Here is a 143,950-nt window from a genome sequence, read left to right as displayed (position 1 = left end):
CTGATCTCCTTCTATGACAGGGCAACCTGCTTATTGGATGAGGGAAAGGCTGTGGATGTAATTTACCTTGACTTTAGCAAGGCTTTTGACACCATTTCCCACAGCATTCTCCTGGCAAAAATGGCTGCTCGAGGTTTGGACAATCGCACACTTTGCTGGGTTAAAAACTGGCTGGACGACCAGGCCCAGAGAGTTGTGGTAAACGGAGTTAAATCCAGCTGGCAACCGGTCACGAGTGGTGTCCCCCAGGGCTCGGTTTTGGGGCCACTCCTGTTTAACATCTTCATTGATGATCTAGAGGAGGGGATCGAGTGCACCCTCAGTCAGTTTGCAGATGACACCAAGTTGGGTGGGAGTGTTGATCTGCTCGAGGGTAGGGAGGCTCTGCAGAGAGACCTGGACAGGCTGGAGCCATGGGCTGAGGCCAACTGGAGGAGTTTCAATAAGGCCAAATGCCGGGGGCTGCCCTTGGGCCACAACAACCCCCAGCAGCGCTACAGGCTTGGGGAGGAGTGGCTGGAGAGCTGCCAGTCAGAGAGGGACCTGGGGGGGTTGATTGACAGCCGTCTGAACAGGAGCCAGCAGTGTGCCCAGGTGGTCAAGAAGGCCAATGGCAACCTGGCTTGTGTCAGCAATAGCGTGGCCAGCAGGGACAGGGAAGGGATCTTACCCCTGTCCTCGGCACTGGTGAGGCGGCATCTCGATTCCTGTGTTCAGTTTTGGGCCCCTCACTACAAAAAGGACATTGAATGACTCGAGTGTGTCCAGAGAAGGGCAACGAAGCTGGTGCAGGGTCTGGAGCACATGTGCTGTGAAGAGCGGCTAAGGGAACTGGGATTATTTAGTCTGGAGAAGAGGAGGCTGAGGGGAGTCCCCATCGCCCTCTACAACTACCTGAAAGGAGGGTGCAGAGAGCTGGGGATGAGCCTTTTTAGCCTAGTAGAAAGCGACAAGACAAGAGGGAATGGCCTCAAGTTGTGCCAGGGAAAGTTCAGACTAGATATTAGGAAGCATTTCTTTACAGAATGGGTTGTTAGGCGTTGGAATGGGCTGCCCAGTGAGGTGGTGGAGTCCCCATCCCTGGAGGTGTTCAAGAGTAGGGTCACTTTAGAGCTTAAGTATATGCTGTAGGTGGGAACTGTGCTAGGAGAACGGTTGGACTAGATGATCTCCAGGGTCCCTTCCAACCTAGATGATTCTGTGATTCTGTGATATTTTCTGCCAGTATTATGAAGGAGTGTAAGGGACCTGTCTGAAAAAGGATAATGAAATGACCTTTCACTAGAGAGCTCCTACTAAGTGTGTGGAATAGCATGGGAAGAATCACAAATGTTTGCTTTTTTTTTTTTTTTTTAAAAAAAAAGTTAGTTTTAACAAATAGGTAATGTAGAGCCTGACCTGAGACAGGAACTGGCATCTTTCTTACTAACAAATGACTTAATCACTGCAAACTGAGTTCAGTTGGGAGAGGTAGGTGGAATGGCAGTCAGAGATGTGACAGCACTGCCCCCCCCCCCGAGCCAGCAGTCATGTCACCTGCTCTCTCCTGCATGAGTGCTCCCACTGAATCCCTGTTGACACAGAAGAAAGCAGACTGGAAGCAAATCAAACTCTTTGAAATGAAGCTGCTCTCTCATTCCCCGTTCCTTCCCCACCCCAAGGCACTCCTGACATTCTCAAAATTTTGTGTAAAGCTAATTTTCCATTATCTCCAGAGTCTCCATTAGACAATGCTGCTATTGTCTCAGCCTTCCAATGTCTGCCCCAGGACTTGGGCAAGGCAAGTGAAGAGCCTTTTTTCAATACACTTTGGGAAAAAAAAATCTATTATCCCTTTCCATTTTGTGTTAAATGAAGTTGGACACTCTTTCTACTGACTTTCACTGGTACTCACCAAATAATTCTGTTCTTCGAAAAAACACCAAGCCGTCATGCAAGTGATGTGCAGACTATGTAAAGGTTGCTAATCCCCTTTTGTCCAAAAACTCTACCTAACCAGGAGGGGTCTAGCAGCAGACCAACTCTCCTGTCCTCTTGGAACCTCAAACAAAACCACAACAGAGCATGAAACTTGAGACAACCGTTTGCTATGTGTATGAAAGACACCAAAGTAGTTAGCGGCAAACTTTCATGGAGTGAAGTACCATTGTTCTGCTGACTTCTGAACCCATTCATCTATCAAATGTGACCTACATTACAGATTATGTCCTAACCTTTGAAGTATCACCACGGCTGTGCTCCTCTTGGACAATTCAAAGCTCTGGTTGAAGTAAGGAAGGGCTGGAGACAAAACTTTCCCTGTCAAAGAGATAGAGAGATAGAGCAAACTTCCGGAGAAGAGGATGATCCAGAGTAGGAAATATTGCCAACCCTTCTCTTTTAAAGACATCTTTCCATCATTCGTTACACTAATCGATGCTAACATCAATTATTTTTGTCTTCAAAGGGAATGTTAAAGAATTTTTTGTTCTGCTGTTGCCTGATATCTGTTTCACCTATCAATAAAATACTACAGGAATTAGGTTTTCCAACTACCAAATTGTTAATTTCAACAGGAAAGGGATTGGTGGGCACTATGTTTCACAACTGTGAAACTGCTTTATTGCCTTTTCTGTAGTGTCAGATTTTTGCATACTCTTGAAGCTTGTCATCAACTCTCCTTCATAAAAAACAAACAGAAAACCCCTCCTCAAAATTTTTTTGAACTTACAAGAGGAGGTAGGAGGTCTGGTGAAACTTACTGCTAATTCTCCTTTTTTTTTTTTTTTTTTAAATTTTATGTGGAAAGTCACTTTCAAGTTCACATTAGCAAAACTCTTTAAGTTTCCTACTTACATCTTCTTTATTACACCAGTGTCTATGTTTGTCCAGCTACCCAGTGAAACTTTCATTAATGGACCTGGCTGAAAGGTAAACCTGTAAAGTCAGCTAGAAAAGCAAAAAATACTTTAACCTGTATTATGTTTGCATTTAAGCTTGTCAATTATCTGGACTTATGTGAGAAAGTGTTGAAAAACATATAACTTAAATACCAAGTATAGGATGAGTTTTCTTCCTCAGCTGAACTGTGTTTCATCTCAGTCCCCTTGACGAAACTCATATGTTTACAAGATGCCACCTGGAAGGCACTTTTGTCTTTGACGTACAAAAAGGATATGAAATATTATTCACATACAGCTCTTCCATGACTGCATGTTTGAGAAGGTTCAGTTGTGCTGTTGAGCTCACCACCTCCACCCGTACACACAAGCACTTACAGACGGCTGCTGATTTAAGCACCATGGGACTTGAAGGGAGGATAAAAGAGCATGTGCTCGAGGGACATGCAAGGCAGTTTAAGGCTTAATGCCTTTAGGATGTCAAGGCAATATGGTTGGAGGTCTACGTGTTTGCAAGACACAGCGCTTGTCTTGCTGCCCTCTTGTAACTCCATGCTAGTTGTCCTCTTGGGCAATTTTGCTAGTTCCACTGTTTCCCCCCAGTCTCTGAATCAGCCAGCATTTCCGCCTCACTGATGGTAAATTGCATTACCCTCAGTGCCTCCGGGCACATAATTTGACACATTCATATTTTTTGTAAAACGATTATTTAAGATACTAATATATAAGTGAGCTCAAGAATGGAATAAACTGCAGGATGCATTTCCAGCTTTTCTAGGGACTGTTTTAGTGCTGTATTTGGAAATCAAAATTTCATAGGACTACATTTAAAATGCTCTTTTTCCCTTTAACCAGGGGATTACTTTTTCCATCAAGGTGTCTTCCACTAATACACATTGTAACAACTCTATGCATACATCCCAGGCTATTCCATTGTGGGCTGAGGATTGCACAGGTTTGTTCAAAAGAAAGTTGAGGCAGTAAAGTCTAGCTGACTGAGAGCAGCTGTAGACCTTTAACTAAGTTTAAGGTTGTGCTGACAGCAATATTACTTTAAAAGTATATCCTACGAAGGGGAAAATACTTAAAAAGTACAGATTTGCACAAGCTCATTGGCCAAGTTTTCAGGTGGTTAAGGAGTAAAAAAATCTCCTAAGTTTTAGATAGTGTAGTTTTTCTTGTCAGATTCAGAAACATATATGCTCTGCCAGGGTTTGAAGGAAGGAAGGAAAAATATCTATTAAAAAAAGAAGTATGATGAACAGATGGAAAGAAATAGGGCAAACTTGTTCTCACTACTCAGCTTAAGGATCTATGAGGATATTAAATAAATAAACTTTGTGTGACTTTGTGTGCCCCGAACTTGCTACATTGATGCCCATTCTTCTGTAACTCACTTACTAAGCATCTAATCTAGCAGAAAAGAGGGTCCAGAGCTACTTTTTCAGTGTTGTTACTGAAGTGAATCATCAGCTTAGTTGTCCTGACTTCATTTATTCCTGAGATGTGTTTGCTAGTAGAGACTTCGTTAGAGTATCTTTTCTTCCTGTGAAACACTAATGTCCAAAGTCAAAATTCACCTTACACAGCTTCTGGAGCCATTTTTGTATATCCAAAATGAATCCAGCTCTGAGCTATTGTAATGATGATATATGCCTTTAGCAACAGGCATTGAATCTTTACTCTGTTCTTTTAAAATTGTCCCTAGCTCATATTCAGTTGCCCATCTTGGATATCTGTCAGGCCAGTATCTGATGAGGTGCTACCATTCTTCCTCAAAGTTATTTGCCTTTAAATAAGGCAAAGATCCAAACCAAAGATTTTTTTTGGATAAGGTCAACTTGAATTTTCATTACTGCTTAAACTCTAGTTAATGAAAATTAATTAACTAAGATGATTATACTATAGACTGGACACATACATTTTTGATTAATCATGTTTAAGGAGCAAAAGTTTGAGGCATGGGACAAATATGTAAATAAAGTTTGCAACATAATTCGTAATTGCACTAATTAACATTAAAACAGACTGACAGTTTATGAAACAGACAGTGGAAAGTCATTATAGAATGGACAGTGCAAATTATGGTCTGGCAGTAATTAAAAATTAACTCTGTAATTAAATAAGTAATTAACTCTGTTGGAGAACAGAAAATAAAAATTATTTTATTGATTTAAATGTAAAGCCAAATATCCTAATCTCAAGCAATGGTCAGCATGATTCACTCAAGCATGTAAAGCATAAAGTGATACTTAATATATACTCCTGGTCTCGTCCGCTGGCATTTTAGAGCCAGCAGTGTATCCAGGATTTTTTGTTTAACAACCTCTGATGAACGTTTTCTAGGAACTTCTCTAGATGCTTTTTGAACCCATCTATACCTTGGGCTACCACAATGTCCTGTGCTAATGAGTTGCAGTTTCCTATGTGCTGTCTGAAAAAATCCTTCCTTTTGTGTTCAGAATGCTGCATGGAAATTTCATTTGATGTTCCATAATCATTTAGTGTGCACCTTTTCTGTGCTATCTCTGAATTTACAGAGCTCTCTTATACCTTCCTCCTCTAGCTTTGAGTATTTAGAATCTCCTCAGGTGGGCACAGTTTCATAACTTTGACCATCCCTGACATCCTTTTATATTCTTTCTGAGCTGGGTAAGGGGGCAAGAACTGCCCACAGTATTCAGTGGTACAATAATATTTTCTATTTTTTCTTTCTTCTCTGTTGATCTACCCAGGAAAACGGGTGGTTCTCCCATGAAAATACTACGGGGCATCATTGCTGCCTGCCCTTGGAAGAGATGGTGTGTGGAGATCACCTTGTGGGAAGCTTGGGATTCCTTCTACCAGACTTAGCATGGGACTTTTGTCAGAAACCATTATCAGCTCTTAAAAATAAAATTAACTCCATTTCATCCATGAAGGAATGGGCTCTCTAGTCAATTAATCGACCAACTAGTAGTTCTCTGGGGCTAACAAAACATCTGGTGTTGGTCTGTGTTTCTAAATGAGGGTGGCCATATGCATGCCCTGTTGGTCCCTGTCCCTGGCCAGTTCCCGAGTTACAGCTGGGAATTGCTTGGGAGAGATGTGCCTGGGCAAAACTCTTCCAAGAACTCCTTCAGTGATTTAGCAATACAGACACGTCAGTTCCAGTGCCCAGCAACAGTCCTAGGCACTGGTTTACTTGTACAGAGAGCAGCTCAGGGGCAGGTAAGATTGGCACTGCAGTGTGCATGATGAGTGGGTGCCGGTCCTCTCAAATCTGTGACATTGCTTCCATGCGTATTTGCTCTGTATTTGGAGAAGGATAAAAATTTTCAGTAATTAGACGAGTCCAGCTGTTTTCTTCTACAGTATACTGAGAATAACTAGGAGACATAATGGAATAAGAGAGCAATGTTTAGGATTGAGAAAATGAAAGACAGGCTCTATTTCTGTAAAATATATATTTAAAGAAGGAGATGATTCATGTTAATAAGCAATTAAGTATTTATAAGGTAATCCAGGAATCAAGATCAGGTGATTGCAGAGGGGAGGGAAGGATTTTCTCTGATTTAAGATTAGGACTAATCCGGATTAGTATACAGACATTAAACCGTTGGAGCACACCAGTTCTGCAGAGAAAGCATATCCAGAAATCAGATTTTGCTGAACAACACATTAAAGAATTTTTAACATACATGCTCATATACAAATCTGGCCTTGCATGGGTATGGTTATTTTCTCAACCCTCTATTTAAATATTTACATAAGGGCATAATTTGTATGTAAATAGATATTAATTCCTTTACGGGTGGATTCTGATTCCGTTACTCAAGGAAAAATATTCTGCTCATTATCCAATGCCCTTTCTATAAATAGAAAGCTGACAAAAAATATTATTCAGCCTCTGTTCCAGTTTTATTGAGGAGATTTTTTTAAGGACAGAGACAACCCCCCCATATTTCTTTTGTATATATATGGCTGCATGTACCTTTGTAGATGAATATGTTTAGGTGATAATTTTTGTTTCTTGACTAATTATTTAGGTAAGGTACAAAACTCAAAGTTTCAGACTAAAATAGCTATTGTCTGCTTTTATGAACAGTCAGAAACTAGGTCATTGCAAGAACTGAAAACATCCCAGTGGTCTGTCATAGGTCTGTCATATTCTATATTTTTATGTGTAGGTAATACTGTATATTGTTAATGTGAGATCTGGCATGTCTTATTCTAGCATAGCCTAATTTAAGTTGTGTCAGCTGTGAAACTTGCCAAGAGAAGCAGAAGCCAAGCACAATCTGCGGGTGCTAGGCTGCCTTAGCAATTTTAATGTGACAGCTCAGAAGGCTCTTGACCTCATGCCCTAAACCTCCTTGCATATGCACATGAAAATTTCAAAACACAAAGTTTCTGCTCAATCCCTCTGGGCGAGCTCTGCAGAGCGTGGTCCTGGTGCCTCATGCAACCCTTCGATGTAGCCAGGACACATGGCCTGAGCACAGGGCTCTGCTGGTAGCGTTTTGTTCCTGAGAAACTCATTCCAGTCCCTGGAAGACAGTGGTAGGCAATAAATTAAGCTCCTCTGTAGTACTTGTCTCCCTGTAGGCTTCTGCTGCTGCTGTTTCCTGTGCATTCCTGTCTTCTTGTTCTACATGGCCTAATATCTTGGGTGTACGGTGCCCTTGCTCTTTGCTGTCAGGTGCCCTCTCTGGCATCCCACGCATATTACAGGCAGTAGCTTGCTGGACAGTGTCACTTTTCCTCGCTTCTGTAACTCAGGTTACAAATAACCAACATATGAAAAAACTTTGCCAAATGATCTGTGGCTGTGTGCCCGTTTTTGGCTATGACTACATCTTCCAGCACTTTACCATAGTTCCTTTTATCATAGCTTTATTTTCCTTGGGTTAATCTTTTTATACATACATTGTCGTCAGAAGAACTGACCTATAAATAGGGAGGGTTTTTCCAAAGTGTATGAAGTAGACCATTCATTTCACTGATTTCTCTTAGGTTGCCTCAAAGAGAGAAATCACTAACAGCATAAAATAATATCTTGGAGTGGTGTAAAACATTCTGCTTCTTGTCCTGCACACCCCTTCCTCTCTTCCTAGGATCCACACCCACTCCTTACTCTGACAAAGTTGCTGAGATGATGACATAAGTAAGGGTGACAAGACTGGGTATTGTATACAGTTACTTTTCCCAACTATATATACGTTTTAGATGATTAACGCTTAATTTACAAAGTTGCTTTCACTCTTAACGTTGAATTCTTTGGCAGCACACACAACCCAATAACAAATCTCTCTGAATAAAAGTAGATATTATAAGAAAGAAAAAATCCTATAATAAGAAAAAACAATAATGTTACCATTTATTATTATTATACTTGTGCTCTAGTGCTCAAGGTATGTCAGGTATTTAGAGAGTAACAGAGAAGGAATGACCTTTCCTCTCAAATCTACATATGTCAAATCATCCTTTAAAACTGACACTCACTCAACCTTCCCCTGTCCCATGTTTCCAAGCCATGGTACCAAACAATCATCTACCTCCAGGATGTATCCTCATGCTAACCTGCATCTGTTTCCTGGGTCCAGAATCCCATAGGCCATGTGCAGCTGAAGGCCCACCGAACAGCTGCATATGGCAAGGAGAACAAGGAAGAACACAAGGTTGAGGAGCAACCAGCAGTATGTGCTGGAAAACAGATTCACCAGCTACAGTTTTGCCCCTCAGCAGGTCCCTTGTTGCACAATCCAGTGCTTCAAGGAGGGAGTGAGCCACAAGAACCTTGCCATGTGTCCAAATTCAGGGATAAAAAAGTGGGTGACAAAGATGTTGAGAGGTCTGAAAATTTCAAATCCAAATATGGGTTTCATGCAGTACAGGAAAACACAAAAAAGAATTTAGGAAAAACAGCTTTTTATGTTGGTTTTTTTTTTTTTAAGCTGAAACCAGGACAATGCAAGAATCCTATCCTTCCCGGCCCTTGCTGTGAGCTATTAAAAAGAAACCTTACCTTGAAGTATACAACATCCCCATTTGCTGGTTAGCTCTTTAGACACACTACTAAGTAACATCCTGCCCTCTGGGAAGCACTCTAGTGGAAGGACGAAAATGAGACTGCAACAGAAGATTGGTAACCCTGCATTTCTCACTGGGCTTGGACTGGTTTGTTTTCTGCCCATAAGTGTGTGTTTTGAAGGCCCAATGTGATACTGGAAGCTTATGCAGAGAAGGATGAGGGTAGTGGTCATGGGTGGACAAGTTTTTAAAACCAAAATAAAGTGGCAGAATAGGAAGATAAGGAATGCAATGGGTAAGTTTAGGAATGCAGGGCAGGAAATGGATTGTGAATTAGCATCTTGCCATGGGGGGAAAGTATACATTATCTATCATCATCACTGTCAATGGTTAAAACTGACGTTGAAAGAAACATCGATCTATAACTTTGTCTTAAAATGTTAAAACTAGAAAACCACATACTGAGAACAAGTGAACAAGTGAATAACAATTAAGAAGCTGATTAAGCATCAGGCAAAGAAAGAAAACTCTTTTAATGGAGTACAGTAACTCTGTTAGCTGTCTTCAATGAAATTTGAGCTCAGGTTATACTGTCTAATGTAAAGTTACCCATGAAACCAAGTGTTCTAGGAGCTTCTGGTGTAAGAGCTGGGGAGCTACACTAATCAATTTTGCGACATGAATAAGCTGAATGGCAAATTCTAATAGACTGTGTTTAGAAATGTTGAAAAACATAAATACAATTAACTGACTGGTCTGAAAATTTGATTTTTGTATGATTGAACCACTGGACTTTCTGCAGAAAGTATCTGTGTCAGATATATTTTTAGATAAAATCTGGTATTTCATTGTCTTGCTGACATTTTGCATTTCTCCAGTGGTACTCATTACAAAATAATTGATGAGTACTAAATCAATGTATGTTAACTCCTGAGTCTATGATTCTATATCCCTTGTGATTGCACTAGTGGTCAATATGTCTAGTTGCTTTCCAGAGAAGAAAGTACACAGGAAGAAACTGATTTTATACCAAAATCCAGACTGATTCCAGACAATTACAAGATAAAAGTTGAAAGAAACAAGAAGAAACAGCTCTTCATCCTTTACCTTTTTACTTTTAATATTTGCAAAGGATTACTAGAAATAAAGGATACTGTTACAATAAGTGATGTATCTGTAAGAAGCTTTAACATCCCAAAACATTTTCCATCCTAAATTTTTAAACATCGTACCATAACACCTTCATTTTACAGAGCACAGAACAGATCTTAGCAGAATGTGAGTCATCTTTCAACCAAGCACACAAATCACCCAAGTTTGCAGATGTGCTTGTCCCAGATGGCAGGTGACTTGCAGCCATGGGATGCAGATTCAGACTTCTGGAGACTATAACCAGTGTGCATCTCCCTTCTTGCCTCGTATGAGTGCATTTTTGTTGTCCCTGCTTTGGGGGTGGTATTTAGGCAGTTTCAGGGTGGTGTCTCTGCTCTCTGTTGGCTTCTTACCCCTGGAAAGCCAAGAGTCAAGCCCCATGGCAGCATTAATCTGCATTTTAGGATGCCTGCTCTCTTCAGAAAGCAGAAGCAAATGCTCCAGGGGAGACTGGCAACCATCACACAGTGCATTATTAAACCTGGAGACACAGCAGGTGAATTAAATTTTAAGGCCAAAGTAACTTTATTAAAAGTGCTTTCACTTAATAGCTGAATGACAAGAGTCAGTCAGCTTCAGTTAGTTTGTAAGGCTGGAGGTGTGAGGTGCAGGACAGGTTGACAGCCTGTGTGAGAACCCTGTAAAATGGGAGCCTAGAGCCTGCCTGCCTGCTTGCAGCGAACTGAGAGCCAGTGAAGGAACTACAGGTTCAGGGTTTAATTTCCTGGTAAGTTTTGTGGTGCCTCAGGGTATTTCAGCTCCAAGTTGATGTGTAAGGGTTTTAATTGTGTTCTGGGCAACCCATCTGTGATTGTTAAGGGAGCAAATTCAGCTTATTATTGCATCTCACAATGAAGGAACAAAAAGCGTATCTGGGTCAAAGCATCATTTGGTGTTTTCTCTGTTTTTTTCAGAGCATACGTAAGATTCTGCTGGGAAATTTGCCTGTTGTGGAAAGGTTTCTGTGCAGATCTTGGGTATCACTTCAACTTTTTAAGCACAACTGAAAGACGGTATGGACTGCAGAAAGAAAGGGTTGAGCAGAGACACAGCAGCAGTCAGCAGTTTGCTGCAGAACAGAGCAGAGCAAAGCAGCACAGCTTGAACAACCAGCAAAAACAATAACAGGAGGTTGTGACTGATGGCAGTAGCTAATGGTAAACCTGGCTACTGTGAGCAACTGGTACCAAACACAAGAACATTGCTAGTGTGGGAAGCTAAAGGCAAATAGAGCATCCCTCAACCTGATTGAGAGCACAACTCCTTTGTCAGCTTTCAAACGGCAAACTATGGGGGAATAGATTGCAAAGCATTCCAGGAACAACGATCAATATCTGTCACTTGGATGTCTCCAAACCAGGACCAGAAATGGAAATTGGACTTTCTTATTATCTTACAAGCATTCAGAACTGTAGGATGAGAACATGGTCAAGAATATGAGGAAGATAAAAATAGCTTTGCAGAAAAAAAGACCAAAGTCCATCTAGTCTGATATCCCAGGTCTGACAGCAGATACTTAGAGAAAGAATGTAAAAAAAGGGGTTGTAGGGAGTGACAAATCCCTGCTATGTCCTTCCTGTGAGCCTCAAGCAGAAGGGTTAAATCTTCATATTTTTTTCTAGTAGATACAAATGTGCATGGAGACAATATATGGAGCTGATCATTCGTTTTTCTCAATATGTTTCTGACTAGGAATATTATTCTTAGATTACTTTCTCCGCAAAATTTTCAACATGATAAACAGTTCTTCCCTGTCTAGTTACTTATCAGGAAGGAGCCACTCAGAATAATGTACTGTAATTCATTAAGGCTGACATCTTGTGGTTGCTTTTTTGTATGCCGCCTTCTGCTCGAGTTTCTTAGAAAATAATGAATTTCTCCCTTGGCTTAAATAGCTATTGTACATCTTCTCTATGTCACGGATTGTGTATTAGCTACACGATTCTGAAAATTCTTCAGTAACCCCAACAGGGAGCTGAGAAAAGAAGCAATGCTGGTATCAAAATTTACTTTATTTTTTTTCAGAGCTTTATGGTTTTGTATTGCTAATGTACAAAAGCATTCTTACCACAATCACAGCCCTCTTTAACATGTCTCTGCTTACATGCTGATACTTATCAGCTTAAATATTTATTAAAATGTTAGCAATCCTACCCTAGAACAACTAAACAAATTTAAAGGCATTGGCTATAGTGACAGGAGAGTGTACTTTATTTTGAAAATTTCTCTAATGATGTTCTGTCTTTTGTGAGTTAAAAGCTACCAGTGTCCAGCAGAATGTGTGTAGCAAGGCCTGCCTTTTGCATATATTTAGTCAAGATAGTTACTGGGAGCACTGCAGTGCTCCCCAAGGTTTCATCATGTTCTTGTGGTGTAAGCGTAAAAGACACACCTCAAATGTCTGCAATACTATTATTGCCAGTCCAAATTGTATAGCAGTTGCTACATTATTTTTTTAATCTCAGGGATGGTGTTATAATATGAGGTTACATCTTCATATTCTTCTGAATTTAAAGGTAGAAGTTTCTTTCTTAGACAGCAGTTTGCAACTTACAATATGTTGATACAAAGCTGGAAAGTAATTTGGATGTTCATCTGAAACTTTCTGATCTTCTGTTGGTATTTTATTAGCTTGTTCACAGGCACGCACAACTTCTGTAGCAATATTCTACATGAGGTTTGGGATACCAAGAGGTGTCCACTTGTATGGCATCATCAGCAAGTAGCAGAGAAACAACAGATCAAATATCTCCAGTTATTACTGTGTTAAGTAAGGATAGATCAACCCAGTATTTTCTCACATGTATATAATTAATTCATTTATATATTTGTTTGAGAAAAGAAAGGAGATTGCCTTGCTTTGAACTTTTTTGAGTGACAGAATGCTCCCTTGTCTCCCAACAACTAAAACTAGCCCAGTTTTAATATAGATACTTCCAAGAAGGAAATTAGCTGATCCAGAACAAATTCATAGATTTTGCTTGTCCTTCAAAATAGAATCAGTTCTGGAATGACAGGAAATAGTGTCAGCCTGAATGCAGTTTTCACGGAATTAAAGAGAACCTGAAACAGGGATAGGTAATGAAAGTCTCAGTATATCATAGACTCTAAGTTAGTAGCAAATGCAACAAAATAATTAGTTCCACTCTTCATTTAATATGTTTATGTTGTTGTTCAGGATGTAATGTAGTAGTTCAGCATTGTTCACCTTGCAGGTTTCTTTATTGCGACCTCTGCTTGAGTATAGAGGTAATGAATTACAGGACCTTAAGTCATGATTACTGTTGCAGAATGGTAAATATGCATGTTCTAGAAACATGAGAGAATAGAAATAAATTGCCATTATTACCTGGAGGAATAAAGCCTTACATCTGTAGAGAGCTGCAGCTGCACAGAATAAAGTTATTATACAAACACAACTAACCAGAGAAGTGGTAGGAAAATATGACAGCCAGCAAGAATCTTACAAGAACGGCATCAGCAAGGTTAGACAGACGAGGACACATGATTATCGACTTCTTATTGCCCAAGCAGATGTTTAAGTAGTCTGCTCTTCACTGATTCCACCTAGGCTAATACCAAGAGGACCATAATGATTAGCAGAACAAAGGCTTGTGTCTATGCCTTACCCTTTGGTATTTTCTGCTCAAAAATGCTTTGTACAGAAGATGGGTTTTACTAAAAGAAGAGTGATGCTGTTTTTTTTAAATATGAGACATAGTTGTAAGCTTTTCAAACTTGAATAAAGATATTGCAAAGTTAAGGGCTATGGCATTATGAAAGTAGTTCTAAGTATCTTCAGTCTAATCCTTGAGCACTCTGGATTTGTTCTGAGGCACAGTAAAACTTCCTTTTGAACAACCAACGCAACAGAAATGTAGCAGAAATATAACAGAACCAATAGAGTTGCTTCAGACCAGGAGCATGGACATATTAGACAAAGAGAGAGTAAAAAATATACCTTCAAGCCTGAATGCTTTATTACTGAGAAATTTCAGCAACTCAGCCTTAAGGAAATGTAGGTAGGCGTCAAGTAGCACTAACTGCTCCACAGAGAATAGAAACTGATGCTTCCCAAACTGTAATTGATGGTCCTTTAGTTTAGAAATATTGTTGAGAGCCAGTGTAAATCATGTGGGTCATAAAAATAAGACAACAACATTTTTAGCCTTATGTTAGGTTTAATTAGAGTTAAATTTTAAAAAGAACTGTACCTCTTTTGCAGCACTGTAATAAGTCTCAGAAGGAGAAACCAGGATTTAGTACATATAACAAATCAGGAAAGAAACTGAAGGAAAGAATTCAATAGTTCAACAATGCACATAAAATAAAACCAGAAAAAGTGATGGGGAGTTTTTCTGATGTCCTGATCCACAGCTACTTACCTGTCAGTTGGCAGAATCAAAGCAACTGGCAGTGCTTTCAGAGCCTTCTCTGAGTGAATTTCCCCCCATGATGAAATCTCTTCATAGTAAAATGAAAAGAAACCCAGCCAAAGTATACACGATTTGAACTTTTCTAGAACATGGTTTTCAGCATTATTTAGGGGACTAAGTTTGTCAATTAAAAGAAGATATTACAATGTTTTTAAGAAATCCCATTAAACAATTATAAAAGCAGCATTTTTTCCATAAGATGATATTTCTCAAACAGAAGACAAGACATAGAAATAATAGACCTTATTTTATGAGATTATTCTTACTGTTATTCTTAAAGCTTCCTTTAGTATTGCTTTGCCACCTATAGCACAAATAACAAGGCTCAGAACTCAAATCTGAACACAGCCAAGTTCATATTTCATTTGGCAGTAGAAATAAATGTGGACATAATCCATATTATTATTATTGTCTTATAAATCCAATTGACAACAAAGTGAGGTTGCATTGATTGTTTTTAAGATGGATATGCAAATGAAACAATTGATTTCCAGTCCAGATGACAGATAAAAGTGAAAGAGCTTAATACTACATTTTCTTACCCTCAATACTATTGACAACAAGGCTAAAGATAGATTTTGGAAACTGAAAAACATCTGAAAGAACAAAGATTCATGTATATATGTATAAAGCCTATCTGTCCAGTGATGCACAGCTAACATATCCTGAAAAGGTTACTGTAAGTCTAACTGTGGTAGCATTTTACATGGTCAGATGTAGTAAAATACAGCTGTATGAATTAGCATATAGTGCAAACATGCAGCTGCATTAGCAGTGGAATTCACAGAAATAATGTATAAATCCCTCATCATTGTTTTCACCAGGATTATGCAAAGTTCTCTGGAGTGACTTGATCTAATTTCCTCAGTCCCTAAGAGCATCTATCCATCAATAAGAGCAGTCCTCTCAAGAGCAGAGGGAAAGCAGTATGGACTCTTCTGTGGATGCCTCATGTTCTCTGATGGTAACATAGGGCAGAGGAAGGTATCTGAAACAAGTCTCTGAGAATTAAATTCTGCAAAGGTCCTTTGTTGCACAGCCTCGTCTTCAGCACAGGCAAGCTTCTGCACAGGAGATGCAGGCAGTTTCCAACCTCAGTTTGCTGGCGTGTCCAGAAGAAGCTGTCTCAGCCCACAAGTAGCATGTGGCTGTTGGGAAACATGGCTCCAAGCCACACTCCTAAGATATGCTGACTCCTAACACTGCAATGCAGTGGAGAAGAAAATCTCTGCTGGCAGAGCAGCTTCCATTAAGGACTTGAGTTGCACTCGTGAGTCCACTGCTAGGGAAGGGCATCAAGGCTAATGGAATTGCAGGGGGAAGCACATTGGTTTATCCCTGCCCATCTGGAGTATACCATAAAAATATCACAGTCTGAGATGTTCAGTTCATTCCTTGATGAAACACGAGCTACCACGCTATCTGCTCCTTCAGTATGAGTGGCAGACAAAAAAAAAAAAACAAACCAAAACTCTTTTACCTATTTGTAAATAGGTAATGATATTTTTCCTTTCTGAAGAGATCTGATCTTTTTTTCAAGTAGTCATAGTTTGCCAGTAACTGAATAGAGACTGCTAAAGTGAATCTGAACTTTAGCAGAATCTCTTTTCTTGGTAAAAGGAGACAACATAATACAGCTGAAATGCACTTTCCCACATATTGAATTTGTTCCAGTATTTTGGCATCCAGTGATGCCCAAAAGGTCCAGTTTAGGATTGGATGCTTGGGCTCGGCACTGTCCAGACAAGACTGTTTGTGAAGACCTAGAAATCTAATGATAGACAAGATGCAACAAAGAAATGAGATCCAAAGTTCACTGAATTCTTTATGCCACAAATTTCTCTGGGGATTTAAAAACAGAAATAGCAATATAAATTTATCTCTTTCTTCTATGCTGTAGGCTAACTAGCTTAAAGTTCTTATAATTTTGTATGTCTGTGTGAGAAATGTACAGAGGAAAAACAGAGTGAAAGAGCTGAAGGTTTTTATTTTCACTTAGTACTGCATTCCCTTTCTGACAAGAATGTGCATTCTTCCAAATCCTGAAAACAAAATAATTTTTATCTCCGAAGAAGACTTCACTCATAGCAGACTAAATGCCGTGAGCTCCACAATTTTAATTGTTTTGATGGTATTTTAATTGTTTTGATGGCATTATCTTTTTGAAAAGAAACACAGTCTATCTCTTGTCTCTGCTGAGAATGCCCATGGCAATGAATTTCCTGTAAAATCCAGGGACAGTATTTCTCTTGCAGGACTGATAATTGATTTGATTTCATTCACTGTGAAAGACAGATTTGACCAACTGCTCTTAGGCAGTTGAACATGACATCTTTAGATATGCAAGTGCAGTAGATAGATATATATTATTGTCTACTTATCTCAGTATTGAAGAGAACTCAGCTGAATGCATTTGATGGGCAAATAACAACTTAAAAGCTGTAAGTGGCAAGTTGGGAATCTTAGTCTTTCCTTGGGATGACATTTTTTTCCTTGACACCAAGGAAGTTAACAAAATTTAGAAGTATTATTGATGATACCTGTCATGGTGTAACTAATATTAGCTAATTTTGCTACTTTCAGCTAATTTTAGTCACTTAAAAGTTTTCAGTTTGAGACCTAGTCTTGCTACAGGTGTTTTCCAGATATCTCAGAAGGTGTTTGCTTCCTGTGTAATACCGATTTCTAAACTAGATGGAATTAGTTCCTTTCCCTTCCCTTCCCTTCCCTTCCCTTCCCTTCCCTTCCCTTCCCTTCCCTTCCCTTCCCTTCCCTTCCCTTCCCTTCCCTTCCCTTCCCTTCCCTTCCCTTCCCTTCCCTTCCCTTCCCTTCCCTTCCCTTCCCTTCCCTTCCCTTCCCTTCCCTTCCCTCCTGAGCAGTTTGTGACAACATGGAAGGTAATAACCACTGATTTTATCTGTGTCCCAAGAAGAACTAAGAAAAATCTTAAAACCACAATAAACTCCAGCAACTCTGGCTGAAGTAAGAGCAAGAGCTTATGTTGTTATCTCTTCACTGTCTACCTGCTCTCTAGTAGCGCTTCTGTCATGCTGACTTCAGATCACAGTGCATGAAGTGTTTGACTGTAAACCATTCTTTGTTTAAAACAAAATTTACTAAAGATTTTATACCATTGTTGTAACAACCCTTTAACTTTTCAGCATGCATCCCTGAATATATTTGGCATTTAGCACTGAAATGGAAACTAAATACATAAGAACTTTTAACATTTTGCAATTGACTGCATGCCCGTAATGCTTTTGTTTTGTTTCAGGTCTTTATTTTGATGCTCTTAAAAGATGCCACTAAGCATGTCCTGTGGCAGTGGTATACCCTTGAAATATCATTGCACTCACAGAGTGCCTCAAAAAACATTAATTTAGAAAGGATATATATTCTCAAGTTTCCTTGCTTTTCTCCTTTTGACTGCTATGATGAGCAAAGGCAAATAATGTTCACGTGTTGTAGTTCTACTATTAGGTGTATCCAGAATCATACATGCACAAAAGTAAAGGCACCTCAAGGTAATTTAATTCATCAGATACACTAGTAAGGCCATTTAGAAATTGGAGTAAACTCTAATCTTAGTCCCTGAACAACCTTAGTTCATCTTGGAACTTGGAATAAAAGGAAAAAGCTCTGGATACACTCACAGATCATCACCGTTTAATAGCATGCTAATACTGTTTGTTTCTATTAGCAGCATCAGCAGCCTTTGGCAAAGCTGAATGTGGAGTGTTGCTGACTCGCCTACAGAGGAGGGGAGAATTGCATTATACTGTTTATTTTACTTAAATAGAACTCACATACTATATTTTCTAAGGAACACAAGTATGGAGACATTCTGTAGCTGGTCCTTTTTCTTTCTTAATACCAATGAAGTAAGAAAGAGAAAAAGGCAGCTATAGAATATTTTTGAATATGTTTTGAATATGTTGAGAGGTAGACTGTGTCACAGGATGGATTTCAAATCCATGAATAACATGATGACACCTCACTATTTTCCTATTCTATTATTTGCCAGAAGAAACACAGGATAAACTCAAGTTGGGCTAACATTCTTGTTGAAAGGGCTCCTGTTATGACCTGGACTGGGAGGTGTAAAGGTTTCATGATCCCCTTGGGTTAAATTAAAGAGAAATGACACTAAATGACCAGTTAAAATGTTTCACCTGTGGTAGAAATGACTTAAACTTAGAAAAGGATAATAAGTGATGAGGTCTCTTGTTGATAAATCTAAAAAAAAAAAAAAAAAGCAAAAGAAAAGTAAAAGTAAATCTAAAGAAGGGGAAAGGGGAAAGGGGAAAGGGGAAAGGGGAAAGGGAAGGCGAGTTAAATAATCCAGATCACCACCTCAGGTTCCAGTGTTGTCTCAGGTCTGGTAATCTTGGGTGGTGGGTGCACACCCAGCAAAGTTTTCTGCCACCCTTTTAAGTTCTTCGTACTGGCTGATTTGCATAGGAGACAAAGAGAGGCAGATATTTCATTAACTCATTTGTATGAGAGACAGGCAAAAGGTGGAGTATGGGTTCTGCGTATGCATTGAGGGGGAATGGGCTACATGAAGCCTTTGCCTAATTGAGTCAGTAGCGATGATCTCCTCCTACCACCTTTACCTTTTCCTGTTTTTTTTTTTTTCCTGGGCAATTATTCAGTCATTAGCTCCATCTGGTGTCAGGTGTTTTCTCTCTTATCAATCTTTTAGCTCTTCTTCAAGGCTCCAGTCATAAATTAAAGTGTAGGCATTAACCTGAACATATGGTTTTACTCAGTCTACGTCTCCCCACTTAGAGGCTTATCTAGGAAATTTGGCTGTACAACTGCAAGGGAGGGGAGCCATGCACCCTTCGATACACCCTGCCCTTCCCTAGGCGATAATCCATTCCTTAGACTAACCACAAAAGCCACAATTTGTCCTTGAGGCTTTCTGTGTCAATGAATGTTTGGGACATTAACTTCTTCAGTTCCTCACAGCTCCTCTACTCCATCAAGTATTTACAGCAAAATAAATAATATTTTTCACATATTTAAAAAAGTATTTAATTTTTGTGCTCTAAAAAGCATGCATAAGACCCATCTTTCATCTTACACCCAAGCCTCCACACTTAAGAGAAAGTGTTCTGTACAAGTGCTGCAGGTGACTATTGTCCTGGCAATAATACCATGCAGGTCTGGAAAGGAAGGAGGAAAGTGTGCAAGATCCAGGTAGCAGAACCCTGTGAACAAAGGAAGGAGAAAGCATTGGTTTGGCGACACAGCTAGAGACATGCGTGCACCTTTGTGTTCCTGTGGAGATTAGCAAAGCTATCCGCATGGATTTAAAAACGCCAGATCAGAACACATGCTGTTCCAGGTAAGAACTGCCATACCACTTAAGGCCAGTCTGCCATCTTGTGTCTGACCATGGCAGGTGATGAATACGTCCTCTTATATCTCTTGCATACTTAGAGAGTTTACAGAACAACGTGTGCACAGTGTGATTCTTTGCCTGGTTTCCACACCCGGTTGTGGAAGCCTGTAGTTCAGCAACTGAGTCAGATTGCACCTACACCCATCATGTGGTGATGACCCAGTAGTCTATGAACTTTTTTGTTGGAATACACTTTGCACCCTGGCTTCTGCAACATGTTTGTTTTAAGCTTGCTGCCTGTTAACTTCGTTTCCTGGTCACCTTCTCCACACTGATAAAATGTTGAGATTTTATAAATCTTTATTCTGTCCACTTGAATCCACCCTTTTCACATGCAAGAGTCCTTGTCTTGTTTGCTTTATTTCATAGACAAGCCATTCCACATCATGGACCACTCTTCTTGCTTCTCTCTGTAACTTTTCAGAGGTAATAAAACCTTTTTTCTGAGCCAGGTTGACCAGACATGTACCCATAATAATAAAAATACATCATTTTTCTCTGTTCTTAATTTCTTTTACATGTTACAGAGCTATAGAACCAACAGCTTTAAATACTGTCATTCATAATTAAAACTAAAAAATACTATTCAATCACCAATAAAACAAAGGCTTGAGAAAACAGATGGGCTTTGCAACATTCTTGAAAGGTGATATTCAGACTGTCAGATCAATGGAGACAATGAATTCCAGTTCTGAAGGTCTTTCACTGTGTATACCCTCTTAGCATTCTCCTGATATTTAATCAACTGACTTTTCCATGGAATACATCAACTGCTATCATCAACCAGGGGAGTTCAGGCTGTCATCTGGGTACATAGGAGCTTTTTGAAGATCAGGCACTGTTATTATATATTGGGGTTTTTTTCAAGATATGTAGGCATGTTAGAAACCTGTTTTCCTCCTCTGAACCTCCATTGATTTCTGTTCTTTTTATCCTCTTGTTAAAGGCTGTCTTAGAATTTAAACTACTCTGTTTTTATCCCCTATCTGTAAACTAAGTCTGATCCCTAGGAAGCACAAACTCCTTTCGTTCATCATCAGGGTGTGTCAAATTCACAAGTCTTGTCTGCATAATCAACATCTCAATTACCTTTTAAAAAACACTGTGAAAAATAAATACGAAAAAAGGACTGGAAGCCATCTGATAATTCCTTAGAGAAGACTGGAGTCTAGCCACCACACATCTAGTAGGTATCAGTTTGAGACAGGATCTTATTACAGAGGACACTAATCTTTCTTTTCCCTCTTTTTTGACAGATCAAAAACCTAAACCTTAAGGAGTTTTTAAATTTGTCACATGGAACTAGGTATTGGTACACCAGATCATTTCTAGTCTACTACAATATTCCATGAAATGCTAACCAGTAGAAACATACATCTAACAAACCAACAGTTATTAAAATTGCATTCAAATAATTCATTTCACTGAGAAAAGAAAGTTGTTAGCTGGTATCTCATGTATTAATGGTAAAGCTTCATTTGTTGTTAAACTTACTAGCATTTTCAAAATAGACAATTTGCACATTACAAATTAACTTATAGAGTTCTTTCTTACAATGCTGTATTTGGAACATTTATTTTTGAAAAATGGATATTTTTTTTTTACATATTCACAGCATTCCATCACTCTGCTACAACATTAAAACCCACTATATAATTTTATTCCTCCTCAACAATTATGTATTTTCACTTAAAATTATCCTCCTCGCATTTTGGATTTTTTATAGTATGTAAATTGCTTATTTTTATGATTGGGATTAAGGATTCTTGTTCAAAGAATGTTCAATGTTACTGTGATATAAATAATAAATATACGGTATTTTCCACAGAATTTTAGGAAGAGACTCCAAAGAGGTCATCCAGATAAATGGATCTACATCACTCCTCTCATATGCTCCTCTTGCAAATTATCTAATCATATGTCTCCTCAGACAACCTATTCTACTACCGCTATGACTATCAGGAAATATCTGTCCAGCATCAAAGCTAAATCTAAGCTCCAAACAATTTAAGGATATTTAGGGACATCCTGAGGCAGATATGACTTTTATGTATTTAGTTGTTGTATTGGGTTTGTGTGGGAAGGCTTTGGTAGCAGGGTGGGGGTGGGCTACAGGGGTGGCTTCTGTGAGAAGCTGCTGGAAGCTTCCCCCATGTCCAAAAGATCCAGTGCCAGCCAGGTCCAAGACTAACCCAGCACTGGACAAGGCCAAGCCCATCAGCGATGATGGTAGCGCCTCTGCAATAACATATTTAAGAAGGGGAAAAAAACCTTGAGGAACTTCAGGTGGACAGAGGAGTGAGAATATGTTAGGTTAATGGTGGAACAGCCTGTGGACGACCCTATGCTGGAGCAGGTGGATGCCCAAAGGAGGCTGTGACCCTGTGGGAAGGCTGCGCTGGAGCAGGTTCGCTGGCAAGACTTGTGACCCTGTGGGAGACCCAACCTAGAGCATTCTGTTCCCTGAAGGACTGCACCCCATGGAGCTGGAGCAGTTCATGAAGAGCTGCACCCTATGGGGAGGACTCATGTTGAAGAAGCTCGTGGAGGACTGTCTGCCATGGGAAGGACCACACACTGGAGCAGGGGAAGAGTGTGAGGAGTCCTTCCCCTGAGGAGGGAGGAGTGACAGAAACATGTGATGAACTGACTGCAACCCCCATTCCACACCCCCTTGTGCTGCTGTGGGGAATGAGGTAGAGAAATCAGGAGTGAAGTTAAGCCTGGGAAGAAGGGAGGGGTGCAGGGAAGATTTAGGTTTTATTTCTCATTATCCTACTATGATTTGATTGGCAATAAATTAATCTGTTTTGCCCACTATGGTAACTGCTGAGTGATCTCCCTGTCCTTGTCTTGACCCACAAGCCTTTCATTATATTTTTCTCCCTGTCTAGCTGAGGAGGGGGGTGATAGAGTGGCTTTGGTGGGCATTCAGCTAAGGTCAACCCACCACAGTTGCCTTCTGTGGATGCTCATTCCATGAACTTCTCCAGTGCTACTACATCAGTTTTCAGCAATCATCACATCATTTGGCAAGAACTGCAGTTGCATTGTTGCTTTTTGTTTGCTTCTGAAACTAATCATTACCAGCTTTGTTCAGTGTCCCCTTGCTTGACTGCAGAGAGTGAACAATAGATCCCCATGTCCTCTCTCCATGCTACTCATAATTTTTCCACTTCTATTATGTCCTCTCCAGTGTTCCTTTTCCAGACAGCAGAGTTCCAACTCAGTTCCCACTTAAATGGAAGGCAATACACATCTCTTGATTGTCCTTGTCCTTTCTGAACTTTTTCCAGTTCTTAGATCTCTTTTCTCCAATTTATCCTCTAGGTCAGAGTCACTCAAACATGTTATGGCATTATCGCATTGAAACATAGTACAAAATGAAAAAACAAAACCATTACACGGACTCAGATCACAACAGACCCCTGTGGGTTCCCACACACTTTCTTGCATTTGGAAGTAGATCATTAATAAAAACTTGTTGGAATATGATTATCCCACCATTTTTTACATTCTCACTTTCCAGCATTTTCATGTAACCCATACTTTCCTGCTTGCCAAGATTATATTAGCACCTGAAGCATCATTAAAGCCAAAATACCTGACACTGAATGCTTCTTCACACTTGGTAACATGTATTATCCTGCCAGAGGAAGAAATGCATTGACAGATTCATGCTGGCAGCTGCTTCTTTGCACAATTGTTAAGTGTCTACAGTTTTTGTTTTGGCACTTCTGCTGGAATTTAAGCTACATGGAGTTGCTGATAAACCCCAGGTTTTCCTCCCCCACACTGTCTCTTTTCAAACCCCACCAATCTTCCAGGAGTCCATTTCAGCTAGTCTTGACAAGTCTTAGGAGGGAGTTCACAAGGCACCGTTGACTTGAGACCATCTAACTGATCCTTCGTTAGTCTATTCTGAAAGTATAACATTTTCTCCTTGGATTCAAGTGCTTCATCTGCTTTGCTGTAGTTGGGAGTGACAACTAAAACACAAAAGACTTGACAAATAATTTATGAACACTTCTTCTTTGCTTCTCATGTTTTACTATGTATTACTGCTATTATGAAATGTGGCTTACTTATTTTTTTAGGTTACAGCTCCCAAATCTTCCTTTTCCCGGGTTTACTTTGGAAGTGCCACTAAGGCCAATCACACATTTTACCCGTGCTTCTTTCTTCACGTTCAGTAACCCCACAGATTTAAAGCTCCTGGAGTCTGACTGATGAAAACCCCTTCCTCTCTGGCCTGGGGCTTCTCTAAACATAGCTGCAGCCTGACTGCAACTTCAGGGCAGGGATGACAGCAGAGCTGCTCCATCCTGCTCAGCTGCATTTGCCAGGCGCCATTATGGCCCTTAGCTCTGGGGAAACCAAGGCCCCGAGGCAACACCGGCAGAGGTGATCTCAAAAGGCATTAATTTTTTTTTTTTAATCAGAAAATGTAACAAGCGGATGTTTAAATATCCGTATTGCACAGGTTTTGAAAATTCATCCCGCCCCGCCATCCCTTTTCTTTCAGCCCCTAGGAAAAAGGGGAAGCAAGCCCCGCCCCCTCGCCCCAGGCGCGACTCCCGGGCAGCGCGCAGCTCCGCCCGCCGCGCGGCTCCGCCCCCCGCGCATGCGCGCAGCCGCCCGCCCGCTGAGCATGTGCAGAGGGCCGGGGGCCGCGGCCGGCCTGGGCAGCCTCCGCGCCGCCACCGCCGCCATGGGCTGAGGGGAGAGGCGAGGCGGCGGCGGCGGTAGCAGCAGCAGCAGCAGCAGCACAGCAGCAGCAGCAGCAGCAGCAGCAGCAGCAGCAGCAGCAGCACAGCAGCAGCAGGGTGTGTGAGCGGCTCCAGGCTGGGCGCCCCGAGGATGGAGAGAGCCATGGAGCAGCTCAACCGGCTGACGAGGTCCCTGCGCCGCGCCCGCACCGTGGAGCTGCCGGACGGTAGGAGAGGGCCGGCGGGGCGGAGGCGCGGCGGCCTGAGGAGGAGGCGCGGCGGCCTGTCCCGGGGCCGCGGCCGCCTCCCCGGTGGGGGTGGGCTCGGCCGGGGATTATTGCGCGGTCCCGCCCGGCGTGGCGGCTGGGCAGAATGGAAACTGACTCCCTCTCTCCGCCTCCTGGGGGCTTTTTTATTTTTAATGGTGATGACGACAGTAGCAGCGACTTCCTCGTCGTCTTCGTTTCCCCGGTGTCTTTCCGTCGGGAGACGGCGGTGTCTGTCACAGGGCGCGGGGTGCTGCCGCCCCTGGGCCGGGGGTTGGGGACGCTGGGTACCCGGTTCTAAATCCTTCCTTAAGAGCTTCGTTGGTGACACACTAGTGATGACTTTTTTTTTTTAATAGTGCTGAATTTTATTTGAAAAGGTGTTGCAAGTCACCGTTACTGGTCACTGCCTAATTTTTTTGGCTCTAAAGTACTTTACTTGGGTGCTAGCCACCTGATAATCGCGATTTACAAATACACTTTAAGGCAGTTATGGCAAGTAGTTCAGTGTTCCAGCCAGGTCCAGTTTTTGGGAGGACTACCTCTGCAAAAGCTTTGGGATATGCAGAAGTTTTTGTTCTTGTGAGTCACGTGCTGTCACTGTACTTTCCTCAGGATTTATTTTTACGGACGAGTCTTTGGTTGTCTGGCTGCCAGCTTTCATCTCTGGTGGTGGAGGAAAGGGAGCAATGTTCTGTTTTGTCTATGTGTTTCCTGTTCGGTCGTCCTGGCTGCTGCGTCTGGACTTCCCCCTACGCTGAGCTGCTACACCCTTTCCTTACTGTCATCCGTCAACAGTTCCAGCGTCTGCCAGTGCAGTTGCTCATAAATTTCACAAAATTGACAGACAGGTTTCAGACAGATTTTGCTCCTTCTCGTAAGCCGTTGAATGGCAGCAGAGAAAGCTGATGTAATGCTGTTTAATGTAAGCTCAGACTTACAGAAATCACGTAGTAGCACCAGTTTAACTGTTTGATGATGGTAATATGAGTGACGCTTAGCACAGCCTATGCGAGTTGGAGCTGCTTTAAATTTACTTCAGTATTAATGCGGGAAAATTCTTTCTGAATTTGAGTTCATCTGTTTTCTTCCTATCTTGGGCATTATCTTACACTTAAAAGGTAATTATGCCCGTGGTGGTGCATGTGCAAGCCCACTGACCTCCAGAACAAGTACTTCTCTTGCCCTGTGGTGCAGAATGTCAATCCTATGTATTCTCTAAGAATTACATGAAACAAATCACAGCTGGACCGAAATAAGAAGATAAATGGACTTCAGGTACTGAAGTCTCAACCTCCATTCAATGACTATCTACCTTTAGGTACATCTTGGCTCATTACATGTCTTCTTTCTTGACCTTGGTGTTCCCTAGGTTCATGCAGGCCCGCCCAGACTCTTCTTGAGAAGCAGGTTTGGGTTGTAATGTGTTGCTCCAAACATGTACTGACAGGATCAGCTTAGAAAACACCACCACCAGTCTAGTATGGCATGTGGTTTGGTGGCTTCCTGTGTGCTGTGTCTGCCCTCTTGAATTACGTTTTTTTTCTTTCCCCCCACATACATTTGAATACCTTTAATTTGGAAGATACATAGTTCACCTCTCCATCCTTAAACAAAGAGTTGTAGTACTGTCTTAGGAAATTAAAAGGTATGTTTGAACTTCCTTATGCTGAAGAAGACACTAAATCCAGGTATTTAACTGCCTTTGCACATGCTGTAGCCATTAGGGTATTATGTGGATGGTGCTGACACTTCTTTAAGATTGGGATCTTTACTAAATACAAGCCAGTATCTTTTATGAAGTAAAAGAATAAGCGTATCTTGTCAGGGCATGATTCTAGATGATGAATTTTAAGTGATTTTTTTTTTTTTTTTTTTAAAGCAAGCATTAACACCCGAGTCCAGTGCTAGTGGATACCCTGAGTTGACCTTGCCAATAGGAAATAGTGTTGTTTTTTTCATTATTCTGAAGTGTCCTTCAGCAGGTGTTTTCCAGGCACTTGAGCTTGACATAAATTTCTGGATTCTATTGTTAAGGCTCAGTGCCTGAAAACTGGGTCCTCAGCCCAAAGCTGTAGGTTTTAGGCCCTTTATTGGCTCTGACTTTGCATTTTGGGTGGGTTATTTTTTTTAATTTTTAGATATTCATGACTTGAAATGCAAGCAAGTTGGATGGCAAATAAGTTCTCTAAGTGCATGAAGCATATAATGCTTTTTCTTTCTCTGGTTGTCATGTACTTTTAAGTCAATAGAAGTTTGTTTATGAATAGGGATAATGTTTATCAAAAATAGGCATAAAAGCTCCTTAGTCCCACACCTTTTTAATTATTTCCGTACAAAAAAACCTCTGGGAAAATCTTCATATGCTCCACAGTGTAGATACTGTTAATAGAATAGCAAATGGCTGTTTTGTAACTATACCATAAACACCTTTAATGGCCCAGCTACACTCATACTGTCTTTTTAAAGATAACTGTACTTGTGATATAGTTAATTATGATCAGTATTAAGAATTTCAGTTAAGTGTGCTGGTATATTTAAAGCTTTTTTTTTTTCCTCTTTAATAGGGCATGATATTGGAAATATGTAAGGATGTTGTCCTGATCTGATATTAGGGAGGGTTCTTAAACAATCCCAAGAGCGAGGTTAAGACACAAACAAGGTCAGATGCTGCATAACCTTATAAGCTCTATTTTCTGTAACAACTGCTAAGAGCGATAGGACAGAGAGAAAAAGAAAGGAAAAGGTTGGAATTCCTAAGCAAGAACATGGTATAGGCACAACTAATTACCACCACCACCGTGACCAGGGATCCGGCGATGTTCTGTCGGCCTGATGATGCTCCACGTTCCTGGCTCTGAGTTGATTCCCCCCTCCAAAGGAGTACGCAGTCTGTCCTTTTTATAGTCCCCGTCCCCACAGTTTGTCCGCCCATTTCCATGGGGCTTGTTGTTGTAGGTGCCACCCCGTGGTCCTCCGTGCGCGCATGCCCAGGTGTCCATGGTGGTCGTGCTGGCGAGGGGCCGATCTGTCTCGCTGTGGTTTCCCCTCCACCCGGCTCATGCGTAGGCGCAGCTCGGTGGGGGACTGCTGAGACTGCTGATGTTCTCGGGGGGATGTGGTTTTCGTCGGGGACTATGTGTCTCCTTCAAGATATACTCTTTCATGCTGAGTCAGGAAGTGGTCGTCGTGGAGACAGCGATGTTGAGACATACTAAAAGTCCAAAAAGTTCCTTACAGATGTCATGCTTAGGTTTAGTTGGTGCTCTTGAGTTCTGTTTTTTGTTTCAGTTAGAGAGCTTTATCTTCCTGCCAAGAGATCTGTGGAACAGAGCTCAAGCAAGTTTTTTTTCATTTGTATATTCTGGGAGCTAATCATGGATACATTTTTAAGAAGTGATCAAATCTCTTCCTCAACTGATATCTTTATTTAGCATCTATTTAATTATATTTCCACAACTCTTGCTCTGCATGTGTGTCTCCCCTCCCAGCCTGCCCCCTCCACCCCAGCAGTCAAATTCTAGTGGTGCATGTTTGGGGTGGAGTTACCTGACGCTCACAGAGCTCTGCCATAAGGAACAATCTATAGACAGTTCAAACTCTTGAACTTGATGATGGTTAGAATGACTCTCTGGAGCTTTGAAACATTATTTGATGTTTTGAGAGGCTTGTGTCTTTTTCACCATGTGTTCACTGTAAGCAGCATTGATTATTTTTTTTTTACTTTTTTAGAAATAACAGAATTAATGTGATTTGAATTTGAATATGACTTATCTCTTTTCAGTGTTCAAAAGTAATAATAGATTAGCATTGCTTCTTTCCTTTGTTAGTTACAGACAGACTGATTCAAATAGCAGTACTAAACTTGAAGCACTGTAGAGGAATAATAATGAACAACATAGCTGCAGCATGATAAGGGTTTCTCTGACCTCCATGTGATAACAGAAGAATTCCTTGTTTAATATTTGATAAATGTTGGCTCACCTCTTTAGTGGAAGTAGTGAATGTATAGAAGTGTGGTATGTAAAGCATACAAGAAGTGATACTTGGGTCTGTTTTAATTCTTCCTGTTGCGATTACTTTGTAACTTTGGTATTTAGATCTATTAAGGTGATGAGGAAAAAGTTCAGAATAAAAGCTTTACAAGAACAGTCCTATATTTCCATATCTTGGAAACGTATACCTGGGTTCTCAGAAAGTGTAGTCCCTCCTGTCATAAACTGGCATCTATGTGAGGAATCTGTGGAGATTGTACTCCCAACAATGTGTAGTTTGCTTCAGCCTAGAAAATACAGTAATTATACATCAATAATAATAATAATAATAGTACATTAAAGCCTTTTAAAGTTTTGTCAAATTCATCCTTTAAAAATAATATTTTGGCCCAGAAAGTCTATAAGTGACCAAACAGGGATGTCATACAGTGTGCTGGTATGTTCAGCAGTAGTACTGAATACAGCTGAATGTCAGTCTGTGCTCACCATTGACGTGGATCTTTGTGTTCTGGCCTTTCTTCATTGCCTTCAAAAGTGGAATATGAAACTGATTAGAAACTAAACCAAAATTTATTGCATTCGGGTGTTCTTGTTTAGAGACAAAAAATGAATGGTTATGGAGTCACTTAGTTTAAAGAAATCACTTTTGCAAACTCATAGGTATCAGAACTGTGGAAATCGCCTTAGAACACAGGTGATTTCATTCTTTTTAAAATAAGCTATTTACTTTTTTTTGTTAATGCACATTTCTTAAATACTCTGTCAGTTTAAAGAAGTTGATGTTCTGTTGAAAGTTCTGTAATTACTTTGTAAAAGAAAAAAGCCACACTGAAATTCCATGTAGTGGAATCCTGTTAATTACCTCTTCTATCTAGGTATGGTAGCTTTTATTTTGTAATAAAACTTCAGGTACATATAACCTGTGGTGGGGGAAAAAAAAAAATATCTATTGAATAATGGACACTTTAAAAGGTAAATAAGTGTTGCTAGATGAATTTATTTTACCTAAAAGATTTCTGTATGATAATGGAGTAATTTTAATTTCTTCGCAGATAACGAAACTGCTGTATATACACTAATGCCGATGGTTATGGCTGACCAACACAGGTGAGGGCTTCTTAAATTTCCTTTTTTTAAGGTCTGAAAACCCAGCATGTTTGCTAGAGTTGTAGCTGCTAAAGCACTCTTGGGAGTTCTGCTGCTGAATTGCTGAGATATCTTCTGTAGCTAAAGTTAGTCACTGACTGTGTGTATCCTACCATGTTCTTATCTGAGAAACCTGGTTTATTTTTTGCCATAGACAGGAGCTGGAATTTGTTCAGTTGATGCACATAGAGAAATTTGTCCTAGGACGAGAACAAAAGCATTGTTTTGTAACTGGGTTGTAGCTCTGTGTATTTATTGATGACATGGAAGCTCTTAGTCTCATTATGGGTATCAGAAAGACATGGAATAAGAGCTGGACAATGAGATTGATACTTCTGGGATTCCTCGGATGAACAGCTGTTTCTCTTACCCAGTTGTCCTCAGAGGGGTTGGGACCTGGGGTCTGTATAGTGCTCGCTAAGTGGTGCTACCTTCCAATGAGTTTTGTAGGCAAGCAGGTAGTAACTCTTCCTGAAACTCTAAACTCTTTATCTAATCAGGATAAACATTGGTTCTGCTACATAGTATCTTGAGATTTGTGTACAAGGGTTTTAAATTATGTCATCAGCTCATTAGTGGAGGTTGAAATCACCAGTTCACTTGCAGTTTCGCCTGTTTTGAAATATCTTAACCAATTTTATCTAATTACTATCTATTAACTAATTCATTAGAGCTTGAAGGGTCCTATGTAAATTTCTTACCCTATTGGCATGTCACGTGTCCTCCTACTTCATCATGATGATTTTGCATACTAGTTGTCCTTCTGAACTTTGCCTGTGTTTGGGAAAACTGCTGGATATCTGTAGGGTGTCTATGCTTGAGATAAGGAGGAAAATGAGAATTTATAGTTTTTCGAACCAAAGCTATTAATATGCTTGCTTTCCATATTTGTAAAGAAGTGATTTGGCCATCTGGTCTAATTCTTAATATTTTATATTTGAAACAGTTGCTCAATGTCACAGTTCATTTTTTACGTACAAGTAAGTAGTGAAAGTACTGTTAATATGCAACTACTTGAAGTTGTTGGAGTTCTTGTTCAGAAATTAGTTGGAGGGAAAAGAAATAGTGACCAAGTAAGAAATAAGAGTGTTTGTGTACAACTTACAGTATATACTTTGCTTGGATAATGTGAGCTGTTTTTAAATTAAAATTATATTTCTGTTTGAAGGTCTGTCTCAGAGCTGCTATCAAATTCAAAATTTGATGTGAATTATGCATTTGGACGTGTGAAGAGAAGTTTGCTTCATATTGCAGCAAAGTAAGACTTACTTGAGTCCAGTCCAGAAGTTAACAATGAAAGTATTACCACAAATCTAAGGCACCAATGTAAGCTGGAAAACTCTGTAGTATCAGTTAACACTTTGTTTTTACACTTCCTTTTTGTATTCTGTTTGTTGTTTTAGCAATGTGCCTGCCTCATTGAGAGCACAGGTTTTACACATGGTATCAATGGCTTTCCAAATTCTAGTGAAGGAAGGCTTGATGTATACTTTTTTTCCTTTCTGTGAAATCTCAGTCTCTGAAGAAATGTAGCCATTATGTGTATCCTCTATAGCTGGGTTACTCTTGCTTTTGTATATTTAAAGAAACCTTGTCTGCAGGTGCTGCTTGTTTAAGTGTTTCAAGTGGGAAGCACTTGGATGTTCATTGGGAAGCAGCTATTACAAAGTACTTCATGTGACCATAACTGAAAGGACTATGACTTGGTCACTAACTTCCAATTAATTTACGTATCCTGGATAAAGGACTGGAGTGCAGATTTAAAATTTGTGACCTATATTATTTATTATTTATATAGCTCTTTAATATGGGAAAATCTATATTGCCAAGAACCAGCCATAGAAATGAACCAGGTAGTTTTTGAAATGACCTTTCAGGAAACTAAACCTTAAACTAATGAATGAATGCTCTATATTTGGGTCCCATTTTAAATATTTTGAAAATTCTTACATATAAACTGTTAAAAAAAAATAAAATAGTGGAATTGCATATAAATAGAAGGTATTTGGTCACTATAAAGGTAGAATTTCCAGCTTTTTAATCAGACTGTTTTAGAAGAAACATTTTCCTAAACGTTCCATCTCAGACTTACATGCTGCTTGTGTAAAATCTACTTAAGTACTTAAAGAAAAAAAATGCAAGCAAATTTTTAGCGTACATCTTGGAAGTATCTTTGAAAAGCTGTATTTATTGATCATAAAACCCAAGAAATTGTTACACTTGGTTTCCAATTTTTCTTTTATCTTGGCTAGTTGTTGGGTCATTAAGAGATCATTGAGATGCTGTTTTTGCAACTTACTGTACAGCTAATCTTCAATTTCTCTGGGTGGTTGTGTAGCATCTCTGTCATTGGGAAGACTAGTAACAATGGATAAGCTGGTCATGACAGATACAAAAATACTATATGTGACAGATACAAAAATACTATATGTTTATCCTTCCAATCAGCTCTTCCTCTTGAAGAGTTCAGGAGTAAGATAAACATATAATGCAAAGTTTCTGTGTTCTTGGTGACATTGATTATCTTGAAGAGCTGCTATATTATGAAAAGTAGAAGGGAGTTACAGGTTCAAAACAAATATTTATGAGTTTTAGAATTTTTCTGATACGTAAACTTGTAAATGTAATTTCCAGATACTGAAGTGTAATAAAAATGTTGGAATTGTTATTTAATGGAAAATTCAGTCCTGTAAATCATTTAGAGATGGGGGTAGTGAGAGGAGATAGTAGATAAAACATTTTAAACAGTTTACATTTTAAACAATTGTCAGTTTTAAAGATTCACTGTTGGGTTTTAAGGTAAATAAAATGACATAGAAGGCTAGCATCTATTCATTAGTCCAAGTTATGATCAGTCAGTTCTCACTGCATTTAAATGTATTTCTATTAGCTTTGTGTAACATGAACTATGAGGGTGTAAAAACGGTTTTGTGTGAAGACTTTCTGCTGAATGTAATCTGCATATAGTATTGCTGTTGTCTTTATGTCAATATAGATTTGATTTGTAAATATCCTTGTTACAGTTTTTCCTTCCTTACTTTGTTCTTAGCTGTGGATCAGTTGAATGCCTTGTTCTGTTATTAAAAAAAGGAGCAAATCCAAACTATCAGGACATTTCAGGATGCACACCTCTCCATTTAGCAGCAAGGAATGGGTAAGGAAAATGATTTAAAACTCCTTAAAAAGGTTATGTGCAGAATCATAGAATGGTTTGGATTGGAAGGGACCTTAAAGATCACCTTGTTCCAACCCCCCTGCTGTGGACAGGGACGCTTTCCACTAGATCAGGTTGCTCAAAGCCCCGTCCAACCTGGCCTTGAACACTGCCAGGGAGGGGGCAGCCACCACTTCTCTGGGAAACCCGTTCAGTGTCTCACCACCCTCACAGTAAAGAATTTCTTCCTAATTTCTAATCTAAATCTGTCATCCTTCAGTTTAAAGCTGTTACCCCTCGTCCTGTCACTGCACTCCATGATAAAGATTCCTTCCCCATCTTTCCTCTGGGCCCCCTTTAAGTGCTGGAAGGCTGCTATAAGGTGTCACTGGAGCCTTCTCTAGGCAGAGCAACCCCAACTCTCTTAGCCTGTTCTTGTAAGGGAGGTGCTCCAACCCTCTGATCATCCTCATGGCCCTCCTCTGGACCTGCTCAGGCAGGTCTGTGTCCTTATACTGGCAGCCCCAGAGCTTGACACAGGACTCCAGGTGGGGTATCATGAGAGCGGAGTAGAGGGGGGAGAATCACCTCCCTCAACCTGCTGGCCACACTTCTCTTGACACAACCTGGGATATGATTGGCTTTCTGGTCTGCATGCACATATTGCTGGCTCATAGTTTTCAATCCACTGCTATTCCCGAGTCGTCCTCCTCTATTCTCAATCCATTCATCTCCCAGCCTGTATTTGTGCTTGGGATTGCCCTGACCTATGTGCAGGACCTTGACCTTGGCCTTGTTGACTGTCATGAGGTTTGCACAGGCCCACCTCTCCAGCCTGTTCAGGTCCCTCTGGATGGCATCTCCTTTCCCTCTAGCATGTTGACCGCACCACACAGCTTGGTGTTGTTGGCAGACTTGCTGAGGGTGCACTCAATCCCACTGTCCATGTCACCACCAAAGATGTTAAACAGCACCAGTCCCAACATCGACCCCTGAGGAACATCACTTGTCACTGCCCTCCGCTTGGACTTGTTGACCACAGCGCTTTGAGTGGGACCATCCAGCCAATTCCTTAGGAAACAAGTCATCCATCTGTCAAATCCATGTCTCCAATTTAGAGACAAGGATTTTGCGTGGAACAGTCTGAAAAATCTGTTCACAAGTCCAGGTAGATGATGTCAGTTGATCTAACTTCATCCATCAACATTGTAATGCAGTTGTAGAAGGCCACCAACTCATCAGGCATGCTTGTCACCACTCACCTCCTTATTTTCCATGTGCCCTAGCATAGTTTCCAGGAGGATCCACTCCATGATCTTGCTGGGCACAGAGGTGAGACTGACTGGCCTGTAGTTCCCTGGGTCCTCTTTATTTCCCTTTTTAAAAATGGCAGTTATGTTTCCCCTTTTCCAGTCATTGGGAACTTCAGTGACCTGCCATGACTTCTCAGATATTCTGGATAGTGGCTTGGCTACTTCATCTGCCAGTTCCTCAGGACCTGTGGATGCATCTCATCAGGTCCCATGGACTTGTGCACCTTCAGGTTCGTTAGATGGTCTTGAACCTGATGATCTCCTCCAGTGGATGGTTCTTTATACTCCCAGTCTCCACCTTTGCCTTCTGCATTTTGGGTAATGTGGCTGGAGCCCTTGTTGGTGAAGACTGAGGCGAGAAGTTTGAGTACCTCATCCTTCTCCATATCCCCAGTAATCAGGTCTCCCGTTTCCTTCTGGAGAGGGTCTACGTTTTCCCTAGTCTTCCTTTTATCACTGACATACCTATAGAATCTTGTTGCCCCGACACGCTGGGCCAGATTAATTGTATCAGGGCTTTGGCCTTCCTAAGATGATCTCTGGCTGCTCAAACAGTTTGTCTATATTCATCCCAGGCTACTTGTCCTTGCTTCCACCCTCTGTAGGCTTCCTTTTTGTATTTGAGCTTGTCCACGAGCTCCTTGTTCATCCATGCAGGACTCCTGGTGTTTTTGTTCAACTTCTTTGTTGGGCTGCATCACTCCTGAGTTTGGAGGAAGTGATACTTGAATATTAACCAGCTTTCTTGGGCCCCTCTTCCCTTCAAGGCTTTATCCCATGGTACTTTGCCAGGCAGATCCCTGAAGAGGCTGAAGTCTGCTCTCCTGAAGTCAGCTCAAGTGCATTACTACCCTGGACATGTTCTGCAATATTTTTGCATAGTTAAAACAAAATACTTTGGTTTTCACTTTTGAAAATAGAGATGGCATGCTTACAGGGATCATGGCAGTTAAAATCCATAATCTGAATATTCAGAAAATAATTTTTTTATAAATAGGAAGTTATGTCTGAAATGCCCATTTCAGTGCCATTTTAGTGTTAGGCAGAATGATTGTTACAAGATGAAACAAGGGATCCATTCACCTTCCAGTTAGTTAAATAAGAAAAGATTTCAAAGAGGACACTGGGGGATCTGAAAGGGTTCAGAGGTTTCTCAGATAGTGTATCCAAGTACCTTTTTACCACAAGGAAAGGAATATGAAGTTTGCATGCATAATATTAGGAGAGGGTAAAAAAAATTAAGCAAACTCAAAACAGTGAGCAAACACCTTTTTAAGATCTTAAAAGATCTTATTTCTTGTATGTGGAAACGCACAGCTGATAATGGTAATGCTGTCTTTTTCTTTTTAGACAATGTATGTGTTAGTTACATGTATGTGTTACAAATGAGGAGGAGGTAGTGTTTAATGGCTTTTAGGTATGTGGGAGGAGTATTTGTAGGAGAAGGGAGAATGAAGCAGCCAAATGGTATGTGATGAAATGCAGACATACACTCAGGAGACAGTTATGTGGAAAGGAGGCATGAGAAAGGTGTGAGAGGTACCAAATAAAAGGAAAAATAAGAATAAAATCTTAAGGATAAAGTACTTGGAGCATTAGAGAGACATAGAGCACTAAAAGACCAAACAAAACATGAAGTAGGAAAAACAGCCTCAATGAAAGTAGGGGTGTACTTGCCAAAGGTTTGTATAGTGTTACAATGAGTGTCTCATTAAATAATGATTTAGTGGTCTACTGCGAATGTGTTCACTGAAGTGTACAGATGATGATGAACTTCATGGATTTCCATTAGCAGATTTCTAGCTTGTCTTGGGAGTGTAGTTCACGCTGAGCTGAAGCTGTTAGACTGGTGGATAAGTACTTCTGCACTTTCCACAAAAACATTCAGCTACACAGCTCTGTTTTTATCCCTGTGTCACACTAGCACTTTGAGTCTCTGGTGCTACTTCTCTTATTCACATGCTCAGTACCATAGAGATCACTTTTCAGTACAAGAGAGATCACTTCTCTTTTTCATGTGCTCAGTACCATAATCCTTACAAAGTAAAACTACCTGCTATGGTTTGTACAATGATAAATTAGAGTGAGTGGAGCTCTAAAAAGATACTTGGTCTTTGTAAATTATTTTCTCTGGTTGGGTTTTAATGTATTCTTTTGTTTATAGCCAGAAGAAATGTATGAGCAAACTGCTGGAATATAGTGCAGATGTCAACATTTGTAATAATGAAGGCTTGACTGCAGTAAGTGCTGTTTGATTATCATGGTACTCTTAAAATGAATTAAGAATTTGGAGATTCTTGTTTCTTAAGCTTCTGCCGTATTACATGTAAATAAACAAAACTGCTATGTGTCCTGTGCCCTTAAGAATGAAAAGATGTGATCAAAGTACGAAGCATATGATAGTATTGTTCAAAGCTTCTCTTTGTGAAAATGTTGACAATAATAGTCAGGTTTAAAACCATATTTATGTAATACATCATTGCTAAAAGAAACATATCATTTTGTTCTTAGATTCATTGGTTGGCTGTCAATGGACGAACAGAATTGCTTCATGATCTTGTTCAGCATGTCAGTAATGTAGATGTTGAAGATGCAATGGGACAGACAGCCCTTCATGTAGCTTGTCAAAATGGACACAAGACTGTAAGTTTTTATTGTGAAGAATTAGGTAATGCCTGAGTGTTGCTGTGTGTGTTTTTATAAATTTCAAGCTAGTAATGATTAGAAGGGTGTAGAACTCTATTATTTGTCTTAGTATTGACTGCATATACTTTTATGGGAACAACTAACTTATTCTTGTGGAGATGATTGATCTCAGTGTTTATAGGAGTTTAAGTGACTTACTGTATACTATTCAACAGTTCTGTAGTACTATTATTGTCTGGTTGATTGCAGGTTTTGATGTAATGTTAAACATTTGAAAATGTTCTTCCTTTTTAGAATGCTTGATTCATAATTGTACCAGCTATTATGTGCTTTTGAAATCTGAAATGATCTTAATTTACTGTGAATAAAAATTGAACACAAGAGTTGGGTCAGATATTTAACATTAGGAGTAAAAATCTTCACATAGACTCTTCTTTTATTGGTCTCTGTGAATAATTTTTAGGCCTGGCCTTGCATTAGGACTGACTGTTTACTCAGACTACTGGTCTGGATGCTTTACTTGAACTGCATTACAGCCATATAGAGTTATACAGACTGCCTCTGGGACTATTTACTGTTCAAAAAAAAAATTTGTCTTTCTACCCAGATTGTTTCTATTGTCACTGTCAGAACTTGACTTCAGAAGACCAAATTCTGAGAAGCTGTTATCTATAGACTTAACTACTTTGTGACTGGAATATAGCAAAAGTTGTTTGAGAATCTGCTCAATGTTTTAATATTTTAGAATTTGCTTACTACTTCTATTCTAGTGTGCATTTAAAACTTATGATAAGACTGTTTATGGCTGTTACTAACCTGAGATTTACTTCTCTAAAAAGTGTAATTTTTCTTTTTAAATGGCCTGTAGTTCCAGGGGTCTTTGAGATGAGCTGAAGTTTAAGAAAATGCATTGTTATTAAAATGGGAGGTTCAAAGGAAGCTTCATGAGCTCTGACAGCTGTCTCTGATTTTTCCATACAGTGTTTAGGAATTTTGGTTTTCAGATTAATTACTGAAAATTAAATCCTTCAGTGTAATTAGACATGCATGAAACTAAATAGTTGCAAGCCAATAGGCTTTTCTGTTGCTCTTTTTCTAATGCTGGTATTTTCTTCTGTTCTAGACAGTGCAGTGTTTGCTGGACAGTGGTGCAGATATAAACAGGCCAAATGTGTCAGGAGCAACTCCACTTTATTTTGCTTGCAGGTTGTATATTCTTAACTTTTGAATACTGTGTTAAGAGTGAAATAATTGCATGGAAGTTTTTTTCCTTTCTGCAATAACAATGATTAGAAAGCACAACATTTAGGAAACCTAAAAGCTGACTAGTATTTAATCTTGCCTCATGCTTGAATGTAGTTTGGTGTCTCATCTAAATACTTAGTACTACAGGCTTATATACCTCTTTCTAAAAGGTTAAGCACATAGCCATGCATGTTCTAGCGTGAGTCATAAATTAATGACTGCTGAACTTTTTCTGAAAAAGATGAGATCTATCAATTTGGATTATTTTGAGTAAACTAAAAATGCAGCCTTTTATAGTGCAAGTTTGACTACTCTTTAATGTACATTATGGTATTAAGTGAAGAAGTGCTTCAAGTAGGCCGTTAGTTTTGACTACTTTTTGAGATCTGGTAGCTGACTCTGTTTGCACTGGGGCAAAATGTAGTACATTAGCTTAACCTGTTGGTTTCCTGGGCTGGAAGGACATGAATGAGGACATCTAAGCTGAGAACTATTGAGAGACCAGTGGAGCTACTTCTTAACCCTCAGTTGTTAATTGTTGCTTTTCCTGTGCCCTTCCTGAACTGTCAGTGCAGGCAGCCTTGGTGTGTTCTCATTACTCATTACATTTGTGTAAAGGGCATGCTGCAAACTAGCTTGCAATACAAAACTTTGTTGAAAAACCTATATCTGTAACCTTAATTGCTCTGTCTTTTGTATCAGTCTTTCACCACCCTCTAGATGCTTATGTGTTATGTTTGTCAGTATATGCACTAAGTATCAGTGAAGGCAATAGTCAACTAGTGTTTCAGTGTGTTTTTAGTGAAGTCAGTATCTAATCACTGGTACCCAATTTCTCATTTTCTTCGGAAGAAAGGGTTTTGGAAAGTATATGCTCGTAAATGTTGAGGGGTATATAAACTTCAGTCTTATTTTTTTCTAAGCTGTGATGGCATGTTGGAATAGTTGTGAAATTCTCAAACACAAGTGTCCTATACAACCTATAAATAGATGACTGAGACTGAAATAGACTCTGAGTGAAAAAGTAAAACTCGTCAATCTTTCCATTTAAAGGCTAGGCAAAACATTCACATGTATTTGTTAAAAGAAATTAGAGCCAATATTGATGTATTGAACTCTTGTGCAAAAAATAAGTTATATAAAAAAAATCTTACTAATGATTTACTGATGTACAGTTAGATTTTTTTTTTTTTTTTATTCCCCCTGATCTGGTAGGAGTGAGCAAAGAACTCAGTGAAGAAGACTTTCTCTGTGAAGTAAATTAGGGTGTGAATTGAGAAAGCTTTTTTTTTTTCAGGAAATGCAGTCCATACATATTTATGAGGCTAGGCTAAGATGAATAATTTTTGAAAGATGAAGGTGACTGGCTTGATAAATGGGCCATACCTCATTTTGCACTGTGCTTCTGCAGTGGCCTGGAAAGGTAGTGGAAGTAGCCTTATCTTTCATCCTATGTTTCTGCTTAGTTTCATACCATAACTATTTGTTTTCTCTTAGCTTATGTTGGTTTTGTTTGTTAGATGCAATAAAGTCAGGTTTATCACTTGCAGAGCATAAGTGCTGTATTGACTCCCTTTCTCTCTTCTTTTGAATAGCCATGGTCAGAGAGACACTGCACAAATTCTTTTGATGAGAGGAGCCAAATATTTATCAGACAAAAATGGTATTACTCCACTGGACCTCTGTGTACAGGTATTGTTAACAACAGTCATTTCTTGTGAACTTCTGTCTTTACTACAGTTTCACCTGATTAGCATTTTTTATTTTTAAGGCCTATGAAAGATGGTAGTCCTTTGGTAAAACAGAAGTATAAAAATTTTTTTTTTGCAGTTAAATTGATCCTTCAGGCAGGTTCCCAATTTGTACCCTTTGCAAAAGTCTTTAAACACTTTGCAAGATTGAAGGTCATGAGAAACAAAGAGTTTGCAGAACTCCATTTGGCTAGAAAGTTTGAGAATCCTTGGTGTAATGGTATTGGACGCTGTTTAGGTCTGCTTAACAAGTAAGAGGTAGAGGCATGCAGAAAGGAGTGATGATTTTTTTTCAACCTCGATTACTAGATTTTCTTTTCTTGTATCACTCATGAAAACAAAACTTACATGGTGCTGACTGTTATATTCCAAATACTATATCTGGATGAGGAACAAAAATCTTAAGCATTTTCAACTGTGCAAAACACAGTCTTTCTTGCTTGATACCAAATGTTGTTTGTACTACTTGCTAGGGTGTCTTTTCTTGGTCTGTGAACACTTACACATTTTTCTATAGGATCAGTTTAAGGTCAATGTGTAAATAACAGGAGTGGAAGTTTTTGAACCTTTGCTAGTAATCAGCAGACTAGAAAACTGAACTGGAGGCTAAAAAAAAAAATCATTGCACTTAGTGGACATCCCATTACCTTGGTTCATGTCTTTAGTTTGACAGGATAAAGTTGAAAAGTTCAAATCTTTTGCTGTACTAGCATATTATTTTAATCTCAAGTTATTTCATGTCTGAAGATTTCCTAAGACCTGCAATTGAAGTAGCTGTGTGTGTGTGGTAGACTGCTGTCCCCAGTATCTGTGGGATATTCTTGGAATGTTTAACTCTGCAAAATTTCAGACTATCTGTGGAAGGTCTTGATCGAGTTAGGTTACTTACAGCATTTCTTTTTGGATATAAGAAATCCTAGTAAGTCCTCAGCTGCAGTTGCTCAGAAGTGTCATATCACTGTAATGTCTTACTACTGACTCAACTGTGAAGCTTAGAGGTTTTTGTCTTCCTTATTATGGCAAAATGCCTTACCATTACCATAAAACCAGAGGAAGTCTAGTCAGTTTTGAGGCTTTCTGCAGCCACAGACCTGTAAGACGGTATACCAGTGTGTACTTAATGGTACTATTCTTAGTTTTTATGCTTAGTGTTCTGAATATCTGTGTCAGTCTCCACTTCATACACCAAAATTCTGTCAACATTTTTTTAGGTGTGAGTAGTGACACCTGGTGTTTGCTGTTTTGTAGTGATGATCTTACTGTGTTCAAGATGATCTAGTTTACAAGTTCATGATTCTAATTAGAAAAGGAAAAAAAAATTCTGTCTTTCTTTTTACATCCAGAGTTTTATGCTTCGCTTACAGGTTTGCTTTTCAGAGTAGATACATGTTTTTAGAAGACTGAAATTACATAAATACTTCTTGCCAACATGGTATTACCTTGGCCTTGAAGAACTGAGTTCCATTAAGTCTTGCGGATTCTGGGTGGTTTTAATTTTAATACTTAATTTCTTGGCACCAGGCACAATTAAATTAATCTGTTTAATGAATCTCTTATCACTGAAGTGGGTTATAAGCTGTCATGCAAAGAGGGAGAGCCTCTGGAGTTGCAGCATTACATTAGACATCTTTCCAGCATAGAATTTGATGTGTATTCAGATGTCAGGTTGTCTGCTTAAAAACGCAACTGTGTTAAATAAGAGTTGATACAAATAAACCACAAATTCAAGTTCTGTTCTTTCCAAAAAACATTCTTTGCAAAAGGTTAAGTTGGTCTGAGCTGTTGATCTAAGGCACAAGTGGAATCATATTTGTGTATTACTTTTAAAGTTAAATAACCCTTTCATGGGTTTATCCTATTTCTTCCTTTAACAAGTCAGACTTGTGCCTTATGAACCTTTAGGAAGATAACTTGTTTTGAAGGATTTGATTCTGGGTGTAATGAGGCAGATGTGTGTCATCCATAAGCAATAGGAAGAGAAGCTAAATATTGCACTGTTTTTAATCTCTGGTAAATTGTTAGGTGGAGTGTTGTTCAAGTGTAACTTTAGCTTTCTAAGTAGGAAAGTGTTTCAAAAAACAGAAGAAAGGGAATGGATATATGTGAGCTAATATACTGAAAGAATTTGATTCCATCTTCTCCTGAACGTTTTGTGATATCTAACTTCGATACATTACCGAATTTCAGTTGATTTCAGGTTTGGATTTCTCCATACAGCATTTAAAAAAAAAAATTTTTTTTTAATGTTCAGAAGTTTTAATGCCTATAATAGTATAAACCCCAATTCTAATGTTTCTGGTAATTAAAATGGTTTTTGAACTATTGCTTTTTACAGGGTGGTTATGGAGAGACTTGTGAAGTCTTAATACAGTACCATCCTCGACTTTTCCAGACAATAATTCAAATGACGCAGAATGAAGATCTACGGGAAAACATGGTAATAGAGTATTATGTGGTTTATAGTCATTGATCTGTGTTGTGGATATTTGGTTGCTTAATATGAGTGTCCTGATTAGACAACACTACTAGCAGTTGACCGTCAGCACCACACTAGTTGACCGCTGTCTTTTTCTTTCGCTCATGGAAAATATACAATCCTCACATAGTTGTTTTTTTTTTTAAACTACAAGAATTTGGGATTAAATGTGGGATCTATTTTAATTTCGTGTTCTAACTTTGCATATTTGGCAAAGTGATCTAGACAGTATAGGAATTGAAATAGCAGACTTGTTGCAAGCTTCCATACAAAGGTGCTGGTAGAGCATTTTATACTTCATTTAGCAGTTATCTGCAGATAGCCATTCTAGGATGTGTCTCGAGGCTTGAATCATCTGGAATGGATTTAACATTTGGAGTATGAGTGCTCTTCTGTATGAAGTTGCTTGTACAGTTAGAGTGTAAAAGATTGCAGCTGTGATTTAATTTGGTTATTATTGCTGTAGATGAAACTATTCTGTTCCTTTTCCAGTGGTTCTTATATACCTTGTTTCTTTTATTATTGTGGGGTAATGCAATCTAAAGCAAAGAAAATAATTTTTTTTCTTGATTGCGTGAGGGGAAGGAAGCACGGAGTGCTTTTTTCCCCTTCCAGATCTGGCTGGCTGTGGGTTTTTAATATATTCCTTTCTTGAAAATAGCTGAAAACGGTTTTATGGACTGTAAATTAAAAATAAAGAATAGATTCAGTAAGGTATTGACTGCCACTTCGCTGAACTTGGTTTGCTAGATTTTTTGAAGTTTTTATTGTTCGCTATAATCTCATTACTTCCAATACAAGATTGAGGATTTATAAGTCTATATAGAAACAATGTTTATATTTCTGACACAGGGCTGAGTTTCACAAAGTAAAATGACAGAGAGGTGAGAATTCTCAAAGTGTATGTTAGAAGCATGGGAAGATGGTGCAGATTATTTCAAATAAGAGAAAGCTAAAAGAACTAAAACCACGGAACAAAAAAAAAATTTCTGCAGAAAGGTGAAGGACAAAGCATGTTATCATATATTGTAGAAATGAAGAATGTTTTGTCTGTCAGTAATGGTGCAGGTGTGTGCAAAAACAAGATCTGAATGAGGGTATGCAAAATATATTAGATAATACATGGTATAGTTATGCTTCATTGCCAAAATGGAAACATGTTTTAAGTGTGGTTTCCTGTGGCCAAGTCTGAGCTGTTCTGCCCAAAACCAGTTCGTATTATCTGGAAGTGATGACATGAAGAGACTGGATGTATATTAGAAGTCAGGACTCATATTTTAAATGTTTTTGACAAACTAGAAAAATTATTGACAGACTGCAGGGAGAAAGATAATTGCTTTAGCCATTTGTAGCTAGAGATTCAACTGAACTTCGAGAAGAACTTTCACACAGTCAAGGACAGTGAAGTATTAGAAGAGATTGGTTAGTGAAGGTGTAGGGCTTCCAGAGAAGAAATCTGAAAACCAGGTGGGCAAATCAGCCAAGGCAGTTTGGATCACAGATACAAGTGCTCCTGCCTTGGGGCAGAGCGATGGACTCAATGACCTTTGAGATTCCTTTTCATTCTACCTTCCTACAGGAGAAGGTGAGAAGGATTACTGAACTTTCTGAAAATGAGAGAGAAGGGAGTAAATGAGGGAGGATACAATAGGAATGCATGAAGAGCAGTGTCAGTGAAGAGTTAGTTTATCTGCAAAAAAATGTCTAGGCTAGAGAAAGGAGTTGAAGACGGGGCAGTGTCTGGATGTTTGCAACATTTAGTCTTTGAGTCAAGTTAATGGTATTAGCAAGAGAAAGGACAATTTTGAGAAGAGGGTAATCGTAACAATTACTGATTAGCAGGTTATGACTTCTTATCCAAGGCCAGACATTCAGTATCTTGAGCAAAAATGAAGGAAGTGGGAGCAAAACTCTAGGTTCCAAGGTTTATTTACACTGTGTCATAAACTGAGGAGTGAACTGGGGAGACAGGTAAATTATGAATGATGAAACTCAAAATACGCTCTTACACTTTTTACTTCTGAAAGCTATCCCATAGATTTTTCAGATCAAAATAAGTTGTTCGTATGAATTAATAATACATGGTTAAGCATTCAGCATTCATAGCATTCTATAATACTATATATCCTGTAGTACATACATTGACACTAGAATTTATACCTTTTTAGTAATCTTTGTGAATTATAATGAAACATTAACTGAGGTTAGATTAGATGTTGGGTGATAGAGGTGTATGTTAATATTGCTAGATATTAATGCTTGGGTGATGATGTTCTAAATTAAATGTTGTTCTGATGCTCCGTGACACTATGCAATTTTTTTTGTTTTAATGTATCAGTTGCGGCAAGTTCTGGAACACTTGTCTCAGCAGAGTGAAAGCCAGTATCTTAAAATCCTAACGAGCCTTGCTGAAGTTGCTACAACAAATGGTCACAAACTGCTTAGGTAAGTGTGGGAGGATCATAAGTAGGTTGATAAGGTACGTAGTAGTTAGTGCCACTTAGTAGTTTTAATAATCTAAACTATCTGATGCTGGGCACATGCTGGAGTAGATGGGTCTTAAATCTGATTCTGTATGACAGTGTCTGTCTAGATCACTGTCTTCGCAAGGACTTCAGGAGGGAAAGTTGGTGTCTGTGTATAGCTGCTGGCACCTAGAACCTTAAGTTGCAGAGCAGTGTATTTTGTTTAGTCGGCTATGTCAACTCTAGGAAGGGAAGCTTTTAGCCAACTATCAATCATTCCTTTTTTTTTCCCTCTCTTTTTTTTTCTTCTCTTCCACATCTTTACTTTTCTGCATGCTTTCTTAGTATGTTTGAAGAGAGCTTTTTTTTTACTTCAGATACTTGTCACGTTTGCTGGCTCTCATTCCCTTCTATGACTACTAATAGGTATGAGACCAAAAATCTAATCTTCCAGTCTACTGTCTCAGCAGCGCAAGATGTGGTTACTTGGTGAAACACATAAAATAGGCAAGCATGTTTATCTAGTATGTCTTTCCTAGTTCTTGTGGCATCTGTTTGAGGGAGTTTGTGCAAAATGCCTCATCTGTTGGAGTACCATTAACATTTTGCTGTTTTCAAAAGCTGGCAGAATTTGCTCTAACCTTTTTGCTTTACTGGAAGCTAAGAAAATCTTTACTGAAAGAGGTCAAGAGACTGAAAGCATGAGTGGAAGTTCTTTACTAACATGTTCTGGATGGCTTTTTTGAAAAGAGAGGTTTAAGAGTGTTCTGTAATGGGAGAGACCTATCAGCATAGGTTGTAGAGGAATAAGACTTTGAGTGCTGCTTGACAGCTGGGGGTAAGGTGCAAGGAGCCCATCTGTTAGATGGAGACTAAATAATATATTCTTAGTTATAGGTGCCTTTTTTTTCCTTCCCCATAAGTCATGTTAAATTTGGATGGAGCTTGTATGTAGTAGGTCAGAACTCCTAGATAATACTAGGAAATCCACAACACCATTAATCACAGTCTTGTTCTGATGGGTGTTCACCTTGATGAATGAGCATAAAAGATTTAAACCTCTGAAATGTTTGGGGTTAAAGTGTATAGGCATATAACATTTTGTCACTGCAAAGATAACTTTTTGAAGAACTTTACTATTATTGCATTCCAGTGTGTAATCAATTTAACTTGGAACACATGCCTTTTGTCTCCAGGCTTCATTAGAGCCAATAGATCTCCCACAAATAAACTGATAAAGGATGCAACCATTGTGCAGGAAGGGGTTTCAAACTTGCTTTGTATGGAGACATTATCAGCAGTAGTGGTAGCTGAATTAGATAATATGAGACAGTATTTGTTTCTATTTCAGTATCTGCAGACATTAATTAAACTGCTTGTGTGTTTAGATTTGATTTATTACTGTTATGGCTCCTCTGTATTGAGCAATGGTCCCGCAGTATGGCTGTAGAAACAGTATCTCTGTGCCTGTACTGTCTCTGAATTTAAGCCAGTATGTACTCTGGGTAACTGCTGTTTGTGCATTGACTAGCGGTGGCTGAAGACAAGTTGGAAGCTTTGCACTGTGTTGGATAAGCAAGCATTTCCAGAGATGCTTACAGTGTCCTGTAGACTCTTACTGGCCCACTTCTCTTTGGTGCTTTCTAATATGTCACAAGGGAAATAGAATTTCTTTTTCTATTATAAGATACAGTTTCACAAAAACTGTATCTCTGTTCTCTACAATTCTGTTCCTTGACAGAGGCTTCAATCTCTACTTCAACTAAGTATTTCTCAGTTGCTTTATTATTAACATAACAAGGACGAAGTGAATGTAGGCCCTCTAAGCTGGTGCCTCTTTCCCCTCTTTCTTCCTTCCATTGAATAGTATGTAAAATGCGTGCTATATGAAAACCTTCAATAACGATACTCTTGCATGGCGGAACTAGTATTATCACTGTTAGTGTCCTGGGTGCTAACCCACAGCCTCTTGCTGTTGGGTTTATTTGTTGTTCAGTTTAAAAGCGCCTAAAGTTGTTTTTTTGTGGTGCTTTTAGCAGACAGCCAGGAGTGCCACCAGGCTTCTGCCTGAGGACTTCTGCCTTGAATACCAGCAAGAAGTCTGTTCAGTTAGTATTACCTCCATTGTGTATTGCCTCTTTTCAAGAAATGTAGTGTAATGTGATTTGGTCTTGCCGATGCAGATTTGGCCTAGCTGGATGTTTACAAACATGCTAGTCAAAATTTCAGTAAACTGGTTAAAACATTTTAAGGTTTTCCTATATACGTGGGTCCTTTTCCTGGAGACGGGAGATTTAAACTGAAATTTCACCACAAAAACACTGCTGCTGAGGGAGGAAAAACCTCAGTCAAAATCTTTGGTGGTTTTTTTTCCCAATACTTAGCTTCTTGCATTTACAGATTCTTTTGGTATATAAGCAAAGATTTTATGAATGCCAATTTTTGGCTGTGACCAGAGCTGCTGGCAATATAATTATAGCCTGCTAGTCAAGGGATTTTCTTTACCTGGTTAAAAACTTAACATTCCTACTGTTGTACTGTTTACTCTTTGTGTTCCTTTCTTATCTTGATTTACTGAAAACTTCTCTGGTTAAAATCTAGATTGTGACAAGAAAGTCGTACTTTGTGTATCAGTTTGGTAAAATTCTTAGTATGTGGCTTTTAAAAATTAACACCTTACTGGCAGTCATTAAAATGTGGTGCTGAAAACCGGTAGGTCTTTTCTTTTACCTGTGATGTAGGGAGACTGAGGTTATGGTAAAGGTACTGTGATGTTACAACTATCAGATATGTGAATTAACAGATTAATTGCATCAGAGGTTTATAGCATCCTGTAAGATGTCAGTTTCCTGGTGTATACTGATCTTATAGTTAGTAAGCATGCAAACACTTCAAAGATAGAATTGAATATGTGTTCACTTATATAGTATTTATAAGTGAGTAGAGTTCAGTAGAAAAAGTTTTAATTTCTTGCAGTTTTTGTTACATGTTCAAGACAATTCTTACTGCTTGCGGTTTAAGGAAAGAAAGCAAGTTGAGTTGGGTGGAAGATGTACTATTTGTGCATGAACTTGTGAATATATCATATTCTACACTGTATTGGTGCAGAATTCAGTGTTTGCCAGTTCAGTTAAGACATAACACTTCTAATATATTTATTGGATAAATAACAGTGGTGCTTTTGTGTAGTATCTTTTAGATGATATTTCTCTTGAGTAGAAATAGTGGCATCTTTACCATCCCAATCCCTTGTCTGATTGAGGTAGTTAATGGCCATTTAGGATAATAGCTAGATGAGGATGGGCTGTGGCAGCATATCTGATTAGTCAGTACACTTTCACCATTGGATGCTATCTTTTCTGGATTGAAATATATTTTCATTTGGACATCCTGACTTGTTTCATACATTGAGATCCTTACTGTAGTAAGTTGAATTTCTTACCAGCTGTTCATAAGAAGTGTACATGTATGTAAAAGCAAATGAAGTATTTTGCAAGATCTGGAATTTGCTCTTCTTATTTCACTTCAAATTATGAATACATGTTAGTAAAATTATAGTGCTTATCTTTGACTTTTGGGGCTGGTACAGGAAACGAAAGTTAAAATTCACTAGGGTTTAAAGCTTAGTGTTTTTTTTCAGCATGTGTGTCAGACGCTACCATTAGATTGCTTTCTCCTTAATATACTAAATTGTTTCATCTAGGAAAAGAAACTTAAATATTCCATTTTTTCCCCCAGCTTGTCAAGTAATTATGAAGCTCAAATGAAGAGTCTCTTAAGGATCGTGAGGATATTTTGCCATGTCTTTCGCATTGGCCCATCCTCTCCCAGTAATGGAAATGACATGGGCTACAATGGAAATAAAACTCCAAGAAGTCAGGTGTTCAAGGTCAGAAAAGTATATGATGTTGTTAGGAAGATAGACGTTAAAGAGATGAATTTCACAAAGCATGCATTCATTAATCAGACATCTCATGAACAGGAAGTAAGTTTGGTGATGTCCCTATCCCTTCTTAATTTAAGCTTACCTCTTTCCTTCTCCTTCATTATTTTTTTTTCCCACTAGATTCATTTAACCACCAATGCACATCTCATCTTATGATTTCTGTTTATTTCTTAATATATTGTTTATTAGATGTTGAAGGTTTAGTTACCCAGATGATTTTGGTAAACTTTGTTTTTATTTCTATTGTGTTATTTAAGAGTATAGTGAACTCAGAATGTGGTAATATTAATAGACTGTATTAATGTAATTTCAAAATTATATTTGGAGATTCACTGGTAGTTCTGATCATTCAATTTTATCCAGCTTCACAAGATAAATGGAAGTAATTGAATCCTTAATCTGTTCATTGTTCTCACTGTGACCATGAAGTTTTTTCCCTGAGTTTGTATTGGATTTCATTATTAGATGCTTTGCAATTTACCTGCTTACTACTACCCTTGTAAGGTTATTGATTTATAGCTGTTTTTAAACGCTTTAGGTGCTTACCATTTAGATGTTTAATTTCTGAAGGAATTTTTTCATACTTGTTGGGTGAAGAATCCCTCTATAGAAAATGGTAACTTGCCTTTCCACAAAGCAGTCCTGGTTTCCTGTGTGCCACTGGATCTGCATTGTGTATATAACTGACACATAACCTAAATAATCACAAGTGAAGGGTAATCTGTTTTTTTTTCCCCCGTCTTCCTCCATAATCTTACATGTCACAGATCATATCCCCAAATTTACATGCCAGTGATTACACGAGAATTTTCCTTAACCTTTGCATTTCTAACAGAGTGTTGTGAAAACAATATTTTTAAATTACTGCATTTATTTGATTATATGTGTTCATCAGGTTACTTCTAAAGACTTTTAAGAGAGAGCTATGTTGATAGAGTCATGAAGGATGACAGTCTTAATTGCAGTTATACTTAGTTAAGTAGCTCAGTTTATGTTTAAATTTCTTCTCTTGGAAAGAAGGAAAGCATTAGACTTTAAAAAACAGGCACAAATGTTTGTTGCTCTGATAGAAAACTAGTTTTAATAATGAATTGATTTATATAATGAATATCAAACTAGTGCTTGAGTATGAAAAATAGTGTGTGCAAAATGTAATGCATTATACAGTATGTGATGTAGTAATTGTCCTTTAAAGTTCTTCACTAAAATAATATCGAGCTTGACTGGCAAACTGTGAGATTAACCAGATTTATATTTTCAAAAAACAAAGCCCTACCCAAATGACAAGAATAGTTTTATTAAAGACAGTATTTTCTAACAGTTTTAATGAAAATTGGTTTAAATATAGCAGATTAAATAACAAGTAGATGTTAAATTCACTTAATACAGGAACTATCTCCAGTGAGATACTCTGCTACCTTCTTTTCTTCAAGGTTTTAGGAGTAGCTGACCTCATTTTCTTGCATTCTGTGTTTGCACATAGCCCAAAAAAGAAAAACCAGAAGGTTTCATGCTTTTCAGCTCCAGATCATTTCAGAACTCACTACAACACAAACAAAAACATTCAGTTGCAATTTGTGACGTAAATTGTACTTCAGCAGAATCACTTATCTGTGTGCTGAAACTACTTTGTGTGCTGAAAGAATTGTTTCTCATTTTAGTATGGAGTTTTTTGTCTTGCACAGTAGTCTTACATCACAGAATCACAGAATCATCTAGGTTGGAAAGGACCCTGGAGATCATCTAGTCCAACCGTTCCCCTAGCACAGTTCCCACCTACAGCATATCCTTAAGCTCCAAATCGACCCTCCAGGGATGGGGACTCCACCATCTCCCTGGACAGCCCATTCCAAGGCGTAACAACCCGTTCTGTAAAGAAATGCTTCCTAATATCTAGTCTGAACTTTCCCTGGCACAACTTGAGGCCATTCCCTCTTGTCCTGTCGCTTTCTACTTGGTTAAAGAGACTCATCCCCAGCTCTCTGCACCCTCCTTTCAGGTAGCTGTAGAGGGTGATGAGGTCTCCCCTCAGCCTCCTCTTCTCCAGACTAAACACCCCCAGTTCCCTCAGCCGCTCCTCGTACGACCTGTGCTCCAGACCCTGCACCAGCTTCGTTGCCCTTCTCTGGACATGCTCGAGTCATTCAATGTCCTTTTTGTAGTGAGGGGCCCAAAACTGAACACAGGAGTCCAGGGGTAAGATCCCTTCCCTGTCCCTGCTGGCCACGCTATTGCTGACACAAGCCAGGATACCATTGGCCTTCTTGGCCACCTGGGCACACTGCTGGCTCCTGTTCAGCTGGCTGTCAGTCAACACCCCCAGGTCCCTCTCTGACTGGCAGCTCTCCAGCCACTCCTCCCCAAGCCTGTAGCGCTGCTGGGGGTTGTTGTGGCCCAAGGGCAGCCCCCGGCATTTGGCCTTATTGAAACTCCTCCAGTTGGCCTCAGCCCATGGCTCCAGCCTGTCCAGGTCTCTCTGCAGAGCCTCCCTACCCTCGAGCAGATCAACACTCCCACCCAACCTGGTGTCATCTGCAAACTTACTGAGGGTGCACTTGATCCCCTCCTCTAGATCATCAATAAAGATGTTAAATAGGAGTGACCCCAAAACCGAGCCCTGAGGGACACCACTCGTGACCGGCCACCAACTGGATTTAACTCTGTTCACCACAACTCTCTGGGCCTGGTCGTCCAGCCAGTTTTTAACCCAGCAAAGTGTGCGATTGTCCAAACCTCGAGCAGTCATTTTTGCCAGGAGAATGCTGTGGGAAACTGTGTCAAAAGCCTTGCTAAAGTCAAGGTAAACTATATCCATAGCCTTTCCCTCATCCAGTAAGCAGGTCGCCCTGTCATAGAAGGAGATCAGGTTTGTCAGGCAGGACCTGCCTTTCATAAACCCATGCTGACTGGGCCTGAGCATGTGGTTGTCCCTCATGTGTTGCATGATGGTGTTTTGGATGAGCTGCTCCATCAGCTTCCCGGGCGCCAAAGTCAAGCTGACAGGCCTGTAATTTCCCAGATCATCCTTCTGACCCTTCTTATAGATGGGCGTCACATTGGCCAATTTCCGATCTGTTTGGACCTCTCCGGTCAGCCAGGACTGCTGGTAAATGATAGAAAGTGGCCTGGTGAGCACCCAGCCAGCTCCTTCAGCACCCTCGGGTGTATCCCGTCTGGTCCCATAGACTTGTCTATGTCTATGTGATGCAGCAGGTCACTGACTGTCTCCTGGATTGCAGGGGGGTCGTTCTCCCAGTCTCTGTATTCTGGCTGTGGAGGCTGCATTCCCTTGGCACAACTAACCTTGTTATGAAAGACTGAGGCAAAGAAGGCATTAAGCACCTCAGCCTTCTCCTCATCACTTGTTACCAAATTTCCTCCTGCATCTAGCCGGGGATGGAGACTCTCCCTGGACTTTCTTTTGCTACTGACATACTTACAGAAACTTTTCTTGTTATCCTTGATTGCAGAGGCCAAATTAATTTTCAGTTGGGCTTTAGCTCTGCTGATTTCCACCCTGCATAGCCTCACAGCCTCTCTGTAATCACTGTGTGTGTCTAGCCCCTTCTTCCAAAGGCTGTAAACTCTCCTTTTCTCCCTGAGTTGCAGCCAAAGCTCCCTGTTCAGCCAGGGTGGTCTTCTCGAGCGTCAGCTTCTCTTAGAACACCTGGGGACCGCCTGCTCCTGAGCGATTAACACTTCCTTTTTAAAGAGCGCCCATCCTTCCTGGACCCCTGTACCCTTCAGGAGAGTCTCCCAGGGGATCCTTTTAAGGAGGTGCCTAAACAAGACAAAGACAGCCCTTTGGAAGTCCAGGATGTCAGTCCTGCTTAGCTCTCTCCTGACCTCTCTAAGAGTAGAGAATTCTATTATTTCATGATCGCTGTGCCCTAGTCGGCCTCCAACCTCCATGTCGTCCACCAGCCCTTCTCTGTTCACAAAGAGGAGATCCAGCAGGGCACCTTCTCTGGTCGGTTTACTCACCAGCTGCGTTAGGAAGTTGTCTCCCACTCATTCTAGGAATCTCTGGGACTGGTCTTGTTCTGCCGTGTTGTATTTCCAGCAGATGTCTGGGAAGTTAAAGTCACTCACAAGAACAAGATCAAGCGATTGTGAGATTTCACCTAAATGCCTATGAAATATCTCGTCCATCTGTCTGTCCTGGTTGGGTTGCCTATAGTAGACTCCTACTACAACATCTGCCCTGTTGGCCTTCCCCCTGATTCTAATGCAAAGACACTCAACCCTGTATTCACTACACCTGTGCTCGAAGCAATCATAACAGTCCTTAACATGCAGAGCCACCCCACCACCTCTCCTTCCCTGTCTGTCCCTCCTAAAGAGCTTGTAGCCATCAATTGGCACACTCCAGTCATGGAAGACATCCCACCATGTTTCTGTAATAGCAACAACATCGTAGTTTTTCTGTTTTATCACATTACATTACACAGCTGGCATGGTTGTCCCAGAAAATATCAGTAATTCTTAATGTTTTTTAATAAATGAGCAAATATATACTACTGTTTCATTAGTTAACCAAACAAAAATTTCAGGATTATTTAAAAATTATTATTGGTATTTTAATTTACTAATTTTAGAAGTATTATAACTGAGGCAACCCTTCATTAGGGCCATTGTTTTCTCCATGATATTTTTGAGGTTGATTTAAATTTCAGACTCAAAAGTACAAAACTGCCGATGAGAGATTATTCTCGTTTGGCAATGGGGTGCACAGGTGTCTCAGTGTTGGTAGTCTTCAGTTGTGGTTGCACTAGCTTGTTCTTCCTTGAATTTCAAATTGACTTCCTGTTCTCTCTTATTCCTACCTTCCTTTTTTATATTTTTGTCCTTTCCTTCAAAAAATGGTTGTGATGATCCTTTTCACCCTTTGGGATGAGGGGAAAAAAGCCTACTGTATCTTTTAGATTATTGCAGTGGTATGGAGGTTTCTTGAAGACCTGGTAGTTGTGTGTCTTCACTGGTACCAGTACTTGTATGTGGGACATGCAGGTCAGTGACAAAGAATTCCTTTCCTGAATTTTGTTTTATTTGAGTTTTCTTGAATGTAGATGGTGTAACTGTTTAGTACAGACTATTAGGGAAACCACAGGTGTTGCTGCTCCAAAATGAGAGTTAAATCTGTATTTAAAAAGTCAGCATGGAACTTTAAGATTTCAAATTTGAGATCCATATTGAAAATTTCAGAGGAAAGAAGTTTTGAATTGGAATATGCTGCTGATCTTAAAATTCAGTTGTGGGGATAAATATAGATAATTTGAATTTTGATACAGGTTTTATGGGAAAAACAAGTCTCTCAGACTGCTGGTTCATGTCCAATGTAAGGTCTTTCCAGAGTACAAGAAAGTGATACTGTTTATCACCTGTTTCTCTGAATACTGTTTATATGAGCAAATGAAGACCTCTGGATATTGTCTGTCTTTATTATATAGGAAGCTAATCTGTTTTTCAATACTGTGTTCTTTCAAGAATGGACCTAGAAACTTTTATCTGGAAGGGAATTGAGGGTAGCAGTGGCAGGAGCTCTGTCTTGTGGTACCCTTGTGGGATATGCAAAGGAACGTCATCAGGCCTTGTTGTGTGGTATAAGGGATTGTTTCCTTTTTTTCTGAACATGCTCTCATTAGGTCCGTATAGCTCTGACCTGATGACCTTAAAGATGTACTTCATAACTTCTTTTAAAAAGCTGGGGCAAAAACATTTTATCCAGTATTAGAAATGAAGAAAAATTTTCTTCTGACTTTTTTCTTAATGCTTTATTAGGGTTTTCTGTAATAGTATACTGATTGAACATATTTTGAAGAGCTCTCACTGTAATCTAGCTTGGAAGGTATTAAAAATGGGAGTATATCTTTATCTGAGGAATGTTACTGCTTGACAAGGACAAGAAAATCACACGCGCATCTTTGCTTTACTGAAGTTCCCTGTATGTAATTCATTACAGGCCTGCTCAGTTCAGGCGTGTCCAAATGCTTTAAAGTGGAGACACCAGCTAATTAAGACATTGATTTTGCAAAAACCAAAATAGTAATTGAATTTCAACACCCAGTTGTGAAACAAGCTACTGCTAACTCAAATGAGATCTTACCAATGAGAAACTTTATGAATAGTAATTTTGACCAGGTTTACATTCATTACTTTTTCATGTATTGCTCTTTCAGTTGCTGTTCAGTATGATCATGTATTAGGGAAACTTGCTGCAAAATCTCCCTGTCTAGTTGAATGCAGTTGGGAAGCCTGTAATGTTTTTCCCTCATTTCAGATACTGTTCTTTTCTAGAATTGATTTGACTTCTCTGCTGTGACACAGTCACTTCATGGATAAGTGATCTCCTGTACCATGTGTCTTAAAAGACTAAGTATCTGTCACCTGGTAAAAAGTTTTGCTCCAGCTTTGCAGTTTGTATATGAGTTTGATTTCCAGTGTCTTGCTTTCTAGATGGGTGTAGAGGAAGGCATTGCATAGCGAAATCCTTGCATTTGAGAGATATGTACAGCTGTAAAAGCTTGGTATTCAGATTCAGAAGTATAATTCCAAAGAAACTGTTGTAAAATGTGAGATATAAAAACTGAAGGTTGAGTGGAGGTTTGTGTTTAGTATGTGCTTCATGGTATGAATTGACCAAAGAATGCTGACCTAGTTTTGAAAAAATGTTGCTAATGCTTTGATTGACTATGTCCCTATTACGCTTGAAAAGGTCTGGCCATGGGTGCTAACATAAAATGCTATCAGCCATGGATATGGAGGTGGTGGACAATATTTAGAGGAGTGCCTTATATCATGACATTAGACTAGAAAAAAAAGGTGAAATGTTGAAGTTGCTATGAATGTATGTAGTTGACTACACTTTTAAATGAGTTTGTGAATCTGAAAAAGTAGCTTTGAATCAGTTGCAAGAGTTCTGAAAAGCATGCAAAGTCTCTGGGAAATAAAAGATAAACCACAGGATATCAGCAGATAAACCGTGTCTGGCAGGCTAAGTGCTGAGAATATGGGAGAAGAAAACTATCTTTTAGTATTCCAGTAACTACCTAGTGTCTTGTGAGTTATGTGTTAAGAACACAACTGCGTTTTAATTCTTCCCTATATTCAATGGATCCTATTTTCCATTAGAAAGTTTTTCTACATTATGTTTTGTGGTGAAGATCTGCCATGCCGGTCTTGGAAAGAAACCATCTTGATCCTGTATGGCAGACATTTATGTAGAAAATGTACCTGTGCTGGAGGTGTTCAGGTCACCATCTAGAGCAATGCGTGGTCACTAGGAGTACAAGGATTGAGCATCATACAGTATGTTGATCAAAGCCTGCCAGTCTTGGAGATCAGGCTGGCTTTCCGAAAAATTCTTATTGGGAAAAAATGGAAGCATAATGGTAAATTTTTTTTAATGATAAATTTCAACAGAATTTTTTAATACACAGCTTTTATGGAAAGTAATTTATTGTGTATTGAGAGCATGTCACTGTGAGGTGTACTGACAGTGCTCCAGATAGTGTAGACTTCTGGTACCGTGTGCTCTGAATTGCTCTTAATTTTTAAAGGCAACTTGAGAATCTGAGAACATAATTTTCAGTTTCTGTTAAGTCTTTGAAAGCTTTAATTGGTGAAAAATGATGCAACAGTAATATGTGGAAAAAGGAGTGCATTTAGAAACTCACTCTTATTTTTGGAATGCTATAGAAGATTTAAGTCAGAATTACCTCCCTGTAGGATGCATATCCCTGTGCTCACTAGACCTGTATGCTTGTGAAACATACCCTTCAACACCATTAAGGGACAGCATAGTCAGCCCTTGAGTTTTTTTGAAATGCTCATGAGAGTGCCCCAGGTATCTCAACCCTTTCCTCTGCAATAGGTCTGAACCTCAGAGCAAGTATGTAAAGATGGAACTGTACCAGGTTTCAATTATGTTGTTTTTAAGCTAGTGGTAGTGAATAAAGAGTGACTTTGTTAAAATAAAATTAAATTTATTGTTTTAAAAATGGACATGAGAATCTGCTGATACTTGTTTCTTTTTCATAAAGCTACGTATTATTGACCCTTACTCTGGGACATCTGGGGTACTATCAAAATGAGCTGTATGAGCTTGTATTATGCATAAAGCTCATCTTACTAGATATGTGCATGAGTGAATCTTGGTGGGGTTGTCGGGAATTTGCTTCATCTAACTGGTAGAGGGAGCTTTTTTGACCAGGGCCTCAAACAAGAACTGATGCACTCTTTAACTCTGAAAACGCAACATGTGTGTTATTGTTTTTCTGCTTGACTGCAGCAGTCAGGCAGTAGTGTGCCATGTAACAACTATGAGGCCAAATTCTGTTAAAATGTTCAGTGTTTCACTCTTTCTAAATTACTTTATTCCATCTGCTGCTTGATTCTTTTCCTTCAATAGGAAATTTTCTCTTTGTGCTCTATGGCTACAAGTACAGAAGTTTTTTATGAGTATTTGAGTCTTATCTCTAACATGACTTTTAAAGGATCATTTAAAGTGTTTTAATGAGCGTGATGTTTATTTGCCTTAAAAGGATTATCACATTATTAATATTATCTAATGTCAATGTGTTCCTTTTTTGTCTGCTTTTACATGTCTTTATTGCAGCCACTGGAACTGCTCTGGCATTCTCTAGATGAATGGCTTGTTCTTATAGCCACAGAGCTGATGAAAAACAAAAGGGACTCTGCCAACATTACTTCTATTTTACTGAAGCAAAAAGGACCGGATCACCAGGATGCTACTCCTACGCCTTCCTTTGCTGCTGCAGGAACGGAGGGCAGAAAAGAACTAACCAGTGATGCTGGCGAGTCAAAAACATACGATGTTGCTGGGAAGCAGGAAGCTTGTGCTGATTGCCAGGATGTTATCTCCATGACAGCAAACAGGCTAAGTGCTGTCATTCAAGCCTTTTACATGTGCTGCTCCTGTCAGATGCCTCAGGGGTAAGGAGAGGACCTAAACTGTTACCATTTTAAAATCCTATATGCTTTCTTGGAAGAATGATATTAGTGACAGTCAAGGGTATGCCTTTTAATGCTTTCAGTAGTTCAGTTATTTGAATACTTTTTTTTTTTTTCTGGCTGTAATGGCACCAAATAACACAGCAAATTTTCCATAGTGCTTCTGCCTATGAACATAGCTACATTGGGGCAGATTTTGTATTGAATGTCTAATGGCTCTTTGTAATCATGTGGGATACTTGCAGGTAATGTAATTTTGATCTCTTGAAACTTAATTGATCTTGCTGTTGGTTCTTAATATGAAATTATCCCTGAATTTAATGTGATTACCTAGCAAGAAGAGCTATGAGCTCATAAAAAAAAGTGAATTATCTTCATATGTGAAAATGACAGATGGGGCAAAACTTGTTTGACTATATTGCAGAAGTTCAATCTCAAAGTAGCTCTCACTTGCAATTGTGTCCCTGGTTGGCCAACATAGTTTTGTGTGGAACAGGCACTACAATTTAGGTAAATTTAATACCATCAGTGTCTGATTTGAAAAGAAAGTGTGTCCACTGTTAGAGGTCTCAATCTGTTCAAGATTGTTATGGATTATATTTGTGAACTTGCAGGGAAAGGACCCTTTGACCGTCTTGAGTATGGTGGTATTACAAGCTTCCTGAGGAATCTAGAAGCAGACTTACCACTGTGTGACAACTCTTGGTTATTCCCAGCCACTGTAAAGGTTTTTCTTTCTCTGCCAGGCTGAGTGGAATAAAAGCTTTCAAGTTGGCTGTACTGTTTGTCTGGGGCAGACTCCTCTGTGGACACTCTGGAAGATGATCTGGGGATCACAGTGTTTCACAAGCACCTCAGTACTTTCACTTTTAATTTACTCCACCTTGAAAAGGAACTGCTCTTCAGCCATTTCCTTTGAAATCTCCGTCAAACCATATTAAGATAAAATGCCAGTAAAGTATTATTGACAGCAGTCAAATGAAAAACAGAAATGTGTGTAATTAAGTACATTTCCCACCTGCCCTACCCAACCCACCCTGCCCTGACTTATGTCTTCTTACCAAAATTCAGTTGGAGAGGTGACTGTCTTCCATCAGCAAGTCCACCTGGACACAGGGCCTTGCCCAGTGGGTCTGTCCCTATGCATAATTTATGCTTCAGGTTAGGGAGAACTCCTGTGGATACCATGTAAGTTTAACTGAGAGTTGTTATCATAGAAGCTAGGAGAGGAAGAACTGTTTCAGCAACAACTGGGAGAACTCCCTGGGGTGCAGAAAAGTAAGGCAGACCACGCCTGAATTCTGTGTTGTGTTAGGGCTTTTCAGAACTGTGTAGAGAAGTACAAAGATCTGAGACATACTTTGTTTTGCTGAAGTTCTGATATTAATAGGAGTAAATGGCACAATGGTGTAACTCATTACTGCTGCCATCTTCAGATAGCATTTGCAATTATAACAAATGACATTTTCAGACAAAATAATTTAAAATGGGTCTAACTTTAGATTTGAGTGTATTGTTCAGTGGAGAAGAGTAAACAGAGCTCATCGTTTTCCATTGTTCCTAATACTCATACAATAAAGATGGCATTTCATGCTGTTTAACATTTGAAATATTGAAGTTAGTTTCTTTCATTTGCCAGAATTGCTTTTCTTCTGCAAATGCTGATACGGGGTCTAGGCATTCTTTTTTAATATACCAAAATACAATGTTCCAAGTTTTCAGCATCAAAACTGATGCTAAGGTAGTTGGTTTTCCCCCCCACCTCTTCTCTGTGTATTGCATCTTACAGCTTATGTGGCAATTACAGGTAAAGAGTTAATTTTCTTTAAGGGAAGACTATTCTAGTTGTTTAATACTTTCAGATCATCTCTCAGACCAGAAGCGTGTTTAAAATGTATAAATTTGGCCTGGAAGTTTTTATTTGCTTGGTTTTTTGTGTGGTTGAGAGGAAGGACATGATGAGACTTGTTTCTTCAAAACAGTAAGGGAGAGGGAAAACAGCTCACTTTTATGTAAAATGAGCAGCTTGTGCCTAAATTGTTGTGGGGAACAGCAACAGTTCTAAGAATGTTATCCTTGACTTTTTAAAGTAGTATTTTTCACAACCTTTCAAGGCATTTGGTGAGAGGACTTTATTCTTGTTTACAAGTATTCATTAGCTGTTGCTGAAGCTTAAAGGATCCAATTAAGAATTTATCTTTTTGAAAAAATGCAGAACATAGATGTAAATAAATGGAGTAAAACTTGCACCCATGTTAATCTTTCCCTTATTCTCCAAATATATATAGGGAAAAAAAAAAATCCATACTAGTGTACAAGACTGTATAGTGTACACCTGGCAAGTAGTTTTGTTATTTCATGAAGCCATTAAATGTCACCTTGACCCCCGCTATTAAATTTGCTGTGTTTGTAGGGTTATTTCTTCATGGCTTTTTTCCTCACTTACCATAATTTACAAGGTGCATGATGGCAGTTTTATACAATGAACAAGAATATAGAACAATGTGCATATCATGTATATCGTACAAATAATATTAGTCCTTCCTTATATGTGCTTCCATTGTTGTAGTGAAAGCTGGAATTAACCAGTAGAAGAGTGTCTGTCTCCATTAGTTTGAGCTTTTCTTGTTCATATAGTTAATAACAGTGGTCAGGTTGCTTGACCTTGATTATTGGCATTTTTGCCTTTTCTGTTAGTTTATTATGAAACCTTAATGCTGCTATTTCATTTTATGATTGATTAGTTAAACTGTCAGTTTCTACTTGCATAGTATTTATTTAAGAAAATCAACAATTTATGTAATTCAAATTCTTTTTGATTTCATTAACTGAAAGCATCTTTATGATTTTTTTTGAACAGGATGACATCGCCTCGTTTTATAGAATTTGTCTGTAAACATGATGATGTTCTTAAGTGTTTTGTTAACCGGTAAGCTTCAGGAAATATAGAATTTCTAATGTGGTTTTTTTTCCCCCAAATAATTAAAACTTACTTCTTTTTTTCTTATGTCACAACAATAGAATACAACTCCGTATGTACCATATGCACTTTAATGGTCCTGCCAGCTTCAGGGGAGTATATATTAATGATTCGGAGCTCAGGCTTAAGTAAACTCTTCTGCATGTGTGAGCCATCCTTTTATAAGATTCTGTGAGATTTTCTGAACAAAATGTTTTTCACAGAGCAACAGAATAATTTCCTTAATGTATATTTGCCTCATCTTTGTTCCAAATAAAACCTTCCCTTTTGAGGCAGATTAAAACTCTCTTCAAATGTGTTATACATAATGACTTCTTAAAGGAGTCTCAACCAGAGATTCTCTGGGACTGCCAATTTATAACCTTGCTTCTGTCTGGAGAGCTGCTTGTAATCCTCCATATTCAAAGGATGAGGTAGCGTGAGACATTTGGAAACAAAAGTTAGGAAAATATGATGAAATAGAAGAGTCTGTTGAAACTTTTCTATATTACTAATTGCATTGTCTCTTTATGTAGACTTTGTGTATCATGAAACATTATTATTGCATCTCTGACTAACAGGCTTCTCATCTATTTTTCTTTCAGAAATCCCAAAATAATTTTTGATCACTTTCATTTTCTTCTTGAGTGTCCTGAACTAATGTCAAGATTTATGCACATCATAAAAGCTCAGGTAAATGTCAGGAGCTGCTTAGTTACAGCTTCAGTAAATATAAAGAGGGTGTTTTGTTTAAAAAGAATAATATTTTTTAAAAATCCATTTTGGGGGAGGATGTAAGAACTAAGTGTGGCCTCCAGTGCTTCTGAATCTGGTATGTTGAAAGTTTAGATTAAACAGACATTGCAGCCAGGTTTCTAATTCCTTAAAATACATGTGTAAGTCATTTGAGATGACCAGTGTTAAATGTCTTACAAGTCCAACTTTCAGTTAAACAGTGTTAATGTCCTATTATTAAAATCTATTTGTGTACATCAAATAGGTTGAGCATTAAAATGCTGTGCTCTTTCCTTAATTGACTTACATTTTGAGACAAACCAGAGGATAAATACACCACCATTAGTTGGTTTGGCCATAGTTAATTAGTGGCAGCTCCTTCAGTGAAACATCATGTTGTCTTGTTACCCTTTGCTGTTTCCTACCATTTTCTTTTGTTTGGATTTGGTTTTCTTGAGTAAAATCCTGATGCCTTGCATAACCTAAACTCACTTCTCAGTTTAACACAGGACATGAATTCGAGACTAAAGAGTTACTCTAGGGAAGCCTAGTGTAGTTAAGTGGAAATATTAGCAAGCAAACCCGGTATGGAAATTTGCTGCTTTACTTAACATGGTAGCATTAAGCATCTGCCACGTTTTCATCACTTGCCTTTAAAAGATTATGATTGTCTACAACTAACTCAGGGCCAGAGCTGTGTATTTGTTCTATTACAAACGAAGATGGTCTTTGGGTGATAATGAACTATTTGGAACTCCTTCATTTAGCACACACTGGTTTACTTTTGCTTTGTTCTCTATTAGAAAGGTTCCTTACATTAAACTATTTTGATCAAAAGAGAATTTGCGATAAAAAAAGGTAAAATTCCCCTAACCAAGCAGAACACTCTGCACCCTCCCCCCTGCTACCCCCAACCCCCAGACTTGGGGATTTGTTCCAAAAGCTTTATTTCTTTAGTTCTGAACAGTACTTTGTGAACAGTGCCTTTATTTTTAGATGTACATTGGTTTTGGTAATCCAGTTTCATTTTTAGGACATGGTGTAGATGTATTTTTTTATCCATTCTTTGGTTAAAATGTGTGGTTTTGAAATTCATTACTTACGAATAATAAAGAGATTCAGAGAACTGATACTCTGCTTGTTAATAGATGAGAGAGGCCATACCTGTCATATCTGTTTCAGAACTACTGCAAAATGTCCATCTAAATACTGAGTTGAGCAAGCTTCTCACCTACAAGGACTACTTGTACTAGCTAGGACTACTTCTCACCTGCTTTGGAAGGTTTCTGGTTCCTTTGGCCTGTTTTTTTATTGCCAGTCAACTTTAATACAAATATGACTTACTTATGTCAATTGTGCTTCTGTGCTTAGCTGTGGTTGAGAATCGGTGTTAAAGAAGCCAGTGACTGACTTACCTAGATTCCTTTCCCTGCTGACCTGAAAGAAGTTTTGTGCTATTTTTCTCCTATGTGGTGAACTGTAGCTATTTCTGTATAACTGGTGGTCCAGCCTTTTTGCATACCAGACTTCAGCAAGCACTCAAGGGCATGTTTAGTTCTTTCTCTTCCCAAAATACTGTGTAGTAGTGTGTTGTGGTAGCACTGAGTAACTCTCTGCACATCTCAAATTAATTGAGAAGCATACATAACCATTTTCCAGTTATGGTTATGAGAGAAGAATTATTCAGTTGAATGCATCTATATAATATGGTTTACCTCTTGTTTTGTAGCCATTTAAAGATCGCTGCGAATGGTTCTATGAACATCTGCATGCTGGGCAGCCAGATTCGGACATGGTGCACAGGCCTGTCAATGAAAATGACATCCTTTTGGTTCACAGAGGTATTGTGTTATAAATGGAATTGGTATATCTTTGAAATACACTGGAATAAAATGAATTAAGATAAATTAATTTGTGCTTTGTATGTAGATTCTATTTTTAGGAGTAGCTGTGAAGTTGTGTCTAAAGCAAATTGTGCAAAACTAAAACAGGGGATTGCTGTGAGATTTCATGGAGAAGAAGGAATGGTGGGTAAAATTGCATGGTTTTCCTTTGTGGTATTTGTATATGGAAATGTTTCATTCTCTTTCACAAGTATTGTTTTGAACTGAACGTTAATTTAAATTTACTTTTAGACTTTTAAGAAATAGGTGGTTACCCAGCATAACTGTTGTGCAGTGAAAGCTCTGTGTACTAATATATTTTATTCTTTTGACACACAGGGACAAGGTGTGGTGCGTGAGTGGTTTGATATCTTATCCAGTGAAATAGTGAATCCAGATTATGCCTTATTTACCCAGTCAGCTGATGGTATGTCTCTGCCTTTTTTTTCTAATTTTATGGTGTCTTCTTTTATAAAAGCATTTTATAATCCAAGAAAAAAGTCACTTAATTGGTCTTAATATAAGATCATTACTTTTTAAAAGCAACACTGACAGAATTGATCTCATATATATAAAGAGAAGTGATTTATTCATAGTACATTTTTATAAATGCAGATGAAATGTTTTCCTTAATTTGAAGTTTCCTTGATTTTTGTGCTCTCTTTTAAGAGGAGAGTGTGTTTTAATGAGTCCATGCTATTTCTGCTTTGTAGTAGAAGGACATAACACTTTGAGAGCCATATTGAAAGTGTTTCCCTTTCTTCTGCATCTGCAAGGTGGAGGTGTTCCTTTATTTCCTTTTAGAAACACACACATTCAATCAGTTAAAATTTGTGGTAAAATCACATGGTGATCTCCCCAGGTCTACCTTGTATTTAATTTTTGTCTTTTTGGTGCTTCATATAAAGGAAACTTTTATCAATAAAAGATTACACATAATCATCATCATCATCATCAATAAATGTTTTGATTTCTACTTTACACAATCTTGGGAAGTGCAAGGAATTCAGTCAACAGTAGAGGCACAGATTAGTTCCTGAAAGATAAAAGGAAAAGTTCAGGGATATCTGTTTGAGGTGGTCTTTTCCAAGGAGACCAGGACTGGACTGTCTCCTGTCTGCATCTGGCTTGAGCCAGATAAAAAGAAGTAGATGTGTTGTGATCCTTCCTTTGAGTATGTTCACAAAATAATAGGAACATGCCCATTAGAGTGAGCAGAAGGTTCACATAGCAATATAGTAATATGGTGAACCAGGTTTAGCAGATCATGGTTATTCTTATGTTGATGATAATTATTTCAGCGTGGTGCCTTGGAGAGTGGTTGAGCAATATCACTGTAATAATAGATGTCATTACATTCTGATATGTTTTTCTGATGTCTTTGGTGTAAACTAAAAACCTCAATCTTCCAGAACTCCAAAATGAAACTCCTTCAGTGGTTTCAGATGCTCAGTGTATTTGATAAATACAAGCTTCACTTAAAACCAAAAAAGTGAGTTATGAAGCATGATAATATTTTTATCATATCAATTTATCATTTTATTTATTTTATAGGAACAACTTTCCAACCCAACAGCAACTCTTCTGTAAATCCAGATCACTTGAACTACTTCCGTTTCGCCGGCCAGATTCTGGGGCTGGCTCTGAATCACAGGCAGTTGGTGAACATCTACTTTACAAGGTCGTTCTACAAACATATTCTTGGTATGCTTTTTTGAAAATCCTGTTTATCAGTCATAATGGTTGTCGGAGCAGTAAACCTCTTCCTTTTTTACTTTTGTGTGTGTTAAAAATGAAAGAGTCTGGGAAATGAATGTCTTGCTAATCTTTTATGTACATTAGAGTCAAACCATAATATGGCGGTAATTGCTATTCCAGTTTGAGCCTCTCTTAGGAAATGTTATAGTTGCAAAATGCATTACCAAAACTATGTGGGAATTTTATGCAGTTAGCAACTTTTAATAAAATAGCTAATCTTTCAATTTATATTTGAATATGAATCTTAAATTAAAAACAAGGCAGGCATCATTAATCTGTCGGAAGCATAATCATATAATTTAGTTGTCTTTAATGTTGCTGACTAGGAATGCCTGAAAGGCAGAGTAGTGCAGCCAATTGGTTTTGTGGTGTATGCAATTCTTTGCATCACAGTTGTGAAATTCATATGTCCTGACGTGTAATGTCATTCTTGAGAAATTAAAATAATTGTTCCATAGTGAACTTAGGACAGACTTACAAAGTTGATAAAGTTTATGAACCCTGGCAAAAATTTCAGAATCATAGAATGGTTTGGATTGGAAGGGACCTTAAAGATCATCTAGTTCCAACCCCCTGCCATGGGCAGGGACACCTTCCACTAGACCAGGTTGCTCAAAGCCCCGTCCAACCTGGCCTTGAACACTGCCAGGGAGGGGACAGCCACCACTTCTCTGGCCAACCTGTTCCAGTGTCTCACCACCCTCACAGTAAAGAATTTCTTCCTTAGATCTAATCTAAATCTACTCTCTTTCAGTTTAAAACTGTTACTCCTCATCCTATCACTACACTCCCTGATAAAGATTCCTTCCCCATCTTTCCTGTAGGTCCCCATTAAGTACTGAAAGGCTGCTATAAGGTCTTCCCAAAGCCTTCTCTTGTCCAGGCTGAACAACTTCAACTCTCTTAGCCTGTCCTCACAAGGGAGGTGCTCAAGCAGGTCCATATCTGTCTTACGTTGGGGTCCCCAGAGCTGGACACAGGACTTCAGGTGGGATCTCATGAGAGCAGAGTAGAGGGGAAGAATCACCTCCCTTGACCTGCTGGACACATCTGTCTTGATGCAGCCCAGGATAAAGTTGGTTTTCTGGGTTGCAAGCGCACATTGCTTGTTCATATTTATTTTTTTATCCACTGCTACCCCCAGGTTGTTCTCCTCAGGACTGCTCTCAATCCACTCATCTCCTAGCCTGTATTTGTACATGGGATTGCCCTGACCCATGTGCAGGACCTTGACCTGGGCCTTGATGAACTTTGTGTGGTTTGCACAGGCCCACCTCTCCAGCCTGTCCAGGTCCCTCTGGATGGCATCTCCTTTCCCTCTAGCATGTCAACCGCACCACACAGCTTGGTGTTATTGGCAAACTTGCTGAGGGTGCACTCAATCCCCCTGTCCATGTCACCACCAAAGATGTTAAACAGCACCAGTCCCAACATCGACCCCTGAGGAACATCGCTTGTCACTGCCCTCCGCTTGGACTTTGAACATGGGACCATCCAACTAGTTCCTTATGAACCAAGTGATCCATCTGTCAAATCCATGTCTCCAATTTAGAGGCAAGGATGTCATGTGGGACAGTGTTAAATACTTTGCACAAGTCCAGGTAGATGATAATAGTTGCTCTTCCCTTATCCCCTAACCTATCACCTTGTCATAGAAGGCCATCAAATTAATCAGGCACGATTTGCCCTTAGTGAAGCCATGTTAGCTGTCACCACTCACCTCCTTATTTTCCATGTACCCTAGCATAGTTTCCAGGAGGATCCACTCCATGATCTTGCTGGGCACAGAGGTGAGACTGACTGGCCTGTAGTTCCCTGGGTCCTCTTTATTTCCCTTTTAAAAAATGGCGGTTATGCTTCCCCTTTTCTAGTCATTGGGAACTTCAGCGGCCTGCCATGACTTCTCAGATATTCTGGATAGTGGCTTGGCTACTTCATCTGCCAGTTCCTCAGGACCTGTGGATGCATCTCATCAGGTCCCATGGACTTGTGCACCTTCAGGTTCGTTAGATGGTCTTGAACCTGATGATCTCCTCCAGTGTATGGTTCTTCATACTCCCAGTCCCCACCTTTGCCTTCTGCATTTTGGGTGGTGTGGCTGGAGCCCTTGCTGGTGAAGTCTGTCAGGCATTCTTTATTATGCTTGGAATTCTTCAGTTGTGTAATGTTTTAACAAGGTGTGGTAGTTTGACTTTGGCTAAATGTCAGGTACCCACCAAGTCACTCTATCACTTCCCCTCCTTTCCCCTTGTTTTCTCAACAGGGCAAAGAGGGGAAAGAAAATAAGATAGACCAAACCTTGTGGGTAAAACAAAAGCAGTTTTAATATAAGCAAAGCGAAGCAAAGGTCTGCATGCAGAAGCAAAAAAAAAAACAACCAGATTTATTCTCTACTTCCCATGAACAGGCGAGGTCGGGCCTTCTCAGGATCGGGGCTCCCATACACATAGTGGTTGCCTCGGAGGACCAAGGGTGACCCCACCCCCTTCCTCCTTTCTCCCAGCTTTATACTGAGCAGATGTCATACGGTATGGAATATCCCTTTGGTCAGTTCGGGTCAGCTGTCCTGACTGTGTCCCCTCCCAGGATCTTGCCCACCCCGTCCCACTGAGGGGGGAAAATGTTGGAAAGAGCTTTGGTGCTGTGTAAGCACTGCTCAGCAGTAGCCGCAACACCAGGGTGCTATCAACACCCTGCCAGCTCCCAGCATAAAACACAGCACTGTGAGGGCTGCTATAGGGGAAAACCGATTCCTTTGCCACTGCATGCAGAATTTCCTTTGTGTTTAAGTGCTATTCTTTAATCTTCTTTGGAAGTATAAGATAGCTTGATGTCAGAAGTTTTACTTCACAAGAACCACTTCTTACTGTAAGACCTAGCAAGGGTTTCAATGAATTGTTTGTATCTTGTTCTGTTTTTCTGTAATTATTCTGTCTGCCTACAGTCTTCCTGTCATGTTAACTCATTCCAGGACAGATCAACTCAACTGGAGATTTAGTTTCTGTTCCCTAAAAGCATTCAAGGATCACTGTCATAGTCTGTTGATGGTGCAGGCTCAGTCATCTTTGTCAAGATAACCTATTGTTTACTTTTTTGTTTGTTTACTTTTTTCATTTTGCTAGAGTAACTATTGAAAACCAAACAGCAGTAAGTAGTCTTTTTTAATGAGATCTTATCAGTCTGTCTTAATAAGGTCTTGTCATTCTGTTGAACAGGCATCCTGGAACTTTCTAGAGGTTTATGCACATTCTTTAAGTTGAAAAGGTTCAAAGGTTTTTATCACTTCTTCTTACTTAACAGACAGAGAACTGGAAAAAATTATGCCTCCACTTCCCAAGTAGTTGCTTTTTCTGCTGCAGTCACGGTGGTTTATTTAAACCTTTCCAAGGCCTTTTCCCTCAACTTTGTGCACCTCCTCTCTTCTTGCTTCAGGAACCTGAGTTGCATAGCAGCAGATACTCCTGAGGGGTTTTTGTTTTATTTTTGTTTCAGGTTCAGCTATGGGTTATGCTAACAGTTGTTCATGCCAAATAAACGTTACCAGGTTACAGACATAGAGATTCCCTTCAGATATTTGTCAGGCCTAAAGTAATGGAGTATTAAATCTTTTGAAGCCTGAGACTGTTTCCATTCCTTTGGTTTCTCGCCTTGCACTGAGATCCTTGTTTTCTGTAGCCTTTCCTGTTGTTAGCACTGGATCTACCAGTTGCGTGGTAAGACCTCCTATCTGAGGAACAATGTGAACCTCTTTGAAAGGAGCTCTTCTCTTTAGTCAGCAGACATGATGTGGAAGTGCCTTAATTAGAAGCTGAAACCTGTATGAACAAATGTGGCTACTTTTTTGAGACTCAGGTGGGTACATCCCCTTTTTTCACTGTGATGAATTGAGATCTTCTGCAACGGTATCTGGTAGGCAAGGAAAAATCATTCACTTAAGTGATGACCCAGCTAACGCACAACTGATGAGCTGTATAAGATGTTAGATATGTAGCTTGCATGATTTTTTTTTTGTGCTGTGAAATCAAACATTATTCCATAGATCTTCATGTTTATTAGGGCTGTACTATATTACAGATGTAGAGCTGAAGCAGAAATACAGTAAAAAATTACTAAGGCCTCTTAGGTTTGTTTTTCTCAAAACTTCCAGTGTGTCTGCCTTCTACTTAAACATGGGAGAAGATAGTATCTCAAGTGCTGTTGTTCAGTAGTACTTTGTATTTTTTTCTAAGGAGCCAATTAATTTTCTGTTTGGAAAGGGAAACTTCCACTTCCAACCCACAAACGCACATAGCAGATAAATTCTTAGCTGTGCTATCTGCTGTTTAACTTAACTCCCTTGTTTCCCAGTATAATAGAAAATGTTCATTGAAATGGCATAAACAAAAGCGAAATTTAATTTCTGGGTCAGTGTATTTTGAGCTGGAGGCCTTAAATCCTTACTGAACTTGTCTCAGAGCTTACCCTGTAGTATCTTTTTGAAGTTCTGTGTTGCACAGAAATACCTGTTTATAACAATTATGCTAAGGTAGATTTCTCATTCTTTTCAAACTACAGGTGCCCTAAGGGTATAGCAAGAGAACGATACATAGTATTTCACGGGATTTAAATTTTGTACTGATAAATCTGAAGGAGTTCCTTTATAACTGCCTGTCTTGAGTCTATTGATTGATTAAATATCTGTCAAGCAAATGAGTGAGATTTGTGCTTTGGTCTCACAACATGAGTGTAGTCTCATCATAACACTCCAGTTCAGTTTCTTCTCTAGAGGAGTCTGATTCCTAGTTTTCAATCTCCTCCTTTTCCTGCATGTTTTGCTTGTATTCCTCAGAGACATCATTATTTCCACATTTCATATGTGAAATGCACATATGCTTACCAGTTGGCAAAAGTGAAAGTCCTCTGGAAGCTACTAGACAGCTGTTAGACTTTTCTTTTTTAAGATGACTGAAAATTCATTAGTAAATTATCTATCCCTCTCTTAAACTGGAGTGTTTCTTGATTTTATTAGAAAAACAGTGCCTTAGAGCTTGTGTACACATCATTTCAGCACTAGTCAGCTCTTCCAAGGAGGTACTATAACGGTTTTTGCACTTACGTGTTTGCACCTGCTGCTAACCTTTGAATTTTGTGTTATTCTCTGGGGTACTGCTTCAGCAGTCCATAGCATGCTGAGACATCTATTAATGGGCACCTTTGTGACACTTCACAGGGCACAGAAAACAGTGAAACAGAGAGAGTATTTCCTGATAACTTGCTTTTCTCTAATTCTCCTACCAGCCTTACCCATGCCCTTTTTCTAGATATTTATCTATCTTGGTAGAATCAAAGTACCTATCATGACAGAGTTAAAGTAATTAGGGTTTGCTTTCTTGTATAGTGAAAACAATAGCGCATAGCTCTCTAGCACAAGCTCAGGGTCACCTTACTCTGGGCACATTTGCTAAAATTTGTTTGAGTGCCATGTCTGTGAAGGCGCTGTAAATAGGCAGTTTCTATACTTGGATAAAAGTCAAACTTCTAGCAACTCTCCTCTTAATGCTTCTAAATGACTTTCAAATGTAAAGTAGGTCTCATAGAAAAAATGATTAAAAAGAAGAAAACTGAAGTTCTTCAAGTACAGAAGGGTTGTCTTTTCCCCCTCCTTTCCCCCCCAGTTCTAAATAATTTTCTGGGGGAAGAGATATTATTGTGTAGAGAAATACAATATTTGGGTTTTTAAAAGTTATGTAGAAAACTAAGATTTTTTTTTTGAAACTTGTTTAACATTGTGTGTTCTGTATGGTTAGATGCTTTTACTGAAATCCATTAGTGAGGCAAAATTGTGCAAATTGTTGCTCAAGTGGTAAGCCATTTGCTTAACTGGAAAGAAAAACATGCAGAGGAAACTTGATTCTTTAACACTTTTAAAATGTAATAAGTACAGTTCTGCTGTAGTTAGTAATGGTGAATCCCTTTTTCCCCTTTTCCTATTACTGCAGTATTCTGGTTTCTCTCTAGAGGGCAATCTTCTACCATGTATTAAGCTTAGAACCCTTTCTGCTTTATCCTATTTACTTGAGGGGTTTTGTCTCTTTGTTTTTTCTAGGTATACCTGTAAATTATCAGGATGTAGCATCTATTGATCCAGAGTATGCAAAGAACTTGCAGTGGATTTTAGATAATGATATCAGTGATCTGGGTTTAGAGCTGACCTTCTCTGTTGAGACTGATGTGTTTGGAGCAATGGAAGAAGTGCCACTGAAGCCAGGGGGTGCCAGTATACTTGTTACACAGGAAAACAAGGTGAGTATACAGGTTTATTCAGAAGTTGAGAGTATAAGAAAAGCAATTGGAATGCCTTTCTGAATAACTGGAAGCATAAATGGTGTACCTGTTTTGAAGGAAAATATACAAAAAAGTTGCCAACACTTCCATCTTTTTTTAGCTTAGCATGTTACAGATATTTTTAAACAGTACTATTTCTGTAAGTGTTCAGGTTTGAGGTTCTTTCTGACAACTTTTGTAAGGAAAATAGGATCACCTTTAAATGAACGGTTTATTTTAAAAGTTACAAATATTTGTAATGTTAAGTCATGGGTATATATACTAGGAAGATAAAACAGTAGCAGTTGCAACATTACCTACAATTTTACTTTTAGCAAAGTGTGCTGTCAGCTAGGGCAGTCTGGCACTGGATTGTTCTACAGTAACATATGGATGATTGACAAAAACGCTGCAGGAAGATTTTTCAGCCATTTGCAAGTCATTTAGTCTGTATGGAAATAATCTACTATTTTAATTTACTTCAGTAGTAACAGCTTGGAAAGTCCCTAAGTTCTCTGCAGCATTAGTTCAAAAACAAATATGAAAAATGCAGCCAGATTTTGAAAATCATCTAGAAATCGATAAGCATCAGTCTAATTGAATTCTGCAGTTACCCACTAGATAGTTTTGAGTAAATGCAGGAGTGTCATGGGTTAGACCTGCAATTTTTTGTATCATTGACTTTTTTGATCCTTATGTCTGCTTTGTGTTTTGATTTTCATTTGTGTTGAGCTAGCCTAATTCGCTTTGTGTACACTGTTCATCTCTACCAGTCGTGTCGACAGCTGCTGTATTGGTAAATGGCCAGTTGGTGTCAGCATTTGTTCTAACAAAGTTTTAGTTTGTGTTGGAGCAATTGACACTGGATGCTTTTATGCTTAATCCCAATTTTCACTAAGGTAGTGTCATTCCAATAACAGGAATACATATTATTAGCCTGATTCTGAACTGTTTCCTGCAATATAGTCATTCATGAAAGAATACAGATGGTAAGACAAGTCTAATTGTGAAGGCAGTGGAGGATTAATTTCTTTCACCTGTTAAAGAAAACAAGGATGTTGATTCGTGTTTCTGGACAGTCGTAGCTTCTCAATATATAAAACAGTTGTACTTGACAGAAATTGTGGTTTCATAACAACTATGTAAAAACTGTTACCATTTAGCATGAAATTAGAAGTTTGCCCATATGAGGAGACCTCAGTCATTAGTGGGCTTAAATTGCTCTGTTAACTTCTGACTCTGGGCACAGACTAAAAAGGGTGGTTGAACATCATGTGTAGAACAGATGCAGCCATTCTAGCTCATCAGCCTTCCTCAGCTGTGGTGAGAGGGGAGAAGAGTTTGTGTAGCTTTTGTTTGAAAGGTGGTAAGAAACAGATTACTGTTGTGGTAGCTTTGAAACTGTAAATACTAATGGATTTTTTTTTTTTTTTTAATTTGAAGCTGTAAAATGTGAAATCAGCAAACATCTGTAAGATGGCACTCTCTCTTGTTCACTGATTTTGACAGTGGTGAACCAAGTTGTTGAAAACTATAGATCTGTGCATTAGTGGCATTTGGGGATTTTTCCCAGTTCTTTTAATGTGATGTGGTTTTGCAGTATGCTTTAGCTTAGTGGTTCTAACAGGTTAAACAGGAAAGCGTCTACTTTACTTTATAAACCATATTTTTTTTTCTTCCAAGACATATCCTCTTTTCTGCCTTTACCTGAGGAATAGAAGATCACTGTTTAAAAAACTCAGTGTATTTGCTATACCTCTGAGAGAAGAAATTTCAGCTTCTAAAGGAGTTTGCTATGTATGCACACTAGGAGATTACCTGTTTAATGGATAGCATTTTTTTAAAGTGAAATTGAGTGAATCTCTGTTGTTTAAAAAAACCCACTTTCAAACCAACAACTCAAAAAAACCCCAACCCCTATGCCAAAACGAAAACATAAAACCTCTGCACAGAAACCACCCAAACAGTCTATTTCCCTCTTATTTAAAACCAAGGTAAAAGATAGCAAATCCCCCACTGAGGAACTGTAGTAATAGCTGTCTGTAGAAAGCTGTTTTCTTTGAATGAGGGAATTTTCTTTTTTTACATCAACTGTGTAGTAGGGGAATGGTTGTGGGACCATACCTTGCAAATGTTCCAGTCTTGCAATTGGAGTGTCTATGTAGTGCCAATGGAAGTATCAGTTACAGAAGTGGTTTAACTGCTTTTTGTCATGGTCACGGAGAGACTTCGGAGAGAAAAGTCAGGCTTTGTCTAGTGTCCATGCTATGCATTTCTCTTTGTTCTTTGGTCTGTATATTTTTGCAGCTTTCTATTTACCTTTTTAGGACAGAAATAAAATTAGAGTTAGGCAAAGTTTGACCATATGCTATTTTTAAAAAATGGTGCAGATCTCCACAATCCTATGGCTTTCTCTGTCCTCCCAGGACTTGTCTGTCTGTGAGCTGGCTGTGCTGTTTGGCAGTAAAAAATTATGTGTTGTTTTTCAAACAGCTTTGGAATGGAGCTGCTCTCTGAGTCTGAACATCATAATGAACGTTGATCCTTGTCTTAGAGTATATGGGGATGTAAAATTGGGGAAGCATGATCTCTGCTTGATTTACCTCAAAGGAAAATACAGAACAACCCCTCACCCAAACTAGACTTTGTCATCGTATTTGTGATGCCTGTTTCATGTGTGTTCAATCAAATCTCCCTTCTTGGTAGAAAGCTGGATTGTACCTTTGATGTACTGTGTAGGAATGCATATGTAGGTCTGAAATTCCATAGATATTTCTGTTTTGTAATGTGCTCCTAAGGCTTCTGAGAGGGAATAAAATGTAAATGAAGTGAACAGAGAGAAAAACAAATTGACTATGGTTTTTTTGTTTACTGACATATATTATGTAAATTCTGCAGTACAGGTCTTTCAGCATGTGCCGGTGCTGATAGTCAGGATGCTTGGCATTTCTATTTAAAACATTTCTTGTTATACCTAAAGCACAGCAACTACTTTCTCTTAATGAAAGTGTTCAGTATAAATATTTTTGTAATGCAGAAAATAAGCTTGTCATATTTCTTATAATGGATTTTAAAAAAATTAGATTGTGAATTTTTCTTTCTAAAACCCTGTTTTCTGAATAGGCTAATTTATGTAACAGCGATTTAAGAGATGTAAAACAAGTATTTCTGATTACTGAAGACCAGTATTAACAATACATCTAATCCTGATATTGCTAAAGTTTGTGATTTCTTCCTGGAGCTCATAAGATCTATTCGCAGAGGCTGTCTTTCATCTAGTGCAGTTAATCTCCGTTGGCTATCCCTCTAATTCCTTAGAGAAGGGAGGTGTTTTCAGTTCCACTGGCAGTAGAAGCAACCTAGGGAGTTTATTAGATTGAAACTAGATTTTTGGGAACAGCTCTGCAGTTGAAGATATGATTAGGTAACGTACCTCTTCTTCAGAGCACTTCACAGATTGTCTTCTCACTCTAATAAAATGGTGGTAATGCATTTAAAAATTTTCCAGTTGCAGAGCAAATGACAACCCCTCTATATTTCTCTGAATGTAAGGAACTGCCTATGAAAAATATTATTCTGTTTTGGAATGTTTCATACTTCATTCTGTTTTTCTGAAGGGGAGGAAAGAAAGGGTGCTTGGTTGTTTTTATGCAGGTTCAGAACCTAAAAGTTTAGGTTAATTTTTTAAAAATTAAAAATTAAGGTAGTATTTTTGTTAGTTTATTGTATTGAAGGATGGTGATAGTTTAATTGGGAGATATGTTTTTTGATTTCATTATTAAAAATCACTATTAGGAAGTCAAAACATTACTTTGAAACTGAGTACCTTAAATAATCTTGTTCTTAGGAATCTCTTTTCTTGAGTAAAGAAACTTTACTAGATTTGCATAGTTGTGAGGGTAGATGAGACGTGTTTATACAGCTTGAATGTAGGCACGTTTGTCTGTCTCATTCTAAAAACCTTCCTCCATTAACTGCCTCCTAGGCTTTTGTGTTTTCAGCAAAAGCAGAGTTCTGGTGGATTGCCTTTCTTACTGTCATCTTTTAAAGGGAACGAGCCCCTAAATCTCCAAAGCATGTGAACCATGATATTGTCCACACGGTTATGGTATAAATGCTTTCCTGGTTTTTTTCTTTTTTAAAAACTGAGGAGAATTTTCAGGACTTCCTTAAAGAAACTGAAATTGTTCCTAAGACAACAAAGCTTTCACTGTGTAAGTAGTATATTCTTTTAGACTTACAGAGATGGGGGAAAGCAAGAAAGCTTTTTGGCTCACAAATATTCCTTCAGAAGTTTACCCTTTTTCCTGAGTTATGTCAGTTTCCCTAATGGAATATTTTTCTTTGGAAACATTGCCTCGTTTATATCTTTAGATGATCACAATGGTGGTTGTATTAGATGCAGTTATGATGAACTGAGTTTTATTCGCTTCCTTTATCTTAGTCCCTGTTTTTTGGTTCATTTGTGTTGTGATTTAAACAATTCTGTCTGGGAATTGTCTTTGGAAGGAAAGAACAGAGAAGAGCAGAAGGGGCTCTGAACTCTTGAGGGGTCCTTTGAATTATTTTGGGTTACTTCTGTGTGTGAAAAGGGCATGGGGACTCTTAACATCTTACAGTAAATGAGATTTGTAATGTATTGAGGACTGCATTTGTGAGTGAGTTTGCATGAGCACTATGTATTTTTGCTTTTGCATATCTTAATGTTGTTTTCTGCATTGCAGGCTGAGTATGTCCAGCTTGTCACAGAGCTTAGAATGACAAGAGCCATTCAGCCTCAGATAAATGCCTTTTTACAAGGCTTCCATATGTTCATTCCACCGTCTTTGATCCAGCTTTTTGATGAATATGAACTGGTAAGCAGAAATGCCTATATTTTTAATAAATATTTTGTCCAGCATACTTTATCAGTAGTGTAATGACGTAGTAGTAAAGCTCGGTACCCACAAAATAAACATTTTCTATCTTTGGTTCTGTTTTCTGGGCATCTATCAGTGAGGATCTCAATATGTGTATTCCTGCTTATCCTAATTACTTAGAATGACCGTCTTCCTGGAATGTGATAACTTCATGTGCCAGTGATAAATGTCTTAAATTGTAATTTCTAAATGGAATCAGGATGATGTGACCTTGAAGACATTTCATATTTTCTTTAAGGGGACAGAAGTCCTTTAAAAGTAAGGAGATGCTGTCTGTTGTCTTTTTCTGAGTCACAGAATCAAATTCCAATAAGTTTTTGTGGTGGTTTGATCTGTAACCAACACGTTTCAAGTTTTGTCTCAAGTCATGCCAAAACTCAGAGCTTTTTTCTTTTAAGTTCCTTGACAATAGTTTCTATCTCTGGGTACTGTGTACTTAAATGAAACAGATCACATGAAGTTACTTGAATTCAAGAATCTTCTTGTAATTTTTATACTTCTTAAAACATTACTTTTTAAAGCAACATGAACACTTGAAATTAATGGTTAGTCAGGAAGACTAATCACAATCTGTGTGCTTCTTCTGAAGGAGCTTTTGTTGTCTGGTATGCCAGAAATTGATGTGAATGATTGGTTAAAAAATACAGAATACACCAGTGGCTATGAGAGAGGAGACCAAGTTATTCAGGTAAATTTTTTTTTAATAATATTTTAATTCAAAAAAGGTGTTTTTGATGTTGTAATTTTCTCTCTGTTTTTGTGGAAGTTTATTTTGGCTGAAATTTGTAGAGGTTTATTTATTATTTAATATATATCTATTAATATATTTATATTATTCCTACATTAAGTGATTTAGTTATGTATAAATTTCATATGAAAATTTCTATCATTTAACTAACAAACACACATATTCCATCTATCGTTGTACCATTATATTTTCAAGTACTTCAAGTATTTAATAGAAAATACAAACTAACTTGTTTTTCATTTAGTGGTTCTGGGATGTTGTAGAAGAACTAACTCAGGAAGAGAGAGTATTACTTCTGCAGTTCGTTACTGGCAGGTGAGAAGCTCTTCTGTAGCAACAGATATATTGTCAGTATACTCTGAAATAAGTCCAGAGATTTCAGATTACCATACAACATCACCCAACTAGAAACTGTTTTGCATACTTTGGTGTTCTGTATGTTGATCAAAGTGGACAAAGTATGTGTTAAGACTTTTGCTGACTGTATTGCCAGCAAAATGATTGATTACGTACTTATTTTACTTGACTACTTTGCAAGAGGCCTTTGTTGCTGTCCCAGGCAATTTTTAACAAGGTGGTAGTGAATTTAACTGTGGTTTATATTCTTCTTCCTGTTGCATATTTATGTGACTCTTGGCTTCTCCAGTAATCGATACAGGCTTTAATATATGAGATAACTAGGTATCACTTCAGTCAATGTAAACAGAACATCATTCCCCTAAAGCTGAGTTGCATTTAACATTTAATGTGGTATGTCAAGCTCAAGTGAAGATGTGACTTTATGCAAAACTGTGTTTGGTTTATATAGGATTTCTGTCCTAAATTCTAGTTGTTCTTCAGGGAAAGCCACTTTGCCTTTATGGAAACGTGGGGGAAGGTTTTGAGCAATAAATGCCCCTGTGAGCTGGGTGAATTGCCAAGTTTGTGTATACAGACATTTTACAAAGTGGATCCATAGACAGACATGTAGCATCTGAGCTGTGTAATCCATGTCTTTTTCTGGTGGCAGATAGAGATCGCACCTTCTTAATTTGATATTCCCTTCATATTTTAGGATTAGTAGAGAAGTTGACCTTTTGTTCATAAGTTTTGTGGTTAAGTAGTGGTGAAGTACAAATTAAGATCATCAAAACTTGTCTTTTATACCAAGGAATTTCAGAGTCGTGGATATATTATCAAATGGCATGGTCTTCAAATTCTATTAGTTACACATGATTTATTATTAATTGCATTGTTTTTAGGGATCACAGATATCTTAAGCTAGTTCTGTGTACATCAGTCTTGTCTTTTTGTCCTTTGCAGAATTGATTCCTGCAGTTCTAACTGCCTATCTGTTGCACACCAGCTGATGGTCTGTCTTTCATTTTTAGTAGATGAGTCCATTTCTAAGTCTAGACAGCAAGTAAGCATCTTTAAGATGAAAGGTTACATTTCAAATGCTGCTTAAAACATTCCAAGTGATACCGAAGTGGTGTTCGCTCTTTTCATGGCATTTGGGATATCTACTGGATTCTATGGGATGCTTTCTAATAAGTAAACAATTATGTTGTCTGATTAATATGGGCTTGAGCACCATTCATTTTGGTCACAAATCATATGCTGTCATGTTCTTATCCATTTCTTGTTAGTAGGAAATAAGTTTTTGGTGTGCCTTCTAAGAAGTCTGGGCTGGAATGTAAAAACAGATTGCTTAGGGGTTTTTTTTTGTATCAGCTAGTAGGAACCCATTGTGTGTTTTCTTCAGCGATTGAAATTTAATAGGTATATTTTATTTTTCCATAAAAATTTAACCTTGTACCTCTTATAGTGGTATACAATTGATATTTTTGCAAATAAATTCCCAGACAGTCCTAGTTTCTGGGCATGAAAGATTTAGATACTGAGTTGTCCGTGAGCTAAAACACCATTTAGTCTAGTACAGGCCAGTATCTTAAGTAAAATTTTACATTAAAAGTATACCTGATTTCAAACTACAATCTTTTTCTGGCATTACATTTCCTTAGTGAAGAATTTGTTTCTCTATGTACTGGCTGGCAAGGCTGCATTCAGAATTTTCATTGCTTTCTACATTTCCCTGTAATCTTTTCTGCATATTCACTTGAGGTGGTTTTTTTTTTTTTTTTTTTTTTTTTGCGTGAAGCAGTATTATTCTTTCTTTCCAATCAAAAACTAGGAAATTAATTTAGTGAATTAGATAAAACAATTATATTTATAATTATGTCTTCAGTGTTTCTCTGACATTTCTAGATATTTCTTAAACTTTGTCTTTTATCTTCTTCCCTTATCCTTACACCTTTTTCTCTTCAATGTAATGAAGTCTTGCTTTGGAAATTTCAGTGGAGATACCATTGCATTGATCATTAATACCAATTTCAAGATATCTTTTAACAGTGAAGTAATTGTCATGAGCAGTGTTTGAATAGGAGATTCTGTCTGTTTGAAAGCCTTAGCATACTCAAGAAAAATTCCTACATACTCTTGTGCCTCGTGTTGAGGATCTGAAAGTTTACTTATGCACCACCTTCTCTTTCTCTGCTGACAGCTGCTTGACTTGGTATTGCCAATTCCACATGCTTTCACTTTTTTTTTCCTCCCTTCTTGATCTGTTTGGTGTTTATAATGGTATTTGGCTAAATTATTGTTAATTATCCATTGGCAACTTTTTATCGGGTTTTTACTTAACAGTTGGAGGGAAGTGTCATCTTATCATGATAAATTCTATTCTGTAGGTATCAGGATTACTGTTTAATTTAGGGGTCTAGTTTCTGTTGAGTAATAACATATATGCTGTTTTAAGGGAAATTCAGCGTATTTGATAAATATGAGAGACTACTTTAAAAAAAAACCCAAAACATAAGGAAACTGGCTTGAAGTATCTCTTCTGCACTGTTTTAATTTCAAGTAAATCTATGCAAAATCTGTAAGTGGAAAAATAGGTAGAAATGTTAGATGTGAACTTAAACATTTAATAGTGTTGAAGTCTCCAAAGCTATGAAATTGTATTGGTGCTCTTGCTGCAGTTTATTTGCATACTGAGTAGAAGAGGTAAGATCTTGTGATCTTATTTGCATGTATTTGGAAGGCTTTCTTTACTATATTGGCAGTGTTTTGCTTGGAAAGAAAGCTCATTCTTGGAGGCATAAATTGGCAGCCATCTATTACTTTTAAATGTTCAAAGTCCTGATCATACTATATGATTTTGCCCTGTTGTATGAAAAACATTTTAGTAAGCTAGATTGTAAAAGATTTTTAACTAATGGTGGACTGAATGAGAAATTTTCAACAGTTAAGTCTGTGTTTTATTGCTGATTTGAACATGAAGTTCTCTTGGTTCATTGGAGGGGAAGAAAAAAGTCACTGCAGAGGAGTCAGTGCTGTATTAGAAATGCGAGCCAAAACCATGATATAAAAGAGTACTGCTGTAAAATCTTTACAACTGTTCTGAACTGTGGCTGTGAGCACAATTCTGCGTGTCAGAAATAGCATGCTGCAAATAATGAGTACTTACATCCATTGTAGTTACCTTATGTGCCAGTGCTAGAACTGTATGCCTAGTGTTGCTGTCATGAAGCTAGTTGATACAGATTTGTGTGTTGGATACTATAGCTAGCTATTAAAGGTATGTTTAAAAAGTATTACTGCAAACTCTGTCCTAGCTCCTTAACGTTTGGCAGTAGCAACCCTTTCACATTTCTGCCAAGAGTTTTACTGTGAGTGGAAACATTACTTCATTCTTCTTTTTCCATTCTTAGTCCTGGTTTTTACAGTCATTTTGATTTTGTGAATATGGGAGCATTGCTTTTAATGTAAGTACCTGTAATCCAAAATTCTAACAGCTGTTATATATTTTATAGAAGGTTTAGTGTGTTTTATCAGATTCTTTTGTTGCTAGCTACAAAATTGCAGAATAGCTGAGGCTGGAAGGGACCTCTGGAGATTGTCTAGTTCAACCGCATGTTCAGAGCTGGGTCAGTTAGAGCTGGATGCTCAAGGTCTTGTCCAGTCAGGTTTTGACTGTTTCCAGGGGTGCAGACCCCTCAGCTTCTCTGGGCAACTTGTTCCAGTGTTCGTCCACCTCACAGTAAAGTAAGTTTTTCCCATGTTTAAATGAAATTTCCTGGATTTCAGTTTGTGCCCACTGCCTCCTGTCCTGTCCCTAGGGACCACTGGGTGCTTCATCTTGACACTTGTACTCAATCTTAGTTATTCCTCCCTTTGGGTATTTATATACATTGATCAAATTCCCCTGAGCCTTGTCTTCTCTAGGCTGAACAGTCCCAGCTTGCTCTCTTCCTTTGTCGTGTGCTTCAATCCCTTACTAGCTTCATGGCCCTGTGCTCGACATGCTGCAGTATGTCCCTGTCCCTCCTGTAGCTGGGAGCTTGGAGGTGGACTCCAGATGTTTCTGAGTACAGGAAAAGGAGCCTCCCTTAACCTGCTGGTGACATCCTTCCTGATGCAGCCCAAGATGCTGCTGCTGGCCGCCTTTGATGGAAGGATGAATTGCTGGCTCACATTCAACTTCTTTTGGTCCTTATCCTTTCATTATAGTTTCTTGATTTTTTTTTTTCCTTGGTGTGACAGCTATGCTAACAGCATTACCTTGTAATGCATACCAGCCTAAGTTGATATTCTAAAAATACCTGGATTTTATTCTATTTGTCCCTGTTAGTTTAAAAATATAGGGAGTGATTCTGAAGACTCCAGGGCTATTGTATGTTTACACCTTGAGAAATCCTTGAATAATATATTGGTAAAAGGAAAAAAAAATTGGGTAATATGAATAAGCGAGAATGCATTCCTGAAGATGCTAGTGATTTTTTCAGTGTGTTCTGGTTTTGCTGTAGGTTGTCACTGGGTGATAGTGTGACTGATTTAATGGTTTCCTTACATACTTGAAATATGTGGTCTGAAATAGTAAATGAAGACATGTCAAGGACACTGGTCAGTTGTGCCCCAGATAGTAATCGGGAGAATAAAATTTTGATGATGCAGTATTTCTTAAACTGTAAATACAAATAACCATAGATGTTTGCCTAAACTGAGATAACATTCTGTAATAAAAACTGGTTGTAGAAATGAGACTTCTCAAACAGAATTGTCTTAAATATCATTCAGACAATTTGATGCCTAATGTAAATGGACAAATGTGTTAATTCAACATTGTAATTAAAAACATTCAGACAATGAGAATTTTGATATGGGTAAGAAAGGGAGAAGCTTGATAAAAGTATTAGTAACTGATCACATGTAGCAGTAACAGACTTTTGCAGTGTAAATATTGTATATTTTTTGCTTATAACATTCTTGTAATGGTCTAATTTTTGTGAATTTTCTCAGTTCCAGGGTGCCTCATGGTGGCTTTGCCCATATAATGGGTGGCAGTGGTTTGCAAAATTTTACAATTGCTGCTGTGCCATATACTGCAAATCTTTTACCAACATCAAGCACGTGGTATGTTAACTAGTCTCACTGAAATATCTTTTCATGTTGGTCACAGTCAAAAGTACAGTTATTTTGAATGGTTTCACTAAAAGGCCAAAAAAAAAAATCTAGACGGAGAGTATTCAGTGATGTTATGTTTGCTCATTGCTTGCAACTTAATTTTGCTTAACTAAAGGCAGTGGGATCAATAAGGGAATACTCAAGTTAAATTATTGTATTACAATTTACTGAAGTGAAAAAAAGAACATAAAAAACCCCCTCCTGCAATATATTCGAGTGCTCAGTGGTACTGTAATTCAGCACAGGTTTGTTTTCTTTCATAAATGTGACATCTCCAGGGTTTTCAATCAGAAAACTTTACTGTTGGTTTTCTTGCTGAGCTATGATGTGGCTTTATTCTTTTCTTTTCAGTATCAACATGCTCAAGTTACCTGAATACCCAAGTAAAGAAATCCTTAAGGACAGGCTTCTTGTGGCATTGCACTGCGGAAGCTATGGTTACACAATGGCATAACACAGTCTAGAAAACTCATCTGACTACTGATGTGCACTTCCAAGTGGCAGAAGTAATTTTGGAAACTGTCAGTAGAAAAGTTGCTGAGATGCTGTAGCCCATTGGCAGGGCTGGGCTTCAGAATTCATACAGGATCATCGACTTTTCCTCTGTTATATGTTGTCAAAGTAGCTTTGATACTGTCATGACAAACTTCTCAATATGCTGTGTTTTAATTTTTAAGAATGACAGATCTGAATGGAAATCGGTTTACATGCTTTTCATTATTACTTCAGTCTGAATCAGAAAGTTTGTCAGAATCACTTTCCACAGTTTACTTTTGACTTTCAGCTGTATGGTTGAATGACATTTGTGTTTCAGTTTACTTTGCACTCAGATGGCATACTGCTAATGGACAGACTTGTACTTTATGCCTTGTTGCATGTGAAAGTGCCATTTATTTTTTCAGAGAACACTATAGAAAGTTCAATTTGGATATTGTACAGTAAGACAGATCTGATGTATTTTCCATTTCTTTGCATAGTAACAGAAATAAAATTTTATAACTTTTTAGTATTTTAATGTACATAATATGTAAAGATTAGACTGTTATCACTGGAAGAAATAACAGATGAAGTTAATATCTAATTTATATTAGAATTTACACTATATTCTACTAAATATTTAAAGTATTTGTGACTTTATAGTCAACTTGCAGTTTAGAATTTGTAAATATTATTTAAGATCTAGATCCATTTGTTTGAATGCCTTTATTCTTTCCTTGACATATCTGTATGTTCAAAAAGTATTATTAAATTTTAATATTTTTACCAGAATCTGAATGTGACAAGTTTGCGTGTCTTTGGGTGGTTTATTCTTTTTTCCCCAGAATTTTATTCATTTTACTATAATTTAAATTGTCATGGAAGCAGCATTTGAGAAGGACATAAGCAAACCACACAAGGGACCTGAGCTTATTGAGGTTAACTGGCAAGACTATAATAATTAGAATCTCATGTCAAAATTTATATAAAATTAGAATATATTACTCAACTAATATGAAAAATATGAAGCCATGCCTCATTGGTGTAAGTTTTTGATAAGTATCTGTACATGTTGGGGTAGATGGTACATTTGCATGACTACTTTTTAGGAACCTTAGAGTAGGGTCTACATTATTGTTTTCGTTCAGGCTCTAGGTGTGTTTTCTTCGTTTTGTTTGATGTGGGTTTTTTTGTTTTGGTTTGTTTTTTTAATAATTAATCTGGTCATCCCTGCTTGTTATGCTTTTGTTTCAGAGAATGCAAACTAGATTATCTCCAGGTGAAACTAAAAAGAAAAACATGATCCAAAAATGTACCAAACACTAATGGATAATTATGTCTGCAAGACCTAACTGATCTGGAGAGGTCATCTGAAGAGTTAGTAAATGAGTTCAGGCATAGGAAACCTCCCAACCATGTAAATTTTAAGGTTCAGGTCCTCACCTCAAACTGTTTGCTACTGATCCATTCATGTTTTCCTATACTATGCTAATGCATGTGTAGCCTGGAGTTTACCAGCTGGTCTGGCTAGGGTATTTACTTGGGGCTGGTTTTCCAGATTTTACTTATTTTAATCTAAAGCATACATAACCTCTCTGGGGCTGAGAGAGGAATTTGTGTACCATCTGATTTAGTGGTGCCACAGTAATTTTCCTTTGAGCTAAGCTTTATACATAGACTTACTAGCTTTATTTCCCTTTCAGTTCTGTTGGTGTACATGTATGCATAAATGTTGGTTTAAATTCTTACGAGGCATTTGTGACTGCAACTTAAGGAGAATACTGCTTTTAGTTAGCAGAAAGAGCAGACTCTTCCAGCAGGGCAATCTGGTGAAAGCTGGTTAGGCTATTGCTTCAGTCAGTGGAGAGATGCCATTTGTTTCTGGTGTGCTTTAGGAGGCTTAGACTATTTAGAGAGGTTAGATGTTTGAGGCTGTAGCATTAAATCCCAGTTATCCTGGATCCTTCAGTTAGCAAAGTACTTACCTTTCCTGCGTAGCTGGGCAGTGCTTGATTCCCTGGCTATACAGCTTATTTCTTTGTGTGTCTCTGCAAGGTAGATTGTTTGCAGCAGTGTTTTGAGCAATACGAGGTATTTGTTAGGAATTATGTATTTGTTTTCTTTATGTAAACTGGGATTTTATCTGAGGCTTTTACTGTAAATAATGTTCATTAACTACTATACAATCTGTGATTTTATTTTTTTTTTTTTCACATGTTCTGTTTCATGGTAATATACAGCGCATTGAAGGAAACAGAAACCTAGTGTACTCCTGTGTAGTGTCCGAAATATGTCATACTATAAGGCTGAGTGAAGGGGAAAAAAGAATTAGATTCTTTTTTTTATATATACTTTCGTATTATACTGGAGGTGACATAGGTATCAGCAAGCTGAATTTGGTCTCAGACAGTATTCCTAAAATGCTCAGCAACTTTTAATGTTCTCAGCAGTTCTCTGACAGATCTCCCCATTACAGCCTCACAAATGGTTCAGAAGCAAGTGACTCCTTCCTCCCCCATACTGATGTTAGTCATGTCCCATATGAAGTATCTTGTAGTATTTCTTGTAATATTTGTATCAAATACTCCCTTGATAGGTCAGAAGGAGCTTTTGTTAAAATATTCCTGTAATAAAAAAGCATGATGAAAAGACGTAGAAAAAAGGGAATAGAGCTCTTGATACTGGACTCTCGATATAACAACCACGTTGTTATTGCTTGTTTTGAACAGGTGTTTTCCTGCTGAAACACTAAACAGTGCTGTCTGCTGCAGCTGACCATATGAAGTTAGTGGGATTTAATTATTGCATTGAAAGACTGTTTTTAGGACACCTGCACCCTATTAGCAACAGGGTATGAAAAGCCTGTTGAGAAACTACAACTTAATATAGGTTATAGTTTAGAATGATTAATTGGTTTATATTTGTTCTCTCCCACTGTGCCAGAACAAGGCAGGGTGAGTGTTTTATCTCAGAAAGAACAGAACAGATGTCTTGTCAGATCATAGATCATGAGCGCTCATTAACTTTTATTATCTTTATGAAATGTTAGATAGCAAAGCCTAGTTTTTGATGCTTGAAAATGTGTCGTGCATCTAATGTTGCAAAACCATTAAAACCATAAACTGTGAAATGTAGCTTAATGACTTGTACTGTATGTTCCATAGTCAATAAGATTGAAAATGGAATGAGAGGGAGAAGATGTTTGGCCTGCATCTTTCAGAGACTTGGAGACTTCCACATGTACAGTAGAAAAAACATTAGGGCCACCTCTGCTTTGGAAGCATGTGAACTGTTTATTTAGGAGTATAAACTAAAACTACAATTTTGAGCTTCTTTGGACTGTTTCTGAAGTCTAATGCCAGACCTGAGCAGGAGTGGAAGGAAGCTCACTTCATGACATCCAACCTGGGTGTGCAGTGCGTAGAGCAAGGAAGGGTGAAGAAGATTGCTCAGATTTGCTTTTTTAAAGCTTCTGAATAAATAAACAAGAAATCTTGTTGTCCCTCATGATATGCAGACAAGCAATACTCTGTAGGTGTTCCTCCAAGTCTTAATGTGCAGGTGATTTGTCCAGTAAAGCTTGTGTGGCATTGCATAGGAATCAGGTGTAGAAATTGAACCAAGTGATTGTCATTCATTTTCTACACGTAGTGGGTTGATCTTTCACGCTGAAGCAATGTAGTCTTTGCAGTTCTGCTCCCTGCACACAAGAGGTCCTTTGATGTTCAGGCAGTGGAAGTCTTGCTGTCACTGGCCTGCTTCCATTCCTTCCAGGGCCCTCTGCTAGCCAGGCATCCGTGGCTGAAAAGCAGTAATCCAGAGTTTCCTCTTAATTTTTTTAAATTGATCGAATCTAAAGAACACAGCTGCTGAATGGTCCCAACAGGATTAACTGGCTTTGTAATAAAACTATTTTAGCTCTTTGTGTGAGTTATTCTTGGTATTATTTAAATACAGTTGCTGAGTTCTGGATTCTTGGTTCAGTAAAAGCCCTGGTTTGGTTATGTTTTGGTTGTTATGTAGAGCAACCTTGAATTCCTTGCAGTGTACTGTTGTTAATTGTGTTTCAGCAAATCTTGATAAAAGGCAGATTTCTCAGTTGACACATTTTTCATGTTTGTTCTAGAATTAAAAAAGCCCATTATAATCAGAAGTCTCATCAAGAGCATCCAGTAACAATTTTAAAGACTTTGTAAATAACTGCTTATTATAAAATATTAAGTACATGATTCAAGCAATTATTAAAATACTAAAGGATACTGAAAGAGTACTGTAGCATATCCCACTTTCTAGAGTCCAGTGAATTCACAAAAGAAATATTTTTTTTTTTTAAGCACCTTTGTGGAGAAGGAAGAGGGATAGTGAATTAATAAAGGCCTTAATAGCTTGTTCCTGTTGTAATACCACCATAGTCTCCAGAATGGAGACAATCTTTACCTTAAATGGCTTATAAAAATGGCTTGTAAAAAGCAAGGGTGTTTTCCTGTGATTCTTTTTTTTTACTTTCCCAAGTTGCCATTTTGCTTCTGTACCTTAGCTTTGGGAATTTGTTTTCTTCTCGGGGGAAAAGGCAAAAAAGAAGGAGTTTTCCTGGCCTAGTGATGGGGGAAGCAGGAGAAAGGTGAGAACAAATACAATAATGCTGGTATTTAAGAAAGGAGTCTTCCATAAGGTCAGATATCTGCCTAATGCTGGCAAGTGAGAGTGGGAAGCAGGATTCTTCAAGGTTTGTTTTTTCTCTTTTTCCCCATGTTACATACTTCTCTTTCTATGCATGTTAAACAGCAGTTGTTGGTTCATGATTGAGGTCAACCTCAAGTCTCTTGATTAATCAGCACAGCTATGAGGAGGAAAAAAAAGGGGTAGCTTCTAGAAGAAATCTGAGATGGTGTTGGTATATCATGCACAGAAACAGCTGTTTGCCTGGCAACCCTTGCCCTAGTCAGCCCCTACAAACTCTTCTGATGCAAGATTATTTTCTAGGAGCCACTCTTTCTCCTCTGAAATGGGTACTTTAGGAAGCCAAATAGCTGCATATTGAACATAATTGCTATATCGACTGCTGTTCTGATATCCTCTATTCCAGGTAGTAAGTAATCAGTTCTCTCTGCAGAAATCAGAAAATAAAGGTAGTGCTATCTCTGTGGGAATTTTTCTTGCATGTTAGAAAGAACACTTGAAGAAAACCAGCTGCTTAATTAACAGACTGATAAATATGAACTGTGATAAGAAGAAATGGATGACCCTGTCTTAATTTTTACTAGGCAGGCATACTGATCTGTGTTTAGCACCTTTTATCTCTACCACAAGCTTTTGGAATGTGATGCAGACATTGAAGAGTGGAGAACAAGGTGTTTTCCCAAGACAGCTTTTCAGATTTTGAAGGCTGGTTTCTTTTCCTCCCTAGTTTCCATGCTATATTATATATAAAATGTAACAATAAATATTTAAGTATAAAACAACAATATATATTATATATGCATTATATAAGCCCAAAACATTTTAATTATATATAAAATATTTTAAATATATATACAATATCATTAGTACTACTATAGTAAATGCTACATACCGGAGTGTTTTAGGCTGTGGAGATTTTGGTTTCCTCTATTAATGCTACTAACCAGATGACTTTTGTATAGATTAAAGTAGGCTTTCAATTTTAGCCTTGTACTTGGGGATTTTGCATAGAATACCAGGCTGGAAGGGACCTCAGAGATGTTTTTAGCCAACCTTTCTTGGGGAAGACATCTAGATGAGATTGCCCAGCACCCTGTCCATCTGAATCTTAAAAGTCTCCAATGTTGGGGAATCCACCACTTCCCTGGGGAGATTATTCCAGATTATTAGGCTGATTGGCCTCACTGTGAAAAAATTTTTCTCTTGTGTCCAATCAGAATCTCCCCAGGAGTAACTTGTACCCATGACCCGTGTGACTCCTTGTAAAAAGGGAGTCTCCATGTTCTTTGTAGCCACCCTTTAAAATACTGGAACATGGTGATAAGGTCTCCCCTAAGCCTTCTCTTCTCAAGGATGAAGAAACCTGATTCTCTCAGCGTTTCCTCCTCTGACAGGCTGCCCAGTCCTTCGATTATCTTTGTGACCCTCCTCTGGACCCTACTTACCCTGTCTATACCTTTTTTGTATAGTAGACACCAAAATTGAACACAGTTTTCCAGGTGTGGTCTGAGAAGTGCTGAGCAGCGTGGGATAATGACTTCTTTGTCTCTGCTGGTGATGCAACCTGGTGGCTTGTTTTGCCACTGTAGCATACTTTGCTCATCATTGAGCTCATTGTCCACCAGGACCCCCAGGTCCCTTTCCACAGAGCTGCTCCCCAGCCGGGTAGATCCCAGCCTGTGCTGCACTCCTGGATTATGTTTTCCCAGGTTCAAGATCTTACACTTGTCCTTGTTCAACTTCATAAGGTTCTTGTTAGCCCACTCCTCCAGGTTATCCAGGTCTTCCTGCAGGGTGGGTCTCCATATGGATATGTGTCCACTTCCCCACTCTGGCATCATCAGCGAACTTCATCAGGGTACCCTTGATCCCATCATCCATACCACTTATGAAGATACTAAACAGCGTTGGGCCCAATATCCATCCCTGGGGCTCCCCACTTGTGTCAGGTCGCCAGTTTGAAAAGGAGCTATTTACCACCACCCTCAGGGAGTGGCCTGTCAGCCAGTTCCCCACCCACTGCACAGACCACTTGTCTAGACCATAACACATCCGTTTCTCTAGCAGAAGGCTGTGGGGAACAGTATCAAAAGCCTTGGACAAATCCAGGTAGACAACATCCGCTGCTTGCCCCACATCAACCAAGCAGCTTACTTTGTTGAAGAATGTGATCAGGTTTGTCAAGGATGATTTGCCCTTGGTGAATCCATGCTGGCTTTTCCCAATCATGTGCTTCATTTGAACTTGTGATAGACCCTGGAAGGATGTGTTCTATAACTTTTCCAGGGATTGAAGTAAGACTGATGGGCCTATAATTTCCTGGATCCTCCTTTAAGCCCTTCTTGTATATGGGGGTGACATTAGCCTTCTCTAGTCTTCTGGGACATCTCTCAATCTCCATGACTTCTCAAAGATTATGGAGAGTGGCCTCATGATGATGTCAGCCAGCTCTCTTAACACCCTTGGGTGATTAACATCAGGGCCTGTCAATCTGTAGGGGTCAGGCTACTGTGATAGTTCACATACCAACTCTTCTTTCACTGATGGTGGGTTTGTATTTGCCTCAGCCTGGATTTTTGTTCCCAAGGCCTGGGACCCAACAGTGCTGGTGAAGAAAGTGTTGAGAATCTCTGCCTTTTCAGCATTGTTGGTGACTAATTAATCTCTCCCATTTAACAGTAGGCCAATATTTTCTTTCTGTTTCTGCTTGTTGTTTATGTACATGAAGAACTCTTTCTCATAGTTTTTGACACCTCTGGCCAATTTCAATTCAGACTGAGCTTTTGCTTTTCTAATTGCATCTCTGCACACCTTGGCAATGCCCTCAATGGATTTTCATCTGCTTTTGGTTTTGAGCAGACTCAGAAGCTCACAGTTAAGGGGGGGAGTCTCTTGTTCTGCCTACTTCCCTTACCTATAAAGGGGATGAACTGGTTTTGTGTTTCTAGGAGAGCATGTGTATTTGCATATGTGTTTGTGTTTTCCTTATCTTCATTTTGAAATAGTGGATGGGTTTTCAATTAGGTGGTTGAAATTATAAGAAAATCAGTAGTTTGTATATGCAGCTGCTGTTATTAAGAATTTTTAGCGTGTCCATAAAAGAGTATTTTTCCAGTTAAGAAGTAAAATTGGCCAACTAGTAAACTGATGCTAAGAACTAAAGCTTTAAATCAACTAGATTAAACTTCCTCAGGGATTCTTGAGTTGTAAAGATAAGTGCCTTTCAAGTCAGAACATCTGTTTCTACCCAGACTTACTATAGATAATCATACAGCTGATAAACTAGAGACTGTGATATATGTTTTGTAGACACATTTGTCAATTCAACAAGTTTTTTACTCTATAAGGACATTAACAGAGTTAATATACTTCTATGGGACTAGTTGGAGCTTAGAGGCAGTAGGAACCAACCACATAAGGAAACCTAGTATAAGGTTACGGGCTTACTCTTATATTGGTTTCATTTGAAAACAGCTCTATACAGTCACGTAGATTGAAACATTTCTGGTTATGAATATAAAGCAGTATTTCTAGTTGCAGTTACAAAAATCTGCATGTAATCCAAACTAGTAGAATAAATTAACAAAATCTGAATTAAAACAGAATGGTTTTCCTATGCAACTTTATTTTGGGTTTAAAAAATGGCATTAATGCATGTCTTTCCACACATGGCATTTAATTGGTACATATTATTTTTAAAATACTCACTTAGTATGTTTGAAATGTTACAGATAGGCTCAAAACACCAATGAGAAGGGCTTCAATGGTCCACTGAAATCAGTGTCTTCATCCATTTTGGCCGCCTCATGTCATTGACTACTGTATATTGCTAAATTTTCTCTTACAACAGAACCTCTCTGGACCAATTTCTGGACTGTTTTCTCTGAATGTACCATGTACCTATTGGTAGGAATAGAAAATAATATACCTAAAGTTGTATTATTTTTTTTCCATGAGAAATTGTTAAAAAAAGCGCTATGCTATTATCATTAGAAACTGGATAATGCCAAAAGGTGTAGAAATTCAGTAGAAGTGCAAGCACTGCAAAGGCATGTGGCCCCGAGCCCACTGTTTGAGGCTGTATGTACTTGCTGCATTAAGTGCTTGTGACATTCTGTGCCAAGAGTTCAACTATTGAGCTTCATACAGTGCCAAGTGATTCATTGGAATTATTAGGATTCTCATGGGATAGTTTCACCATACTGATTGCCTCTGACAGATCAGTTTGCTTAGATTAAAAAGCAATTGTTGCTGTCTAGTCAAATTTATAACCTCTGGTAAAAGGAAACTGAACCCTTGTGCTGTCCAGTACATAAAAACACCTTGGTCTACAAATTGCATGATTGGAAAGAAAACTGAATACTTGAAGAGTGATACTAGTTTACATGCACACGGGCAAAGATTTCACAGGTATCTAATACACAGCTTGCTGTGCTAGTAAGTTTATTCTTATTTATATGAGTCTATGTATAAGCATTATTTTAGATTAGTTCTTCTAATTCCTGTCTTTGTGGAAATAAAGTGATGCTATTGATTGGTATTTGGACACCTGTAGATGTTATGGCAGTATGGCTTTTAGGTGTATGTCACCTAAAGGAAGGGATTGTACTATAGGGAATCTAAATTCCATAATAGATTAGGCCTGGTGAGGTGGCACAGAGATAACTGCTGTGCTTTTCCCCTGATTTGTGGCACATATTAGTGATGCTCTAGGTGTAAGACATAAGCAAGAGAAAGGACAAAATAAATGGTAGAAGCACACTTCTGAAAATGAAGAGTATCTTCAGGGAAGAGGTGAGTAGTGTCCTGAGTGTAAATGTGTAATAACAGGTATGCTTTCAACAACAGATAAGTCATTCAGCTGGTGGGTTGGAAAACTGCCCAGGCCTCCTCGAGATGTGATCTGTTTTTCTTCCACACCTTGTCTGAAGGCTGCAGTCTGTTGCCACAGACTGAGAAGACTGGTCAGGCCCATCAGGTCTAGAGGAGTGTTTGTGGAGATTGTGAATTTTCTCATTCACGTTTGATACTAGTATAGAATAAGTCTTCTGCTGACTTGTCTTTTTGATCATTTTTTTCCCTATGCCTTAAGGTAGATTTTCCTGGTAGTATTTGCTAAAGCAACTGAAGCTTCTGCTGAAAGGGTACTACTTCAGACTGTGTACAAGAAGGGACTCTCTTCTGTACAGACAAGATGCTACCCGTTAAGTACAACAGCATGTGTAACAGCTACATTTTGACTGTAATGTAAGAAAACCCCAAATGTAAACGCTGTGGGTGGGACACATGGGGGTTAATTACCATATCTGTGCTTTTGGTCCTTAGCTTGTTGAGATGTTTTTCAAATGCACCTTATTTATGTTGCTTATATGTCTTGGAAATAACATGTGTGTACTTTTAAAACAAAAAGACTTCTAAATGTTAGCATTACCTTTGTTGCCAGTATATAGCCATTCTCCTGACTTTACTCTGAAGTAATTCACACACAAAGGTTGAAAATCCAATTGGATTAAATTCAGGTAAACATTGCTTGCTTTATTTAGGTTCAGTGTTCCTGTGGTAGTGTTTTTGTTTTAGCATAATTAGAGTCTCCATCTCCAGTCTTGACTGGATTGTGGCAATTTAAAAATGGTCTTAGAAAGACCAGACAAACATATTTATGGTCTTTGCTATTCATTACCTTTTCTTTCTGTGTATTTGGTGATTGTTTCCTATGTCTTTACCAGAGAAATGGACTGAAATAATGGAAAAGAATGAGTGAGTAACTGTGATAACCTTCAATGTAAATCTATGCTTTCTTTAAGTTGTATTAATGCTTTGATTAAAACTGTTCAGGAGGCTAGTGTGTTAATTACAGCTCATAGTTATGTGTACTTTATTTGTGTGTGTGTGTATGTGTTCCTGTGTGTGTAAAAGCCTTATTGTCTTTCACAGCAAAACTTCTTTGGTCATGTGTTGCACTGCTGGACTGTAGGGCTTATTTCTGCTCCTGTGTCTGTCTTGTCACCAGTACCAAGCTTTTTTGTTACTTAATCTTGACTGGTTTGATGTGATTCACCAGGGGCTTTTGCTCTGTTGTGTATCTTTGTGTTTAACAGCCAGCAAAGTTCAGTGGACAGACAGATTACACAAAGACTGCCGAGGCTCACATTTGATGTCTACCTCTGCCACTGACCTCCTTTGTAACCTTCGTAAATCACTTTGTGTCTCTGTATGTAGACCCATGCTATTATAGTTAGACTCCAAACTTCTGAGGGAAGGAGACACCCTTTGTATATCTGTGTGATGCCTCACAGAACAGATGCCTTCAGTAGCGACATCTGGAAGTGTCCAGATGTAGTGTCTGTATTTTTACCCAGGGTTTAGTTTTGATGACTGTTCCTTGGAGACAGCCCTTGAGTGGGGCCTCAGGAATCTACTTGATGCTCTTCTGTCTCACCACGGAGCTCTTCTGGAGGGTTTTTCTTCCAGAAACTGATGGCCTGAATGGAGAGGTGCATTTGATAAAGGTGGGAAATCCCCATGGTTTAACACTGATTCCTTAACTTTCAGATAAATGTTTCTAGCTGTTGTTTCCCAACTTCTGACCTGGCTGGAAAGTTGCTTTTAAGCAGTAGGGAGTTACCTGATGGGAAATCTTACTTCATCCTCGTAGCAGCAATTAAATTCATTTTCAGAGGCCTTGATGTTAGTGTCATGCTCCTCTTGTTTGTGTCTTTTTCTGTATCCATTCAACATCACCTGGCAACTTCTGTGCCAAGATTAAACACCTAAAATTGAAACCACAGTCCATTTTGTTTTGATCCTACCTTTTTTCTATATGTACAAGCTCTCACTAGTACAATCTATACTTAAGAAAGTCTGCATTCTCTGTTATGTAGAGACTCTGACACTAAATCTATGTGTCTTCAATATATTTTCACTACATATAGTGAATTTTTTTTAGTTTAATAAAGTAAAGCCCAATGCCTATATTTTAGCAGGTTTTGTCTAACTCAAACTCCTGAGTTATTTTTCCTCAGTATTGGATTGTCATCATTCTTTAAAGCCTACTGTTAGTGTGACTGATGTAGGTGCATGCCTCCTGCTTCTGTCAAAAATTTTCCTGGAGGGGATAAGTGAGTTGGGTGTTGGTGATTTCTATAATGTGGAAAGCAGTTTCTGGACAGTGTAAACATAAGTGAGTATTGTTTGTTTTGTTTTGCTCTGTGCTTTGTATCTTTGTAAGGTGAATGGTTACATACATGAAACAACTTTAAGTCTATATTTGAAGAAGGCAGCACTTAAAAGAAAAAAAAAACAAAAAACATCAGAAATTGGGGAGCAAGGGTGGGAAGTTTCTTGGTTTTCCAGAAATGTGGCAGTCTCTTCGACCAGGATGCTATCCTGCAGCTTTATGGAGATGCTGTTTTTTTAAAAATGTACCTTATTTCTCTGTGACTGGAATATCAGATCTTTAAATTTCATACCATCTTTCCCTTCAGACAAATGAAACTTCACAGCATAAGGAATGCTTCTGAGCATGTCTTGATGAAGGCAAGGATAGAAAGCAGTAAACCAGCAAAGAATCTGCAAGGTCTGGAGGTCTTTAATTCTGAAGGTGATATATAGCCAGGTTGTGATATATGCCAAACATCAGCTCCTACCAGCCCTAGAAGAAGGAGTGCTAAGTATAAATCTAACTAAAATATTTCTGTTTCTTTTTCTGCCTTAGTATAGCTATCTACCCTCATCCTGGACCGTAAAGCTGTGCTAGTTCAGTATGTCTGAATCTGCTTAAGTAAGGGAACTTAATTGTTTGTGATTTTTATGACATTTGTATTTCCCTGGGTGTAATGCAAAGATTGACATCATCAGAAGCAAGAAATCACACACTAAAAATATTTCATAATGAAAGGTATGAGCTGTGTATGTAGGTGGCATAACCTCTCTGATTATAGCACATGAAATTCAGATTATGGTCTCAGAGTACCTGATCTCAAAATGTACAGGTCCACTTGCAGAAGACCCACTTTTGCTGACACTTGTATTTTCTTTTTGACTGCAGGAGAGTTAAGATATTGGGGTACCCAGCTTTACAAGTGAGACCATCTTGCCAGACATTCCATTAAATATTATAAACATTGTTACTTCAGGGCTTTAAGCTGCTTTTTTGACATATAAAGTTACATCAGAAGGTAAACATCTGGTTTTGTTTTGCTGCACACTTCATGCAAGGATTGAATCAGTATCATCAAGCAATGGGAATGCATTTAAGTGTAATTACCTTGAATTATTTGCTACTAAGTGTGCCTTGACAGTGGTAGAATACTCTGATTTCTGTTTTTACAGGATGTCAAACCTTAAGCCTGTCAAAGGCCAAACTAAATGTTGGTCGTCCTGTTCATCAGACTCGTATTACTTGGTGGGTAAAGAGAGGTCTGTATTCAGAAACATTTGCTGAGCTTCCAAAGGCGCTTGGCTTTTGACTTTTGGGAAAAGGCATTGCTTTTATCAACAGCTTGTTTAAGAAAATGATCTGGAATGGGAGGATCAAACAACATACCTCTAATGAGCAGTATTATATGATAATTAGTCTAGTTCCTCTTTGCTCTAATGAATTTAGTGTTTGTATGTTAGCCTGTTTTTAATAGACTGCTGTCTATGGGAAGTGTGGGTTTGACCTTTGAATAACTTCCTTTGTCATTTCTTTCCGTTTTCAGCTACTGGATTTTCTTTTTATTGCCCAACTACCATATTTATTTTCTGAGCAGAGACTTATCTAAATCTTTACTGAATTCAGATAGTACAAATAAGGACACTTATCTTAAAATAGTCTTTTACTCTCTTTAGATTCTCTTTTTCCATGTAGAAGAGCACCTTGAAATATGGGAGTTAACATCTGCCCTACACTGCATATTTTTATGCGTAGTCTTGAGGAGTTCTTAAAATCCTGAATTTTAGAGGAGCATGTGGTTCTGTTCTGTTGTCCTAAGACCATATTTCCTCTTTATGGCTGGATCTCAGTTATGGTAGGAAAAGACTCTGATCAGCAGTCTCTGGGGAAAACATCAGTGTTTTGGGAAGACATTTCTTCTGCTACTTATTGGAGGGATACCTAGGGCAAGCTGGGGAAGAAGTGTCTGCAGAGATGTGGTGTGCACAAGTTGTTGAAAGCAGCAGTACACACCATCTATTTGTTTTAGAGCTGGGGCTACAAATGCCTCTCAAATGTGTGCAGTAAAACAGCTTTACCTGAAAGAAGATAAAATTAATGTCGCGAGGGAGTAGCCCAATGGCAAACAAAGGGACTATAAAAAACATTGAGACCCCTTCAGATGCATTGACAGGAACAGGCTCCTTTGATTACTAATCATTTGCAGAAATGGCAGTACTGCTGCTGCAATGCTAACCTGAAGCTTGACAGCTATTGGATGTGTTTCCCCTTTCTCCTCAACCTCAGTGGCTGTGTCCACCCTTCTCTCTTTCTCTGTTGCTTTTTCTTTTCTCTCTCTCTTCCTCCCCTTCTTTCCTTTCTCTTGTTTTTCTATTGAATGGGAGAATGATCCTTCCATTTGTCACAAAGAAAGCTGGCCAAAAATTGAGAGCTCTGTTTTATGGAAACACTTAAGTTATATTTTTGCTCTGCATAAGATCTTATTTAGTTTATGCTAGCAAAAGTAGCCAGTAGTCTTAGAAATGGTCTTCACCATAGCCTCCTTAACTCACTGCTATTAGTTGATTTTGTGTGTATGAGACTGCTCTGTTTGCAAATACATCATGCATGTGCCTATATTAGCCTTGGAAAATGTTTATAATAAATTTTCCTTATGGAAAAAACTGTCACAACTATTTCATGTATTCATGATCAGCTCTAATTACGAGGATAGATGCTTTAATGGTTGGGACATATTAGAAAATGCAACAATGAAGATAATGCCGATGCAGGACGGGACTCTTTGAGACTATTGTCATAAGAATGAAAGCAGGAATATTTAAGGCAAGTCAGTTCTTGCTGTGCTCTCGATTGTATTCAAGTCATTACATCATGTTTTCCAGCTGAACTTAAAAGTTAACACCACCCCCACCCCTCCCCAAAGTAAAGGTTTTGTGGCAAGGGTTCTGCCTTTCACTTTGTGAGAAATGTCTGATTGCTACAGAGAGAGAATAAATCTATAGCTACAAAGGTTGTATTTTTTTTTCATGTAAATCACATCTGGGTGAAATTGAATCCACCTAACTCTTTCAAAGCTCAATATATTAAGACAATTACTTCCTTTTGTACCACCTGGATTTGGGTTTGGTTGCCGTGCTGACGTGGATTGAGTGATGGTGCTCAGGCATGTAGTTTTGTATGTTCTGCATAATGCAAATCCAAACATATTGATATATGAGTTCTCTGGATTGACTGCTGTGTGACTGTGCAGGTGGTACCTCTGATCTAAGCCCCTGTCCCGTGCTGTTTGTTGCACTCAGCGAGATGGTAATGTTCAGCAGTAGACAAGATTCAAAGAAATCCGTGGGACAAGTCTAAACATTACTGAGACTGCAGTAGTGTTCTTCTTGAAAGGCAAAGACCATAAAATTTGCCAATGTTGCAGTAGATTCTGGTGCCTCCTACCCCTATCCACCCTGCAGCTCTATTGTTGGCCATAAAATTAAGTTATTTTGTTGCCCATGGTTATTTATTTTAACTTTAGCATAGTAAATTTAATGCGGAGACATTTACTTACTGTAATTTTGTCTCCCATGAAACAAAGGGGCACTAACTTTGCAGACTTGTGTAAAGAGTATCTGTTTCCATTAGAAATAGTAGAGGCTGCAGGTTAGGACATCTTGTAGAGTAAGTACATACACTAAGAATCAATAAGTGTTTTATTAGTACCTGGAGATTATTTGACTATAAAGGTTGGGGGTTTTTTTGGGATTTTTTGTTTGTTTGGTTGGGTTTTTTTTTTAATCTAATTGCTATAAAAAGTTTTTTAAAAAGTTAACCATCTGTTGCCTTACTTTCATTTAAAATCTATTTGGTTTCTACTATGTAGTAACCAATTTTTGTTATTTTGCTCTAACATTGGGGCTTGAAAGAAAGTAGCTTTAATTTATATCTTTTATTTATTCAAATGTATTGTTGGTGTCATATTAGAAGTCTGGAAAATATTTCTTACTACACTGAAAGAGAACAAAATTCGATTTAGAAATATAATTTCCTACCACTAAGACACTTGATGGCACGGGAGAGATTAATGCAACCTTATGACAGAAACTTGATTTAAAACAGGAGATGAATACTGCTTTATTGGCCCATACCACGAGTGAATTAACTCAAGAAATCTGTTTGCAGTTGCTGAGTTGTCTGTTAGAAAAAGGTCTCTGGATATTTATTTGATCATTGCTGAGTACTTGCTGTAGGCTTGTCTATCTGACAGCACAGGCACAAACTTCACATCAGCCTTGCTGATTTTACAGTAGCATGTTTCTTACTCCTTGTTATCCCACAGGAAGATGGAATGCTTTGGAGGTCAGCTACTGGCTCAGGAGGATTATTCCTGGTTAAACCAAGCTAAAATGAACAGAGTTACAGTGATGTTCTGATTTCATTGATACTGAGGACCAAAAAAGTTCTGAAGTGGTATTTTTAATTGGAAAGGTTCTGACCCAGTGCCTGTTGTAAATAATATTTTTATCAGCAAAAGAAACCTCTCATTTATTTTCGTAAATATAGGAGTGTTTATTTTTGGAGCACATTAAAGCATTTCAGAAGTTGGTCCTGACAGGTTGATAGATGTACAAGATGTACACAACTAACAGAGGAAACTGGGAGCTAACGTGCTGGGGCCACAGCCAACCGCTGGTCGAGGTTGGCATTTCAGCTCTGCTCCAGATATAAATTACATCAACATCAAGAAAAGAAATATCAGTGGTAATCAATCCATTTCTCTGTCATTAGACAGATGTGATCTGCATCTGAAAACACAGCCACCGAATTAACTGGTAGTTCTTAGGATCCTGGATGCTTTACTCAGTGTAAAGGAGAAATAGCACATGTGCATTCATAAATATAATGTATGTGTCTGCGTGTATGCACAAGATATGCACGCAGGCACGCAAATGCTTTTTCCTCCTGTGGCTTTCAATTCTCCTGGTAAAATGTCTGAAGCAACAGTGTTTGTAAGTTCAACCAATCCAAACTGAAGTCTGCATGATTTTGTAGCTTTTTAGTTTTTACTTCTCCTAGAATTGTAGCATCCAGAATTTTATTTCCAAATTTTTAAAAAATATTTTTGCTATGCTGTCTATGCAGATGAGTCTGCAGAGTTGATCTTCTAACACATATATTGGATGATTGTGCAAATGGTATGTTATTACACTTTGTATTTGTTGCCTTGTTTTGCTGATTAGGGATACCTATAAAACTCAGACACCAGAGTGAAAAGGGCAGGCGTATTTTACTTAAAATAACTAAATAATATTAATACAGAATACATACAGTAAGAAAAGACAGAATAGTGCACTTAAACAAGTAGGAAAATACAGGGTAATGCATCAAATCATTACTACGTGAGAGAGAGAATAGTGATTAAGAAAGATCCATCACCACTTGCACACGTTACCATCACCCAGCCCCGCAGTGGCTGGGCAGCCCCGGTTACAGCGAGGGTTTGCAGAGCCTGTCCCGGCAAGGGGGAAATCCTACGTGGGGTGTCCACCCGTAGGTGAGGCTGCCAAAATTGCTGTGAGTGGGTCCAGCCTTATATATACCTAAAAATCAGCAAGCCAGAAGAGCTGGCACCTTTGTTTTAAGTGGAAATATCTGGTTTCAATCTCATATTAGATGCCCCCAGATCCTGGCCAGGGCTCAGGGAAGAAGCTAAGGGAGTTTCCCTGCTTATCTGATGGGATTATGCGCAAGGTCTCACATCAGGACTCTGTTGTTCTATTCACGTACAAAGGAAGGGAAAGATACATTGCAGATAGCTACATCCTCCATGCATATTTCATTAAGGATTCAGTTTCGGTTCAGGGCCTGTTGCTCCGGCTTCAACACTTCCACCTTTTATATCAGGATAGGTGGTTTATTATAACTTAGTATAATATCTATTGGCATAATGGTTACCAGTTATGAAATACACAGGATTCGTCTATAGGTCAACTCTGGCTTGGGCCTATTGTCCAAGCCTTAGCACTTCATGCCTACAATATGGTAAAATCTAAATGTACATTCTCAAATGCTGCGCTGCAGAGGTATACACAAACAGTGACATTCTGTATGCAGTGACAAGTGCTTAAAGAGTACCTTCATCGGGTATCTCAAAGAGCATCCTGTTTCTTTGGTACAGATGAAAATTAATGTTAAAGAGCCTGATAAGGCATGTGGATTTTCTCATGTGAATAGTTGTATTTCATAAAACTGGAAGGGTGTATCTGTGGTGTGCAGACACAAGTGTGCATCTGTGGACAGAAGATCAGCATTTACCTGCAAACAATTTAAAGCCTATTTAACATAGGCGTCATTTTAGGGAAGATGAAAGATCTCTCTGCTTCCAGGTTTCCTTGGCTGGAGTGGCTGGGCTTTGCTCCATGCCTGCAGCATGGGCATGAAGTTCTGCTCATCACAGCGGGGTACCAGACCGATATCAAAATCTGCAGCTTGAGGGGTCAAGACAGCAAGCTGTTTAAAAGGGACTGGCTCAAGCAGTGAAAGAAGAAAGCCAAAAAAGGACGGCTGAATGTGAGCAAATGATCAGAGACCTGAACCCAAAAAGAGAGTTACCTGCCAAAACATTGCCCATGTTTGCTCTTGCTTTAGGATTTCTCCAAACATTCTGATACACTTCAACATAAGTTTGAACTTCCTTCATTAAGTCAGTTGAAGAAGGCCCCAGTTTCTGAAGACTGCAAGAAGCAGGTGACAGCTACGTCCATCTTGACAAGGTTGGCACATCTGCTCCTCTTGATGAGTTCATGCCCAGCCCGTCTTACCCCCATGGAAAGGGCAAACAGAAAAAGCCCTGTTGCTTTGGGAAAACGACTGTCAGTGGAGGTGTTAGCTTGTGAACTGCCGAGATTTCCTTTGTACTTGGTTCCTAGGGGCTCTCCTTCCCCTGTGTCCCATCAAGAAGACCAGTTACCATCTGGTCAAAAGTGTTTGTAAAGTTCATCACTGCAATAAATGTCATTCTACAGGAATATAAACAGGCTCTTGCCCTACTGCATTACTGGTGTATTCACATCACTATGCCTAAAACTTTGAATTTTTTAGTGCAAGTAAAAGGAAAATGAACCTTTTCTGACAGAAAGCACCTTAGCAGCAGCACTGACTGTGGTGCTGGTGGGGACACCCCTGACTTTCTATGGTGTTTGCTACTGTGTAGGCAGAATTGAAAAACTACACGTTTTATGCTGGTTTCAGTCTGAACATTCAGGTCTATGGGTACATTCTCACCTGACCTTTTGTATAAGAGGCTGCAAGATATATTTTTCTCAGGAGCTAATTATTTCTGATCTATTAAAATACATTTTCCAGAAAGACTGCCAGCAAAGAGAATTGAAGAGCTGGGGACTCCACCTTTTTCTTTACAGATGTGTTTTAGTACTCAGCTGCCACAGTGTTTTAAAAGCTTATAACTTATGTATAACTTAAATTTACTTGGCTTCATCTGCCATTGGAGCTTGGCTTTTTCTATTCCATTCAATTAAATATTCCTTCTGTAAGGTGTGCTTTCCATGTCCATGGCACTTGGACACCATGGCCAAAATCTTTCTTGCCTCTAATTAATTCCCAAGACTTTTAAAACATTTAAACTCTGTGCATAGTATTGGGGAATACTTGTCACTATTGGGGATGAGTATCAACACTCAAGAATACTCAGTTGTGCATTCATTCTCTCTTCCTATCTGTCTTGTGACAGTCCCTTCAGACGCTATTTCGTGGTCTCTAGTCTATCTGCTTTTTTTTTGGTTTTATTTTCAGACTATGGATGGGAGTTATAGCTAGTGTTTGACTATTGACCTTATGAAATCCATAGATAGGCAAAAAAGAAAGCTTTTAACTTACTATTCCAGCTTCTAGATATCCAAGAACTGTGATAACATTGATATGTATATAGATAAACACAACTTCTGATAAGAAGTATTAACAAAGAAGAGTTTGCTTATTTTCTGTAAAAGCAGATTCTCAATGAATCAAGTATTTGTGCAGGTACATATGCAGCATGGGAAACAAATAGAAGTAATTTGAAGTCCACATGCAGTTGCAGATTTATGATATCATTGGGATTACAGAAATGTGCTGGGATAGTTTTAATGACCAGAGTGGACCTGAATCTAGTGAAGGGCTTCTAAAATACACTGGCAACGAAAGGGAGTCCAGGGAAACTCCAAGGCCATGGCTCAGCAGGGTATGGGACCTAGGGACAAAGGACATGGTAAAGGCTGAGATAATATCCTTTTTTGCTTCAGTCTTTACTGGTAACATTTGTCCTGAGGTCTACCAGGTCTCTGTGTCTAGTGGTAGAGGCTGGGGGCGTGATGCTTGACTTACAGGAAAGGCAGACTGAGTTAAGGAGCACTTAAGAAAACAGGACAAACACAAGACTGTGGAACCACAGGGGCTTCATCCAAGGGTGCTGAGTTTTGGCTGATGCCATTGCAAGATTCCTCTCTATCATCTCGGAAACATCATGGCAGTCAGGGAAGAGGAAAAAGGTAAAAGTCATGGCCAATTATTTAATGAAAGGCAAGGGGGAGCATCCAGGGACCTATTGGCCTATCAGCCTGTCCCCAAGAAAATCATGGAGCCTGTCTTTCTGGAAGCCATGTCCAAGCACATGAAAGGTAGGTAGGGGACTGGGAACAGCCATCATGGATATACCATGGGTAGATTGCCTGACCAGTCTGATCACCTTCTGTGGTGTTTAAATGAAGGGAGTGCAATGGGTGATGTTTAGACTTTAATGATGTTCTTTGAGGTGCATAGGGAAAGAATGAGAAGCAACAGAGACTAGATGCCACAAGGGAAATTCCAAGTAGGTATTAGGAACCTTTTTTACACCACAAGGGTGGTCAAACACTAACATGATGTCCAGAGAGGTTTTGGTGTCTCTGTTCTTGGAGGCATTGAGAGCTAGACTGAACATGGCCATGAGCAACCTGATCTAGCAGACCTACTTTGAAAAGGAGGTCAAATGGCTGATATTTTGAGGTCCTTTCCAAACCTGGGATTTGAGAAAGACAGACCTGAGTCTCTGGTTTGCCTAATTGAGAGTAACATCTCAGATGTGGATCTCTCACTTTTCAAGCGACTGTCCTAAGTTATGGATGGAAATGGTGACATTTTCTTAACAAGAAACATTAGAAAGACCTTACTTTGTTTTCATAATAGCAAGTTTTGCAGGAGGTGGAAATGACAGTTCTTGGGGATTATCTTTTCCTATGCCCTGTTTCATCTAAAAACAATTTACTCCTGAACAGATAAAACAGATAAAATCATTACATAATTTATTCTTTACTAACATATTTTTGTACAATAGTGGAAGCTAATACTTTTTGGGGAGATTTTCTTTTACAGCCTTTCATTTCAGACATCTTTGACACTAACCAGAAAAGCAATTTTCACACAAAGAGCAACAAACAAATAGGACCTGCTTTGTGATTAAGGAGTCTGTGAATTTGCTATTCATGTCGTAAACTGCATGAAAGTACCTCTGATAGAAAGAAACAATCTTCAGGGTTAAGTGTAATAAGAAGACATAATTTTGTTTAAGCCATTCTACTTTCATTTGCCTCAGGGAATATATTTTCAATAAGAGGTCTAAGTCTGCTGGTTGTGCTGACCTGTCCTTGTGGTCATCTGACAGAACAAATTCTGCTTTCCCCCTCATCCACCTGAAAGTGTATTTCAGTTGGAGGAGCAAGGTGTGGTAACAGTTGCCACCCTTTTCTGCCCATGTTCCTCCTACCCCAAGACAAGCTATTCTTCTGGCAAGAGCTGTCTTTTCTAGTGAAAAGGACTATTAGAAGATCCTTGAGCAGGAGTGAGTGGGAGCATTGCTGCGTCTATCACAGCGTCAGGCAGGCAGCTGCTGCGCCTCCAGGTCTGGCAGACAGCAAAACCATCACTTAGTTGTTCCTCCTGCTAAAATACGCTTTGTTCCTTAAAGTCTAGAGAGATTTGACAATTTCGGGTTGTTGAAATTTTGCTTGCTGAATACTTTTCAGACCATCCTAGGTGTGTTTCTGCAGCTTCTCTCCTGCTGTCCATCTGGGATTTGGCAGGGATGTGCAACGTCATAACCTTCTCCTGATTTCCTTGGCAACAGAATAGGCTTGCTTGACCAGGAACCAGAGGCACTGGCCCTGCACACCCAACCAGTTGTCAGAGTCTTTGTGCTGATCACAGCCACAAGTGCATGGAAGAGCTTCAGAATTACGTAAAGGTGTTTCGTATTTGCAGATATTGAGTAGTTGAGATAGGAATGAGGATTTTGTCACTTACCCTCACTTTTAGTTAATCTGAAAACTGAATGGCAGGTGCCAAGGTTTGTTTTGGTTGCTCAGGGAGGCTGGAGAATCCTCTCCTGACCTCCTTCACCCTCCATCGTGTCCCTTCACAATAGATTCGGGGCCCTGGAACTTTTGAATGAAGAGATGGAGGAAGAAAATGAATCAAACAAGGAGGAAGACCAAGGTCCACCAAGGCCAGGTCATTCTAGACCAGGTACTAAAACCAGTTCTGAAAAGAACCCCGGAAGAGTCACTGTAGTGGGTGACTCCATTCTGAGGGGTGTCGAAGGCCCCGTATGCAGACCAGACCTGCTTCATAGGGAAGTCTGCTGCCTCCCTGGGGCCTGCGTCAAGGACCTCACAGCAAAACTCCCTGCTCTAGTGAGACCCAAGGACTGCTACCCTCTCCTGTTTTTTCAGGTAGGTAGCGACATTACTAGGAGAGGTCCTAAAGAAATGAAGAGAGATTTCAGGTCCTTGGGGAAATTGGTTAAGGGGTCAGGGGCACAAATTTTGTTCTCCTCCATCCCTTCAGTTGTAGGGATGGATGAAGAAGACTGGTGTTACCGTCAGGTCTTTGGATTTTTCAATCATGGGTTGGTATAGAGGATGCCAGACCTTTTAGCGTTAGATGGAATGCACCTGTCCCAGACAGGGAAAAGGATCTTGGGGCAGGAGTTATTTGGGCTCATTGACAGAGCTTTAAACTAGATTTGAAGGGGGAAGGGGGCAGAACATCATCCCATCAAGTGCATGTATACCAATGCACACAGCATGAGTAACAAACAGGAGGAGCTTGAAGCCGTGATGAAACAGGAAAATTATGATGTCGTGGCTATTACAGAAACACGGTGGGATGTCTCCCATGACTGGAGTGTGCCAATTGATGGCTACAAGCTCTTTAGGAGGGATAGACAAAAAAGAAGAGGTGGTGGGGTGGCTCTGTAGGTTAGGGACTGTTATGATTGCTTTGAGTACAAGTGTAGTGAAGACAGGGTGGAGTGTTTTTGTGTTAGAATCAGGGGGAAGGCCAACAGGGCAGATGTTGTAGTAGGAGTCTACTACAGGCCATCTACCCAGGACAGAGTGGTGGATGAAATATTTTATAGGCATTTAGGAGAAATCTCACGATCACTTGCCCTTGTTCTTGTGAGAGACTTTAACTTCCCAGATATCTGCTGGAAATACAACACAGCAGAGCGGGACCAGTCCTGGAGATTCCTGGAATGCATGGAGGATAACTGCCTGACGCAACTCGTGCGAGAACTAACTAGAGAAGGTGCCCTGCTGGACCTCATCTTTGTGAACAGAGAAGAACTAGTGGATATGTGGTAGCTGGAGGCCAACTAGGGCACAGCAATCACAAGGTAATAGAGTTCTCTATTCTTAGAGAGGCCAGGAGAGGGCTAAGCAGAACTGACATCCTGGACTTCCAAAGGGCTGACTTTGTCTTGTTCAGGCACGTGCTTGAAAGGATCCCTTGGGAGATATAGGGGTCCAGAAAAGCTGGACACTCTTTAAGAAGGAAGTCTTAATGACACAGGAACAAGTGAACCCCAGGTGCTCTAAGAGAAGCCGACGCCAGAGAAGACCACCCTGGCTGAACAGGGAGCTTTGGCTGCAACTCAGGGAGAAAAGGAGAGTTTACAGCCTTTGGAAGAAGGGGCTAGCCACTCACAGTGATTACAAAGATGCTGTGAGCCTATGCAGGGTGGAAATCAGGAGTCCTAAAGCACAGCTAGAAATTAATTGGGCTTCAGCAGTCAAAGATAACAAGAAATGTTTCTATAAGAATGTCAGTAACAAAAGAAAGACCAGGGAGAGTCTCCACCCCCTGCTAGATGCAGGAGGAAACATGGCAATGAGTGATGAGGAGAAGGCTGAGGTCCTTAATGCCTTCTTTGCCTCAGTCTTTAATAACAAGTCTAGTTGTGCCAAGGGAATGCAGCCTCCTCAGACAGAAGACAGAGACTGGGAGAACAAATTCCCCACAATCCAGGAGGAGACAGTGATCTACTGCATCACACAGACATAGACAAGTCTATGGAACCAGACGGGATACACCCGAGGGTGCTGAAGGAGATGGCTGGGTGCTCGCCAAGTCACTTTCCATCATTTACCAGCAGTCCTGGCTGACCAGGGAGGTCCCGACAGATTGGAAATTGGCCAACGTGACACCCATCTATAAGAAGGGTCAGAAGGATGATTCAGGAAATTACAGGCCTGTCAGCTTGACTTTGGTGCCCAGGAAGCTGATGGAGCAGCTCATCCTAAACACCATCACACAACACATGTGGGACAACCAGATGCTCAGGCCCAGTCAGCATGGGTTTGTGAAAGGCAGGTCCTGCCTGACAAACCTGATCTCCTTCTATGACAGGGCGACCTGCTTATTGGATGAGGGAAAGGCTATGGATATAGTTTACCTTGACTTTAGCAAGGCTTTTGACACCGTTTCCCACCGCATTCTCCTGGCAAAAATGGCTGCTCGAGATTTGGACAATCGCACACTTGGCTGGGTTAAAAACTGACTGGACAACTGGGCCCAGAGAGTTGTGGTAAACGGAGTTAAATCCAGCTGGCAGCCGGTCACGAGTGGTGTCCCCCAGGGCTCGGTTTTGGGGCCACTCCTGTTCATCATCTTTACTGATGATCTAGAGGGGGGGATCGAGTGCACCCTCAGTCAGTTTGCAGATGACACCAAGTTGGGTGGGAGTGTTGATCTGCTCGAGGGTAGGGAGACTCTGCAGAGAGACCTGGACAGGCTGGAGCCATGGGCTGAGGCCAACTGGAGGAGTTTCCATAAGGCCAAATGCCGGGGGCTGCCCTTGGGCAACCCCCAGCAGCGCTACAGGCTTGGGGAGGAGTGGCTGGAGAGCTGCCAGTCAGAGAGGGACTTGGGGTGTTGATTGACAGCCGGCTGAACAGGAGCCAGCAGCGTGCCCAGGTGGCCAAGAAGGCCAATGGCATCCTGGCTTGTGTCAGCAATAGCGTGGCCAGCAGGGACAGGGAAGGGATCTTACCCCTGTACTCGGCACTGGTGAGGCCGCCCCTCGATTCCTGTGTTCAGTTTTGGGCCCCCTCACTACAAAAAGGACATTGAATGACTCGAGCATGTCCAGAGAAGGGCAACGAAGCTGGTGCAGGGTCTGGAGCACAGGTCGTACGAGGAGCGGCTGAGGGAACTGGGGGTGTTTAGTCTGGAGAAGAGGAGGCTGAGGGGAGACCTCATCGCCCTCTACAGCTCCCTGAAAGGAGGTTGCAGAGAGCTGGGGATGAGTCTCTTCTTTAACCAAGTAATAAGCGATAGGACAAGAGGTAATGGCCTCAAGTTGAGCCAGGAAAGGTTTAGACTAGATATTAGGAAGCATTTCTTTACAGAACGGGTTGTTAGGCATTGGAATGGGCTGCCCATGGAGGTGATGGAGTCCCCATCCCTGGAGGTGTTTAATAGTCGGGTCGACATAGCGCTGAGGGATATGGTGTAGTTGGGAACTGTCAGTGTTAGGTTAATGGTTGGACTGGATGATCTTCAAGGTCCTTTCCAACCTAGATGATTCTGTGATTCTGCACTACATCCATGAGGTCAGCAGACAGTACGCTTGAAGAGGGGCTGTCTACATGAAACAGAGTGCTTGAGGTCTTCAGAGGCTTCTGAAACAGGATGCCTCAATGTGGAATTGTTCACTCAAATGGGGGTATTCAAAATTGGGAGTGAAGGTCTTAATTTTGGGGGCAAAGTAATTTCCTTAAGGGTCATGAAGTTGATCTGAACCTTCAGACAAAAAGTTCAGGGATCAAAAATTGCTTCTTTCTACCTTAAAAAAGGGCCTGTAGTTCAGCACAGGTAGCAGGTCTATATGGGTCATGTTTGAACCATTCTTTTTGTCATTTTGTGCTTAGATCTCTGAGCCATATATAAGAGTAAGAAAGTTATTGCTAGAGAGATTGGAAACTGGTATTTGATAAATAATGCTGCATCACTCTTCAAAGAACAGTTGATGAATGTTACCATTGTATGTGAAATGTTTCTTTTTCCTCTTTAATAGCAATGTTTTAAACTACATTGTCCCACACAGGGGACTACTAAGTAAACCAGAACTGACATATGATAAATGTAAAGCTGTGGTTACAGCTCCAAAAATCGATGAATTGCATGTTTCACATGTAGAAGGGCAGTCATGCTGTTTCTGCTTGCAGAATGATAAATGTAATTCAATCTATGAGCAGTAAAACATGAACGTAACTTGGTAATGCAAGTGCATGACTCCAGAAGGAAAGAAAAGTGAGATGCTATACTGCTCTGCTTTGAAACCACCTATAAAATAATTAGTTCTAAAATTTGCAATGAAAATGTAAAGGAAAACCATGTTAGACTATAAGTCAATAACCCAGGGAATGTTTCTCTAATAAATGTGGTTCAGTAGCTGTGAGTATTGTTACTCCATCTCAGACATGAGCACTCAGTAAAATATCACTTTGAGAGATATTAAAATGGGAAAGATAATAAGGCCATAAATGAAAGGAATTATTTATAGCACTATGAATGCAGAAATGGACCTCTAGCAATGACCCCCTACAACTCAGCATGTTAGAAGGTGTGTTTTAAATGCTGCTCTGTAGCAAGTGATTAAACAAATTCCAGAATAAAGGGGAAAATACAGGTTAAAAAATACTTTAGGGACTGTAAATGAAGGTGACACACTTTAGGTCTTGCTGGGCACCCTGATTTTGACATTTGCTTGGTCAACTGCTAATCACAGTTGTTTTCTGATAAAGAACATAGAGCAGCTTCCTGCCAAAAATTACTTTATTTTGTTTTTAATTCATTTTTGAATTAGTATTTAAAAAAGACTATTTTTTCTCAGAGCAATTCAGGGAAAGCCAGACAGTGTAGCAGTTCACTGAGCATGTGGCAGGACATTGTAGAGTTTCTGTAAGATTCAAAGAGCTGTTTTTTAATGTAAAGATGCTGTTAAACAAGCCAACCCTAGCTGTCAGCTCTGCCATGGCAAGACCTTATAGGAAGGTTGTTGTCAATAGGGCAGCAGACCATGCCATTATTGAATGGTCATGCAGAAGGTAATAAATTCCTTATGTAGTTCTAACATATGGAGGGTTTAATAACACCAATTTCTTAAACTGTGTAGAAGTGCTCTAGGAAAAGTCTAATCCTTCTGTGCCATGAGAAGGAGTTTGGGATGATTTGCAAAAGCAATTGCTTTTTTTACAAGTCAGGACGATGACATGAGATATATCAATTTCGAATAGAAGGAAGTCAAAAGAGTTTAATTTAGAAATGCAGGTCTCCTGTTTTTTTTGTGTTTTAACTGAAATGCCTTCCTATCCATAGAGCCTTTTCCTAGACCCTAGATCTAGGCAAGGCAAAAGCGCAGACAAATGCCTCTGCATGGCATTGGGCCTCCTCTTTACAGTTTCTACAGTTTACTCCAAATTTGACAGTGTTTTGACAAACTGAAAGGCAGATGTTAAACAAAACAGACCATGCAAATGAATGGAAAAACTTCACTAGACTTTTTTCACTCTCCATTTTTGTTGAACACACTCCACTGTAACGCTTTATGTGGGAAATCTTCCACTGTCATTTGGCACTGAACTTAACGCACTGCTCATCTCAACAGAATGCAATGCTGCTTTGATGCTGCACATCGAGACATACTGTCTATGCAAATAAGGTGCAGATTGTTGCTGTAAGTAATGATTCCTTGTACTGAAGGAGTGCTTAGAGATCCAGATGGAACAGGTGAGTGGGGATCAGAAGAAAGAGCTGCCCAATCTTACTGCTTGCTGATGCTGTAAAGCAAAAGCATTACCCATATAGCTCCAAATGTGTAGGAACTGTCAGGTAATAATTAAATACAGTGCACCTAGCTGGCAGTATATTTTTGAGCTTTTTGAAAGGGAGATGGGATTGGATGCAAATGAACAAGCAAAGGCTTGTCTGGTAACTGCTGTGGAATAGAATAATCAGAAATGAAAGATGCCTTTGTGATAAACAAGATTGAAATTCCTTGGGAGAGTGCATGTGTATTTAACCTCTTAGCATGAATGTATTTGTTTTTTGGAAAATAAATTGCTAAAACTAATCATGAGATACAGAAGCAAAGGAATATGAGAAAGATCTCTGGATTATGGTGCAAGTAAATTCCCAAACCACAAAACTCTCTCTAAAAATACTGATTAGAAATAAGAACTATCAAACCATGATATCTCTTAATAGTGGCTAAGTTTCCAAATAGATATTCTTATCAAGAAATGAAGTATGAATACTTCCCCAGCTTCTAATAGATTGTTTTAAGGGGTGTTTTACTTAGAAGTTGATAACTTCTATATTTTTTTTTTTTTAAATAAATCTTATAACAGCATAAAACATTTCAGTATTTGATATCCAGGCATACTCACAGTAAATATCTTCTCTATACTTGCTATTTTCACAGATGCTTATATGTTTTTCTGTCAGTTGTGTAAACCAATCCATGCCCTTTGTGAGAAAGCTGAAGATCTACTCTCAACATGTGTGTGCTGGGGGGACACATGGCAGAGGACCCATCTCTGGGGGTGACAGTAACATCCCCTGCTTTGCTGGCAGCCCAGTTTCTACTGGTTTCACCTCAGCCAATTTCACAACAATCACAGAATCTGTCTGATGCCTCTCTAAAGCTGGTGTGCTTTAAAGATGGTTAAGCTATCTCAGAAACCCAAACCACTATCAAGGTATGTATTGTGCTGATGGTAGTTAGAAACCAAATGCTTCATTATGCTGTTTTATTCTTTTGTTTTTAATAGCTCAAAACTGATCACCTTAAAGAAAAAGCTAAATTAACATATTTTGGAATTGTAAATACAAGTAATTTTTTCTCAATTGTTTTTAAAATCAAAGCGCTTCTAATGATGTTAGTAAGTCAAAGAAGAAGTAACATCTGATTTCTGTCAGAGACTTGAGTTTAGTCTGGGAAGTGACATCTCAGATTTAAAAGAAAAAAACCCCAACAACCACAGCCAAACCCTTATCAACTCAGTGAAAGAGGTCAGTAACAGTTCCCCCAAACTAGGAGAACTTTAAACTTTTTTTTCTGTGCAGTTTCTTTTCAGAAAGACTGAACAATTATCCCCTGTGCCAGGTGCCTTCCCTCTCTCTGCAAGGCAAGTAGAGGTAAGCACTCTGGATGAAAAAATCACCTGTATAGTTATTCCTCCTTATTCTTCTTCTGGTACTAGATCCCTTGCCTGCAGTCTTCTACCTCTAGCACAGCAGTAACTAGACTTCAAGACCCTAAACTGGCAGCCCTTTTTAGTTTCTGTCTTTTTGCAGATGCGCTGTCTTGTTTTTGAAAAATGCTGGCAGGCTATAGAGAGCTTGAAGCAAAATGTGGAGGAGTGCTCCATGTGGCACTGCCTTCTGAACACCACTGGATATGCTGTTTGAAAATATGTGTTTAGGTGCAGTGTCCAGGTCTCTGTTTATCCCTCAATCATATTTTATATGATCACACTGGGGAAAATATTCAGTGAATCCGAAAACTCAGTTTGCAGGATTTCAGAAGAAAACTGAAAATCTTGTTCAAAGATCCCAGGTCTAATAACCTCTTGCACTTTATCCAGTAAGATATTATTGATGGGACTTATTTAAAATCTGCATTCTTCCTCCCTGCAGTCCCCAAACCCCATGGCACTGGAGTGGATGTTCTGCCAAACAGGGGACTGCTGACAGTTTCAGACAGAAAGAGCATGGTTGTCCTTTGTGGCTGAGCTTGTTATTTTTTGGTCAAAATCGACTTGAGAAGGTTTTGCCCTGTAGATAAGTGAAATGAAATCTTGCCTGAGTGTGAAAGTTGTTCTGGTCTAACTGTGTCAGGATAGCAGTAGGGACACAAACTTCCTGTCAGGGTTTAACCCCAGCTGGCAACTAACCACCACACAGCTGCTTGTTCGCTCCCCCCACAGTGGGATGGGGGAGAGAAGTAAGAAAACTCATGGGTTGAGATAAGAACAGTTTAATAATTGAAATAAAATTAAAAAATATAAAGAAAAGGAAAATATCAGAGGGAGAAATAAAAGCCAAAAAACCCACGTGATGCAAGTGAAAAACAATTGCTGATCACCAACCAACCAATGCCCAGCCTGTTTCCAGGCAGTGGACCCCTGGCCAGCTTTATCCCTAATTTATATGCTGAGCATGATGCCATATGCTGTAGAATATCCCTTTGGACAGTTGGGGTCAGGTGTCCTGGCTGTGTCCCCTCCCAGCCTCTTGTGCACTCCTGGCCTCCTCACTGGTGGTGCAGCGTGAAAAACAAAAGGCCTTGGCTTAGTGTAAACACTGTTTAGCAACAACTAGAACATCAGTGTGTTATCAACATTATTCTCATCCTAAATCCAAAACACAGCACTATACCAGCTACTAGGAAGAAAATTAAATCTATTCCAGCCAAAACCAGGACACATCCCTCCCCTCATCCAGGACAGACCCAGGAATATCACCAAGAAGGTGTCTGATAATGGTACCAACGATTCCCATGTGGCTAGTTTGTGACTCCTGAGCCAGGTGCAGCATGTCTCTACAGGATGCTGTCACTAGATGATGTTTGGCTGAACCTTGCTGTGGCACTCCTGGATCCAGCCAGATATTTTGCTGTGTCCCATCCTGCAATGGAGCCCTAGGGTCTGAGCAGCTGTTCGGCCCTAGCCTTTCTTGTCACCTGCCCCCTCCTTTTCCCTTGATTTTCTGACATACCTGTTTTTATGGCTCTTGATCATGGGATTTTGTATGCTGTTCACAGGGCCAGTAAAGCTGATTTTCTAATTGGATAGGGAGGAAAATAATTGATGTTCATATATGATACTATTGTGATGCAGTTGGTGTCTACAGAAAGGGTTATGCTGATAATTTATCAGAAGTTACATCTGTAACAGGCATAATTCTGTTTTTCTAACAGAGTCTGCCCTGGGATTGTAGAAGAGCTCTGAGAAGCTGTTGTAAGAGGTGAAAAAGCTGAAAAATCCACAAATGGCATCTAAGGAATAGTCTGCAGAGGCAGGGAGGGGGGATAGAGGCTCCTCAATTCATGTTTGAGGCTAAATGTTCAGCATATCAGTTTTGCAGCATCACTGAAGTGATGTGGACCTGTTTCTCTGACCTCTTTCAAGACAACATTTTGCTTTCTGTATCTGAAATAATTCCTGGCTCACCTTCTGAAGACCTTTCTAGCTCAATCTACAAAGCCTTTTGCAACTTCCTGCTCCTCAGTGAAAAGCTATTTGGAAAGGCAATGAATCGTGAAGTGGTCTGATAAATACTTGGCAAAGATGTTCCAGTGCTTGGGAGGCTAGCCTGGGATTTGGAAATCAGGTTGATTTCTTTAAAATTTTTTTTCTTTTCAGAAGACATCCTCAAGAAGCTTGGACATGTTATTTAGCCTTACTTTCCACCTCATGGAAGTGTTGTGGGTATGGCCTATGAGGTGATCTGTGTTAACAGCAAGAAGGTATCAGGAGAAAAATTGGAGCCTGTTCTACTGCTTCCTTCTAATTTTTGTTAAATACACTGCCAATTTCAATTGATTCAATTGACCTTTATTGAGATATATTAAACGAGACTCAACTTTTATGGATAAGGCCTCAAATTATACTCCTGTTCTGACACCCAGAGGATGCAGCTGTAGATTGCTCCAAGTTCTGGAAGAGTCCTTTGATCATCTTCCTTACTGCTGCATTCACATTAGCTTCACATGGCAAGATTTCACCAAGGACATGATTGTGTTAATCTTTGCAGACTGATGGGACAGACCAATTGTTTCTATTTATTAATCTCTTCAAAGAGCATTTGTATCTATGGAAAATGATAATAATAAAGAAATGGTGCTTGACAACTGTCTCCCTTCAGTGCTATAGATGGTGATTTGTACAATCAGATATTATGCATGACAACTTGAAGAGGTCAGTTGTTGTTGACAGAGAGCTTTCTGTGTAGCACATGTGATTGCAGAAGTACTGTTTGTCTTCCTGCTGATTCATTACTATAATTTTCTGTGCAATTTCAATGTCATTTTACTCATCCTGATTTCATTTCATGATCCAGAAAGGCATTTGCTATTAGCACAGGTAAGAGGATTTTTCATAGCACTTATCTACTGAAAGTCACCCTGAGCAAACACACACCTGAAAGCAAATGTGCCTTCAGACAGCATTTAGTGTGAGCAGCCAGGCACCCATGGAGTGAAAAGCAGAATCTGTAGCAGATTCATGCAACCCATGATAGTGCACAAAACAGGGAATCTCCTTTCTTCCTTCCTTCCCACTACCCAAAGGGGATTTCTTTCTTTTTTTTGCTTCCCAAGAAACAAACATCCCAAGAGACACTTCTCAGAAGAACTGAGAGCTTCATAACAGCATCTGACTTCTGAGGATGTTTGTTGATGTCCTGAGGTCCCTCTGTCTTCTCCTATTCATGCTGGCTTCAGGAAGACTCTGGCAGAGAGAAGTCATCTTGTTGATGCTACTCTTCTTCTTCTTCTTTAGCTGACCCTTTCAACTGTACTCCTGAAACACAGTGAAACTTAGGGAGAACTGCCCAGACTGTCTGGAGAAAGATAAGCTATTTGTACAAACTGTCTTGTATCATCATGAGGTTGAGACCTGGAGGATCTGCCCATTGAAACAAAAAGTTGGTAATGTAAGAAACCAGCAGTGTAGACTGTACATAGATATCTTCTGATTGAGCTGGTGGAAGAGGTTACTTCCCATGCTGGTCAGACTACTGGGACTTTTGTGCAAGCTTTCACTCTTATTCGCTTCAGGGAAAGAAAGACCTGTTGTGTTATGTGAGCTAATTCACATGGCTTGGCTTGAAACAAGATGAGAGTGCTTGGACAGATTTCTCCACATGCAGGCTGGCAAGGACAGTAACCTCCAACAGTGGAGAATGGTGATCAGTGGTTATGACGATTGCTGTTTTTTCTGGTGTATCTGAGTCTGGAAGAAGATGACTATTTGAGACTAACCAGAATTAACTTCAGGCTGTGTTTTTTAACACGGTAGTGCTGCTAGAGAACAACTCAGGGCATGAGCAGCAGTGGTGCATTTCATACACTGAGTCATCCTTGCCCTGTCTCAGCCTCACACATGCCCACCCCTGACCCAGACAAAGAGTCACCTCTGCATTTGTGTTCTTGCCACATAGCAAGGCCAAAAGAAGGGCCTCAGAGAAGACGATTTTACAACTGTGCTTGACCACAGTAAGTCACATAAAGTTAATGGGTTCAGAGTAGAACTCCTTGCTGCTCAGTGTTGCTCTCAGTGCTGAAGGCAGAGCAGTGAAGCAAGGGTCCTGGACATTTGCTTCATTAAGGCAGCAGACTCAGGCTTTCTTGGAAAACCCATTTGCTACCTTACCAAATAAACTCTTGTTAATATGTGCTGGAATAACATTTGTTTTAGGTGCTGCAGCTTCACACTGGTGATATAACTCAGGCTGATTTACCTCTACCCTCTGAGGTCCCAGCAAATTCCAGTCTCCAGGGTGAAAATGAATCAACACATTTATGACTAACTGTTGCATGGGAGAACTGTTCACCTGTGAGATTCATCCACCTCTGATCAATGAAGCACAGTAACTCTAACTGAGGAAAAAATGAAACTAGAACAGCTAGTTTGTAGCTTACACAAATTAATTAAATCAAAGGCATAATTAATTGTGTGTCCTTTTTTGGAATTTGGCAAGCTCTTGAAAAGCTATCTTGCTGAGGCCTGATTTTTACCACTTTTCTTGTCTGATGAAGATGGCCACTTTTATGAAAGCATTCAAAGAAATAGATTAGTACCTAATAACACCAAAACACTTGAAATCTTCTGGTTCAGATGTCAATCTTATTAGTGTCTGAGCCTTTTCAAGTAGCACAAAAGTTATTTATTTACAGACTGACACATAGTAACTGCTTGATTCCTTCTCCCTCCGCTAAAAAGAGATACTATTTACTCAAAATCAGCTCTCTTTCGGTATAAATACTAAAGAACACTTTATCTTCAAAGCACTACCAACATTCTTCTAAGCATTGACTGCTGTTATTGGCTATTACTTTAGGATTAAATGGCATTGAATTAAAATAATCTCTTAATGATAATCCCCTTCTCACAGTACTTAATGTTTTATAAATTGGGTTTTGGCAAATATAAGACTAGGCAAGGATGCAAACCTGGGTCTTATCCAAAGACCATTTAAATCAATGATGTCATCAGGTTGTTTAAATCCATCATGCCACAGCACAACAACTAACATTTAGTGGAATGTTTGCAGAATATTACAAAGTCTATAAAATATGGATTAAATGTACCTGAGACACAGCCAGTTTTCTGACAAACAGGAGATTAAAGGGTTTTTTTTGTTTTGTTTTGTTTTTGTTTTTGTTTTTTTTCCAGATCAACTCTACAGATCTGACTTGTTGCAAGCTGTAGAAAATGCTGACTTCCAAGCAGTATTATTCATTATGGCACACAGTTCAACAAGACTCTTCAAAATGGACTTTGGTATATGATTTTTTTTTCTTTGAAGATTGATGGATTTTGCTAGATAAATGATAGATGGACTATGAGCCAGCAATGTGTGCTTGAGGCCCAGAAAGCCAACTGAATCCTGGGCTGCATCAAGACAAATGTGTCCAGCAGGTCAAGGGAGGTGATTGTCCCCCCTCTACTCTGCTCTCATGAGATCTCACCTGGAGTCCTGTGTCTAGCTCTGGGCCCCCCAACATAAGAAGGACATGGACCTGCTTGAGCACCTCCCTTGTGAGGACAGGCTAAGAGAGTTAGGGTTGTTCAACCTAGACAAGAGAAGGCTCCGGGGATTCCTTATAGTGGTCTTCCAGTACTTAAAGGAGGCCGACAGGAAAGATGGGGAGGCAATCTTTATCAGGGAGGGATAAGATGAGGGGTAACAGTTTTAAACTGAAAGAGAGTAGATTTAGATTAGATCTAAGGAAGAAATTCTTTACTGTGAGGGTGGTAAGACACGGGAACAGGTTGCCCAGAGAAGTGGCGGCTGCCCCCTCCCTGGCAGTGTTCAAAGCCAGGTTGGACGGGGCTTTGAGCAACATGATCTAGTGGAAGGCTGTCCAGAGCAGGAGGGTTGGAATCTTTAAGATCCCTTCCAACCTAAACCGTTCTAAGATTCTGTGAAATGTCCTCTGCAGGAGCTGATAACTAGAGGCAACAAAGGTATACTGCAGAATCTGAGCAAAAACTAGCTGAGTGTATCACTGTTGTTTTTTGTGGGCCCTCAAGCTGTAGAGTGAGAGTGTCCTCTAGGAACTACTTTTGGATCCTTTGTTTGGGTACAAAACACCCACTGCCAGTCGTGGGTGTTCCTGGGACGCATTGTTGTTCTGCAAGCAAAGCCATGGCCTCTGTTGGAGCCAGAGAATGAGGGAAAACTGCCACCCAAAGAGGCTGTAAGTTGTCTAATTCCCCACAGGGTGTGAGGGAGACTGTTCTGGAAAGATGCCTTCCTTATCTTCCTTTCTCACTCTGTGTTTTCAGACCAAGTTAATTATATTTGCATATACAGTCACTGTTTACTCCTGTGACAAGACCATTGGGAGTGGTGGTTTTAGCTGGAAAGGATGCTACATTTGTGAGGGAAGGAGGGTGGGATAGTTGGGCAGAGCTGAGATTCCCTTCTTAATTTCTCCCTGATGTAGTGTTAAAGCTTGCTGTTGATTGCCCTTGTGTCCTTTGTAACTTTTCACAGAGATTTCTTGGCTGTTTCAAGGCTAACTTTGCTAACTTCATTTGTACTTTGTTAATACTCATAGCTACTGCCATTTTGCAACCTTCCTCTGCTTTAGCTCAGGCAATTACATTCTGTCTATTGAAGGTTCCCATTGTTGGATCAATAGAAGAAGTTTATTCTTCATTTCCTTCATAATAGCTATTGTATAGTGCTGCAGAATGACTGCTGTAGCCAGCTGTAATTCGGCAGTGGATGAGAAATCCTGCAGTCTGAAAAGCATCCAAACATCTTGTGGGATGAAAAGTGATATAATCATTATTGGTAGCTTTATTACTCCTTTGACATCTCCTTTAAGTTTTAGTTGAGAATTGGAGGGTTATCTGGGCATAAATGTTGCTTCAATCAATTATCTGTGCATTTTCCCCATCCGATGTGATGATCACTTCTGTCGCAAACCACTTGTATCCCACAGCGTCCCTCGACTGAACTTGAGTCTACAGAATTTTGTGTCTGGTTTCCCGCTGCTTCCCAGTCATCCAATGTCCCTATACAGAACTGGGCCCTTGAGGTTAGAATTGTTGACTTCTTTTCTCTCTCAGACAGCTGGCATGTCATTGCTGTTGTCTCTAGACATTGAGCAAGTTGGCCTCCTACAAGCCTGTTGGAAACATCCGATGTGTAAAGTTATGTGCCTGATGACAGAGAAAGTGTTGAAACAGTCTATTAATTCAGCTGTGATGTTATCAGCTTCTGTCTTTTGTCCCTGAAATAGGAGGCCTTCTCAGGGTCTTGGGTTATAGATTGGAGTATTTTGTAGTTAAGAATGTCTGGGTCAAATAACAGGAAAAAATGCCTTTATTGTTGCATGGCATTGTGAAGCCAAATGTGTGCTTGATTTTCTATGAACACTGTGCATTGAGCTGGCAGCTATAATGGTTTTGTCCCCTTAAAGGGATTAGCAGTATGAGAGAGAGTAGCCACATCTTGAGCAGGGAATGATACCTGTACCACTGCAAAAAGGAGGTGGAAATGCTACTGGGTTGCAACACTGGTGTTTAATACCTGACTTTTAATGGTTGAAATGTCTGTTCATGTTTCAGGTAGTGACAGTAGCTGGACTGTATGATTTTAGTATTTTTAAACACCATCTCAAAAGAAAAGTTGAGGAGGTTTTATTACATTGCACAGCCCCTTGTGGAACCCAATGTGGTGCTAGTAAGCAATCTGGCTAACAGAAAGCATGTACTGATGGGACAGGTAACTTGAAATGATGATGTGTTATTTTGGTTCATCTTTTGTGAGGGATGTTAAGAAATTAACCTTTACCTAGGAAACAGGCAAATGCCATTTTGTGAGGAGACATAAGGAAAGAGTAGGGCTAACATTTGGAAGCCTGAGTGAGGCATGCTCTCCATGGTCATTAAAAAACTTGAATTTATCTTGTATACATTTGTGATAATGAACAAAGAATTCTCCAGTCTTTAAATGAGCTCCCACACAGAAAGCACGTTTATAAAACAATCTTGTTGCATCTGCATCACCATAAAATCTTTTGGCATAGCTGTTTTATAACTCCTGTCTACATGTGCATCTCATGTAAACTATTTGCTTTTGAATGTGATAGTGAGGTCTACTGAAAACATTAAATAATAAATTATGCAACTTTGTCATTCCTTTTCAGATGAAATGCTTAATAGACCAAATTCAAACATAGGTTTAATTCACCTATAAAGTACTTGGGCACCTGAATTACAGTTTTAATCTGCAGCAGTTGAGTTATGTCCTACTGTTACAATATATTCAGTGAAAGAAAGCTGTACAGGTAGAACCTCCTTATTTTATGGATTGTGGGGATAACTTATGCAGACAGCTAACAGCCTGTTCCTACTAGGTGGGAAGAATTTATTGGAAGGGCTCAGGATCTTGCTCCTCCTGTCACTGGTGGGTTATTAGCTTGTTCTTTCCCTTGCAGAGCCGATCCGTTTGGGTTCACTCTTGAGCTGACTACAAGTGCTGCCATCTGGAGAAACGGGCTTGCAATGTGAGAGGAGGGTTGTGCCTGCATGTGTTCCTGGCTAGGGATGATGCTCAAGCGAGTTAGCTTGTTTTTTCATTATTGCAAGCTAAAAGAGACAAGATCTGTGATTGTGCTTTTGGCTAACATATGAATAGCTATACAGAGAGTTGGCAGAATATGTGTCAATTTATATAGGCATGAAGCCCATCATGGTCTGATATTTGTGAGGCTTGAACCTGCAAACCTTTCTTCTGAATACTCAAGAGGGTACTCAGCTGCAACGTAAGCTGACGACAGGTATCTGCCCAAACTATTGGATGTTCTGATCTAAATGTCCATGAACTGAGTGTGAGTTAAGCATACTGTTAATCTTACCAGGTGAATAGCAAGATTTCTTTTTTCCTTGGGACACCCAGAGAGACAAAAAGCTTGCAACTTGCTCGGTTTCCCACATCAGCTCCCATGAGTTTTACAGGTAAGCAGACATCTCTCTTGACCTGTGCTTCCTATGCTGACTACTTGCTCTCTGACAGACAGAAGACAGAGGCTTGCAATATAACCAGCTACCAGGTACTTTTGTCTATGAGTTGTTCTTCAGCCTGTCTAAACTCCTGAGGCAAAGGACTGGGGGTGGAAATCAGAAAGGGCTTCACTCTGCAAATATCAGCACATCATGACAGTCATTATTTCTGTTAGCAGTTCAAAACAAGTCAGGGAAACACTCCTTTGAACAGACTTCTATGGCTGGCTTGAGAAAAAAAATCCCCACATTTGGATTCTAGCCATACAGGGGACAGAAACTAAAATGAATCAAGAGCAGAGAAAGCAATCTCATTGGGTAACATGTTAACCACTTTTGGTTAATACCTCAATACCTCAAAAGCCACTTTAGATTGTCAGATGAAAGACAATATGAAAAAATGTATTAATGCACATTCTGTACTGTGTAAGAGAGTTACACAGTTAAATCCTACTCTGAAAAATAGCTTTACTGAAAGTTCTGCATTTTGCAATGTCTGCTGGTGGAATGGAAGATGCAGCATCCAGATTTAATGTTGGATGCATTCTATTCTGTGTAGTATTTGCCTACTAATGTAAAAGTCTGGGCATATCACACTTATGTTTACTAAAGATGAACTGTATCATTACCAGTTGCTTTCCCAATTAAATTTAACCTTAGACTGGGTGATTTTGATAAGACAAACTAGGACAAGTGAACAAGATACTAACTGAGAAATATAAAGCTGGAAATAAATAAAATAATTATACCTAATGGAGCAATTTAAAAGGGGTGCTTTTCATGGTCTTTGAGAAACATTTTCAACTTACAGTGATTTATTTCCTCTGCTTACAGAAGCTACATGAATAACTAATATTCTTCAATAAAGGCTTGATCCTATTAAGGAGTCAACTTTGCAGTAAAGGCAAAGAAGAATATAAAAAGTTGCAAAGACAAGGTAAAGCTATTAGCAAATCTCCATTCCAAAGTTGTTTCCTACTTGCTGTAAACCATTTCTATCAAGGGAGCAATTTCCTCTGTGCTGCCATTAGTGGATAATATTTTCCTTCAAATAATGGGCTGTGGATGGTGACTAACCACAAACGGTAATATTCTCTCTTAAAAGCCTGCACAGCACACTTTAATGTTCCGCCACGACGCATTAAAACATAAAGTAGACTATTTCCAATATGAAAACTCATTTGTTTAGAAAAATCTCTCTCCCTCTCTCATTACCTCTCTCAAAACAGCTGAATGAGAGTTGAGGTTCCCATAAAGTTTCAGTTGTGCTGGAGTTCAAAGGTACATTCTAAAGTTAGCAAACCTTGGAAGAACATTTTATATGGGGCTTAAAAAAATACAATAAAATCTGATGAACAGGGCAACAGCATGTGCGCATATGCCGTGAGATTTGTTACTGCTTACATCTCTGGGCTGCACAGACACGCACACCAGATAAAATAGGCTAGGATTAACCAGGTGCAGTATAACAGTGTTCTGTTATCTGTCCCTGACAAATTGCAGGCTGCTAGCTGGAATTGCCACTTGCAGATAGTAGTCATTTAGTAGTAAACTGTGCTTGTTTTTTTTCCTAAAAGCCTGAAACAAGGGCATGTTTATATAAGTATGTTGAAATATGAAATGCTTTGAGTACATGTAAGGGAAATGAAAAGCTTCCTAGCCTTTCATTTCCTATCAAACATTTACTGCATTGCAGGTCTCTCCAGCTCAGTAGCAACGTCAGTGTAGCATACCTCCTAAACACTGTGCTTTATCGTGTCATGGTAATGTATTATTTGAGGCCTTCTTTAAACCTGTATTCTGCTTTTATAGAACTGATTTTGATTAAAGAGAATATAGAAACATTTTTTTGATGTTTTCAAGTGTGACAATTTATGAGGGAAAATAAATGCTCTACACTCGTATGTTATTGCAGGATTCATTGCTCTGGAGGAAAAGTCCCTGCTCACAACTGAGCTTGCTCAATGGAACAAGAACAGGAGAAAATACTGAGATCCCTAACTTAGTTTTAAAAGATTCTGTTTTCAAGTGGTTTGATTTTTATTTTTTGAAAAGTGAAACTGCAAAACAAAGACTACTGTTTTGTACTGCAATACCATGACACTTTATTTTCTAGAATTGTCTTAAACAAAACCCACTTAAATCTCATGTCGTACCATTGAGAAATATATTGGGGCATCATTTTGTTCATCATCAAGTAAGAAAACCAAAATCTTCACAGCTGCAGGAGATGGGTAGTGAGAAAGCTGCATCTGAAAAGTATCTACATGTAATTTTAAAGAGAAAATGCAGTTCATTTTAAAATGCAGTGTAAATTATTGGTTTAATGGATTATAAAAAAGCTGCACCTTTGTTAATATCCTCTTTCCACATTCCTTGCTCATTGCAGAACACATTGAGGAAGTTTCATACTGAATGCTCTGAAGTTCGATACTGAAATATCTCAGCAGTCAGCAGGAAAGATGTTGGTTTATGAATCACCTTACGAAGAAAATTGTGATGTCACTTGCATTTTCCCATCTCCTTGTGCACTTCTTTTATGTCTCAATGAGCTAAATATTTTCTATAATATATAGTAAAATAATGCCAGGGAAATCTAAAATTCTCAATTACAGTGTCCTTTTAAAATATGTTAGGTCTTTCAGGCAATGTATCAAAAAGGAACACAATGAAACAGTCATTATTTTATCTCTTCTATTACTCAATTTACAAGAAACAATTAATAAGGCCATAAACAGTGTCTTAACCCATTTTGGTTTGCTACTGAAATACCTTCAGTGATCTGACTTTTGAACTTATCTAATTTAAGTGTGAAGTTCCTACTTGCTCTTGTTTGGATCACTTCCAAGCATGAGGCAAAGTACATGGTAGCAATATTACAGCACATAGCCTTAGTAAAATACCAAATTTTTGGCATAGCTCTTGAAGTAGCTGAAAGACTGTTTCAATGCATGTGCTATGGTAAAAGAGAGAGAAAAAGAGTAAAGCCAAGGGGATTCAGAGGATGTGACACTGGGTGTGAGACAGCCTCAGTTTCCCCTTGCATCTCAGCACTTGGGATGTCTTCCAAAGTACATGGAGGCTAAGGACATGCAGAGGGGCTCCTCCTCTTGTGAGGCAACAGACAAACTAGTCAGTTAGGATTTCTACCTGGAAAGACCAGCAATGTATCTACCAAGGAGCTAATGGAACTTTTTGAACTGTTAACTCAGTCTCCTAACAGTGTGCCTGTCCAGACCAAGGAGTACATGGGCTATTGCCCAGGAAGGTCATCAGCAAGAGTGGGTTGTGGCAGCAGAGGTGTGATGGCACTGACTAGCAAATGAAATACTTAGCCCACTGGAGAGTTTAAGCTCCACTACCTTCTACTGAGCTGAGGCATGAGATACAGTATGCAGTGTTGTATACTTAGTTGTTAAAGAGGGGGACAGTAAATGAGACCAGTGGTCCGTTCTGGTCTTGAACATCTAATTTAATCATCAGGATGGTATAAAGGATGCTGCCATGGGTGGCTTCATTTGGTGAATATAGAAGGCACCATGTGGGTTATAAAATTTTGCAAGATGTTTTCAACAGCTAATGCAAGAATACTGCTTTTTAGGTCCTTTACCAGCTGTGTGTTGTTCCTTTTTGCTGCAAACCAACTCTTTAAGACTTTTATGCCTGTTTGTTTAAAGTTAGGGGTGGACTCAGGCAAAAATGCAGGAAAGAAGAGATGGACCCTTCTTTGCTTTGTGGTGCCTACAGCCCCCTTTGGAGTGTTTTGAGAAATGGTGTGTAGCAGATTTTATTTCTCAGCAAAATTGAGTTGTCTTTACTGGGGCTACCTGAAAGACGACACTGATCTCAGACCATACACAGAAAACTGCCCTATGTGAGTGTGTGGACAACTTGCTAACAGCTGTATTTCTAAGGGCTCAGCCACCATGTTCTTTACTTCTCAGAAGTTGTTGCCTTTTGCATGCAGTGTCAGCTTTGCTAGCACACCATTTTACTGTTGTCTGTGTCTGGTGACCTGATATTTTTTCCTTTGGTCATGCCTTGTAACTCCTAGAATCATAACTACGAATACCAAAATTGTTCCCTCATACCACATATCACATGCCAAATTCTCTGTTCCTACTATATTACCCCCTCAGCACCTTTATTGCAGGTGGAATCAATTCAACCTTTGCTATATTTAAAGAGGGTAGATGCCCAGAAGATGAGGTCTGAGAAAAAATATTTTGCCTTTCAAATAGATGATTCCAGGATTAAAATCTGGAATAGTTCATTTTCCCCCAGTTTCAATCATTTCTGTTTTTCAGATACCCTTCCTAGCTCTTTAAAGTGTAAATCTCATAGTTTTTATGTGTCTGTAAATCAAAAACTGCAGAACTCAGTTTAGCCTCTTTAAAAAAAAAAATCACATCTGGACTAAGGACTTTGTATGCCAAGCTACAGCATCATGCACGTACAGAGATGAGTTAAAATCTTTGAAAAAGGGAGGAGGTTTATAATGGGAATGCTTTTTGGAGTGGAAGTATGAGAGGGCACCACTACAATAAATCTATAGAACAGAGATAAAATGAGATCTTATGATGCTTTCATGCAGTTTGGCAAAAGGCAGTTTTGCATCTGAGTTCAGCTGAGTCTGCCCGGGAGAGGCTATTAAAGGTGTACTTTTAAAATGTTTATGTTTCACCATGTCCTTCTTTCATTACTATTTTTTTTTTTTTCAGTGTGAAGAAAGTCACAAAGTCAATGACCCAAAAAGCAGAGCTGTGCTCGAGAGGTGCTGAAGATGGTATATTAGCCCTTTCCAACACTCAGTACCACCCAACCTTTGAGTTTGCTCTGACATGTGCCAGTTCTCCTTGGACCTGATGAGCCACAGCTGGTCCTGAGCCAGGCACATTTTGCAGATGTTTGGGTGGTTTAGTGGTGATGCAAAATTTACTATGGCATTTCTCTGCCCTTTGAGAACTCCCTCTAAATGCACAAGGTCTCAAAGAAAGCAGCTCTGTATTATTGTGTGGGAACATCTAGACAAAGTCCTAGAGTTGTTTATGGAGGCTTTGTGCCCTCTAGAAATGCCCAGCCAGCACTTAGCCCAGGCTTGGGCTCCACTGTGCCAATAGAGGAGCACAAAGTAGCCTTGCTGAGACAAAAAGACACAGCCTTGAGAGCTCCTGATTAGGAGCATGGCTGTTTTCAGAGGTCCTAATAAACCCTGGAGCCCTGTTGAGTCCAGAGGAGCTTGGCATCTCCTGCAAGTGAGAGTCTAATTTTGTGGCAAATAGGTTTTTTAACCTTTGTAAGAGCCTGAAAATGTTCAATTTAAGCTTTTGTACACTGGACTGATCAAAATAGAAGTATTAGAACAGAATGAGAAGCAATATGCCCTGGAAAGTGCAATTATGATGCGGGAATCCATCTGAAAACAGCTGTCTGCAGGAACAGACCAGAGGAGGCATTTTTAATACATCACCAGGCAATGGGGGAGCTGCACCTGTAGCTCAGCAGTTTGAACTCTGATCACATCAGCACTGTGTCACTGTCATTTTAGTTGCTCATTACTCTTCTGCATGAAAAGAATGGACTTGACTAGCAGGAGACATAAGGAGCAGCAAGAAATCATTCTTCAGCCATACTTGCTGATGGAGATGATGCCCAAGGAAAGGAAGGGTTGGTTTGTTGCTCAACAGCGCAGGGAAGCTGTGGACCAAAAATGACATTGAAACAGAGTGCCTAAAGCCTTTTGCTTTTTCATTTTTATTGCAGGTTCAGGTACACTGTAATTAAGCTTCAGAAGGTGGAGAATAGTTATCTGAAGTTCAAGCTTTTGAATTTGCTGCTCCTGCTGAGCAGTAGGAAGTTTAGCACTAGGATGTTTAGAGCCATAGGATGTTATCTCTGACAGCTCAGGGAGTGTGGGTGATGTTCTGAGAGAAGGTCAGTAGTCAACTTGAATTCACCTGTAGGAAAATACAGGAGTAGACGAACTACATACAAGTACTTATTGGAAAAAAACAATGAAAAAAACCCCTTGAAGTTTGTGAGGCTTCTGAGTCTGTCTTTACAGCATTCTTGGAAGCATGCTGGGAATTATGGACTGGATAAAATAATTACTGCAAGGTAGATGCAAAACACATTAGAAAAGTACTCAGGCAATATTTCACTGACAAAGTGAAAGTCTATCTGCAGCCGTTTGTTCTTGTTCAGGTACAAGTCAATGTTAGCATTAATGTCCTACTTGAGGGATAGGAAATGTACTATTAAATTTAAAGTTGAAACAAAATGAGGAGGAGAGAGCAGCCATGTGAAGGACAGGTTAAATGGTGTTGGCAACATGCAGAAACAGTCTAAACACAAAAAAAATAATGGCAAAGGTAGGACTCCATGCTCAGTGCAGTTGTTTACTGCTGCCAAAACCAGGATTAAGAATAACTAGCCAGGAACCAGTTCTGTGGAAAAAAATCTAAGGCTGTTGTGGTCCAAAAGCTGAATATCCTTGATGAAGGATATGGAATGATAAAAAAACCCAGGAAAATTTTATCCCCTCTTCTGCTCATCACTAGAAAGTCCTCAGTTAGAATAATAGTCTTATTTTGGGTGGACACATGAAACTTCTTGCCACAAGATTGTGTGTGTGCTAAAAGTTTACATGAGTTCAAAAAATAACCTGACAAACTAAATGGAAACAAAGCATCCCATTCCAACAACAGCATTTTATTTAGGGTCTCTGAAAAAGTCCTGGGAAAATATTGCTATGTGTTTGCTCTGCGCTTAACCCCTTATCAGGTCTGAGCTAAATGAACCTTCAGGCTGCCACACCATGTCCATTCTTCTGTTCTGCCGTGTTCTTAAAGTCAGTAGTGAGGAGGAGGGTTAGGATTGAAGGGGCATCAAGTGATATCAGAAAATACCAATGGCTGCCAGGAGCTGCCCGGTCAGTACTGGAGGGGCTGTGGTGAGAGATGGCTGGGCAAACTGACTTGCTGGAGTGATAAGTTTCCTCTGCATACGGCTCTTCTCTTATCTCCACACCAGATCTTTGTCAATGCAAGTCCTTCTATCCTTCTGTCCAACCTGTTTCCTCCTTGCCACATGCCAGGCTGTGCTGACACCCAATCTGAACATTGTTATACTGCAGTAATATGCTTTTAATTTTGTTCCTGCACATAATTCTGAGGTCATCTGGTAATCCATACAGGCATCCAAAATAGAATTTGGATTTATGTTTTAAAAATTTGCCTGACCTGAACAATAGATTACAGTGATTGTGAAGGAGATGTCCTTTCTTAGCAAAGTCCTCATAAAGTTTTATATGACAGATTAAAAAATAATAAAAGGAAGAGCAATAGTAAAAGAGGACATTATAGTAACAAAGGAGCAGAGCAATTGAGAAGATTCAGACTCCAGACAAAAGCCAAGGGCAAAAGTCCATCTTACTCTGTGAGGTTAGTGCTGCTTTTTTTGGTTTTATCCTTTTGCTTTGGTGCATTTCACTGCTACCCTTTACAGGGTGTGGATACTCTGGTGGTTTAATAAAGCCTATGATCTTGTTTATTTCAATCATTTCCTCACTGGGCTGAAAGCTTTAGGGATTTCTTTCACAATAATTCCCCAGATCTCATTCTTGGTCATTACAGTGCAGCTGATTGCCACTAAACAGATAGTTCCTCCTTTTTATTCTTTGCTTTCAGTCTCATAATTCTGTGCTTATCTGCACTGAACTTCATTTGCATTTATTAGCTGTGTCGGTATTTAAAATATCTACTCTAAGACCTTCTTTATCTGTCTGCATTGTTTCTTATTATTTGCTGTCTCTCCCAATTTAACTTTAAATGCAAACTCAAAATGTTTGTTCCAAATGGTTGTCAAAATTCTTTGCATTAACTGCTGAATGTGGACCTGTTCCCATTTCCCAAGTGCCAAATTTTTCTAGCTGAGAGGTTACCTTTTCCATTTGCACCTCTTCCATGAATGTCCTTACAGCTCCAGCTGATTCCCGCCTCTTGCTCCTCCTTTCCTCCCTGTCTGGGGGACGTGGGTCTCTGTCGGAGCGCTTCACAGAGCAGAGCTGCCTCTTGTTCCTACCAACACACACACTCGCTCATCTCCCTGAAAGAGCCTACCTTGTTCTCCCCGCACAGGTCCCCCCATGATGGGATGAGCATGTTTTCTTAGTGTTCACACTCCAATGCTGACACAGGGCCATACGTATCTTCCGGAGAAGGTAAAACCCACCCTGGTAATGCTGGATTGAGGATTTTCACACAGTGCCATCAGTCTTCATTAATGTTTTCTCTGGTATCAGAGGCCATTTGGGTGCAGATTGAAGGCACTCCACAGAATATGGGTAATACTCACCTGAGGATAGGTTGGTTAGAGTCAAAGCACAGAGCCTGGTTCCAATTTTTGGTTCTGGCATAAACTTCCACTATTTCAGGCAAACAAATCTCTCTGCCCTAGTTTCCCCTTGTGTGAAATGGAGACTGTAATGCTTATTAGCAGAACTTAGCTTTTTTGTTGTTGTTGTTGTTGGTCTTTTCTCACACTTTAGGAAATGTGTTGTTCCCAAATAGAGCAGAACTAAGAAGCTGCAAGTCCCAGGGTGCTTGTGGGACATGGTAGGGTTGCAGTGCACACCAGTGTAAATACAGGAGCAATCACCTGTGATAGACAAGTAAGGACAGAATCTCTAGGAGAGGATCAGCTCCAGACTGAGGCTCCAACATTCAGGTATTTATGAAGTAATAAAATAGCAACTGCCTGTAGCCATAACATTAGTGTCTCTCCTCCTCACTCCCATCAGAAATCCCTTATTGTTTAAAGCTTTCCAGTGTTGTTGAATGTGACAGTCTTCCTAAAAAGCAGTGTCAGAGGCCAGAGCCACAGGGGGTACAGGGTTTCTGCTCTAGTATCTAGACCTCATCGTTTGCATGTGGGTCCAACACTTTGGGCAATGGTTATCAGCATTTCCTTCCGTCTGAGCCAATTAGTTGGAACTGAAACTACACTTTTAGGATCTGATCGAAAGTCCGGAAAAGTCAAAAGATCATTTCTATTGGCACTACAAGGCTGTAGCTGATCTCAAGGGCATAGCATTGAGCAATCTAATGCTGTTCTTCAAGTTTCTTCAATATTTTAAACCTTGAAGGTATTTTTACCATGCTAACTATTTAAGGCACAGTGTTATAGTGGTGGGAAAGTAAAAAAAAAAATTCTGCAGACTGTGGAAATTTAAAAACAAACAAAGCAGCCTACTGTCCCTGATGTCCCCACACAAAGCTCTGAAAACACAGGAAACCATAAAATACTATATCATTGCTGTTAGCTATAACATCTGTTTCTTGTGGCTCACACAGAAGGTACACCTCCCCCTGCTTCCCAAGAAATTGAAACTCTCATAGTCTTTCCCCCTCTGTTTTTAATTGTAAAAGAAAATTATAGTTCACCCAGAAGATAGATGTAGAAAGTATGAGAGTTTTGGTTTTGGAGGAGCAATTAGACAAAAATCCTGGAAACAGTGCTGTAATTTCCATTGCAGACATTTTGAAAGCTGCTTTCTGAAACTCTGAATTGTTTCTCGAATACCAGCTGTTTTGAACCTTTATTTTCAAACAGGCAAGGAACAAGTATATGTTTATGTATCCTAAAGCATGCTGTCAGGGAGTCATAGAGACCAAATTTAAACTCTGTCAACTAAAAGAATTTTTAAAAGTTACCATAATTTTATGTGTAAATAGTTTCCTAAAATCACTTCTTTTGAACTTTCTCTGCCAGTGTGAACACTTCCTTGTTGCTTGTTCATTTTCCAGGTGAATAGAATTTTAGCTCTTAATGAATATCCTGCTATTATGGGGACCTAAAAAACTGGTGATGTCTGCACACTTTTCTTGCTTTGGTACCGTGTAGTTTATGGCTTTTTTTTTTTTTTTTGTCCCCCCACCTCTTTTTGTGGTATGAGTTGTTAGCAATGTTCTGTGACTTGTGTTGCATTAAGAAGACCATCCGTTAACTGTTTAGGACTTAAACGTCTGTTAAACAATTTGCTAGCATTTCAGGGAATTGGGCTTGAATGAAAAGATGGTACCCCTTAATTCTGGTATCAAACAAGTCTTTACTAATTCGTTTAGATTAGAAGACCAGGCTGACCAAGTCTGCTTTCATTTTTTCACTTAATGCAATCTCGATAATAAGAATAAATGGCAAAATATAAAAGAAAAACTCCTACATAATGATAATGTTAAAGATACTTATGAAGTATTTTGACAACAACCGTCCTTTTAGTTTTTTTTTGTTTTGTTTTGTTTTGTTTTGTTTTTTCATTATAATAAACCTGCCTATTAAGCTATTCGCCTATGTGGTTTTTCTCATGGAGGTTAACCTATTGTACAACATGTCAGTGTCTGTGAGTGTATTTGGTTTATTTAACATTTTGCACATTATACTGAAGATGTCCACAACATTCTTAATGTTGTAATTCTGTTTAATTCATTATTATTCCAGCTGCAGTTGTGTATTCATGGTTGCCTTAAGCTATTGACAAATGTGTCTACACACATAGAGTTCTTCATGAAGACATAAATTAACTGTCAAGTGAAGTCTTTGGGAAAGATTTCTGGGGAAGGCCAGTACTTAATTTTTTGCACTTTTCTGCTTAACATCTAGGTTGAGCCATAGCAGAAAACCTTTTGTACCAGGGTTATCCCACATCTTTCTTTCATCCTTCAGACACTCTTGGGCTGCTGCACTAGACCCATGTCTGCTCTCCTTGGCTGCCTTGTCCTCATCTGGTGCCCAGTTTGGACACCCACTAGGCATTCTCTGGTGCTGCAAAATGCTTGTATTTAAAATTCTTACTTCCTGGCAGGTTTGCCAATAGCACAGAATAGAGGAAGCAGCTGAAAAGAGCTGATTTTCTCGTGTTTTATGAGCAGAGTGGGAGACAGGTCTTTGAAGACTGATGGATTCATCCTGGGGTCTTCTCAAGTAGAGTGGGAAAAAGAGGAGAAGCTGTGCATTATTCCTCCTCCTTCAGTAATGCAACCCCAAATTACCCATGCTACTTCTGCAGCCAAGATTCCCAAAGAAAACATGCATCCTTTCTGCATCAAATCACAATAACAAGGAAAAACAAGTGTTTGGAGAAAACAAGTTAAACAGAAAAATATTCCTGCAGAAACCGTAATGTCCAATAAAAAGTGATATAAAGTGCAGAAAAACTCCATAAATTACCAACGTCAGGACTTGTAACTGTCATTTTTAATTTGGTTGTCTTGATACTTGTTTCCTCTTGTCTCAGTTTTGCAATTAAATATCAGCAGTATATTCAGGACAAGTCCTGGCTATGAAAACTGTATTATAGTTTGCAGAAAATACTAGTAACTAATTTTCAGAGACACATCAATGTTTATGTAAGAAGACCCTTTGAATCTATACCATATCATAATATTTGGCAACTGACCATCTGTTGCCTCAGTTACATTTTGGTGAAGCAGGTTGTGTTTCTTGAAAATATAAGTCAGAATATAAAAGATTTCAATTCTCTTTGCTACTAGAATTAATTTTATTCCATATATATGGAATTAAATCCAATTCTTGGTGCTAATGAATTCTAAAAACTTCACTGAACTTAATCGGTGGAGTGTTTGAATTTATGTCAGGGAGTTTTGAGGTCTATGAAAATGTTTGTGGTACCTCTAGTCTTTTTTAGATTAGCTAACAGGGAGTCTACAATGGTATAAGAATGATTACTTCGGTGTGCAAAGTGAAGCAGCCCTGAATGCTCTGAGTTTGCCTGAGGCTAGATTAACTCAGATGAAAGAGGATGGTATTTCTATGATTTCAGTAAGACCAATGGAGGTCTGAGTTGCTGCTCATCTTTTCCTGTGAAAATTGGGAGCTACAGGGAACATTATGACTATCTTACTATACATCTAGAATACTACAGATACAGAATTTCCTGACATATTTTATGATCTAGCCCAATAACTTGTGGTGCATTTGGAGCACAGGTGACTAACAAAATTTTCCTAAACTTTTCAAAAGTCTATTAAAAAATGTGAAGCTTAAGAATCTAATTTTAAACTTCAAAATGAATCTCCATGAATGATGACTATCTCACAAGAGGCATTAAACATCTTATCTACTTATAAGCAAGTACTTTGACACATGTTTAATTGTAGAAACCTGCAACAGGCTCCAGTAGCAAGAAGGAATTGCACCCCTATGTGATTTGTGCATTCAGGGGACACAAGTAGAGCAAGTGACAGCAGAAGAGCAAGTTTGGAATCTTTTAATTACAATCAGCTTTCTGAACTGTTCCACGAGAACAACTTTTTTTTGGGAAATGGAGAAAAGTGACTGGGTAGGGCTACTCATCCTGGCAAAGATAAAAATGTTTGGCTAAACTTCTGTAATGAAACTTGGCTCTCCTGAAGCTTGTGTCAGATAGTGGTTTCTTTTGCATCTTTCTATTCGCCATCAGTTAGCAGAAGGTCAGAGATTTTCTGTTCCTTTCTAAGAAGTGGAAAACTACACTGAAGTGCAGGGTCTAGCTGATGGTGCTCTTCTTTTTTCTCCTGGGTTATGAATGTAGAAACTTCCCACAACTGGAAGATAATAGGAACCCGCCCAAATTTTTATGGGTAAGATGTGTTCTCAGAGAAACAGGAGAAGCTTTAAACTCTTCCTCATGGTTACAAGAAATTCCAGCTGAAAGAAAAATCCTTTTCTTCGACTAAACATAGACAGAGCCATGAAAAAGACGTGTAATTTTAAAAATAGCTTCATTCACCAGATATGGCTCATGAATCCTATTTGGATGAACTGGGAATCATATAACCACAACATGAAATATATACTAGATGTGTTATATAAATTTGCAGTGTGTCTTCATGATAATTCAATAAATGAAAACAAGAGTAATGCACAAAAAGCACCCAGGAGTGATTGAGTGAGCCTTCTGACCTTCTGCAAGGAGTCAGCATGCTTCTGGCGGAAGAGAGTCTAGTGGAGGTCTGGACTTGGGACCTATTCCTTGCTTTGCCCTGGCATGGCAGATGAGGTGAAGGCAAGGCTTTTCTCTGTGTGATGATCCCGCTAATCCATTCCTGCTCCTGAACACAAGATCTTGGTAGGGCCCTGCTCTCTGAGTGGTAACCAGCACAACACAGCCCTTGGTGAGCCAGCTAACTCTAAGCACAAGGAGAGAATCAGTGGGTTTTTAAATTCTTTTTCCTCTGCTTTCATCTATCTAAATGAAAACTCCATATTTATCTCCTGTGCCTTTTCCAAGATGACCGCTCTGTCTCAACATCCTCAATATCTGAATTTCCAGCTTGGGAACTGTAAACTTCAAAATCATTAGTCAAGTTCAGGAAGTTTGCCAGCTTCTTTACTTTCTTCTATAACAACAGGGCATACAGTTCTGCTTAAAAAAACTATCTATCTGCTCTCTTTCTGTAACCTATTTGTTCATCATGTTTTGGTGACTGACTTTTGGGCACAATCCCAAGAATTTTTAAGGCAGTCTTTAATAACCACTAATATGTCTGCATACAAAACCAGATGATTATTATTCATGGATGAGATTACGCAGAATTAAACTTTCCAAAACTGCAACGAACATTCAGCTAGACATGAAAGTAAGCTGAATTTCCATTTGGTTTGCTTCTTGCTGAGCCTTCAAATTATAAAGTGAAGCAAAGCCAAAAGATTAATATAATGAAAACAAAGATTGGGAAATTAAATGACACGATGCAATTTTCTGCCTCATTGGGCTGGCACCAATAATATGCAAAGGAAAGACTGCTTAGTGTTGGTTAGCTGCTGTATAAATGCGGGACAATCAGTCTTCTTCTCCAGGGAAGGTATTTTCTTGAATCATATAGCCATTGACTCTTCCAATTACCAGAGACCCCACGAATGGCTTGAGGCCTACTGTTTTTTTTTTTTTTTTCTTTTTCTGTTCTGCTTTGCCATATTACTCCTATTAGAGTTTACACAGGTACATGATTTCTCATTATCTCAAATATTTTTGTGACAGATAAGGAGAACACATTGAAATGAAGGGAAACCCTGCAGCCTGCTGCCATGTCCATAATTAAATATTAATATTTCAGAAAATGTTACTTTAGGGAGCCCATAATGGATTGTCTGTTAATCATCTCTTTCAGTATACTTTTAATCTATTACATATTCAGGCTGCTGTTAGGGTGTTACTGGAAATATGTCATTGCTTCTAACTGTCCAGGGAGAAGCTTCATCCTCTAGTCTGCTTCTTTGGATTATTTTGATATTAAGAAATTAAGTCCTCACTATTTAAAAGATTTGAATAATATTTGAATTTCTGTTACATAGCTATAAACTGTTTACTCCCAAGAAGTCTAGTTTGCTTTACCATTGAGCCTGCAAGACATATGACCTTAGGAGGAAGGAATCACTGTCTATGAATATGCTGCTGTTCTTGCGGTTAAACTTGGAACCACACTGATGGCTTCCTGCAGTGTGCCAAAGTTATTGGCCAGTGGTTGACTTCTTGTTATGAATCATCTAAAGAATAAACTCTGAACTGGGGTTCAGGAGGGCTAGTGTTGGTCCCAGTTTGATTACTGACATGGTGCATGACCCCAAGTAAGTTTCATCTGCCTTTGCTTTACTTTCTGTTCTTGTTTGTTTGTTAACTTTAAACTCTAAACCCATGAGAGTGGGACATACCTCTCAACTGGATGTTTTTTTCAGCACCTCTGGGTCCAATCCCTTTCTGCAGCCCTGGTTTTGCCACTTTTGTGTGAAATAAAAGCAGCACTTAATTTTTCATGGCGCTTATACCTGCTGGGACAGAATGAGACATGCATGAATTAACATTATCTTGGTATTCTCTGACTACTGAATGCTTGAATCTTAATGTACTTAATGCTCTTAATATTCACTCCTGTGTTATTTTATATTTAATTTTCTATTAATCCCATATTTATATGTGAGGTGCAGCATTTGTCTGGGGATATCAGCAGGCTTTACAAAACCAGATCTGGTCACATAACAGAAGACACATCAGCTGCAAGTGGGAAATATGTAATCTGAGACAACGGTATGGGTGCATTAACAAGAGTGACAACTTCTCACTGATCAGCCAAGTTGGTGGATTTGGTAGATTCTCTGTGGGTGCATCTGACTAAGAGCTGCTTTACTGCAGATGAGGTAGTATTCTATGTTATAGTATATATATCTATATATATGACAATATTCTATATTGCAGAAGAACCTGAAAGGGTCTTATCCTCCTGTTACTGAACCTTATTGTCTGGACACGATATTATGATGCTGATGTTTCTTGTGAAAGGTTTTAGCAGCCTAACATTTCATAGTAAAATTTCCATTATCTTTTGTCTACCAGGCTCCATTGTATTCAGTGATCTGCACCTCTGGGTGTTACACCTTTTAGATAGGGTGGTTCTTGCACTTTTAACATCAGTGATGATAAAACTCTACAACTGGTCTGGGTAATGTACTAAACTGAAGTATGAATTTCAATACCTCTTCATTTGTCTTGAGTAATGTCTACTCAGTTACTCAAATGTGTGTTTTCAACCATTCCATTGGACTGCAGCTAATACAAACTGCTTGTTGGGTCTATGAAATACTGTTCTTTGCAAATTTTTGGAATTCCTTGGGTATATATTGCAAGCTGTTATTTCAAATTAGCTTGCTGTAAATACTATGACTGGTGCATATTACTATGGTCTGACTCATTGCAGTGCTGTATAATGTGTTTCTGAGCTGAGTTACTTTGACAAAACGACTGTAATAATCAAGTATCAGCAGGTAGTGGTGCTGCCTATGTTCATATAAATCAGGCACCAATTGCTGCCAAGCCTCTATTAGGTGCATCATGAACTATCATTGCTTCCTTGCTGTTTTTTCTGATATTTTACATAAATAAAACAGTCTAGGAGAATTTATGCTACTTGTGAAGTCTTTCTGGAAAATTCCTGTGCACTTGTTTGCCTTTTGTACACTGCCTCATTTCAGTGTCCCTCACAGACTTTCTTCCAAATACCTGAGGGAAATATTCTCTGGATTCCCTTGGTTTTTTTTTTTTGTTTTTTTTTTCTTTAAACCACTTTTGGACTTGTTCATATCCCACATGCAGAGCCTGAATTTTTTTTTAATCCAAACATCTCTGATGGCCATGCTGTGTGCCTGACATCCAGGCCTTGCTGGCTATATTAAAAAGAAATCAATAGTACGTACACACTGTGCTTCCCCTGCCCATTTCTCCATTTCTGTTGGCAGATCATAAGTATGAGTGAACATCTGTCCCTTCTTTTTTTGTATGCCATCATCATGCTGCATGAAAGGACAGCTGCTACAAGATTTTATCTCTTCTTTTGACTTTTAATTAATTTGAGTCATTTGAGTGTGATTGTCATCCTTTGTGTTTTGGATGTTCTTGTCCATGTCCTTCACTACCAGTTGCTCTCTTCTATCCCTCAGACCTCACGGAAGCGCTGACATTTATCTTAATCTTTGTGTAAATACTAACAAAGAGTCCACAGCCTCAGTGTGGTTGTCTTATTTTGTGGAGGTTGGTGCTTTAAATCTTTACAACTTTTCTCCTTCGAGGATTAGATCAGATCACTTCTTGTCTCCTAATGTCATTGCCTTTTCTAAAATATGCACTGCTTCTAATGTATGGAAGTACTTTCCTCCTAACACAGTAATGGAAGTAGTGACCTCTCTGCTTCCTCCAGCAGATGAGAGTAAACTGTATCTGTTCCCATGTGCTGAACCCAGAGCCTTTGTGGAATCCTTCCAAGTTACATTTGGGAGGGTGGCTGTGGTACAGTTTGCCCCATTTTATCTCTGTGTGAATCCCAAGGGCCTTTGCACATTCAGAATGGCCCAGCATGTTCTTGGTTTTTATTACTTGCAGGAATCAAGATAACCCATTCTGAGGATTCCTCCACCATTTCAATTACACTTAATTATGCTGTATGCTGGAGCCGTTCCTCTACTTTGGCTGTAATGCTACTCATGTGCATTGCTCTGCATGCATCACTGACACCGCGTTCAGTGATAGCTTAAGTTCATTGTTTTAGCAGATGTCCCATGCCCTCCAACACATCAGTAAATCTCTTAATTTCTTCTGCCTTGAGCTGTCCTTATGTGGATTCCACTGTACATTGCCAAGATTAATGATTTTTGCAGCTTTCTATCTCACTGCTAAATGTTTTAGGTTTTTTTCTTCTTCCTGTCATGTTAATCAGAATGAAATCTAGATATTTGACAGCTTTCCTTTAACACTGTATTCCCCTGTTATGGGTAGCAAATGCCTCCTGTGTCCTGATGTTGTTATTCACATTCACGCAGTGCTTGGATCTAGAGGTTGATTCTGCTCTTCTTTCATTCTCTTTCCATGATGCAGTTTACTAACGATTTTCTGGAAGTTTTGAGGGTTGGTAGCACCTTTCCTGGATATTAAGATGCCTGTTTAGTTGCGACTCCTTATTATCTCTTCCCTTACTTTGTTTCATTGCTTTGTAGCCACTCAGCTTTGAAAGCAAGAGTGGACATGCATGGACTAGTTTTGATATGCTTTGCTCATACCCAGGCTGCCTTTAGTGTTACAGGCATATGATATTGCCCCTTAGATGGAAAACCCATCAGCTTTCCACAGAAAAGATAACTACAGCCCTCTTCTTCTGTAGTCAGAGGCTTCTCTCTACTTCCCCTTCCTCAAACTGACCTAAGTGAACACTGCTCTCACAATGGTCTCAAGAGCATGTTGTCTTGTACTAGGTTTGCTTTGAGAAGACATTTCTTTATTACTTACTTTTTATTCAATTAGCAGCAGAGCCTCTTTTGCCAGACTTTGTGTTGCTATATGGAAAACTACCCGTTTGTGCTGTGAGCACTGCCATCACTGTCCCAGAGACAAGGACCTACAACCAACCAAGCAAATCAGCCCCAGAAACAGAGCGAGCATGGGTGTTTTCAGCTCCTGAGCCTCATGTGGATACAAGGTTAAGTGTTATTCAGATGTCATATAATCCCTCTGTAAATTTAGATGGACATGAGGATCTGGAACTACTTGTGCCCAGGTCGGTTCAGTGCTTAAAAGACTATTTTCTTTTGTGTTTTGTCTCAGGGTTTCCTGGACAGCAAAAGACTGAAATGGATAACGTTTGCTCATCTACTCTAACTGTAAATGTATTTTCCCAGATTAGAAAATCTTCACATTTACCTTACAAGTTCTTACAACTGTTTTTCACTACTGTTGCATTTCAGAACCTCTGAAATTTGGTTTCTTGGATAAGCAGACAACTTATTTTGTTAAAAGAGTTGTAAAAGTGGGTGAGTACAGCAACGATGGGAGGTTTTTATCTTTAAATCTCTGACTTTCTAGTCACTGCAGTCCTGATCAGTAGGACTGCAAGCAAATAAAAAAAATCACTTTTCTTCATAAAATGACACATAATTAAGTGTTAAATTGATTTAGTTCCACCAGTTAAAATGGCAGGCCTGAAACTTTATAAGAGGTCAGTGGCAAGGCATTGTGCCTGTTTTATGTCATCAGCTTTCCTACAACTGTAATAAGTAACTAGTTTGGCATGTGTTTTCTATTACTGACTACAATAAAGGCTTTATACGGACACAGTATAAAGTGACCAGTAAAACTGACTCACAGCCAACTCTGTAGTGGTGGATAGGGCTTCGCTTTACAAGGACTAGTCTTGTTAATAACTAAAAAGTTTCTGTAGTAAAGTCAGGCTGGACAGGTTTCCCTGTAGTGCACAGGGATGCAGAAGTGCTGACAACTGAACATCAAAAAGTTGAGTGAAGAGGTGCCTAAGCTCCAGCAGATACAGTACTGAAAAGCTTTCTGTTCTCTAGCATGGACAAGCAAGCACCCAAACCTTCCTGACTGGAAAGAAATGCTTCCCTCCTTTTGGATGAGCAATCATGAACCTGTTTCAGAAGCTAGGTGACTTGACTAGTCCATAAGATGATTGGTTTGTTCTTGCTCTTAGTTGTTCTTCCTCTGTATCCAAGATCCCAGTGATGAGATCCCATATTTACTTGGCAGCAGAAATGTGAAATGTTGTGTTGGGTCTGAATTTCCTAATGGATAGGCTATGGTGTGGGTCTTCCTCTGCTTACTCATCCAAGTCAGAGAGAGTGATGATTTGAACTAGATCTCTGATATCTGAACACGTTTACAGGATGTGGCCTCCCAGGAGGGCTTGAGACTCTTACTGGTCAGGAGATTTTGGGCAGTTCAGTGACAGTGTAATAGAAATACTTGTGCATTGGAAACTATACAGTCAGCATCTAACAATAGCATGAAGATCTAAGTTTTAGATTAGGTTACCTGAAACTTCAGCAAGGTCACCCAGGTACATCCATAGATGTAACCTTTTATCTTGCCTTTCCCCTGTGCAAGAGTGTCCCCAGCAAATGTGTATGCAAATGAATTTCAGACCCCTAAAGCCTCTGTCTTCATGTGCCACTCTGATGTACTGTAGCTGGTTGCCTACCACTCAGCTGTGCATGCTCAAATTACCTGTTGAGTGGAGCAAGAACTGTTTCAGCCTCCTGCAATCAGACTTTATTAAAGTGATAGAGCAGATATGACTGATTAAGAAGTGCTGGCACCAGCTAACACAACTGAGTTCTTTGTCTGAAACCAGCTAGGAGCTGCTGTTATTTACACTTCTGTGTAGTTTCTTTTAGATGTCTTATGTTTTCTCTGTCTCTCTCTCCCTTAAAACGTACATATAAACTGATACTTTCTTCTGAACCATAACTGGCTACCTTCTATTACTGGCAAACGTCATTCCTACTGATAGAGGCAATTGTTACTTAATAATTAATAATAATTAATAACACTCAGGTGGTACCTGAAAGTTTTACAGGAATTCCCTGGCAGCAATTCATTCTACCCTTACCTACTTAAATGATTACAAAGAACTTGCATGAAAAAGAAATTCTTCAAACTCTTAATACTATCTTCTCAATTCCTCATGGGATGTGTGGATCAGTAGTTTACCAAAGCGTGAACTCCTCATGTCAGAAATATTGGTCACCTGAGAAGTGTAACTGAACATTTGTATTGCTTCTTACACCAGGTAAGTAAATAAATAAACATATGGAACAAGATGTTTCTATACAACAGGTTTTCTTTCATTTTAGTGCTGATCCTAACATAGTTTGCTTCTTCTGTAGCAGATGGTCAGTGCTTATTAGCAACCATTTCAGCTATACATGTTTAGCTTTGCTTTTCAAGTGTCTGAACTCAGCGTCTTAGTCTGACATCATCATGATTTTCACAAATTTGCTTGCTAGAGGTGAAGGTGAAAAAAAACCTTCAATATGGAGATGTTTTTGTTTTTTGCCCTCTGCCTTGGAGGAAATATATGGAGAGGAAACCTGCAAGTGTTAGGACTGGACAATAATTTTCCCTGATTAATTATGTCAGTTGAAGCATCACTGCAACTGTATAGCCGGTGCTGATACCTTGCAGTGAGTGTGAGTGGTGAAGCTGCACATCTTCAGTGGTGTCATTTAACTGCTATGCAGTTCTAATTCCCTAGTTGAAATGCCTGATTGTACTTTCCTGAAGTTAAAGCAGACCTCAGTCAGTGTCAGACGTTCGTGAAAACAACAGTGAAAAGCAGAGAAAAGTTTCTGATTGCAGGATAGGAGTGTTGAGGGTTTTAAAAATTATCTTCATTGTAGCCGGAAAACAATAAAGAAATCATTTAGGAGGTCATGTCCATTTTAAGTATAGACATGGCTTTATCTTCAAGGACCAGGGCAGTGTCAATTTATATGCAAAAATATTCTGCAATTACTCTGGATGTAAATATGCTATGGGCTTCCGACAAATGGTGACACTTTATTCTCCCTTTTCGTGGAACAACTATAATAATTCCTTTTTTAACATAAAATCCTGTATCACTCTCTTTGCCCAAAGCTTTTTTTTCCAAAAAAAAGGTGAAAACATAATGAACAGGGCAACCTTGTCCTGAATCCTAATGGCTTTCTGATGAGGTAAACAATGACTCTTAATTAGAAGCTAAAATTTTTAATTAAGATGATTCTTCAGTAATTATCTCAGTTGTCTGCTTCACTGGATTTTAATGAAAAAGATTGATTGAGTATAAAACCAGTAGCATAATTAAACATTCAGGGTCTACATTGGTTATTGAGGTGAAAGCAATGTGATTAACTTCAAAGTGCATTTTTCAACAAATGCGTGAGACAGTGAAGCCCACTTCAGCTGCTGTGCTGCCCTATCCCAGCTCCCTCTCTCTTTTCCTTTCCGTCCACAATTCACAAAGTGAATATGCAGGAACATCATTTTTGGGTAACAGTTATGTTGAGCGACAGATTATAATGGCACACTTTTAACTAAGGCCGTCAGAGTGGTTATGAATTCCATACATCAGGGGATTTTAGTAAATGGACTGGAACTTGTCACACAAGACTTCAGACCCAAGAGCAGATTTGTTTTTTTGTTCTTATGAGAAGTGTGAAATAATTAGTTCAGTGATTCTGTTTTTACATGCGCTCAGAACACCCCATAGGACCCGACTGGAGAGAGATGCCTTGCTGTGGTTGATATGACTACAAGGACGATGCCAATCACAAATCTCATTTCTGCTTCTGTTACTCTCACTGAGCAGTCCCTCACTTTATGAACAGTGTTACTGAAAACATGAGTAAAAGCTTATCGAAGTGCAAAATTTGTTCTGAAGAATAAATGGCTGCTGTGCTTCTGATTGTGATTTTATAACCTTACTACACCAGGAGAAACTGTTTTCAGCATCCTGTTAGCTAATCATGATTAAACTTTGTAGCTCAGTGACACTGTGAGGCAAACTGAAGATTTTTTTTCTGGAAGTTGTTGCCATTACAGCTGGAAATAAAGATGTCTGTACTGAGAAACTGACCTTAAGAAAAATCTGAAATCAGACTTTCAAACACTCAACCATATTTGTAATCTCAAAGAGAAAGTAGCAATTATGGGCATGTATAGAAGGAAGCTGCTTTCCTCTTCTCCTTTTTGCTTTACAATACAGAATTTGGGAGCCCTAACTGGAATTCAGGAAGTTTTCCAAAGCCTTTGTTATAGCCAACACTACCATACATCTTGCCAGTTGCCAGAAGGAGGAAATGTGTTAGAAGTCCCACACAACATCCTTGTCTCCGAGTTGGAGACACATGGATTTGATGGATGGACGACT

The 143,950-nt window shown here is 39.2% G+C and overlaps 1 protein-coding gene across 7 annotated transcripts; it reads left to right on the top strand.

Moving 5' to 3' along the window:
- The first annotated feature begins 24,563 nt into the window (after positions 1–24,563).
- HACE1 (HECT domain and ankyrin repeat containing E3 ubiquitin protein ligase 1) lies at positions 24,564–84,041 on the top strand. Of its 7 annotated transcripts, none has more exons than XM_074896097.1 (24): positions 24,564–24,825; positions 29,912–29,966; positions 31,174–31,263; positions 33,055–33,159; positions 36,637–36,712; positions 36,984–37,115; positions 38,242–38,324; positions 39,959–40,055; positions 42,450–42,551; positions 44,929–45,035; positions 48,794–48,944; positions 57,619–57,956; positions 60,835–60,903; positions 61,539–61,626; positions 63,398–63,509; positions 63,598–63,695; positions 63,891–63,978; positions 65,106–65,255; positions 71,395–71,591; positions 76,337–76,468; positions 77,121–77,219; positions 77,524–77,594; positions 82,620–82,733; positions 83,136–84,041. In XM_074896097.1, the coding sequence occupies exons 1-24, from the start codon at positions 24,750–24,752 to the stop codon at positions 83,236–83,238; spliced, it is 2,733 nt and encodes a 910-aa protein (XP_074752198.1). In that variant the 5' UTR covers positions 24,564–24,749; the 3' UTR covers positions 83,239–84,041. The 7 variants fall into 7 exon arrangements, with proteins under 7 accessions (XP_074752198.1, XP_074752196.1, XP_074752197.1 ...); XM_074896095.1 differs by having other exon boundaries at positions 48,794–49,040; XM_074896096.1 differs by having other exon boundaries at positions 38,242–38,327.
- The last annotated feature ends 59,909 nt before the right edge of the window (positions 84,042–143,950 follow it).

This window comes from Athene noctua, chromosome 1 (genome assembly GCF_965140245.1).
Source record: "Athene noctua chromosome 1, bAthNoc1.hap1.1, whole genome shotgun sequence".
Lineage (NCBI taxonomy): Eukaryota > Metazoa > Chordata > Aves > Strigiformes > Strigidae > Athene > Athene noctua.
The sequence above is the reverse complement of the archived record's forward strand: the minus strand, read 5'-3'. Positions and strand labels throughout refer to the sequence as shown.

Bases quoted from the DNA above. Each gene is read 5' to 3' on its own strand.
- HACE1 (XM_074896094.1), top strand. From the start codon at position 24,750: ATGGAGAGAGCCATGGAGCAGCTCAACCGGCTGACGAGGTCCCTGCGC. The intron at 29,967-31,173 runs GTGAGGGCTTCT...TTCTGTTTGAAG, and splicing joins GTTATGGCTGACCAACACAG to GTCTGTCTCAGAGCTGCTAT. The intron at 82,734-83,135 runs GTATGTTAACTA...TTTTCTTTTCAG, and splicing joins TTACCAACATCAAGCACGTG to TATCAACATGCTCAAGTTAC.